The following is a 130,886-nucleotide window of genomic DNA, read 5'->3' on the forward strand; positions in this document are numbered from 1 at the left end:
AGAGGAAAAAATAGACTGGTGCTGTGTAATGCTCTGTCTTAAAAGGATCCAAAAAAAGAATCGCTGTTGTACCATCGCGGCTTTAACTGGTCCCTGCAGGTTTTCGGTTGTGACTGCAGACAGATGTTGAAAGCGTGGTTTGAGTTGTGGTGGGTTTTCTGGGGATGTGCTCAGCTTTAAATCGTGTTTACGACTTCGCTTTGCTTTTGAGAAAATCCATTCACCTCACGACGGTTCCAAGATTCCTCTAACCTTTTGAATTTCTCTGAGCCCTTGCAATGAGGTTTTGCAGGTTTTAAACCCTTTCAAATGTTAGACCCAGTGCATGGTGTCATTTCAACAGTAACACAATGCATTTCCATTTTAAGCCATTCATTATTCAGAAACCATTAGTTTGATAGGGTCAGAGTGAGTGGTAAATAGCCAAATAAATGTGAATTACTGAATCCACAGCATTTTATAGCCCATTTGGTGTTAGCTGAACTCTGTGTGCGCGCGCGTGTGTGTACACACATAGGAGGTATCAATAGATCGACATCTGGTGAAAAATCTAAGCAAAGGCCTGATCTCTATAACCAGCACAGAAAAAATGAGGTCTTCAAAATCACATATCCCGAGGCCAGCCAGCCCTTTTGAGATAAGGGATCAGTCAGGATTAACACTCCAAGACAAAGCATTCCAAGGGCGGGCTTGGCCCATACGTTAAGAAATGCCAAGACTTCAACAAAATGTTCATTTACGACCAAGGCATATCCCAAAACAGCATCATGTTTGTGTTTTTCAACCATAGAAGTCAAAGTCTGCACAGAGCTAAAGGAAACATAAGCCAGTGTTTGGTTTGAATTGCAGCCAAAGTCATAGTGAGCTGAAATGTGTATGCCTCACTGGGCTGCTTATTGCTGATCTACACACAGATACTATAAAAGAGGACTTTTGTTTAAAGTGGTGATCTTGAGAGCAGTCGGCATCATAAAGCATCCTAAATCCACCTCTTGCCGGCCAAAAACCAAACAAATGAACAAAGCACTGCAGCAGCTGGGTGCAGGCACATTGTCTCGCAAACCTACAGTGCAACGAGAAAGTATTCACCCCCTCTGTATTTTTAGGCTTTAACAAGTTAGTGTTAAGAAGACAAATACGTTTTTAAAACATTGTTGAAAACATTAGTCTAACATCCCATTTCATCTGTCGCCATCTTGTTTTTAAGGGTGAGCTGACTTAAATTAAAGCATCTCTCGCCAAAGCAACGTGTGAATCACAAGGAAGCTGCACCCCAGAGTATGCCCTTCTTTATCTTTTTTTTCACACTAAATGAGACCATAATTTACAAAATGAGTGTCGTGCTGTATTGAAGGAGAAGACTCGAAATGAACATTTGAGATCGTAAACTCGTGAAGAAAACATTTAAATCAAGAAGAGAAGTAGGATTCTTTTACCGCAGACTGTTATGCAACCAGATGACCTGCCTCCTACTGGATATTATGAAGAACGCATGTTTCAAGGTCTGCATTAACTAGCTTCACTTTTTATACCACGTCCACCTTGTGCTTACAGTCTCATAGCCATTTTCCACTAGTACCTACTCAGCTAGACATGATCAGTCTTGCTGGTTTTCCTTTACAGTCAAGAACCACCTGATGTGCACAGGGTCGTTATAACAATGCGGTCGAAAGTCCCATGACATCATTTTAAAAATGGCGGGTTTTGATTTTGGGAAGGAGTCTTTCTCATGACTCATTGAGTGACGCCACTGACTAGCCAATCAGTGGCATGCAGTCTACTGACATCATGTTTTCGGATCGCCTGGGATCACTTGGAACCCCAGCCGAGTAGGTACTAAAAAAATCTCCTTGAAAAGCATTCAGTTCATCCAAAATGCTACAGCAAGAGTAGTGACAGGGACTTGAAAGAGCGAGCATATTTCTCCTACATTGGCTTCCCTTGATTGGCCCCCTGTTAAATCCAGAATTGAATTCAAAATCCTCCTTCTCACATTGAAGATCTTGAATAATCAGTCCCCATCTTATCTTAATGACCTTGTAGTACCATATCACCCCATCAGAGCACTTCGCTCTCACACTGCAGGCTTACCTGTTGTTCCTAGAGTATTTAAAAGTAGAATGGGAGGGAGAGACTTCAGTTTTCAGGCCCCTCTTCTGTGGAACCAGCTTCCAGTTTGGATTCGGGAGACAGACACTATCTCTACTTTTAAGATTAGGCTTAAATTGTTCCTTTTTGCTTAAGCATATAGTTAAGGTTGGGTCAGGTGACCCTGAATCCTCCCTTAGTTATGCTGCAATAGATGAAGGCTGCTGGGGGATTTCCATGATGTCACCTTTTTCACTCACTATGTGTTCATAGACCTCTCTGCATTGTTATTAATCTCTGTCTCTCTTCCACAGCATGTCTTTTATCCTGTCTTCGTTCTCTCACCCCAGCTGGTCACATCAGACGGCCGCCCCTCCCTCAGCCTGGTTCTGCCGGAGGTTTCTTCCTGTTAAAAGGGAGTTTTTCCTTCCCACTGTCGCCAAAGTGCTTGCTCATATGGGGTCATATGATTGATGGTTTTTCTCTGTATGTATTATTGTAGGGTCTACCTTCTAATATAAAGCACCTTGAGGCGACTGTTGTTGTGATTTGGCGCTGTATAAATAAAACTGAATTGAATAAAAAAGTACCTGATGGTTCACCTAATGGAAAACCCTAAAAACAGAGGTGAGCCGTGCCGTGCTGAGACAACCCCAATGGAAAAGGGCTAAATGTGATGAACATATACTTAAGTGAGAAGAGAAAAAACAATCAACAATCAATAAAATAAAATCTTAAAATGGGTCTCAAACCTGAGAGCTACAATTTTTTTCTCTTTTTGTTTCCATGCAGCATGTCGATTATTATAATATGTTGAATAATCTGTTATAGTCTAACCGGGTAGTTACAACATTACGATTTTTGGGAATTTGTATAAAAGCTCAGTTACACGAGTGGAAATGCAGCGTGTGTTTGCACATACAGGCCAGCATTTCACTATTCATCTGAAGTCAATTATACGGAGTCAGCAGCACTGGATCGAAATCTAAAATCAAAGATGCTTTTGGCACAGCTGTGACTTAATAGCCTATCCACTTAACAACAAAAACAGGCATGAATGGAAAGTCAGCTTTCATATAAATGTCTGTATTCATCATTTTAATTCACTAAAGACAGTATCATTTATAAAGTTGTGCAATCTGACGAGAATAAGACCAGTGTGTGCAATTCACCCATTAAATTAAGAGTTAATTAGCTGAATTGGATGTGGAATAATTTGAGCTTAGTTTCGATTTGACCAGTACACATGTGCTGCTGGTTTTTCTTGGAAGGTCAACAGCCGTCAATTATCCCGCATTAGCCGGTAAACAGTGTTCACAAATGCCTCCATCGTGAGCAATCGTTGCCTATTAAACTGCCCCAACCTTATGTGAGACTCTTGGAGCTCAGCAGATGTTTTCCTCAGTCCAGCAGTCTCAGACCACAGCTATATAAAGACAGTATAATTACTGGACCAGTCTGAGCACGGCGTGCCATGCCCTTTTTCTGGCAAACACACACACATATACACAAATCCCCTGTACACTTTAAGCAAGACCTACATATGGTTCACAAAATTCAAGCTACGTGATATTGGCTTGCTGTAGGGATCAGTTTTAGGGCCTTGATAACAAATTGAAGTGACATCCACTGCTGCTAGCCGCTGCTGTTTCTGCTGGTTCTCTCGATTTTTGTAACCTGGCACCTTGTACGATCGTGTTGGTTTGCGATATATCGATGCAGAAGCTCAGAGACTCACACTTTACAGGGGAGATGTTGCAACAGTTTGAAAAGATGAGACTTTGTGGGAAATTCCTTCTGCTCATATACCAGCGCTGTGTCAGTGCTGCCTGATACCTGTCGCTCAGGAGAATACTGCAGCGAGTGTGTGCAGCGAGTGTGTGCAGCATGCAAAGCGACGATTGCGGTGGGTATGCTGGGGCCCTTATCGCTCACTGTTTCCCAGGGTAGGGGATGTTGAGAGCAACGAGAGAGGAAACATAAGTGCAGCAAGCGGTGCTATGGGCCAAAAACCAAACTGACTGGAAACTACGCTGATAAATTCAGTCGGGCTTTAGTCCAGGTGTTCTCATTTCAAAGCACCTTGTGACTGGTTCTTTTCTTTAAAAGCTTTATATAAATAACTTGTGCTTAGTTACTTTTACTTATAGTGCTAGGTGGTTATAGTGACAGCTTCAGGTGATAATCGTACATATTGCACCTTTGAAGTGCCAGCGGAAAGAAAAACAAAATCTCAGCCTGTTGTTTAAAAAGCACATTTGTTCAGAATGATCATCTCTTTATTCTTATTTGATTTTATTTATTGCTGCTAAAGTTACTCTAACTTTAATGACCTCTTAACCTTTTTTTTTGAAAGTGCAGTCTGTATGTCTTTGATTTTGAGGCCAGTAGCTACAAAGGAAAATGTTCCCACACATGTACTGTACCACGAAAGAACTTTTTTATGCATCACCTTAGCGGTGTCTGTTCGCCTCGAGGTGTTGTAAACTCATTCTCCCGTTCTAAGGAGGATTACCGACTCCACTTGACTTTGAAGCTGTAAGATTTCCAAAACATGGTTTGACTTCAAGGCTTCTCTGGGAGTTGAGGGGATTTTAATGAGGGGATTTTAATGAGGGGATTTTCGGTTTGACCAGCTATGCAGGACTTGAGTGGTAGATGGTCAGTTTCTATAATCAGGTCATCTGTCACACTTTTTTTTAACCTGAACTACCTCACCCACATGACACTTGGGGTAGTAATAGAGGGCATAATGTGGGTCAGCAATAGTTGTGTTCGGAGATGTTTCTGTCAAGGATTTCAATACACAATGACACAAACTGAGACTGAATTTGCATGAATGGGTGACAGAAATGTGTCTGTTTCCTGCTTAATGCATGTTGGGATTAAAGCAATAATGCCACATTTAGATTACATTAAAGACTTGAAACACTAGGAAACAGCTTGACTTGCTCTGAAGCCTTTAAGGCGGTGACGTCCACTTATAAAGCTTTTAAAGCAGCTCTTTCTTCAGTTGTTTATCCTTATTAAGGCAAAGCTCTTGGCAAAAATACACATATCACATTTTTAGAATTGTACAGTTTTATAAATGCAGGTTTGATCTGGGTGTGGCTCACAAATAAAGGCTGTTACTTGTAAAATGTTTGAGATCCCCCGCCTCTTAGCACCATCTGAGTCATTGAACACCCATAATTCAAGTGAGCCGAGAACACGGAGCTATATTGAAAACAGAGCAGCCGTCACCTCAGACCTGGTTTTCATTTTTAGCTATTTCTGTTCAATTGACCTCAACATGCAAAAATAAGTAGTACACTACTGAGCTCATACTACTCAAACATCTAATTATTCTTGCTGTTGGTCCGTTTATAGGTTAGTTACCATATCAGAACCGAAAATAGAAGACAAATGCAAACATGAAATATGAGAGCACGAACAAGCTACGGCTCGTTTTCTTTCTCTGAATTGTTTCAGAAGAGGTTTTGCATTGTTCAAAGAGGCAGCCTGTGTTAGTTTTAGAGAATTAAAGAGAGAAGCATCAGGAGCACTAATGAAGACAACGAGCAAACAGCATTTTTTGGGGTCTATAGTTTTGCTTTTGGCCTTATTAACTTGTGAAATTAAGACAACCATGTATAATGGATTTTGTAAGTTCTATGATTTCTACTACTTGTCTCTTATGCAACTGCATAAGTACACATCTAAGCCTGAGTCCTGATCTCGTCAGGGTAATGGTACAGTAGTTCCTTACAGATCACTGTTATACACAAGGAAGCCATGAAAGGGAAAAAAGGAATCATTGTCTAAATGATGCTAAACAAGTGGTTTTAGATTCCTGTGTTTCAGAGAAAGCTGGAACACTGAGTAAAATGGAAATATGAACAAATCGTTTAGACCCTGAAGGTGGCATTGTGGTTGTATCACAGCAAGAAGGTTCTTGGTTTGTAGGGAGGTTAGGTTAACTGGTAATTTTAAACTGGCTGTAGGTGTAGATGTGAGTGTGAATGGCTGTAAATGTCTTCCTGTGTTATCACTGCGTTAGTGATAGACTTCTAACCCTATCCAGGATACACTCTGCCACTAGCACAGCGTCTGTTGAGATAAAGTCATGTGAAAGTGAAAGACGCCTTTTCAGATCTAAGGTTTCCTTATTAGGACATTAAGAACGAATGTCCTAGAATAACACATGAAATTTTACACTGTCATTATACAGTGAGAAAGACTATTCATAACTAGAAAATACTGAAGACAGCTGTCAGTCGTCCCAGCAAATTCATCTCAAGGTCAGAGCGTGTCACGCTAAGAGAAGCTCCAACACACCTAAAATCTACATGTTTAATGTTAAACTTCATCACAATACGATTAGAAAACGCCTGAACAAGTTTTGCTTGCTTGCAAGTGTTTGCAGAGGAAAGCATCTTCTCTCTTAAAAGAACCTGGCAGCAGTGCTTACGTTTGCAAAACTACATCTGAGCAAACCACAACACTTCTGGAGCAACGTCCTTTGGACAGACCAGACCAAAGTGGAGACCAAGTGTTTGGTCATAATGCACAGTGCTGCATTAAGCAAAAGACAAACACAGAACATCAGTACAAAGATCAAGACATAAACGGTGAAGCACGGTGGTGGACGGGTGATAATTCGGGCACCTTGCTGTCACTGAATCAACCATGAACTGAAAAAGAAAAGAATCAAAGTGTTGCAATGACCCTGTCATAGTGCAGACCTCAACCCAATTGCTCAAACGCTGATGCGGGACCTTGACAGAGCTGCGCATAAACAAATGCCCACAAACCTCAAAAACTGAAGCAACGTTGTAAAGAACAACTGACCAAAATTATTTCTCAATGATGTGAGAGACTGTCGAAGTCACACTGGAAATGATTTCTTTAACTTATTGCTGAGAAAAGTGGTTCTACGAGGTCCTGAATCATGCCACATACTTTGTCACACACTGCTTCTTCATCGTCTTTTTTGTTCAATAAATAACATAATATATAATAAAGTTTGTATTTAAATAATTTCGAGAGGGACCAGAGGATTATTTTGTTTTATTAACCATGGAATTGAAAGAGGGTGCACGTTCTTTCCTCACATGACTGTAGCCTCAGTAGCTTTGCTATAGTTCACTGATAGAAATCACTGATAAAAGCCTGACTTTAAAATGCAGAATCTAAACCTAGTGGAAAACCTCAGCATGGCTCTGTCTGTGTTTTATATGCAGGTGTGGTTTATATATGTAATTTTCTTTCTTTTTCTGGTACATTTTTAGCTGACCTTTATGGATGGAGCAAAAGCTGCGTTCGCTGAAAATGGTTCCTAAAAGTGACCATGAACCCACACAGTGTCTACTTTAATTGACTGCCACCTAAAGGCAATAATTAATATCAGCACTAGTTTCTCACAGTGTTGAATTCCCCCATCATTACTCATGAATGATTTTACCTCACAGCTTTCAAAGAGGAAAAAAAGACAAAGGTAATGTCTTAGGAAACGAAAGAAATGAAAAGATACACAATCTTAGATGATGGGGAAAAAACCTTTGATAACAACTGAAATTGGAGGTTGGAGGTTAACGGGCTTCAGCCCTGCTTCAGCAGGAGTAAGGATGAGAAGGTGGGGAGACCAGCAGAGATGGAAAGTAAAGAGAAGCTGAGTTTTAGAGTAAGGAAAGAAGAGAGAGACAGAGTGCATTGTGCTGTGGATGGGGCGGGTCATCCTGGTCAGGGCAAAGAGGAAAGCCTGCTCAGATCAGTCCAGAAGCTGACAGCTCTCTGACAGGGATTAGACGACTGCCTGTAAATAATAGGGGTTCAGACCTGGGGCACTTTGCTCTTTGACAAAGTGTTCATTTCTCATCCATCACTCTTTCCTTCTCTCTGTTGCCTGTGGGGTCGAATTCTCACAGACGTTTGGTTATTCTGGGTGAGACTCAGCAGACTAAAAGCAAAAGGCGCTGTGGTAAAAGGTGCAGCATTACTCAAATACAAGAGAGTTTCCATATGGCGCATTTGGTGCTCACCTGCATCTCCTCAATGTGACACATTCAAATTTCCAGAAAAATGAAAGGAAAGCAAAGTAGCAGACTGTGAGATAGATGACATCATTTGATTTAAACTAAACATCTGGAGGCCAGGCACAGTCGGAGCCTTAAAATAGACACAATGGGCGAGAGGTAGGCGACCTGCTGTAGTTACAGTGGTGTTAAAAGAAAATGCTCTCATGCAATGACAGGCGCATGATAAATAATTCCAAATATGTTTGCTGAAGTAAATAAGTTCAGAGGAAGCCAAATCGGGAGCATTACACAAAGTCCAGGCCTCAGTGTAAACTACATGATTGTATTTGTAATGTCTGTGTATGTGAGGCCTATCTTAATAGGAGACTCACATGCAACAAAGACAGTAACTTGAATCTCTATTTTGCCTGTGCAGAATGACCCATTAACTACACTGAAATCCTCAAAGGAACTTATTATGACTTGTGGAGTAGAGGGCAATGATTCTGTAGCCTACGTAAGCATACGCGCACTGCTTTTCAGACTGACTTGGAAATATCTGGAGCCTTTAAATTAAGCAGCAGTAATAGGAGTGTCAGAGTCCTTCCAGAGACTATTCCAGACACGCCCTAACCACCACAGCTGCCAGCGCTCTGGAGAAGAGGAGGTTCGGGTGAAAGTGGAGCTGAGGGGAAGAGAGGAAACCTGAGGGCAGGCTATGCGGGTCCGGACTCTTATTAACAGGCTGTCAGCGCAAACCGAAGGGCGCCGAGATGTCAGCGAGGGGACGAGGATGTAGCACACCTGAGGAGAGCGGCGTGTGGCGCGTTTGAGAGACGGAACTAATTCTGGATTCAATGCGTGTGCAGTTCCTCACCAGTGATGAGTTGGCTCCTGTTGTGGATTGTAACAGCAGCCGGGATTCAAGAGGTGGGATGGAGGACAGATTTCCCAAAGTACCTTTTTGTCTTTTGTTTTTCTTTCTTTCTTTTAACGTCCAGGTTGCATGTAACTCAGACGTTTAATGCAAGTTGCAGAAGACATAGGGGGTTATTTTAAAGTTAGTAAGGTAGGCTGAGATACACTATACGACAAGCTCATTTAAACGTAATAAACGAAATCAGTGTTTCCTCCGTTTTAGCCCCCCCCCCCAATTTATTCGTCAGGTTATGGCAAAAAAAAAAAAAAAAGAAAAAAAAGAGAAAAAAATAGTTTTTTTAACCTTTGGCTGAATAAATATTTCCATTAAAATCTGCTTAAAAACTGATTGTTGTCCTTTATTATCCTATTATCCTTTATTTATTATTATCCGTTATCTGGCTTTAATTTTGCACTGTGGGATGCTCAAAGTTGTGTCTAGGCTCGTTCGGTTATATTTTAGTGCCACCTGGTGAATATTTGGGGGTACTCATGTGCTTTCTTGTATCCCACTGCCTCCTCAGAGCCTTTCTACTCATAAAGACATCAGTTTGTGGTCTAACCTCAGAAACTGAGTGTTTAAATTAATGATATTTTGTGTTAAACACGTTAAACACGGCGATATTCTTAGTTTTTGTAAGATTTGGGTTATTCAGCATCAATGTCAAATATACCCCTAAACAGTGTGGTTGTGAATAGTCAGTATTAAATATATTCTCATTATTGCATAATAAACTCATGTGGTTTGGAGGGAAATAACAACAACGCCTGAGTGACAGTTTCCCCTGGGAAAAGTCCTTTCTCCTCTGCTCTGAGGAAGGGTAAATCAAGCCAACACCTCCCCGCGGGTCATCTGACCTGACTGCAGGCTGACAGAAAGAAGAGATTAAACCAGGAGTGGAGCCAGGGTCATCAGCACTTGTAATCTCTTTGTAACCAGCTGCCACAAAAATATGACAAGTATTTGAGGTCACGTTAGAAAGCATTTAAAAAGGGGGGAAAAAGATGATGATGATAACCACAAATAGCTCACTAAATAATCTCTCTGTCTTGGTATTGTTAAATGTCCTACATGCAAAATGTGTTCATCAGAGATAAATGATTTCAATAAGATGTTTGTATCAATCCCAGCCCAGCTTTTATAATTAATTTATGAAGCACTCACATCTTGATTTCCATGATCTCCTTTTTCTGTGTCAGGGTGATGATTTCCTTAGCGGGAACAATATGTATGCCACTTTGCACATTAGCCTCATGGCTGCAGAATAAATTAAGTCTTTTGATAAAACAGCTTTGTGGCACGACTGTGACTAAAAGTCGTTCATCTGCATTATCTTTAATATGACCATAATTCTACTGAAGTGCTGAGAACAAGCCGAGGAAAACGGATCCACCGTGCTTAAGATGATTAAGCATCTTTTCGCACAGTTAACCGCGGACAGAGTGTGCACGCACGTGTATCTTTCAAGCTCCCCATTTAAGAGCTCTGCTATAAGTATTTATGGCTGTAGAGACAATACTGGAGCTAATTTTATATGTTTCACTTCTCGCCCAGCCCCGACCACATACTGTACTTTTAATTAGGATGGACACGGTATCTGCTTCAGCTGAAGTCTTATTCATAAAGAGCCTTTGTGGTTTATTATTGCTACAAAACTGACTCATCTGCGTTTGAAGTTTTGCTCGATTTGCATCATAAATGCAACATGACTTCACTTTCCCTGAGAGGGAAGTTTCGGTTTCTGTCACACGAAGTAACAACCTGGAGATCATTTCCTGCTCCTTTCTCAAGCACACCATGCTCTCAAAACAAAAAGAATTCAGTTCAGACTCAACCATTTATTATTTTTTACAAAAAACAATAACAAAAAACATTCACATTCCCAAACCTTCATCAGTTGAGGCTCATGCATTCTCTGTCCAAAGCTAACCTCTAAGCTCTGGGCTGTTAATGTGCCTTATGTGCAGCGTTGCTGTGAGAACATCTGCTTTTAAGAGCTGCAAAGCTCTTTACTGTGTGATCTTGGCTACACAGAGCAGATTGTAAGAGTCATAATGCCAAGGGAGATGAAATTCATTTCATTGGCAGGATTTTTATAACTGTAAGTAGCACAGTTCTTGTTTGAAATATGGCAACGGAAACCAGTGTTAATACATAAGACACCAGGGCGCGATGGTGATTTAATAAGATTATCTCCACTGGGTGTTTAATTCATTTATATAGTCTTATTTAATTTATTGCACAGCACGAACACATGTTAGCACTGAAGCAGAAGTGTACAAGTAAGGGATTTTAAACCTTTCAAGTCCATTACTTGCTGAGACATGGTTACCAAAGAGGGCTAGATGAAAAAAAAATCATGATTAAGGGCATTAAAAATATTGCCCCCACACAAGGGGTCAAATACCTTTTGTGCAATAAAAAAAAATTCCGGACAAACAGGTTGAAAGAGTAGTTGCAGATGACTTATTTTGTGCAGTCACTGTAACAAAGGCTCAGGCTTGATGATGTGACATAAGCTGTACGCATGATGTGAAAGCTATTGGACATATTAGATTAATAAAATATAGAGTATATGAACTGGGAATCTCATTTTCTTTCCCCTTTCCTCTCTGCAGGCCTACTCCCTGAATTCCACCACCATGCTGCCTGCCACAGCTGTCACATCCCCATTTGTAGACCTGTACAACCGCACGCAGTACTGCAAGTGGCCCTGCGAGTGTCCAGAGACCCCCCCTAAGTGCCCGCCAGGTGTAAGCCTCCTCATGGATGGCTGCGACTGCTGCAAGACCTGCGCCCGGCAGGTGGGCGAGGTGTGCAACGAGGCAGACATGTGTGACTACCACAAGGGACTGTACTGCGACTACAGCTCAGACAAGCCTAGGTACGAAAAAGGAGTGTGTGCATGTAAGTGTCACTCACCAAAACAAACTACCGCTGTACACCGCATCAAAAGTTCATTTTTGTAATGTTGCAAGTCACGTTCATTGTCCAAACTGCACACAAACTGCAGCACAGCACAGACTTGAGTAGAGAATATTAGAAAAAGCTATTTTTGGTTTGGTTTCATGGCACAGGCAGCATGTGCACATTATTCAACAAAGAGCACAGAGCACACATGGAAGAGAATTACTGACCTCAGTCTAGGGACATATCTGCAAGTTTTATATCCAAGTCTCCAACATGCAAATAACTTTTTGTGTTATTCATGTTTTCATGTTTTCATTTTATTATTTTGCCTTTGTTCTACATCCTTGCAGACTGTGCAGACTTAATCGTTGCCTGATGTCGAGATCAAATCTATCCCAGATATTGCACAGCACTAGCTTCTAATGTAATTATTGCATTACATGTTTTTTGTATTTTAATACGTCTATGTGTTGTTATTTTCATACCATTTATCATTTTAGTTTCACTCACACCATTTTTTCCCCTTTTTTAATTATTCTCTTTTGTTCATTCGCTGCTTGTTGTGCTCACTTTTAAGGACTTTATTTTTTGGAATAAGCTGTGGAGAAATGAAATACTTACCTCCCACTAAATGATGTCTGCTGCTAAAAAAATAGTAAAAACAGACCTATGGTGTCACAGATTTTCCATCTCTAATAGAAGGTTCATTTAAAACCTACCTACACATGATCTGATGACAGTTTGAAGATGGAATAAGAAAATAAAAAATGGAGACTAATATAACAGTTTTCAAACATTTCTGAAGTGCAAAATGTTTCATTTATCGATTGCTTTTATTTTCCAAGCTCTGCAAGACAAATGTCCTCCTAATAATGGCGGACGCAGTTCAGCAGCAACGCACAAGTCCAAGCTTTTGTGTGTTTGCCCTGCTTTTATAATATATTCCTGCTTGTCATCCCTCTCTGGCAGACATGGTGGGAATCGGCTGCGAGCACAATGGCGTGATCTACCGTAACGGGGAGAGTTTCCAGCCCAACTGTAAATACCAGTGCGTGTGTGTTAACGGTGCTATTGGCTGTGTGGGGCTGTGCACAGAGTCTCAGCCTCCCCGTGTTTGGTGCCAGACCCCACGACGAATCAAAGTCCGGGGACAGTGCTGCGAGCAGTGGATCTGTGACGAGCCCAGGAGAGGGCGCAAGACAGCGCTGCGACATGCAGTCGAGGGTAGGAAGCTTTGGATAAAAAATATTGTATGTTTTAACCCCTAAATCTAATGTTCAGAGTTGATGGCTGAGAGGTCATTTAAATGGAAGGGAATGCTTCAAGTACAAATATAGTGAACAAATTACTAGGAAGCCCTCAGTAATCTTAAAAATGTGAGGATTTTACATGACTAATTGGAGCTCTCTTGGGCAGTATTGTTTGCACAGAAATGTAGACATACATACAGTACACCGTGAATATTTCTGATATTGAGTGGTGTTATTTACACCAGTATAAATCTTTAGAAGTAACAGAATCTGCTCTGTTTGAAACTGCATCTCACAAAGTAGCTGTGCAAGTAAAGCTGGTAGTCCAGACGCATCGTGAAGTATGTGTTTGTCGTAAGCGTGTGAGTGACAAATCGATCCTTTCCTGTGGAAGCCAGTGGAGGCAAGAATGTGAATGAAGATCTCTTTGTGCTGCATAAGGAAACAAATTAGATCCAGACTTCTAGGCAGACACAATTTAACAGTTTGGATTCAAAACAGATGCGACACGAGGGGAGACAGTCATACTGTGCTTCTCGTGTTCTCTCCGACATTACATGTGCAGGATCTGAATGATCTGAATGTTAAACAAGTATGTTCATGTTGCTAAAAGACAACTTTAAAACAAGAGGATATGTGATTGGTTGATTGAGTGGAATTGTTCTCCTGAAATTCCTTAATTGATCCGTTTATTTATTGATCCAGTTATTATAAAGCTGACTCCTGTTACATCTTTTATCACTGCTCTGTATTATGCTGGGGTCTGCCGGGGAGCCATGCTGCTAAATTTAACTGCAGTTGGAAAAACAATCCTTGTTTTGACTTTTTTTTTGGTCTCTAATAACCAAACGATTGGTTGAAATATTGTGAATTTTTAATTTCATTAAAACTTTAATTAAAACTGTCTATATTTAACTCTTGGTTTGCCAAATGGAGTAGAGTTGTCGCGACCTGGAGCACTTTGACAATGAAATGGCGCTGAACGTAATTTAGTTGCACACCTCTCTGTCTATGCTGCTGTCTAGTTTTCCCAGCCGAGACCACGAGCTGGCACAAAAACTGCATTACCCAGACTACCTCATGGAGCCCGTGCTCAAAGACCTGCGGCCGCGGCCTGTCCATGAGGATCTCCAATGCCAATGAGCGATGCGAGCTGTTTAAAGAGTCTCGTCTCTGTAACCTGCGGCCGTGCGAGGTCGACATCACCAAACACATCAAGGTAGTAGTCTCACAAACACGTACAATAACTGATCAAACTGAAATGGTTTTTATATTTAAAATCTTCCTGTTTCTTTGCTCCCTCAGCCAGGGAAGAAATGTCTTAATATCTACAGGGAAGATCAGCCAACAAACCTCACCATCTCCGGCTGCACCAGCAAGAAAGCGTACCGGCCCAAATACTGCGGCGTCTGCACCGACGAACGCTGCTGCATCCCCTACAAATCCAAAACCATTGACGTGGAGTTTGAGTGTCCCAACGGGACGGGATTCACCTGGAAGATGTTGTGGGTTCAGGCCTGCTTCTGCAACCTCAGCTGCAGAAGCCCCAATGACATCTTTGCTGACCTGGAGAATTATTACGGTTATCCAGAGGTTATGAACTAAGAAGTGACCTGTCGGTTTGTCCCATCTGTAAAGAGCTTTAGAACTTTTTCCTGACTTTCATTTCCTATGCAGTTTTTTCCTTTCCTTTTTTAGTCCAATCATGTACAAGGGATTTTGTTCTGTTTTCTTTTTCCTATTGGAAAAATCTGTAAATATCACATATGTGTATTCATAAAGCATGGTGTGCTTTTGAAGACTATTTAAAGAAGTGTTTGCAAATGAAAATATTCAACAACGCATGTGAAATACTGAAGGTTTAATTTATTTATGAGGCTTTTGGCATATGTACTGGCATGCTATGTTTTTTGGACGACGTCTCACAAGGACATTGCTTGCCTGCCTTTAAACTCCCATATCAACGGAGGTTGTAGGTTTTTCTTCATCTATTTCATTAAATTCTCCCTATAAGTGTTAAGAGATGAACAAAGATCCCCAAGACTACATATTCATATGAAATAAGGATAATCAGGGAAGCTGTTACACATTTTTTTGTCATTTTTTAATAAATACAAACGGTTATGTCATTTTAATGCTTTTCTACAGCATTAGAAGGATGTGTATTTACAAAGCTGTATGTACGTGTTCTACAGAGCCAAATGTTTTTGTAGTGCAAGTAAAATACAGAAGAAAGAGTAGAAAGTATCAGGTAAGTTCTATGGCTATCCTCGTGTTTACATGTGGACCTCTCTTTTATCACTCACTCAAGAATCCACACACAGGAGCAGCACAATCTAACAAAGGTGAACAATTTCATGGCACATTGATTGCATAGAAATCATCATAAAAATCATTAAGAGAGAACCGTTTTTGATCCATTAATAAACCATGTGATCCTGAAGCTTTAGCATTGGTTTTTCAGTGTTTTGATTGACGACAAAGCATACAATTTAGATTAATTTTAAATTCACCTGCAAACTGCTATTTCAACAATCTTTTGGGGGAAAGAAAATTCACAGGGGGGGAAATAAATGACAATAACAATTTGCTGTGCATGATATACTTTAAGTCTGCCCTTTCAGTTTTCAAAGATATACGTGTAGTGCCTCCCCATTCACTCTCCACATCTACAAGTCTGCTCCTACATACGAACAATAACTCATACATGAAAAATAAACGGATAAATGATCGAACAATTACAGTGAGAACAGGAAACACATTTACAGTCGGGTAAATTTGAGAAAGCTGCGTCAGTAGGGTAAAAATGGACCAAAAAAAATGAGGTTGGAGGGAAAGATGAAGGGGAGGTTGTTTTTTTTTTGTATGCGAGATTATGAGGGATATATTACAAGCTGGTGTACTCTTAGCCACAGCTTTCTCCGACATTCTCTGCTTCGATGTCCCCAAATGCTGCGTTGCCTCCAATTACACTGTGGCCCCAAACATTTTCTGCTTGCAATCAATAAACACGACCTCAACTTCTTACTCAAACATATTTCCAAACTAGGGCAACTCATCTGCACTGAGAAATCTGCAGGTGAGTGTGTATTGTGCGTTTTTTTATTTCTTTTTTTCCCCTCTCTTTTAAACAATTCCAGGTTGATGGGCCAGGTGTGAATTAGAGGTAGCGCAGCAGAGACTGAAGGGGATCCTTGAGAGGTTTGGATGTCTGCTGAGTGGAGGGTTATTTAGCAGGACACTTCGGCGGACTTGCTCACGCCTTGGTCCACGTTGTTGTTGGCCGTGGTGTCCATGGAGCTGTCTGTGTGGGAGCGGCCGTGCGGATTCTCAGTCGTGTGGCTGCGGCTGCGGCTGCCCTCGTTGGTGTGGGAGCGGGAGCGGTTTCCCTCGCTGGTGTGGGAGCGGGAGCGGTTGCCGTCGAACGAGGTGACGCTAGAGCCAGAGGCAGTGCGGGAGCGAACAAGGCGGGTCATGCTGGCAGCAGGCACTGAGGGAAGAGGAAAAGAATTTACTGACGTCCACTTTCCCATTGCTCACTACCTTTCATCACAACCTTCAAGAAGATTTGCAGAATTTTGTAATAAATGTATGGCGAGCATATAAATTGCCACGTGTTGTTACAATGAAAGCAAGCCATCCAAACAGATGCAGACAATTAAAATTGGTTCTACTATCATCAGCAAATGCAAACGTGTCAGTCAAATGAAAGTTCACACGGACACCATTTAAACTAAACAGCGAATACTTTATGCTTGAGAGCAGTAGTGCAAAGTTGTCAAATTCAATTCGACCTTCAGCAGGCTGTCTTGACCATGTCTACATGCCCAAATTAACTGAACTGTTCCCGTGTGATTGGCTGATTAGTTATTAAATCAGCTGAATGGCTGTGTATAATAAAGTTGCCAGTGGGTGCACATATGGTCTGTCCTTTGAGCATTAGTTACATCATAGTGAGTACATGCCCTAATCAATCATAAAAACAAGGGGTGCGAAGGCTGTGTTGGGGCATTATTATAATCACCTTATATTTGTGTGTACATTGGTACAGTCAAGCATTCCTGTTCCCAAATTCATTAATCACATTACAGTCAGAAATCAAACAACTGAGTCACCTGCAAGAGTTACACAAGATCCTAAAGTATCTGAATAATCAAACATGCTTTGAACTCACTTTGTGGAGCGCATTTGACCAATTGCAAAAATTCTCAAAGGGGGCATTCTCAGTGCAGTTCATCATAAATAATAAATTTTGGCACGTAAAGAGACAAGAATGTGACACTCGAGTGCTCAGATCTTGTGCATGTCCTTCTTAGGGTAGCTGTTTGTGCTGATGTGTGGGAATACGTAAGGTTTAATGTGCTATTCTAAACTAGAAATTATATTACTGGTCTCAGCAACGTAATGAGGAGCCTAACAAAATTAATTAGTGCATTAATGTTTTCAGAGTGTTTGATTTTCAACACTGGATGAGGTGAACTCGAAGGCTAAGAGATCTTTCTCTCACCACAAGGTGGCAGAATATACATCTTTTACATCTGTAAGCACCGGTGATGGCAGGCATTTTTTTCTGTGTCGTTTTTATTTTCATGCACGTTGGAAGAAGAAACTTTAATCTGAACATATCTCAGTAAAACAAAGTGAAAGTATGTGATACTTACTGTATCCCATGCCCTGAATGAAGTACTTGAACGCCTCGGTCAGCTTGCCAGGCTGCAGAGAAGAACATAAAGATAATCAGTCCTCTTTTCAGTAATTATTATATTTGTTTGCATAACATTGACAGGTTCAAGCTCTCAGCCACCAGCTTACTTCCCAGGGTTTGTGATATGACAGCTGTTATGAACAGGTGCTGTGCAGTTTGGAGGATTACAACCTGACAACTGTGGTTCATGTCTGGTACTTGTTAATGCTCTTAAGTGCCACCCTCCTACGCCATCCACCCCTCCACCTGACCCCGTGTGCTGATTATCCAGCCCTGTCCAGCCTGTTCTACAGCATCAATGTCTCTCATGTTATTTCCCCCTCCCTATTTTCTTTCTCACACATACACACCTGGTCAACCTGGGGCATGCCACCGCAGTCGGCCATCTGGGGAGAAGAGTAAAAGAACACAAAATTAGAATTTTGCATGTTGTCACTTGTGTATTCGTGCAGCATCGTGCACACTCCATAACCCCCCACAGCGCTCATTAAGTCCAATTTGAACACGCAGAACCGTTAACCCCAGTAAAAGGCACCACTTTAAGTCAAACAGCCATTTGATTTGAGATGCGGTTCATAAAAAGCTCGCCACAGGCCAGCCGAAGTAGGTCAGTGAGCTCTGGGGAAACGCTCAGCTGTCATACCACTGGTTAATATATCACCAGGTAAATGCTGAGCCAGTGGAATCTTATCAGCAGATGAGTTGTCATCAAGGTGGTTATAATCTGGATGAGAATAGGAGACAGGAGGTGTGGGGTAAAGGCCACAACAGAGGGAATGAGTGGGGCCCTCACCTTAAGAAGGGTGGCCTTTGTGGGGTCCAGCTTAGTGTTGCACTCAACCTGCAGGAACAAACGCAAAACATTTATTAGGCAAATGATGTGTGATGACCAACAAGTTTTTAATGTTGTGTGCTTAATCCAGTTATTCCTATGGATAATATATACTAACAAATACGTTTTGGATTTGGGACCTGTTTGCAGCTGAAAGCAGCAGCAGTCACACAAATCTCTTAACTTTAACAGATTAAAGCTGATCTGCATCACTCCGTTTCTGTTTCCAATTCGGTTCTTGCCTAAGACATGCTAAACTGTTGTCCTTAAGCACTTATCCTTGCATATCTCTTGGGCTTAAGCAGACGACTGAAGCGAATGGAAAACACGTCCAGCACAAGTTGAACCGTGTTAACGGCAGTGGGAAGTCTAATCATTAGCACTTGAGCCATGTGAACTCACCACGGCCTCCACGGCAGGAGAGCTATCGCCAACCACCAGCAGAGAAGGGCACCTGGATAAAGGACACACAACCACACAGTGAATGTTTCCGTGTTAGAAATAACATTGTTTCATTTAAGCTGATGCCGTTTTTGAGAACAACTTACTTGAGGGTTCTGGCATGGCTTCCAGGGACTGGCCTCTCAATTTCCAGATCCCTTCGACTGTAGACAGACACATCTGTTAGTGCGCAGAACACGCTACTTTCGGCTGCTCCCTAATTTTTGCACCCGATGGCCTCCCTGACTCAACTCCACAGGGATCGGTATCTCAAATGTGTACAGCACTACACTAAGGAGCCACCACACTTTCCATTAGAGTGTATGAACTCAAACACCAAGATTATATCATGAAACATTTACATAAACTAGCTGTGCTTACCTTTCATAGGACTTGACAAAGAGATGCAGGTTAAACAGGTTCATGTCATTCATGATGTGGTGGCGGTATGTGGCAATTAGATCATGGTTGTGCTGAATTTCCTCCTGCGGTACCCAAAACAAAAGACGTGTTAAACCCACGACCTACAAATGAATCTAACTAAAATCCTAGTTTCAGTTTACAGAGGTACTTTAAGCGTAATGAAGATATTAATTAATTTAATAATGAGAATTTGAATCTTTACCTTTCCAAACAGGTGGGTGATGATCATGTCGGGCTCTGCGTGAGTCCAGCCACTGATCTAAAAAACAGAAAAAGCTATGTTTAGCTTTAATGGTTCTGCAAATCCAAAAGTCAAAGTTACCACAGTTTTTGGAAATGGTTTGAACAGTTGTAGGTGCTCATATGTGTGTTTATACGCGCATTACCTTGTGTGCAGCCCAGTCCATCCATCCCTCAGCACACGAGTTGATGTTGATGAGAACAAGGCCTTCTACCATATTTGGGTAGTCCAGCTAAAAGATACATAAATGAACTTTAGAAATAAACCACGACACATTTCGCTAAATATGTGCCCCACAACCGATTTAAAAAAATATTTTGTATAGCCCATCTATTTATTTATTGTTTCCCAATTTGGTGAGGGTTAGGTTTTAATCTAAAGCTCTTTAATGTTATATCGTGCCCTGTTGAACAATATAGAACTAGTTAAAGTAAAGGCTGCAAAGAGTTAAATGTTGCATCTTTGCCAGCTTTGTGTCAGCGGGGAGGGGGGCTTACTATTGAGCACAGTGTTAGTGGTGAGCTGATCTTGTACATTCCTGAGGCTTTCATGGCTCTGCAGGCTCAAGCAATAAGCGGCAGTGTGTTGCCAAAAATCAGCCAAGAGCAGAAACCCATTAGCCAGCTCTGCTAATCCAAGATTGATTAATACTGAAAATATTAAGTGTGACTGAGAGAGCGTGGGGTAAACTCACAGCAAATCTGGACAGAATGTAGGCCCCGGCTCCCATGCCCATGCCAATCACACTTTTCAGGCTAGAGTGCACAAAAGTAGAGGGGTACTGTTAGAACAACCGGTTAGAAAGTGTCTCAAATATAAAGGGTGAAGTGTCAGGCTGGGAACTGGAGCTCAATTTACCCAAAATGCTTTAAGACCAGTGGGAGAGACTCAGCGAGTTGGTCCATAGAAGGGTACTCATATCTGGGGAAACAAAAAGAGTATTGTTACAGACACTATCTAATCAGCAATGGTCTTATATTACCGTTATCAACTCCTGACAGCAGTTTGTGTTCAGCTAATCTTAACATAAGGCAAAGTCTCACCATTAAAGCAGAGATTAGGCTGAACAAGAGATAATACTTGTCAAATTCGGTCACCTTAAGCACATTCACAGTGATCTACCTGTTGATTCTGAGGTCACAGACTGCTTGACATACATTAAGTGTCTCTCTGTTTGTGACTGTGTGCGCACATGCATGTGTGCATCTGGCTCACCCAGTGGAAAAGGTGTTTGCTCCTTCGTGCTGCCCCGGGGCATCGACGTGACACACAGCAAAGTGCTGCATGATTTCCGCCATGTCCTCATGGTCGAAGAGCGTGTTCCAGCAGGTTTTGTCTGGAAAACAGTGAAAAGATGGTGGAGTTGGATGAGTGGTTCTTAATAGAGGGGGAAAGAAGAACTCAAACCGCCTGAATAGATGAGCAAATCTCAGGTTTGGAGGTGCCGTGAGCAATCATCTTACAAAATCTGACTTCATTACAAAAAAAAGAAAAAAGAAATCATGGAAGACTCCACGAGGAGTCTCCACACCTCCTCCTACAGATACACAAACATGACCGAGCGTAAAATGATAGCGTGGATACAAGGGTTATAAGTCCAGCTTAGATACTTAGATAGACTTAATATAAAGGTAGTTCAGAGAAACTAATTTCATTTTAATTGGTATGATCATTCAAAACACACAAGGCCTTCGGTACCACAGCACGTTTCACCAAGATAAAGGAAATAATGAGGTAGGCTTACAGTTCAGGCCGACGTCATGGAAGGTGAGAATGACTGGTCTGTCCCCCTTGGGAACCCCCTTCATTGTACAGTGAATTCTTCCATTAGGAGTCTCCACATCGTGCTCCTATAGATACACAGACATGACCATACTTTTATAGCTCCAGGTTACAAAAGATACATAAATATATTTATATATATTTCTTTAAAGTTACTCCTTGATGCTGGTGCAACAGGGCTGCATAGTCAATATGACAACGTAAAGCTGTTGCAGTAATATTTGAAATACTTTTGTTAAATACAACCTCCAATAATTAGCCTGTTTTTTTGATGGAAAATCTAAATGATAGGCTCTTCACCAGGAATAATTTACCCAACCATGCCGCATCTCGTTACAGAGGTTTATCATTCCATTAAATATATTAGTTTTCTATCTACTTTACCAACTGAAAAGTAAGCAAAGCCATTTCAAAAGGCTGGCCACTGTAAAACACAACACATTTTTTCCACATGAGCCACAAAAGAAGAATATTTTTTTTCCCCGTTTAGCACCTGTGCAACAACTCCAACTTTAGTATCGATTGTCCAGCAGGCAGCATAATCCCACAAATCCGCTGGAAACTACAGCAAACATTTTAATAAAGCTTTTAGTCTACTCACACTCACTTCAATCTCAGCGACAATCATTTCCACATCAGGATCCTCCAGAACCATGTTTGCAGGAATAGAGTTAAACACTGCTTGCTACTGAAAACTGTAGTTACAGTGGCTCTCTGAGCTATAGATCCAAGAGCTGGTAAGCCTCTGAAGTCGTTCAGCCCTTCAGTGAGAACTGCATTTTATACCCCTGCTGCTTACCAGTTGGCCTAAGCTCCTGGCCTCCCATGGTGCCTTGCAGGCTGGTCAAAACAAGCTAATTCTAGATGAAGATATCCTTAAATTGGATCAGCCAATGTCAGAGAGGGGCATCAGCTACTGCGCTGACATGATAAGTATGAGCATGCGATGAGTGGCAAAACATGATGAATAAATGAGGCAGCAGCTATTATTCAGTAATATTTAGGGGAGAAGATTTACAAAAACAAAGACTTAACTTAGTGTTGGTAATTAAATATAGATCCTGCACGATATACGGCAGCAAACAGTCTTTCGAGACTAGACTGAGCCCTTTTGATGAAAATCTTTGATTTGTTTCTAAATTACACATTCGGTATTTGGTTAAAACTCACCCATAATACATTAAAAATTTAGTTAAATAGTGAAACGAAGTTTTAAAAATTTCTCCAAATATAAATACTGCCATAATCCATGAATAAATCAGTTTTAAGAACTAGACTAAAAAAAACATTTAACTCCTTTAAAAAAAAGTTTTTTTCTATAAAATCTAAATATGTAGAGTGATTATTAGCTAAAAATTGCTTTTACATTAAAATTATTAGAAATAAAGAAATGAATGACAAACTTAAACTGTTTATATGAAGGTTTATTATTAACCAACAGCAGCTCTATGGTGATCCATCAGCAGGTCAAGGGTATGTCACGAGACAACCTATTAGGTAGTTTGTTTTTACCCCCAAACCAGTTCTAACTGCATGGGATCTACTTGTCAGGAACATCCAGCAAGGAGGTAAAACCTATTTACGAAATGTAATGTACAGGATTCACCACAGCTCGCTCCACCCACGCTTTGCAGGGCACACTCAAACATGGAGACTACGCAGTGGAGATAATCCTGCAAGGCAGCGAGCATGTGTCTGTGTGTACAGAGTGTTCATAAGCACACACGCACATCTGTGAAACTTACAGTGGAATTTCTTTTTTGTGTATGTGTGTGTGTGTCCAGGTGTCATGAATGCATTCGCTAATAAAAATCAGGGAATATCATCAGAGCCAACTAATCCTGCGCGACTGACTGTTGGAAGCTTAGTCCCCACAGAGACATCAAACACTTGCCCTGGATACTTTAGGTCAACCAATCTGTCAGTGTCACAGCAAAGAAAGTCAGAAGGACTCTGATGGAGCTCAGACTCTCAGTAAAAGAACCCCATCCACACACTGCCTGAGCACAAAACCCTTAAATTCGCATGAAGTTTGAAGAAAAGATTTTTTTAAGTTGAAACCAATGCACTTCTCACACCTACTGTTATTTAAAAACAACACAGATTCAAGAGGCAGCAAATGTTTTCTGACTATAAGGAGCTCTGTACAGGGTGTTAGGATCGCCCCCAGACTCAGCAGCACCAAAACACATGCAGTTTCTCCCGATAGGCTGCATCATCAAATCCAGTTCAACATGCATTTCATCACTTCCTGTAGCTGACTCAGTTAGTGGAACCCTAATTAGGTTTCTGTCCTAATAAAATCACAGCAGATAAAAGGTCAATGAGGTAGTGCCACAGCTATGTTAATAATTATCAAAGTATTTCATTTTATCAGCCACTAGATGGTACTATTCAAGGTAAAGTTATGAGATACCAAGCAGTGGATTTAACTGCTAAAACAAAATGTTGCAACTTGTCAGAATGATAAAGTGTTTAATGTGTGTTTATGCAAACATACCTTGGTTACAAGCTGCTGCACAGCCTCTCTCAAGCCCTGGAAAGAGAGAAAAGAGGAATGAAAACATAAAAGATAACATGATTACGGTGCAACAAGCTATAATCTAATATCCCAAAGTCGGTTCCCATCACTGAACCCAACCTGAATCAAGTATAATTTTGACTGCACAGTCAACATAATGCATCAAACATGAAGAACATTCTGTGAAATTATGTGAAAGCGAATCATACTGTGGTATTCTGGTGCATATGCATGATTTTCTTATTGCACTAGTTCCATTTTTCTAACACACAGCCGACCACAGACAGCTTAATTGTCTTTTACTGTGCATATTTTGGAAATCTGTGTATAGAAATTTATGAAGTGTTCAGTGATTACGTTCTCATATAAAAGCACCAATATCCCAAAAGTTATATCTAAAGAAAAGTCAAGCTAAGAGGCACAAATAAATCAGCAAAAAGCATACAAAGCTTGACAGCATAGAACTCCAACAGCTTAAGATTTATCTGAGAGTCACCGTTAAACAAAACTTTGCACAAAACATACCGGCAGCTCCCTGTCAACCAGCAGGGGTTTGGACTCAACAACCTGGATATCATCCATTTCAAAGAGCTGCAGAGCCTGGGAGAGATCGGAGCAATTAGTTAATGACTGGTTCAGCATATTTCTGTGTACGAGGATCAAGGTTTTTATATGCATTACTGTATTTTAAAATAAAAGAGTGATTAAAGGCCTGTTAAAGTACAGATTTGTCCCTTTCTTTTGCTCCTAAGCGTCTTTAAGGGGACTGCTGGGAGACTTTTGTCAGAATTGAGGAGTTGCAGACAATAGAATGAGGCCTGCTTGAACTTTGGCTGGGTGTGTTTCTCCACACGAAAGTAAAGAGGGCTTAAGTTTAATATAGTCCAAGACACACTCGCAACATGCAGAGGCTTGCAGCAGTTATCTGCAGTAACATGCGGCTCACATAACGGACCACACCTGCGAACCGCCTACATGAGAAACACGTGGCTGACAGGCACAAAGCAAGGTTTGGCTGTGAGGGGAAGAGGAAGTGTGATTTTTGGGTAATTCTCACCCTGCTGAAAGATTTAAAAGAAAAAAAAGATCTACTACACATGCACTTTGAAGATTGGACTCAAGTTAATTATCCACTGAACTTAGAGCTGAAAAAGACCCTCCCTAAATCCAGGTTTCGGGATTGGGAAGACATTTCATAAAATAACATCAAAGTGGGGCTTAATGACAACATTAAAAGGAAAAGAAAGATGAAGAGTTGTACAGAGGGGCAGAAAACTGGAAGAGAAGCCAGGCTGTGCAGATCATGATGCTGTGTTGGAATAGAGCATGTAGGCTGTGACTCTGCATGCAAATCAAATTAGCCAGTTAAGAGAGCCCTTTGTCCACTGGCCGCAGCAGGCCAGGGGCTTGCCCACTTCTCTCCCACAGCTGAAGCGGGGGGGCCATGATGACCAAGACACACATCCATATACAGGAAGCAACTGACACCCTGGTTCCCATCTAAACTTCCCAGCTTCTTTTCAGCGCCCTGCTTGCGCTTCCTGTCACTTTCTGTGTTTATCTTGGTTTCTGTTTGGGTGAAGTCTCTCCGTTTGCCATTTCCAGGCTTTGACAATGTCTTTTGTGCCAGCAAAAATAGAAAATAGAAAAAAAAAAACTTAATCAACCTTCAGAATTGCAGAGTGCTCATCAGAGCAAGTTTGCCATTTAGAGGAAGCAACTCATGTTTCAGATATGGGTGTCTGGCAGAATACGCCCTGGGTACACACAAACACCTGTATGCCTGTGTTTCTCTGATGAGGAGAACACACACCAGCGCCAGGCAGCTCTCACAGCGCCGCAGAGGAAGAGGAGTATCAAACAACAGGTTCGTTTGTTCACTGCGGCCCTTCCAAAAACATGGCTGCGGTTACACTGCAGGAGCTTTGTTGAAGAGGACAAGAGAGCAGCCCCCGCTGAGATTCCACAGCCATGTAACAGAAACCATGTTTATGATTTTCATAATATCGAAAGAAAAAGAAAATTTTGGTTATATAATTTGAAAAAAATGGAGGGGGGGGGGGGGATGTAATTTCCCATGTCAACATGAGCAAACCTCTCGGCCTGTTTTCTGTTTTTAAGCCTTTTTTTGCAAACAGCAAAAAATAAAACCAGACAAGTAAGTTCACCCATATGGAAAAGCAACATTTATCATATCTGGTGTCTCTTTTTCTTTTTGTAAATCTTATGGGACTTACAGGTGTGCTGTACTTTGATTTACTCACTTTGGTGAGTAAATGACAACGTGGGACCAAATGGAAAACAACAGAAACTAAATTAATGAAATAAAAGCACGCATCTCTTTTCAAGCTTGGCTACCAGTCACTACCTGCCAGCATGTCGACATCAGAGAGAAGCTCTGACAGAGCAGCAGGCTAAGACAACTAGGTCACCTGCTGTTTACACCTGTGGTGTTAGCCAAGCTGAGCTAATGTTTCACCTCTTTGAGAGGAGTGCAGAAAGGGGAAGTGTTAGTTTACCCACGCCAGAGTCTGAGCCTAAGCAACACGATAGGAGTGCTGCTGCTGTGACATGTTTTATGAAATGATTTCAAACGACTGTCATGGAAAGATATTCAACAGTGGCCCATTACACTTAAAATGTATTTATAATGTCGATGAATAACATGAGATGGAGTGAATAACACTGAACGCAAGGCTGCTCTGCTGCTCTTAATATTGTGGCACACCGAGCACAATCGCTTCCTCAAATTTGGCCACATTGGGTAAAAGACTATTCTCAGATTTTAAGATGAGCGTGTTCCCTCACAGGAATTTGCCTTCGGTGCCTTCTTTAAAACCGGCCTCAGCACAAAGAGGTGCCAGTGGCAGCAGTTGTCCCTGCATGCAAAGGCTCCTGTTAGAAAAATGTCATTGCAGAAGGAAAGAAACGAAACAAAAGCAGTAACTGAAACAGCTTTGGCTTGGCAGAAGTGAGACTGTTATGCAATCTTAAACAGGAAACAGTGGGAGGATATACGTTTCTAAGAGATGATCCTAAAAGTGTAGCTCAGAAAAAAAAAAAACCAAAAAAACCACAAACTCGAAATTATTTGAAGCATTTTTATTTGTTGACAGTTTGACTTCATGTCAAGGTTTTAGTTTTTCAAGCTTCGACACCGACTGGTTTCGATGACTGATTAGGGCAGTTGTTGGCTTTCTGAATATTAAAAAATATCACCTGACAATGAGATGCTGCGGTTTGAGCTTTAGAGGAAAACAACAACTCTGGCTCAGGTCTACGTAAAACATCAGCGCTTGTTTTCCACAGTAAATCCAGGAGATGGGGTGCGCTGCTTTAAGCCACAACATCCAAGTTACAAAACAAGCATGGGCTCAAACTCTCTTTGTTCACTGACAGAAAGAAGCATATGTAGTGATTAGATTTGGACAGAGTCTCAATTTCAGAGAGCCAGAATCAAGGGCAGGTCATCCCTTCACTCCTCTGCCTCCATATACTTTTAAATCCACGAGCCTGCTGCATCCATCTGCAGAAACAATGATTGCTTCCCTAATCTTTGGGAACTCGCTTAATCTGTCAAATCCCTGGTTCTGGAATATCAGCAGAGCAGCAGCAGGCCTGCTGGACTAAGCTCATACAGACCTACATTTTCACTGTAAGAGATAGCAAATTGTGGGCGTCTTCCTCTCTATAGTGAAGTTGGTGAGGAGGGGTCACGCAGATCTGATGGGGAGCAGTCTTGTTTTTCTAGCAAAGATTTATTTATTTATGCATTTTGGAACACTTGCTGTTAATACCTTAAGTCAATAAAGAAAATGTTTAATACTTCGATCAGCATCAGCCACAGCCCAGTCTCTCTCTCTCCTCCAGCCCCCACCCTCGTGCATGTTTGTTTGTTTGTTTGTTTGTTACATTAATACCAAGGCTAGAAAGCAAAGAGGATTTGTTATGCAACTATCTGGCCTCACGATGAGTGCAACATTTGACATAAAACTGCATGTTTCCCGTGTGCTCGCGTGCCACCAGTGTCACGTGTGACATGAACGTTGATCTGCGAAGATCTTTTACACTTTGCACACATGGCACCTTCCTTGCTATGAAACACATTCCACAGATTATTTGATCTTTTTTGAGAAACATGCCCAAAAGTGCGAGAAAGCTCTCTCGGAAAATGCACGTGGACATGTAATAGAAAGCATTTTTTAAATGTGCAAAAATAAAAATGTGGTTCCAGTTTCTATAAAGGGGTTAGAAAAAGGAAAGAAATAATGCAGCCTTAGTTTCTTATTTTAGTTGTGTTTCAGCGGTTGCGCACAGACAACGTCAATAACGGGGAAACTGAGTAGGAAGTGAGCGCACAATTCCTTGGAACCCATAAAAAAGGAGTTCATAGTAGAGTTCATAATTCCAAAAAGAAACCTACCTGTTGGTTTAGCAGATGATTGTCCTGAAATGAAAACTTCCTGAAGAGATGGAGAAAAAAAGTCCTCAAAACTTTTGCAATCTCTCTCTCTCTCTCCTTCTTTCTCTTTGAAACAGCAGCGTTGCTTTGTTTACGTGTTGCGCCAGGCGGATGTATGAGGGAATTTTATAAAGCTTGGGGGCGTGCAGCCCGGCCCACTTTCCCCACCGCCGCCTCTATTGGGCAACACCAGCTGTGGGATTTGAGAATGCAGCTTTCCAGCGGTTGCATGACCAGGAAGCTGTGACTCTCGGGTGAGATGCACGAAAAAAGAACGCCCACCCGATTTATCCCCGGTGACAGCCGACTTTATTTTAGGACTTTTGCCTTCCTATTTTTAGGAATTTGGGGGGCTACCCCGCAGCTCAAATGTTAAAGTGACTGTGTGATATTTTATCTCCCTCTGATCTGTCCTTTGTATACATTCTTACTACGTGCATTGCAACTTCTAAAGACCCACGTTGTCCTTTAATAGTTCTGTCAAGTGTGCCCCTTTTCTCCGCTGTGCAAAGACTCTAACATGCATGCTTATATTTTATTTTTTTATTTTTCTTAGACCAACCTACAAATTATCTCTGCTGTAACTAAGCGAGTGTTTCCACATTCTTGCAGTCGCAGCATGTGACCGTTTTTTAAGATGTGTCTGAGCCATTGTCTGCCGAGTTAGGAAGGCAGCCAGGCCTGCAACCTTGATTTGAGGCCAAGAGGAGATAAGTCTGTACAAAGGGAAGCCCTTCCCTCGCGTTAGATCATAACGCCTTTCCTTGATAACGCATGGATATTGACTAATCAAAGCTGGTCTGTCCTATATAATCAATAGCATGGTGGAGGATGTTTTTTTTTCTGTGTGAGTAGATGTGGAGATGTTACTTCAAGAAACTGCGTGAAACATCTTTTAAGCCCCCGATACAAATGATTTCAGACACATCTGGTGTGAAGTCTGTCTTTAAAGGTTTTTCATTCATGGAGCATAGTTAAACGTGGAGGGGTCTTTTTTCGTGTGTGGAAATTTCCACATCTGCAAAACTGTGACTGCTATACTGTGGATCTGCTAATAAGTGCTAGTATTGGCAATGACTGTGTGAAAGGTCCTTGTCAGGATACAATAGCACTACTGTGGACTTGTAATGTGAGGCCCTCAATAGGAACACATCGGATAATAGGCGCATTGGAGGGGGGAAAAATATGAGCACTATGCTAATTTCAGGTCAGTCACTTACACTGCAAGACACCACCAAAAGTGCTGATGGGCATAGTTCAAACAAGCAAAATATATACCCGACACCTTAATGTGTATAAACAGAATGCAGCATTTCCTGTATTTGTGGAGCATCTTCCTAGTTCTGTATCTTCATCCCACTTATTATTTTGAAGCACTGACAACCTTTGAAAGACTGCTGTGAGCGATTTAGTGCAGCATATGTAGGTCGTGGTGTCTCGGTACACGATAAAACCAGTGGACTTTCACCTGGCTGTGTTTGTGGGAGCAGCTGGTGACTTCTTTTGGCAATATAAATGAAATAAAACTCTTCCAGCACATCCTGCAACCATCCACGGGTTGTTTGGAAGAATTAAGGTAATTAAGATGAATGTTTTTTAAAAAAAAACAAAAAAAAACCCCACTTGTTTTAACAGTCAGGTTCACTCTCTTTCCATTTTGCTGTTTGTGTTGAGTGAGTTTGTGTTCGTTCATTCTTTTTACACAGTGTTGAGGAAAGAACAATAAAACTTGAGATAGTCTAAGGAGACAGAGTGTAAGGCCTGTCATAAAGCAAAAGACTGATATGGGAATAAATAACGTAAACAAAGGAGCACTCAAGGACGTTAGATCTTTCCATTCTTGTTTCTCTTTTACTTTTAGCTCTATTTCTAATACAGTAGGACTATACAGTGGTGTCATAGGGGAAATCTGTTTTGTGCCCTCTGTCTTTTTGCAAGGCTTTAATGGGTCAACGGGTTGAAGAGTACTTGATCTCTCAGTTCATGGCTGCTGTTCAGTGCAAACAGAGCAGAAAGTTAGCTTTCTGTACTGAAAGTCAAAGATCGCCCTGACAGCTGTTGGTCAGCAGAAGTGTATTTACACCATATACAGCATGACTGTAGGCTGTTTCCTCACATCTGTTTTTCCTCTGCTTTATTCATTTCGCACACCTAAACCAGGTTGTTTGCATGACTCTGAGCTAGATTCAACTGGTCATGAAAATTGAGATGATGCAACAAGCCTGGAAAAAAAAAAGGTGATTCAGACACACATGACATGTGTTTGTAGGTCACGTAGTAAGAGACTGTGAATGTGTGAGTAATGCATTATATTTTGGAGAATAATGGGTGTGGACTCGAGCGGTAAATGTTTATAAACTTTTTCGAAAATGATCAAAGTGGAAAAGTGACTTTTCAAAGTTACCAGTAGGGTGCAGATGAATCATTAAACGCAGTGTGCTGGCTACCTTTGCCTCTCGTGGGTCAAGGAGAGCTTCAAAAGAATAGTTCAATATTTGTGGAAAATACACCTGAAATAAAAAATGAAAAGATTCCACTTCAAATGTTCTGCATTTGAAGCTACGATCACTTTGGTAGCTTAGCATAAAGACTGAAGACACAGGGAAATGACTGACATACACTGCCATTAAAGTACGTATTTGCACATTTCAGTTCATATTTGGTCCACTTTTCTTTGCATAGTTGTTTTATTTTAGCCACACTTTAGGATTTCTGATCATAAACATCCTGTTAATGGTCATAGCAAAGCGTTTAAATTTGGTTTAAATCTAGACTTTGAATAGGCCACACTCACTGCTTTTGAGTGGACTTGAGGCTGAGTTTCAGATTACTGATCATCAGATCAAGTGCTTTTGAATTCAGGGCATGAACTAATAGCTGCATATACCACCACCATGTTTAGCTGTTATGATGTTCTTTTCATGAATTGCTGTGTTAGTTTTATGCCAGGTGTAAGAGGACTTGAATCTCACAAAAAGTTAAACTTTTGTCTCATCTGCACATCTGCACAGGCTTTTCCACTTTTTTGGGGAGAGATTTGAGACGAGCCTTTGTGTCCTTCTTGGTCACCTTGTTCTCTCTCGTGGATGCCACTTTTGCCCAGTATCTTTCTTATTGTTGAATCATGAACTCTGACCTTTACTGTTCTTTAGATGTTGTTCTTGGCTCTTTTGTGACCTTCTGGATGAGTCATCAATGCACTCTTAGAGTAACCGGTAGGCTGTCAACTCCCACAAGATTCACCACTGTTCCAACGTTTCGCCACTGGTGGATAATGGTTCTCACTGTGGTTCACTGGAGTCCCAGAAACTTGGAAATGGCTTTGTGTTGCTTTTTCAGATCTTACAGCGTACCTTACTTAGTCACACAGATGCTTTTCAAGTGATTTGTTGATTCAACAGGTATGACAGTAATCAAGTCTGGATGTGTTTAGTGAAACTGAACTCAGCTTCCATGATAATTGACACAATCGCTCCCTGTCTAATATTAACATTTGTTTAAAGATTTGAAGCATTTAAGTGTAAAAAATGAGCAGACTTGCTTTGTGTGGTTATCGTTTTAGTCCTTTAAAGAGAGCATCCACATGTTTAGTGAATTTGTGCAATTGCTATCACACATCACACGCCAACAAACAAAACAAACTGTTGCATTTTATTTGATTGTAAAGAGATGTTATCAGTAGTCATGTTCTCATCTCTTGAATCATAAATTTGAGCCTGACCTGTATTCAATATTGATTGTCTCAATAAGGTGCAGTAAGTGCTCTGATAAGACCGTCCTCTTGATGTTGATAAGGTTGTTACTGAGTGACTAACCAAGGCAAACGTTCCTGATATATAGAATCAGGGAACATTAACATCCTAATAGCACTGTTTGTCTCTGCCTGTGACCTCCTGGGGGCAAAAGTTAAACCTTGCCCACTGAAGTATGCCTTTGTCTTCAGGTATTTATAATTGTCAGCTAATTTTATTGCAGCTTAAGAGAGAGAAGGAGCAGTCTTCTTACACGAAAGCCGTTTGTCAGACATTGTTGAAAGTAGTTTAGTCACATAGAGAAAGTCACAACCAGACAGTCAGCTGACTCATTCTCAAAGGAGTGGGACAAACCACAATGTTTGTCCCACTCTTAAAAATGGAATCAGCAACCTTTGGCTTTTATCTACACAAGCCGAAAGCACAAGACTGGTAACATATCAAGTTTAACAAATAACCAGTTATGTGCACTGCCCTTTAAAGTCAACCATAATTTCATTAAATTATTAACAAAAGGCAAAACAGTGGCTACCCAACTATGCAGCTCGTTTAAAAATCGTTTATATGAAGCACAAGCACGTACCTGAGTACACTCGGTTCATACAGAACAAGATGCAAACAGTGAGCGTAATTGAGCTAACCCTAATCCCCTCAAAGCCACAGTCACTGTTCGTCAAGCTCTCCATCATAGGCCTAATATCTTTATCGCCAGCACCAAGTTTAGACACAGTAAACATGCCAGTACTGATGACACAGCTAAACAAAGCTGCAGTAACACTCTCAGTGGGTTTTCACACAGTGCCACACTTAAATCGCAGTTGTGTACAGGCTTAGGATTGGTGCAACCCCTTTAAAGCGTCTCTGTTGCCTCTTGCGCTCTATTACATGGCGTCTCTCCCACAAATGTAACTTTTTCAGGAATGTGGAAATCCCACCTAATTCTTCTTCTATTTTTTTTTTTTACAGTGAATCTTGGCAGCAGCATCACATTCCAGCAACAGCCACAGATCAGCCTCGACTGACAAAGTTGGACCGCTCGCTAAAGTGGAAACTGCACCTTAACCAGCCTGTGTTTTGGTTCCTGAGTAAAATATGTGAGGTCAGAATGCCAGGATATTAGCTGGCAGGCAAGACTGCACCCCACTAAAGGGATGCATGCGGACTGTTGGGCAGATATTCATTCCACTGCACAATTTAATTACTTAGTAAGTTTGCAAGTATTGTTGGAGGTAATGGCTGGAGTAATATCTTTTAATGGGAGGGTCTGTGGTCTGTGGCATACTGAGGGGAGACTGTGATAACAGCCCCTGCTGTGTTGCGGGTGGGTTTCAGCTCTAACTTGCCCTTCACACAGGAAAAGTTGATGCGCAACAGGAAAACTGTGTTTATATATAAACAGAGTGCACGGCTGCTTGGATAACTGGGTTGTGGTTAAGGTGGTGTCCAGCAATATAGATAAGGAAAGGATGGATGGGTGTAGCTGTTGATATAGGCATCAGTAGAATGGAAAGTAGGTGAGGGTCACTGGTGTGGGAATTAAAGAAATTATGGACTGCACTGACTCAAAATTGTGACTATTTAGAGAACGCACCTCATTCACCTCATGTCAAAAGTCAGAGCCGTGTTCACTATCTACCACCACTGGAAATAGTGGACATGGCTATATAGTTTCAAGGCTGTATAGGATGTAAAAGCTAAACCCAAAGTGGTCTTCCAACTCACACCTTTAAGACTAGTCTAGTCTTGTCAGGCAACCAGTGGCAATTGCAGGAAATTTCGACTCCTCTTTAAGAAACATGTGGGGATTTTGTTATCTTCTGACAAAGCCGGGCGAAATGTCTGGCTGCTTTGATATATATTTAAAAAAACATCTACAAGAGATGCAATGACACTCTCACCCATCTTGCGGCATGAAAACAAAGAATATATTTCCCAACTAGCCAAACAGCTTTACAGGGTACTTAAAAGTTGATGGCAAACCTTTAAAAGGAGACTCTTGCATGGCTCTGTGTCTGAAGGTTGTTTTGGTTAAGCACGTGCCCTCACGCGTAATGGAAAATTTACAATTGATTAACTCGGCGCTGGCTAAATTACACATGACTACTTGAAGGAGAAAATTGTCTGCCATGTTTTCAGATCAATGATTGTCAGTTCTGGAGTGGGTAAACCAAGGAGAATGAGGAGGTGACCCAAATAGCCCAGATGTTAATGATCCCTTGTTAGGCACACGGTGAGGATAAACAAACACCGCCCTTGAAAAAAGCAGGTCATGTATTGCCAAAATATGACCGCTGTAAATCAAAGGTCAGTGCTATGCTCAGTACTGTTGATAAAAGTTATTTTAAAAGTACTATGAGGTGCAAAGGACTTGAACGTGCAATTAGCACATGGAATGGGGACTTTGTCTGAAGGTTCTCGGTTATCCAGGTCACTGTAGTTTAAGGAGATTGGAAAGAAAAGCGTCTGGACTTCTTTAAGTTTCTTGAAGACATTTCACCTCTCATCCGAGAAGCTTCTTCAGTTCTAAGAGCAACTGGTGGAGAGCTCTCCACCAGCTGGCACCAGTTGGACTTTCTTTCCAAGCTCCTGAGACAATGGGGACATTGGTTTTTCTGCTAATATGCCCCTTGCAACAGGTGTCCTCCCCAGAGCCTTTTCTCTGATAAGTCAAATTTTTTTAAAAACAAAGACCCATGGAGTCATGCTTTACTTCTGCACTGGATCCACCAAACTGTAAAGTCAGGCCTCAACGACTAAACTGAAACTGAAAAAGTAAAGAGGAGAAAAGTCCTGAAAAGCAGTAACACTAACACAAACGTGTCCGTATAGCACGTCCCCCATGTGTTCATGAGAAAACTTTGAACTCACATAATATGTGACTTGACCCACTTGCCCACCCACCGTGGCACTCTCCACTGCTGCTGTGTGCAAGTCTGACTGAAGACATGAAAATCATTAACATGAATAAAAGGAACTTGTGTTTGAACAACATAATGCTGTAACTTTTTTTTTTTTACCACACTCATGAAGCCATGAAGTTATGCATGTAATGATTTCAAGGAAAAATGTCAAATTTGGATTCATCACCCAATCAGATCTGTTGCCACTGATTTTCAGTCCAGTTCTTGTATAATGTGGAATACCTCTGCCTTTATTCCCTGTTTCCCTTCCTCAAGAATGGCATCTTTACAGCCGTCCACTGAGACCATTTTATTTATGTAGCTCAAAATCACAACCACAGTGGGCACTTTTATTGTAGGTCAAAGACCCTAAGAAATGGGGCTTCAGTGAACAGCAGTTGGCTCATGTGAACGGCATTTCTTAGGTCCCATGTCAGATGTTTGTTGGATTTTTTTCCCACTTTCTTAAGGACATGACTTTCAGATACTGTTCATCTGTTGTAGGTAGTTTTTCAGGCCTAACAATTCTTCTTTTGTCCTCCACCTGTCTAGTTTCCTCATTATTTAAGCACAAACTCCACATCATGCCAAGTTTGGGTTTTTTTTTTATGTTGTTGTTGTTTTTGGCTAACAGCTCTTTAAGGATCATCTTGCTGGTTGCAAAAATACTATTTTATGCCTCTTAAACAATATATTTCTCATTTTTGTCAACAAAAAAACAGATTAGTAGAAAAACGTTTCTGAAAATACAGTTTAAAACTTGTCTTTTGCTTGTTATGTTGTCGTGTGTATCACAATGCTGGTTGGTTCCTTGAGTTGGGTGCCCTTTTCATGCTTGAATGGTTCAAAGGTCAGGGTCGATTGGCTTACCAAACAAAAACAACATACCTCTGAAATGGTCAGGTACAAGGACGGGACTGAAAAGCAGCCAATGTCGAAATAAAAAACTTTGAAAGACCTTCAGAAATCCTGAAGAACTATTGCTCAAGACAAGAAATAAAGCACTACTCAAGACTTTCACAACTTCCTGTAGTGCTAAACACTGCATTTGGTCACCGCTTTTCACACAATTCACACAGAAAAATGAAAGATTAGGAATATTTATTTTAATAAAATGTAGGTTAAGGCCTATTGTTTACATCTTTTTAAACGTCTGCGTAATTCTGTGTAGTCCATACAAACAAAGCTTGTGCTTGCTTCACTTTCACAAGAATCAGTGCACAACATAAACAAACAGTCACAGGTTAAACAGGGGCATGACCAAAATATCCGCATATGGGTGTTTTGTTTTGTTTTCTACCCTGTCTGCAGCGCATCTCCGCGGGCTGATCCGACAGGATGACAAAGTGCTTCGAGGGTGACGCCAGCTGCTGTGGGCGGGGCTAGGCGTGACCCCAGACGAGGAAGACGAGTGCGACGTGACTGCCCAGCGCTGTGAAAGGATGTCTACGTTGTGCATATTTATCCTCTTACGTCAGAGTGACACACCTTCAGGAAACCTCAGTAGCTGCTTAGTCGGGACGACGAGCAGGTTCAGAGGACTCATTAGCTGCTCTCTGCTAAACTTCAGAGAGGTTCGAAAAGGGGCGAAGCTCCAGGAAAAGGCGACGCAAACCTCGAGGATTTTTTAGTCCCACACGTGTGAAATCAGTGATAGTGACAGGGGTGTAATGTAGCCTCACCTAACCTCAACTTTGAAACAGCCTATCTCATGTAAAGATGCTATATGATTTATTATTATAAACCATGGGTGTCAAAAATAAGGCCCAGGGTCCAGAATCAACCCTGCAAAAACTCCAGTCTGGCCCCTTTGCATTGCACTGTATTTTCTTTTACAGCTTTTGCTACATTGATACTACACTGAAGTAATAAGTAACAGAAAACAATAACATTTCTGTATTTTTTTTAAAATTATTTCTCACAACACTATAGTGCTGGTACATGTCTTTCATTTACTAAAGAAGCATTTCTTTATTATCTAGAGAAACTAGTATTAACTAATAAAAAATAATATTAACTCAGCAATTAGTTAATGTCTTTAAACTTACAGAAAGGGGGGTTTTGCTGGCTTTGAGGTTACAGTTGTGATTTGTTGCTATATAAATGAAATAAAGTGAGCTGAAGTGAAATGAATTGGTCCGACCTGCTTGGGTTGTAGTTGGCCCACAGTGAAAAATTAGTTTGACACACTATTACAGACAAACCAGTGAAAAACCCCAAAATAAAAACAAACAGCTGACTATTACAGAGCCATTTGAATGGCGTGACTGATCTGCCCAGTTAAGTAGGTTTAGTAGTCTTTAATGGAAAAACTAAGGCATTAAGCAATAATGACAGTAAAATATTTGTGTAATACACTAGAGGCAGGCAGTCTTATGAGAGGATGTGGATGTATGAGGGCTAATATTAGCTCATTTTCCCCTAGTGGAGCGGCCATGTGTCCTGGCCTACTTGTAAACAAGCGGCAGAAAAACCGTGTGGAGATTAATCCGGTGCATCCTCACACACACAGACATGCAGTTTGGTTTTGTTAGTGAAACAAATCTTCACAGCTTGGTGGGATTGGTATGTGTGTGTGATCCGATATGTTACATTAGTGTAAAGTAAGGAAGTCCTCGACACCCAGAGATCAACGTATCAGTACTAGTTTAATATGCCGGTGAGGATTCTCTGCACGATATAGCGTTCAGGGGATTAAAGCTTGAACCAGTTTACTCAATCAGTAAACAGAAACCTGCAAGTTAATCTTTCACAGTCGACGAGCTGACGAGCTCCAGTTTCCTCTCACTGTGCACTTATAACAAATCTTGCCACTCCTTTTGTATTTTGTTTTGTTTTTTTTGTTTGATATTCATATGAAACTTTGTCTGTTGTTGTAAAATCCGGAGCTTAAAAACACAAAGTGCACAAAATGAAGCATAAGTTAGGGAAGAGATGTGAGGCAGTGAAGAAAGAGAAATGCTGTTTTGTCTCCCGTCCCTCTGTGTGTCACTCAGTCACATGCTTAGTGATTCTGTCTGACTGCCAGGCTCATTCTCTGAGTGTAATCTCTGTTGACCAGTCAGAGGAGGGAGCGAGGGCAAAAAAAAAAAGATGGAGGACTGTGTCGCAATCTAGGTCGTCCACTAGTAATCCCACAGGGTGGAGGTTCTGTTGTGGGCATTCACTGCCAAATGCTGAGCTCAGCCAACTCCTCTTCCTTGTGCCTCTGTTCGCTAAATTCTTGTCTCATGACAGACCTCCCTCAGTTTGCCCTCGACTCACATGCTCCAATGATATCTGCTAGAAATTCCCCAAGTAGGGGGTATTAGTTGATCATTCAGTCCATCTGATAAGTTTGTAATTCAAAAGCGCTGCGTAAGCCCTAAAACAGAGTTCTTGCCAAGCTGATGATTCAGGATGGAGATACAAAGGTGTGAAAAAGTACATAATGCCCTTCCTGATTAGTATTTTATTTAATATTTCTCAAGTTTCATATCAACATACCCATTTAAAAATTAGACAAAGGCAACCTTAGTAATAAAAAATGCAATTTTGAAATGATGCTTTCATTAACTTATTGAACCCGAAGAGTAATAACTGGTTGCGCCAGCCTTGGCAGCAAGAACTGCAATCCAACATCTGTGATGACTGACACCGATGTTTCACATCGCTGTGGAGGAATTCTGGTCCACTCTTCTTTGCAGCTACATTGCAGGGTTTGGTGCATGAACATCTGTTTAAGGTCATATTAAAGCATTTTGATTGCTTTTAAATCTGGCCTTTGACTAGGCCACTCCAAAACCTTTGTTTTGTTAGCGCTGAGCCCTTGAGAGGTGGACTTGCTGGTGCGTTTCAGATCACTTTCCTGCTGCATGACCAAGGTGCTATTGGCATTCAGGGTATGAATCCATAGCCAGATATTCATGGTACCATCAATTACTGCAAGTCATCCTGAAGCAGCAAAGCAGCTCCAGACCCTCACACGACCACCGTGATGTTCTTTTCATGAAATGCTGTGTTAGTTTTATTTCAGATGTAACGAGACTCAAACCTTCCAAAAGGTTCAGCTTTTGTCTCTCCACAAAGTAAAGAGTCTTGGTGCTCATCAAGATGTTTTTTGGCAAACAAATAATGGAATTCTCCCATTATTGTTATTTTTTGCCCAGTCTGTTTCTTATTGATGAATCATGAGCACTGACCTTAACTGAGGTGTTGTCCTGGCTTCTTTTGTGACCTCATGGATGAGTATTCAATGTGCTCTTGGAGTAATTTAGCAGGCCGGCTAATCCCAGGAAGATTCACCACCATTCCAAGTTTTTTCCATTGGTGAATAATGGCTCTCACTCTGGTTCACTGGAGTTCCAAAGGCTTTATAACCCTTTTCATAGATGTCAATGATTGAGTTTGTTTAGATCAAGTTTGATGTGTTGCTTTTTGAGATCTTTTGTCATGCTTTGTCAGACAGGTTCTATCAGATTTGGCAGTAATCAAGACTGCGTGTTTTCCAGTGAAATCGGTTTCTTGCATTCCAAGAAATGTGATTAATCATCATTTCATCATTCATCGTTTAACAGGGGGACAGTACTTTTTAACACAGGGCCAGTTAGGTTTGGATTGCTTTTTTCATTTTAAAATTGTGACAAATATGCAAAAAACTAAATCAAAATCAGGAAGAGGACAAATACTTGTTTACTGTTTTACTTTAAAGGCTATGTCGTAAATGTTCTTCATTTGAAGAGGATGCAGTTTTTTATTGTTGACCTGATATTAAATGTTTGCTGTGTCAGGAATCTGCACAATTCTTGTGTTCCGTCATAGTTTACAGCAAAAACCTAAATGTCGAAATAAAAACACCACCTTCACTACCTTCATGGTTCCATGTGGGCTTTCTTCAGTTAAAACTCAAAACATTTCTGGCAATCTCAACTGCTTGCACATCCTTTTACAGTCACGCTTCACCTGTTCCCAAAAAAAGCTGTTTGGAAGCATCGCGTTTGAGAGGGTCACGCAGCACCCGTCCTGCCTGGGCTCATGACTTGCATAATCTGCACGACTTGGTGTCCTTACAGTAGGACATGGTGGTGGAGACTGAAATACTGTCCTGCTTGACCTTCAGTTTCAATCACTAGTACAAGGATTGTGTACCCTTGAGCATTTGTACTGCACGGTTTGTGTCAAAACAATGTAGAGTAGGACACTCATAATCCCTGATTCTTTGCTTTTTATGTTCTATTGTACATGTCTGAACTAAAATCCACTCTGCAGCCCACAGCCTGTTTGAAGCTGCAGGGTCAGGGTGAATAATGGCAAAGGGTGGATCTCTTTCCTTACCGCACTGAAAAGTATGCAAGCTGCTTGCATCATGTTGTATGCATTAATTATGTTTCGGTGATTTGTGACCGAAACACTGTTTTTCTCAAGTTCCCTCCATTAAAAGGTCGAAAGCTTGACATCTGACACATGGACACCTGCTGCAATGTAATGCATTTTCAGAGTGCAGATGCAAGGGGCTGCACCTGCCCTTTTGGCCCATTCCAGAACTCTTGCCTGACGTGGACGCTAATTCACAAGTCCAAACTGACCTAAGCATGCGCTCGGCTAAAGGAGAGCTTCTCAGTCCCAGACCTCAGTGACCTGATTGCTGGCTACTGACATGACTGCACAGGGCACATGCTTTCACGTTATGGTCTTTTTCCCTCTCTTAAAAAAAAAAAACAAAAAAACAAAAACATTTCAAAGCATACTACTCTAGCAACCTCCAGTGTTAACCATGCTAATCACATTGCCAGCTAGGTTATGGTTCAGCAAGGTGCAGGTCATGTGTGCTGAAAATAGAAAAGCAAACAGATTTCATGCGCTGCATATTTGCCCAACTCAACCAACTCTGCAACCTCTGGGAACAAATGAAAGACCTGATATCTTGCATGATTAATTGTATCTAGATCTTTCCCCACTTACAGACATTAAATTTTTCACAACCTAACAAAGCATTGTCTATGCATTCTGTTAGAATATCTTCTGTAGTGTAATAAAGACTGTTGTAATGGTCAGCAAAACTGCATTAAACACCACAAAATGGACAAATATATAGGTATAAAAAAAAACCCCACTTAATTGTGTTGATTTTAATACAAGGTAGTGCGTTTGGGAGTTCAAAGTAAAACTCTACTGCCCCCTTGTGGTCAGTCTGTAGTGACTTCAGACATGTATAAAACGTAGTGGCCGCAATCACAAAAAACCGTGATAAGCCACAATATTTTTTTTTTTTAACTCCAGGAAACATCAGTATTTTCCCTAAACCATCAATTATCTACAACTAAAAAGTCTACAGCCAAAAATAAAGACATATTACAAACACTCGACATTAAACTACATGCCCACTTTGATATAAAGCCATATTTCTGTTTTTTCCAATAAAACTAGCATATCCCCTTCAAAACATGAAAGTGTATTTTAATAGGAAGATTTTTTTTAACTATCAAAAACGGGGAACACCGGGGGTAAGTGCTGGAAGGGCGTAAGTGAGGCCACTGCTCTGCGGGCTGGTAAACAAAGGGACAGCTCCCGGGTGAACCTGGAGCGAGGGAACAGAATACACAGGTATCCGTTTGACGGGTGTAGTAGTTCCATCAGCAGTGGCCCAGTGGTGTGTGCTGCCCCCTCCCGTGCAGACAGGAGAACATCCAGCTGAAGCTTGTAGGATGAGATGCTGATCTGTGTCCCAGCCGAAGCACCTTTTTGTCCCAGTTCGTCGCTGTGTAGGCTGAGTAAAGTGCTCCACCCGGACTGGCAGACTGAGTGTGGGAGTGTAGGCTTGAGCAGAGGTGAAGTCTCTCTTCAGGATTGAGTCAATAGAGAAAGGGCCATTAAACTTCACCTCAGGTTTGATCTGAGCAGTACTGCGTGGTGCGGGCTCTAGAGAGTGGAGAGGCCTAGGCGGACAGCTCAGGTTCTTGGTCTCCAGTCTGGAGACCAGAACAGGGAAGAGATGGAGAATTTCCAAGAAGTGTTCATGCACCATCTCTGTTGTTATCTCCCTGCAGTCCAGCATCCAGTACACAAGCTCACGATTCATTGTGCCCGGAACTAGAATCTGAAAAGCAAACAGTACACGAGTTATATTTACAGCCCTTTGTGTGTTTGATTTAAATAAATTTTGGAAAAGATGCTTACCTTGACGAAACATTTGTAACCTGTTAAATACCAACTGATGTTGTTGTAAGCATTCCTTTCATCCTTATCAATCACTGAAATCTTGTTTTTCATCTATAAGAACATCAAGTGGAAGGCTTTAAAATGGAAACTTGTGTTTCATATTGGGTGTTTGCATTTATCATAACAGCAGCAACAATAAACACCACACTTATTTCTTACCTGAGTAAAAGTCAGCATCTTATGTGGAGAATACTGGAGAAGGATGGCAAGCTTAGCCAGGTAAGTGGTATTTTTGCTACAGAACGCACTCAGAGGGTTAGATAGATCAGTCAGAGATTTGTCATCTCCAGACTTCTCATCTTTGTCCTGCATCTTCTTTGGAGAGTCAAGTCGAGTCCCTTTCAGTGTCGTCATAAACTTTACCAGTTTGCACCTGAAGCGGTCAGCTCTGGAACAAAAAGGGGATTTCAGGGTGGACAACTTCAGGCAAATGAGCATGTTTTTATAAGATGATAAACCAGGTCCACAAGTGCTGGAGTCTGGCTCCATGCTGAATGTTTCAATGAAGTTTATTAAACTTCATTGAAACATTCATAAACATTTAATATTAAACTTTTCATTTACAGAACTGTTAAAACTTCAGACCTCAACCAAATCAGCAAAATTAGACTAAAAGGAAAACACAATTTTTTGCCATTAGTGTAGCACTGAAATTGTGCAAATAACTCAAATTCTTCTTGATAAGAAAAAACTAACTTGAAGTAATTTGTCTTGTTTTGAGGAATGTTTAATTTTGCTATGACTTAAGTGTCCAGTAACATGAACTTAAAACCTGGCAAAAATGTGTTGAGTAAATTAAATTGTGAACAGAAACTGCATTGAAATGCTCTGGTTAGATTGTAACACTCTTTTTGTCTTCGCCACGTTGCGTCGCCTCAGAAGTAGCCAACCTTTTAATTAAATACAAACCTAGCAGCACAGAACTCACTTTGAAAGTTGTTTCAACGTAGAGGAACAGCCTTCCAGCAGCTGAAGGTTAATTTCAGAAAATCTTCCCCTCACCTATAGTCGTTTCCCCTTACACTTAGTTTAGTTTCTAAAGTTGATTTGAGACACACCACATGCACGCTGGTGGTTCAATTACACAGAATACATAATCGAGTAAAGTTGTCAAACCAATAAGCAATCTATTCACATGCTAACAGTACAATTTACTGCACCTCTCATTTAAAGTCAAACCAGCAGCCTTTTGCTCCACAGTCGTTATTTAAATCAACGACCCCTTTTCAGATTCCTCCACCCATAACCTGCACTGAAAGCAGGATTACAGCTTTACTCTGGTGGATGGTTGTAAGGCTGCAACCCTGACCCATGTGTTTTCACTTGTCTCTGATTAAAGGTGTGCTATTCAGCTGCTCTGGGGTCTGGTCCAAGGAACAGACTCACCAAGGGATCTGTAAAACCCTGCTGACCCTCAAGATTTCCACATGTATTTTAGAAAAGATAAAAAAGATAATTTGGAGAAAACAAGCTTACACATCATACAGCATCATACACAGACCAATTCTGATACAGTTATTCAGAGAGGGACTGAAGCATTGGGGGAAACAATAAGAGGCAATAAAATATGTCCTTCTGTTGTGAAAGAGCAATAAAAAAGGGTTTCTACTAATACAAAGTGCAAATTCTCAGCTGACTAATTCATGACATTTCTTAGAGTTATTCCTTTATTAATAACAAAGAAGGTTTTTAAGACAGACTCATCTTCACTGGTATAACCTGAGGTCATTGTTTCAGGTATTTCATAGTCATACATCCTTGTCCACACAACCCAGCCAAGGTGCTGATTGTGGTTAATTTGAATAAATATACACTGAATTTAGATCTGAATTTAGGTGAAAATGTTTATCCAGGAGCTACTTTTACCATATTCAATTAAATGTAGCTTTATTTATTATAGCAATAACAGAAAGAAGCTAAAAAGGACAAAACTCTGGGGAACTTTGTGACTACCACATTTCTTTTAACACCCACAGTGTGTCCTAATCGCTGCACCAAATCTTTGTGATTGGTGGAATCAAGTGCTGCACTGAGGTCTAACAGGACAAGCACAAAGTTGAGTCCACTGTTAAAGCCCATAGGAATATAACTTGTAACCTTTATTAGTGCTGTTTCTGGGGTGTTGATTAATTTCAACTAACATATATTCATCCAGCTATTACAAGGTCTCTGAAAGGCCAAGTAAATCACTGTGTTGATCAATTATTAAATCATATTAACACAAACTTAGACTGTGTCACGGTCCTGGGTCATTTGACCCAGTGTATTACGTTTTCTTATATTTTGATATTCATTGTTTATGTATAAGTCTCATTTAGTAATCTAAGCTCATTTCTATTTTGCCTTCCTTGCCCTGTTATACTTTATTATCTATTAGATTCTCCTTGTGTCTTCACCCCTTGTGTTTGTCTTCCGTGCCCTTCATGTGTTTCAGTAATGTCGTTGTCTCCCATCTTCTCCTCTTGTTTACATGTTTTCCCTCGTGCTCCTTTCCGCCCGTCATGTGTGTTTTTCCGCAGCTATGTTCTGTTTTGGTTACTGTATGTCTGTCTCATCTCCAGTACCGTTGTTTCCTCTGTGTGTTTATAGTGCATGTTTTAGTCTGCCATGTGTTTCATGTCTGCGTGTTCCATGTTGTCTGCCTCTCATTATGTTTCCTGTTTTATTGTGAAGAATCTGGTGTTTCCATGTTCAGTTTCTAGTTTCACTTCCACTGTGGCATCATTATGTTCAAGCTAATCAGCTTTTTCCACCGTGTCTTTCCACTTCCCCTGATCACCTAAATGTGTGTATTTAGTCCTTGTCTGTTTGTCCTGCTATTCTGCCATGCTCTCCAGGGTTTTCATGTATTCATGCTAAGTCGTCACATTTCAGGTTTTTCCTGTCAGGATTTCCATGTTCATGGTTTTTTATGTTTAGCCTTAACCTAAACTGGGTGAACTAAGTGTTTAGTTTTGCCTTTGCAACTTGTTTCATGCAGCTAAAACCAGCCTTTAATAAATGGCTTGCTTTCAGTTAATTTTAAGTTTGTTTCTACACTTTGTTTTGTCTGTATTTGCGTCCTCTATTCTCCACTCCACACAGTCTGCATCTACTGACTGTAACATAATTTTTAATACTCCACCTTTAATTTATTTAGGTGTAGTTCGGGGTATTATGAGTCTTTCTTTGTGAATTTTGAATGTTTAATTTGTTTTAACTTTTGTTTCTATGGTGTAGTCTCTATGGTGATGAGGTTTGGGGACAATGACAGGAGGAGAGAGAAATATTATATTAGATAATATTCTAAATGTCAAAGATAATAAATTGAATGGATTGCACAGCAGTGCACCATTTAGCACTGTTGCCACATGTTGGGAAGGTTCCAGGTTAAAACCTTAAGGCAGTCTGTGTTGTGTTGACATGTATAATAGGTTATTTGTTAATTCAAGATTTGTGAAAAATAGTGTGAAATGTTGTCTGTCTCCTTGTCTCGGCTCTGTAAAGGTATGGAAACTGCCCTGGAAGTAGCACCCCTCTCACACAGTGACAATAGGGATAAGCAGATGACTGTTATAATTATTAGTATTAAGAAAAGTTATTTAATAGCGTTAACATAATCTTTGTCATCTAACATGAATTCATGTAGAAATAAAAACTGTGTTAGTGCTGAAGAAATCTTTTGAGTGCACTGACCTAAATGTGTCAGAGGCCCAGACTTTCTTCCCACCCGAGTCGTAAACCGCTGGAATGTAACTTTATACTCTTTCTAGTCACATTCAAATTAGACACACTGTTTGTGATAGTGAGCCATTTTAACTAATGAATAGCAGTGACAGCGATATCACCTCACCCACACAGCCTCGGTCTTCCAGTGATTTTTATATTTGTTAACGAGGAGGGTTGTTTAAGCCTCTAAAGATGTAGCCTTCAGCAAACTTTGATTCAAACATCCATCATAGACGGTCTCTACTTGATGTCTTGAACAAGAAGGCCTCAAATCAGTAAGAAAATTAAGAAATCTCCTAAAGCATGAACATGGACAACCTGATGGCCTTATTCACATTTAGGATTACCGCAGTGGCTGCTCCTCCAACATTAACGACTCATCTTCACATGAAAAGGCGATCGTCAGGAACACCCTAATGAATTGTTCCAGCAAGACATATAGCCTGGGCTGACCACTTCAGGGACACATCATCACCAAGTCAGGACTGCGACAACACTCTCCTGTGCAGAGCTTTACTCTCCAGCAAACGAGATGGAGAACCAGACAGGGAACTTGGGCAGTCCGTTGTCTCTCTCGGATCCGGCCAGCAGTGCTCAGAAGGCTCTGCTCAGCAACACCACCACCTACCTGGCTAAGATTGCCATTGTTCTTCATGATGCTCCAGACAAGATGCTCACCTTTACTCAGGTAACAAAGATTCAGAATTACAAAGCTATTTGCACTCTGCACCCTTTTTTTCTTCGCTATCATGTTGATTGCTGCTGTACACGGCCTGTGTGTGCTGATGTAAGCAGGAAACAGAAGGGTGGTTGCTTGCAACCAGCAGTAGGAAATGCTATAAAAAAGAGAGTGCAATGGCAAGAAACTAGACCAGAAATTTGTTTGCTTCAAAATGAAAGTAGAACTGGAAATAGGCAAAGAGTAGCAATAAAGCTGCATGTAAATAAAACAGACGAGAGGTCGTGGATTGGCTTTTTTTCCCTCCCAATCAGTCAGACAGGAAAGGTCATTTTTTTTCTAAATACCTCATGAGGAGAATCTAAAAACATAAGATAGTGGGGATTTGAAATTGCTATGCTCAACAGTAATGTCTTTCACATGTCAAGCACTAACCTGCATTGTGATGTATGTGCAGCTGATGGACAAGCTGACCCTGTTCTTCTCTGAGGATCAAAAATCTATTGAGAACAACGTCAGAGTTTGTTTATCAACAAACAAATGTTTTGTCAAGGTAAGATTTTACATATTTAATAAATGATGTTGTAAGAACTACTTCGAGAAGCAAGTTTCTGTTCAGTTGACTGAGATATTTTTTTCAGGTTCCAATTGTGCCATATTCACTCAATAGTAAGAGAAACTACTGGAAGTTGGACTTGACTCAGATCACAGCGAAGATGATGCGCCGGCACTTTAGAGGCATCCTGCAGCTCTTCCCCGAACTGGCCTGCAAGATGCAAAAGGAGAACCTGAGCAAACAATCGCAGCATTGCGCAACTCCCAGCTCCCATGAACTTGAAGCTCGCAGATCTGTTCGTATCCAGCGTGAGGTGAAGTTCAGAGGTCCTTTCTCCATTGATTCCCTCCTAAAAACTGATGAACACTCTGCTCAGAACCCCGGAGCTTCTCCTCTCTCTGGTGTTCCTCTCAGAGTGGAACAGCCGCCTTATTATACACCGTCCAAACAAGCTGGAACAAATAGAAGCTTCAGCTGCGACTCTCGGGAGTCTCTCGCCCTAAAAACTGCAGCTGTAACTTCCCCCATCTACTTAGCTGATGGCAGAGGTTATTTTGGATGTGGAGCTGTTCACCCCATCAAGACGATGCCTACTTACCCTGAGCCCACAGCCTTCCCCAGACCCAGTGCCTCTTATTACGCCACCCCACATGGCAGTTATGCAACATCTGTACCAGCATTCATGCATGATGCTCGAGGTTTTTGGTTGTAATCCTTCTCCCCACCCTCTGTTTCTCCCTCCCTACATCTCTCCTCTTCTGTGCTCAGTCATTTGTAGATGCCTCTGGATTTGCGGTTACCAGCAAACCACTCACCTGGAATATTTAAGAAACAGTTTCTCCCCTTGATTTTCACTAGGTTGTTCTGCCCTCTCTAGCGGTCACGTTTGAAGCTAGGACAGGGACAGAAAACAGGCAACTTCTCGTCTCCAGGAAGCTCCTGGTGTGTTGTCTGCTCAGTAGGATTTACCCAGTACCCACTTTGACTTAATTCGACTTTGATTCAGAAACCTTGGATTTCTTCCCTGCCAGCCCCGTCATCCGTGAGCCTTGTAGCTCTGAAGGTAACCCCTTTGCCAAATTTCCATGTTGTAAAAAATCCTTTGAACTGCTCCAGTCTGTGTTTAGATCTTTCTGCCCTTATGAAATCATTACATTCTCAAGATTGTGCCCTGAACTCTGCCTCTCTTGATGTATGTGTACCTGATGCAGAGGATTGTGGGTACAATTCTCAGGAAAAGGCAGGATAAGCTAGCTGGACATTGTGGTAGCGGGCATATTTTACTGTATTGTAAATACTATGTTGTCTTACTATATTTTTTTGTTCTTCACTGTACAAGTTACAAAGTATAATTATTAGGGGAATTGTAAACCATTGTTTTGAACATGGCATGTGTAGTGTACGGGAATGCCCAGCTCCCTAGAATGTCCTATGGAGAATAGTGATTGAGAATAGTGGGCGTATTAAAGGGAAGGTGCTTGGGTAACAAAAGGCCATCCACCAGGTGTAGCAGGCTTTTGTCTTGCTCAGCGTACGGGTTGATTCAACACAGTCCTCTAAGCTATGTGCAGTAAATGTCTCTTCTAAGGCTACATGAGTCACTATAGGTGATTAACTGATAACTTGGGGGCTGTATGATTTTCTTGAAGGTATGTCATAAACTTTAAGGAAAAAAAACAAGACAAACTAGTGTCAGTAACGTACCATTGTGTTTGTATTTATACAGATCAATGTTAAAGCACTCGGGAGTCTTGACCTGTAGCTGCCTGAACTATGGGGAGTTTGTTAATTATTGAACATGTTTGATGCATTAATGCAATTCAAATTCAATTTTTTTTTTCATGTTTGTTGTGTTAATGCTGTGCATGATTCTAACTGTTGTTTCTTTTGAAATTCCAGTCAAGTGTCGAATATTTTCCACTGGAATTTTTTTTAACTGTTTCTTTTTCCTTTTTTTCTGTGTTATTTTAGTGATTGTGCCAGTGATATTTTAACCCTGGTCATGCTGTCCCTTGTAGGTTACCTGGGAGCTTCTCTGGGAGTAGTACTGAAGTAAATGAAGTAGCTGAATTGTGTGCAGTAGAGTGGGATCACAGAATTAGAGTGTAGTAACTGAATAGTGCTCCACACTGTGCTGCAACCTCTGTCTGTCTCCTTGTTTCTTAACTGAACTTTTTAGTCGAACCAACCTGTTTTTTTTTTGTTGGGGGTTTTTGTTTTTTGTTTTTTAAAAAAAAAAAATTCATTGATATTTTTTTGCATAGTTAATAAAGCTGCTTGTAACAGCAACTGTAGATTTCCAAATGCAGTGTTTGTCTTAATTTCAAAAAAGAAGTCACCTCTTGGCAGGGCCACACATGCATCATTCTTCTGCCAACCATTGCAGCACCACTAAGCTCTCTGGACTCCCAGAGCTATCTGTTCAGTTCAGTGGTCCTTTTCTCCAACGACTCTGCTCAGGACACCAGAGCTTGTCTTCGCTCCAGTGTTCCCCTCAGAGTGGAGCAGCAGCCTTATGCATCCTACACACAGGTCCCAACAAAGGGAAGTCTCCTGGCCCTTCCTCCTGCAGACTATAAGTGGAAAACCTTAGTCTACACAGCAGGGGTTCAGCTAATCCAGAGTCTCAAGAGGATACCTGTGTACCCTGAGCCCAGTGTCTTCCCCAGAGCCCGCGCCCCTTATTTCACCAATCCACACAGCAGCTATACAACTCTGTACTAACAATTACCCAGGATGCTTTAGTCTCTTTAGTGTTTATGTCTGCAATTCCCTCACTCTTTATCATTATTACATACTTCAGCTTCTCTATACAGCATGCACAATTCACATACTTCCTCCTAAAGTTATCCCTTTGACCTTGACTCTCTGCATCACGGATACCTGGAAGGTGTGCTTATGACTACACTTTAAAATGCAGGAAAAAAATACACAATATCTTAGGCTTCTCAGCATATAAATCCTTTTATTTTGCTGACAGAGTGACAACATGCACCCCACCCCCAAATTTTATTTTTTTGAAAACAGACATCACAAGGATTTAGACTGATTACAAGACTCAAGAGAAGAGACACAGCAGGTACCAGGCATTAGTCCAATGATGACAGACTGGCTGATTAGCGGCTCAGAGTTGGTCCATCAAAGTGGGCTGAGTGCAGGCGTGAACAGTATGGAGGGCCACAAGTGCCAAAAGAATATAAATAAATACATCATTAAATACTAAATGTGCCATTAATAAATTAAAATTGAAAATAACTAATTAAATATAGAAATGATTAAATATGAATTAATTTCATTTTTACAATATTTGAGAACTTATTTCCAATTCTATTCATCAATAACATATCTAAATATTTATTTAATTATTATTATTTTTTAATTCTTTTTGGTACTCAATAATTAAAAAAGGACCTTCTGTGTGTGTTTGAAGTTGGATAACGCTGGTAAACTCACACTTTTTAAGCCCAAAACTAACTAACAAAATGAAATAACCATACTATTTTTTAATAAAGAAGAAATATTTATTGATCCAAAGACAGGTTTTATCTATCTTGGTATCACCAGTACTGGTTTTATTTTGTTGTATTTATCCGCGACACCTTAAAGGCCGGTCCCTGAAAGTATTGTCGGACATAAACCGGTTTGTGGTGCAAAAACACTCTAGTCTGAATGACTGAATTGACTTTGGACTCCTGAAGGCCACAAGGATGATTGTCAAATTGTGGAGAAAAATTGAGGTATCTTTTAGGAATAGATGAAAGTGTTAACTTGTTGTATTACACTGGATGAAACTGACTTATATAATCAGAGAGCTACTTATTACTTTTAGCAAATTTTCAGAGGTAACTGCTGTGTGTGGGTTGGAGAAATGCAGAGGGCAATGGAGGGGGAAGGGTCCGGGCACAGGCGTCCCCTTGGTGGGCTCCACAGCTTCACAGCAATGGGTTCCTTGTTGTGTCCTTCCATCTGCTGAGGGAATAAGGTTCACTTATTCCCTCAGCAAACTTTCCCGGCTGAAGTTTGAAGGAGCAGAGGCTCCTCAGAGTCCCAGATGAAGCGCCACGCTGCCCCGACTTGTCTGTGTGTGGGCCTCGAACAGAGCTTGCTTTGAAGTAACAATGCTGTGATCTTTGCTGTGATCTGACTAGGAGTGACTGGAGTCAAGTTTCCCACAGCTCTCTCCAGTGATTTTTGGGAGCACTATACCTGGGGGGCGGGGGGGAGATCCAGTATACTTCAGCTAATACAACCAGGTCTTGGTTTTGTTGTTGTTTTTTAAGCAGTTTAAATAAGAGTTAATATAGTATAAAAAAATAAATAAACAGATAGAGACTCTAAGACGCATTATCAGAGATTAGCAGCTTCATCTTGTCTACTACAAAATACCAGACTGAAAATGAAAGCCTTGAAATAGTTCTTAAAGATAACTGAGATAATTAAAAGTTTCTTTTAACTCCCACCAGAGTTAAAGTTTGCATCGAGCCTGCAGCATTTTGGAAGGCTTCCAGGTGGGGGGGGGTGCTCTCTCTGAGCAGACTTAGCTGATACACCAGAGCTCCAAACTTCCTTATCTGCATCATGTTTCTTGAAGAGTGTAATTCCACAGAGTACTGCAATTACAACCTTGCTCAGTGTGCTGATGTGGACCTTACGCAGTAAACTGTGCGTATGTCCTTTGGAACAACAGGGGGATATTAAAGCTTGGAGACAGCTCAACATTCCCATGTTTTTTTTTTGTCAATTTAAGTTACTTGTAAATAGAAATGATGTGATTGGAGTTCCACCTCCATTAATTATAAAAGAACAAGTCTCTGTTCTGTTCATATTTTATATTTACTTAATATGCACGTTGGAAAAAGCCAGTGTGGTGGTTTAAAAAAATGCATCAACATTTAACATAAACAAAACAAGTGACAAAGCCATTATGAGCCACTTGACTAGATCTATTATTGTCACAGGGTTAACAACTCTGCAATAAACCCCATGGCTGATTTTTTGGGTTGTTACTGCCACATAGTACCTGAGCAAACACGCTATGTTACATTTTCTCTCTCCCTGTCACACAAACATGCAGACACACACAGTGTGTAAGTGCAAAAAATAACATTGTATAGGAATAATTAATATCAATATCATCACTCCAGCTTTCAAGCAGCACCATAGACAGCAGGGGTCGGTGAAATGGACAAAGTTGCTTAGGTAATGACCTCAAAACAAATTTAGCCTCTCAAAAGTAACAAAGACAAGTGTAATGTTTGTAACCATATAGGACAAAAGAAAGACGCCCATTAACAGGTCCTCACAGACTGCCTGGACGTGGTCGCCGTATAACAAGCTCACTCATCAATCGTTTTCAGTGGGCCAGGGTCTACATATATCACACGCATATTACAGTACGAGTGCGTATTTTCAACATATAAATTTAACGATGTTTCAATCCTTTAGAAAAGCAAAGACAAAAGCCGTCAGAGCTTCACATTTCTGGCCTTTGCTCTGCAAAGTCACTGGCAGCACTGCTTAGATCCACAGTCCAGGCAGTATACTCATCTTGCTGATAAAGTGTTTTGTAGTTGATGTCAACAGGTTCCCACAGTTTCCACAAATCACAGCAGGGTCAGGAAGTACAAGTGAGCTATCTTGGTGTTCATGATTTAAAAAGATGCCCACTGTCATTTTTTAATCAGTGGAATGTAACATAATAGAGAACATTTTTGCAGCTGAAATGTAATTCATAAGGAAAACATGCACTACATAAATAAAGTTAAGCTTTCACAAGAGAGAACTATGAATTAAACATATAGTGGAACTTTATAATCTGTCCAGTTTTAGGTGATGCAGTCAGTATATACATGCTTTGTCTAGGGGCACATTTGATATGTAGATTGGGTTCTTCCTGTTTTTGGGCGTTGGAGCTTTAGCACAGCTGCCACTTCAGAAGTTAAGCCTTTGATTATGTAGATGACCCCACCCAAGGATTCAGACGTTCTCACTATCAGTACATTTCCATTAACATGGAATACACATTACAATACAATTTCAATTCAACGTTTGGCTACTTCAGGGTTCGTAAAGACAGACTTAAAAAACACTGACTTTAGTCAGAGTATAAAAAGCACAGTGCATTATTCTTTAACAACTATGTTCAAACCACTAAAGCAGACCATTAAGTCGCTCCTTTGTTAGTTTTCTTCAGTGTCAAAAGCTCACAGAAAGCATCACCCTTCCTATTGAGAAGTGAACTTCAAACATCTTTCCTCCATAATCCACCTTAAACTGCTCACTGAGCAGGGCTTTGTCATGTCTTACTCTGTGACCAGTTTATATTGATACTTTGGTTTTCTTTGCTTTTCAACTCATCAGTGCTCTTACAAAATTGTTGGCTGCATGTGAAAAGATAGTTTCTATTGTGATAACTGTCCTACCTTTGCCGTTTAATATATGCGAGGGCTGCTTTTACAGGCTGACAACATGAGCTCATCAATTGTGTTATATACCAACTAACAAGCGAAACGCACAAGAGGGGGGAGAGAGAAAAAAAAAACAAAAAAAACCAAACAAACTTCATTTCAGCTCTTTTAATGAAAAAGGGACCATCTTTAACCAACAATATTAGCAACCGCTAATACTACAGTAGGGTAATAGCCTCAATTCTCATGAATGTGCATTCAAAAGGGATTTTTGATAATCTATAGTACTGCTTATAACATAGTGCACCTTTAAATTCAATGTGGGCCAGACGTTAGCACATCTGCATCTAAAAAAAAAATTTAAAAAAAAAACCACATTTGCAAATAAGTGCTGATTACTGTGATTATCCAACGGACATCATTTGACGATGGTAGTCTTAACAATTGACAAAAAACATGCTCTAAACTTTAAGTAAAGAAACTGAACAGACACCAGTTGAAATAAAATGTAATTTTATTGTTCAGCCGTGTCACAACCTCGTCTCCAAAATAAGCACAGCAGGACTACAACTGTTCATCAACCTAGCTACCTTTGATAGCACATAAAACCAGGTTTTATAAGACCACCAACGATAGCGTTAAACTTTTCTATCAGACAACCAATGATAGCATACAAAATAGTTGTTAACCTACCAGTGATACTGTATATAAAACACTTGTCTCTAAATTTATCCCCAACCCACCCTCAATTTCACCCGCATCCCTCTTTAGAACATTTGTGACACCGACATATTTTATGCTTAAACAAGCACATAAAGAATGCATAATTCTCCATTTTCGAGCTTATAAAAAAAACTACACAATGTTACACTTTAAGTCAGAGTACAATTCAACTGATTATTAGTGTTCTACACATTCGACCATAAACCAAAGGAACATTGTATAATATCACTATAACTTAACACTACATGTAATATACGTTTAAAAAAAAAAATAAAAAAAATTACAAATGATTAGCATTGAAAAGGAAATGAACATGGCTAGTGAAGGCAAGCTGGGTCAGTACCATAACAGAATGAGTAATACAAAAAAGAAATAAAAAATGTATAAGAAAAATAGAAACAAAATTAAAAAAAAAAAAAAAAAAAAAAACTGATAATACAGGCAAGGCTAAAACAATTGTGTTTCAAACTTTAAAATCCATCTCTGTTGCACTCATCCATAATGGTAACCTGCTCCAAGACCTCCAATGAGTGATTCCACATCTGATCCTTTAACCCTTCTCCACCCCCCCCACACACACACACACTTTCAACTTGCTTAAACATTCCTGTGGCAACCATCTTAGTTTTCTTGTGTCAGGCACTTTCTAATACCCCTTACTCCTCTCTTTACCTTTAACACACAGGCCAATCATAATGCTGCTTCAGAAAATACAGGCCAATCACAATGCAGGTTCTATCAGAATACAACTGCAAAAAAAAGAAGCATAGGACAAAGATGATATATTAATATCGTCCCGGTGATATAAGAAGAAGCTTTACTGCTAACTGATAATCAAGTCCAACTTACCAATTCTACAGGTCTGTGTCAAACCAGGCCAGCTGGTTGCTGTCCATTAGGTCCTGGGTGTGGCCGAGGTCTGGCAATGGATCAGTGTGGTGACCCAGGTCGGGCAGAGTGTCAGCATGGTAGTCAGCACCTTCCATCATAGGGTCTAACAGGGTATCCTGACCGTAAGCTGGTGGGTAGGCCCGGTAGGCTGCATCTGAAAAGCAAAAGAGAAAAGTACAGTAAGTGATAACGGGTCCAAAGTATAAACACACTTCAGTTTAGTCGTTTTACTCTTAAACAGCAAAATGAACAGCCAACAGTGGTAAATATCAGCATGTGATCTTGAACAAATGATGAAGTGATGCACAAATCATTTTGATCATTAAAAATAAATAAAAAAAAAAAATTGTGGGTTGTAGTGTATAGTCACACTTCAAATTAATAAAAGCCTTTATGCAGTGTCTGCAAACCAAAAATCTAAATATTAGTGCAGTAACAATTAAGTTCTTGATAGTGTCTTGTTTACTTTGAAGACTGATCAGTGCCAGGCACACTTACTAGTCACAGAGGGCTCAAATTAAAGGTAGCCCCTCGTTTCCCCACTCACGTCAAAGCAGATTTTAACGGCTAAAACGTGAAACACTAATTTAAGGTTTGTGTTACACTATTTAGCTATAAGGCGATTTAACCACAGATAGGTCCTATAATACTATGTTGCTCCCTGGTCTGGAATATGCAGACCGTGCAGCTTTAGTCAGATATAACCCTCAATTATCACCTGGCAATTGTATAAATACTCAGTTACTGCAGAGTGGGGCTTAACAAACCAGCGGCTGACATCACAGAGGTCACGTCCCTCTTTTATACAACTTATTTAACACGATTCGGTAGATGTGGTTAAATGGCACTGTGGGATATAAGCAAATCTTATAATACATTAAAAATGTATTTATTTCTTTGTCCACCAACTCTTGTTAGATCAGGAGCTGAGCAAACGCAAGTTATAACTATCAAATATTACAGCATCATGCTGCCCAGCAAGGACCCTGCAATGGGATAAAATGACCAATTTAAGCATTTATGCACCAGTAACACCTTATAAAAGCAATTTATTTTTATTTTGTAGATACAAAATAACATCTGATTTATTCCCCAGATGTGATGCCATCAACCTGCTGGGCAACCACCTATCAAGGGGATTATATACACACCTTTTTTTTTTTTTATTTAAAATTCTCAGTGAGATTAAGTATCATTTGCAAACAGCATGAGCAGTCCAAACAATACTCTAGCATGGGTATGTGTGATAAATCTCATGCTACTTTAAGGCCACCTTGTTTCTTATCAGCTTTTTTTGTCATGTGTCACTTGTTAAATTGTGCATTTAAATAATCTTGTTTTGAACTTCTGTCAAAGCACTTTATCTTTTCTGCCCTTCAAATTTTACTGACACACCTCAAGCATATATGCATTGCACAAAAGCAAAAAACAGAAACGGGGGGGGGGGGGGGTCAAATCATTTTTGATCGTTTACAAGAACAGTTATTATGCAATCTTATTGCTTTTGGTCCGTTTACAAAAAACAAACAGAACAAAAACTATTTTCTTAGTCCAGGTTTGAGTGCCACTAATACTGGGTAAGCATTTCTAGAAATAACCAATGGTTAGAAATAACAATTACATTTTTAGTTAAGCAAATAGTACAAGTAGAATTTCAATATGCACATGCATGCTGCAATTATAAGATTAAGTTTTGGAAGAAAAAAAAATTGCTATCACAGCAAGTTGTGCAATTAATTTTTTAAGTCAACTTACAGAGCTGCACATAAGAAATAAACACATAAATGAACAAAAATGAAGTACTCACCATCCTGCCTATAAGCAAGAGGGTCTCCCTGTGCACCTATATCCAATCCCAGGTCTCCGGTCTATAGAAAGATTAAGAATTGAGTGAGTTGTACAATTTGAGGTAAACCAGCAAAATAGATTAAGGCAAATTGATCATAAATTGCCTCATTTTCTTGTTTCAATGGGGAAAAATGCAAAAGTTAAAGATATTAATGTGCACGTACATCATTCCAGGCCATAGGCTCAGTTCTGAACAAAGAGCTGGTCAGCTCCACAGAAAGGCGTTTCTTGTAGTCCTGGGGCTTATCCTCAGACATGCGGAACAGGACAGCTGCAGCATAGGTTGCTACAAGAAGAATGCACAGCAACAGTCAGAGATTTCAAGCTACCACTAGCAAAAATGTGTACAGTTTGTATTTTGTTCCTTGCACACTCACCAACTCCCTCATTACGGGAGTGCAGCAGCTCAGTGAGAGGTGCAGTGGCTCCTTCAGCTTCGATTGCCTCAGCAGCTTCTTTATCCTGGGCCAGTTCACACAGCACACCTGCTGCCACACGCTGGATATTCTCCACTGGAGAATAAAGCAACTGAAAACAAAAGCAGACAATGAACAACATAGTTAATACAATTAGTGTAAGTAGTGGACAAATGGTGCAAAAAAAAAAAAAAAAAAACAAACAAACTAATGAGACTATAGGGACAGAAATAAGGGATTATAGCAATGATAAGTGTTAAAAAACAAACAACAAAAAAAAAAAAACAAACGACAAAAAAAAAAAAACCCTGTCCCAGCTTCTTTTTTTTTTCCCTCTTTTTTTTTTTTAAATTAAAAAAAATTAAATCTGGCATCAGGTTCAAAATAAGTATTTTGGAAATTTTTAAGTGTCACAAACAAACTTAAGATTGATTTTTAAAAACAAAACAAAACACTGGGCGTGGAACTGGAAGTTGGGGTTTTATCCTCACCTGGACAAAAAGTGGAATGGTGTTGAGCCCTCTGATGACGATTCTGTTGTGCACATCTCGGGCCAAGATGTGCAGAGCTCCTGTGCAACCTTCCACTATTTCCTCCATGCGCACACCCTCCTGTATGATTCAAGTTTTCATGAGATGAAAGGGAGAAAGGGAGAAAAAAACAACAAAACAACAAAACAAAAAAAAAAAAAAAAAAAAAAAAAAAAAACCACACCACATTCTTGATGTTCAGATAAAGAAAACATCTAGCTTGTTACACACCACAAACTGCTGCTGGTTGCCTCCCATGCTAGTGCGCCTCTGGGTGTCCTGATGAGCTCTGACAAGCAGCTGTACCAGTCGAGGGATAGCGCCTTGCTCCCGCAAAGCACTGTGGTTGGCTGGGCAGAGAGCCAGGTTGCGAATCAGACCAACTGTGGCCTATAAGGGAAGGAATATTTGGCATATTTAGAGTTGGAATATATCTTCATGAATTCTGAGAGTGATTTTACCAGTCATCTGGAAATATGTAAAAGTAAAGGAATAACGACCTTGATTAAAGGCCAGTGGGATGGAGGGTGCAGCAATTTGACCACCACAGGCAGGCCATAGTGAAGGCGAACAGCATTCTGGGCCATCTCAGCATCCTGATGGCGGGAAGTCAGGTGACGAAGTGCACAGACCGCAGGCTCTGTGATGTCCTCTCTGTCACCAGCTCGAAGTACTGTTCGCACTAAAGCCTCAATGCCACCAACCTAACAAAAGGGGGGGGGGGTTAGTGCCAGATAAAGATTTTTTCTTTTTTAAATTCATTTCCACACCACAGCATTTTTATATTTTCTAAGAAGCTGTGCGTTTACTTACCTGACAGACCATGAGTTTGTTACTATAATTGTTGCAGGTTAGGTTGGAGAGGATGCCTGCGGCACATGTTACGACATTGATGTCATCACTGCCCAGCAGCTGGACTAGAGTGCCCAAGAGACCTTCCATCCCCTCCTAGAGAGCAGAGGACAGGACAGAAAAGACATCTAAATAAAGTAGACTATCAGAATTTATGAGTTTTATTCAAGAAGTTACATTAAGTGGGATTCTTTTAAGGAGGCGACCCTTGTATGTTTACCTGTTTAGTGGCAGCATCTGAAAGATTCCTCAGAGTCCAGAGGCAGTTCTGGACCAGACGCTGGCTGGGGTCTGTCAGATGAAGTCCCAAAGCCTGCATGCCTCCTACAAACAAGGTCAGACAACATTTTACTATTAGAAGCCCTTCTGCACTGAAGAAAAGCATAACAGTAAACAAGCGAGACCTGTAATAATGCCCACAGTTGTACTGCAATGATTTAAATACAGCATACATTTTTAATTTGTATTTATTTTTTACATACCAGCCTCTACAATGGCAGGCTTGTTGCTTGAGCAGACTGAGAGAACCTTGAGCACCCTGCTTGTGGTCCACAGCAGTTTCTCATATGTGAAAGTCCTCATGATGTTGACCAGAGCCTGGGGTCCACCGCTGGCCAGAATGATCAGCTAAGAATAAAGACAAGTTTATGTTTATACTGGCATACAAACTGCTGGTTGTTTTAGCAGACAAGTACGAAGACAATGTACTCAAGTTGATAAATTAGTCAGAGCTCCAATACCTTGCTTTCCTGATTGCCATATGCCAAGATCTGCAGGCAGTCAGTAGTGATGGCCAGAAACTTGACATTAGTGTTGGACAACAGTGCCACCATCTTCTGCAATCCTCCAGCTAGGCGCACTGCCATTTTTGCCCCTTCCTGATGCAACAACAGGTTGTGGAGTGTGGTGATAGCATAGAACAAAACGCTGTCCACCGGTGAACTAAAGGGGAGGGGAAAATAAAGGAAAAGTAGTTATGGAAAAGTTGACTCATCTTTAAAGAATCTATGTAACAGTAAAATGCAAACAAGCATGCCACACATTCACACACCGAGTGCAAGTTTGTCATACACAGGGCATTATGACTCGGCTTAGATGCCAATAAAAACAAAAAAATTAAAAGAAAAAAATAAGATACACCAAGTGCCATTACACATTTTGAGTTGTTTGCATAAGCAACAGATGCAAGACCACATTTTATGAATAATCAAAATTGTTTTAACTATAACTTCCAAAGATTATACAACCATTAATAGTGCAATTCAACAGCAGTTTTATTAAGTCTCCAAAGCCTATTAATTGTCCAGTTAAGTTTAGCAATTGGAAATGACTCAGCACAAAAAAAAAAAAAAAAAAAAAAAAAAAACCAACAAAAAAAAACAACAACATTATTTTACCAGGACTCACATCTACTGTAAAGCCATTTGCAAATTAATGCTGATACTTAAGAGAACTGAACCAGTACATCACTTTTCCCTTTCTGTTCTCATCTCTCATCCAATCTCAAGGCAACATTTACATAATTTCAAGAGCAATAAAAGCAGTACAGAGAAATGCTCACTGCAAAATGGATAAAAACCTCACGGTCAAACCATTAAAGCCCTAAAAACTTTAAAATGGTACCTATATGCAAGTTTATTCAGCAGTTTTACAAAAAGGTGGCAGTTCCTTTCTTCTTGATGTACTGCTCCATCTTTCACTTAAACCATTAGTAATATGATTCCAGGAACAAATTCAAACACATGTGCGCCATCCAACAGGCTGTAACTTGCCAGAGATCCAACTGTTTTGGCTGTGTGTTTAGGCTTTTCATGAAGAAACGCAAACACTAAAAGAAAGGAAGGAGGGCAGACATTTCAACTGAGTTGCAGGACCTTTTCTTTTGAAATTTGTCTGGTTGTGAATGTCTGGATTGGCTATATTGTAACACAACCAACATTTGTCAATCTGTTTAGCCCACATCAAAGTATGCGTGCTAAACTGTACATAGTTATGGAAAATTATAATAGTGTCAACATTTTCAGTGTATTTGCTTGGTCATAATTGATAAGACTTACAGCAGAACACACTGTTGCATTGTACAGACTTGCACAGCAGACTGTGGAAAGCTCAAGCATCTGAGAACAGATGATCTTAAAATAAAGATATTCTGCAAATAACTTTAGTCATACAGGACTGAAGTAATCATCTAAAACTATACCAAGCAGACATTACAAGCTATAAAGCAGCACTACATAGCACATTGGGTAGCACTTTGTAATGTCTCACTACTAAGCATTAGTAAGGTATTAGGGATCACTAAATCCATCATTTATATATCACTACATCTCCTTAGAATGTAATTTATAAATACAGATGTAATTGTACTGATACATACAAGTACTACCCATCTGTTAATGTACACTATACAGCAATCGCTGCTATTAATCAGTCATAATATATGTATATTTATAAATGCCATGTTAAGTAGGAGTAATGTTATATAAATGATGAATTAAGCACTTGCCAATACCTTAATAGCAGGAAATTATAATAAAGGGCAACCAAAGATTTAAAGAAATGTTCTATACAATGCTGAACATCCTGGACTGGGCACTGGAACACCATCCTAGAGTGTCTTTTCTCACATATAGCAAACGCGACCAGAAACATCAAATTAGGCAAGTTGGACACATCAAGCAGAAAAGTAAGAAGTAAGAAAAGTATAAAGACAACCTACTAGCTGTGAATTGAACATTTACTCAATTTCAAGAGGAATAAAAGTACAGAAAAATGCTCTGTACTTAATTTGACAATTGGAAAACCTCATTGTTAAACTATTAGCTAGCCTCTACCAATCTCACATTTGCACAACTGGACATTGCACAGAATAAGTCCAAGGGAGATAGTAGATTAACGACCTAACATCTGATGCCACTACATTTGCATTCACACATGCACCTCAACCTGTAAATGTCTGTAAAGTTCAGGACTGCAGTGCCAAGTGTGGAAATTGCTTCAGTCAGGTGTTCTGTATTCTAGTCACCAAATGTCTCATTGACATTCTCCATTACATAATCTGTACTAAAGGTTGAAGGGGCTGGCTGCAGCACATATTACAATTTTGATTTTGTCACTAAAATCCCATTTCTTACCTCAGCATCTTGACCAGGGCAGGGATGCCTCCAGATTTGAAGATAGCAAGGAGACCCTCTCGATGGTGGGAAAGGTTGTGTAAGGTGCCAGCAGAACAACGAGCAGTCTCCACATCACCACTATTTTGCATGGCGCGAACAACTGCTGAAACCATTTGTGGTGAACGCATAAGGGCATGGCGAGATGCCTCTTTCTTTGACAACTGATGCACCATTACAGCTGCTTTATTCACAACAACCTAGGACAAAGAATATGTTTGTTAGTGATGCCAGCTGTATTGCTACCAACTACAACGATATCAGAAGTTACCTTGTCGGCATCTGATTTTATTAACATGTTAAGCATACCTGGTCCTCATCATTAAGCAGTTTAGTGAGCTCAGGGATCGCACGAGTGGCCAGCTCAGCATCATCTTGATAGTTAATGAGGTTAACTACAGCATGCTTTAGCATTTGCGATGGCTCTGCAAGACGCTGCACAGCAGTTGGATGGGCTGCATCCAGCTGAGTAGGTGGGATCTGGATGCCCTCCTCCAAAGTCTCAGGGAACATGGCAGCGCGTACACGCTGGGCCCGGGTCATGGCATAGCCCTCAATGTCTGACAGAAATGGAAAATTACAATACAATTACGCTACAGAAATATAAAGAACAGTTTCTTTTAGCATTTCAATCATGTACAATCAAGCCTGCCGTTTTTATTTTAAATGAATTTTTATTAAATTAATTTATTCCTGATCAATTTTTTAAAAGAGTAGTAATTTCACAATACACAAGAGTAAAAGCACCACGCGAAACCCAATCAGTGCCTAACAGTACATGCCACATAACCAAACCAGCTCAGAGCCTCAGGCATGGACACCAAAAGACCTCTGAAGGTGTCCTTTGATATCTGATACCAAGACAGTTCATAATCCTTTAAGTCCTGTAATTTCCAAGTTGTAGTTGGCATGAATCAGACTTGCCACAGCGTGAGCTTGTAGTTGGTCCTTCCTCGAATCATTGTCTGTTGGTACTCACTACAGGATAAGCCTTTATGACTCAGGATCACTACAGCCGTCTTAGCATCATTTGACTCTTCTCAAAATTGTTTGTCTTTATGTTTCCATTTTATCTTACATTCACCATATTGACTAACATATTTCCTGAGTACAAATGAGTGAATATTTGAGTGGATATAATATTTTGGCTCCTGTGCCTACATTAGTATCTCATACCTGTAGCCTCTGGAGTGAAAGGCTGGTTGAACTCCCAGTCATAAAGAGTTGGATCATCCTCTTCAGCATCTGGGTTCCCTTTACCGCTCAGGGATGGTGCTGTGGTTGTGACGCCAGACTGAATGCCTGAGTCCAGATAGGACTGCTGCTGCCACTGACTTACAACAACCTTGCTGTCACCTATTGCCATGTCCAACTCCATCAAATCAGCTGTGCAAAAAAAGGACAAAGTGAGACACAAGAAGGAATACATGAGAAAAAATATTTACTTCACCAACTTTAAGCATAGTTTTCAAATAAGATCTTTCACCAACCTTATTTATGGAAGTTTGTTGTAGGAAAATAAAGAGCGGGAAAATTAAATTGACAAGTATACATTTGTTTAACTGAAACCAAAAAGAAATATCTCTCTCTACATGTGATACTCTAGGGTACTTTGCTGGTAATTTTAACATTTCTCGTCATACCAACTTAAGATTCATTTAAATCAAATCAAATCACTTTTATTGTCACATCACATGTGCAGGTACATTGGTACAGCACATGTGAGTGAAATTCTTGTGTGCGAGCTTCACAAGCAACAGAGTTGTGCAAAATACAATAATGTAAACAAGCAAAATACAAAAATGGCTACATCTGAAACTAATAAATATATGTACAATATATAATAGTATATGCATTTCTGGATGTGTATACTAAATATTTTTCTACGTGTGTGTGTGTGTGTACACATATTTTACAAATTAAAATATGTGTACACACACACACACACACACACACACACACACACACACACTTAGTTAACTGAAAGACAAAACTAGATGAAAGAAAAACCTAAAAACAACTTATTTAAGATACCGTGAAATCTGGTCTCAAATGAGCTTTATACTGAGATCTTAAAACAAAAGTCTTGAAAATGATCAGTTCTCCATACTTACACTGGGTAGCCATTGTTCTTGCCTGCCCTCAGCCCGCACAGCAGATATACCTGTAAAAAAATGTTTCGCACACTCAGGAAAAACTACCAACTCAAACTCAACTTCATTTCTGGCAAAACCAAACCGTCAAGCTCTGGGTTTCTCCAGCGACCACTCAATATTAAAGTCACAGTCTACTGCTCTACCTGTATAAGTGATCGAGATGCTTGTTTGGTTTGCTATCTTAGCTTTGAGGGGAAATGCCGAGCCTCCACCTCCAAACGAGTGAGTAAAGCGGTGGGTATTTCCAGGCCAGCACGAACACAATTCACCATTCAGCGGCAAAGAACATCAAAGGCATATTTCTCCCCCTCCCCCTACCACGGCCAAGTTCCGACCTCGCAGCTTGGGTTTCCAATGAGAGAAACTACCCCCCCCTCCGCCCCGCAATCACTTCAATGACTCCTCCTCTCATGGTGGGTCCAACTACAAGCGTAACAAGCTGGCTAATCACAACTAATCGAGAAAAAAAAAAAACCCTAAATGGATGGTCTCACCAATCACCAAATATATTTTATTTGTACACAATTCAAGGACTAGCGTGTATTAGCCACCCCTATTAGCTAACAGGTTGGCTAGCTTACCTTGAAAGCTCGTTATGCTAGCCTAACGTGCGCAGCTAACCTATCCGCTAGTTAGCTAACATAAACAAACACTGTTTAGGAATTTGACCACTGTCTAAAAATGCGCATGAGCAGTCCTGAGAAGCAACCAATATTGATAGCCGTTATTTTTCACAAACATATCCATTAGTACAATCCCGACTTTCAAGCACGCTCCCATTTTTAAATTTCTGATTTGATAAGCACAGCTAGCCAGGACGTATGAAAAGTAGTTCCAAGCGCCACCGTACAAAACCTGCTGTGCTGCCAGCCAAATCAGAAAACCCCACCGGAGCCCCCTCCCTAGCCAAAGACGATTTTCTTTGCTAAACCATAACCTGACGCACTGTACGATATTGTATAAAAGTGGTAATAAGCGTAGCATATTTACCAGAATCGAGCGGCACCTCCGTGGTTCTTGTCAGGAGAAAAGAAATCCCCTTTCTCTTAGCTGAAAATAGGAGAAGGGCTGCTAGGTGAACCACCCGTAGAAGTCCGAACCACACCCGCTGCTGCGCCGCCGAAGATGTTGCTTCCGCCAGTGCAATCAAACATCAAGATGGCGAACGGAGAAATACAGTATTCTTCCGCACTTGGAAAACTAGGGCCTCGGATTTAAACAAAGTTGTAGCATCAAAAATCACAGTTTTACCGTAATAGCCAGGTAGTGGTGTCTTTTTGTTTTAAGAACAAGAGCTGTGTTGGCTCTTAGGTCTTATAGCAAGGTAATGAGAGTTTTTCATGTGGGAAGCGGCGGTGGGGTAGTGGAGGGGAAGGCGAGGTGCCTTCATTAGACAGGAATGAGATTCAGCGGGTGCTAATATGACAGAGCGCTTTGATTAACATGCAGCAAATGAAAAAGGCACAAACATTTCCGCTAATAGGACTCTACGTTCATTTACTTAATGAGTGAATTAAGTCGCAGTTTTGGCAAGCATGGTCCGAGCACTTTCTACACCTGTATACAGTTAAAGAGGGATTTTGCAAATGCTTGACTGCAGTAGTTAATGGAAGAAGAGGAGGGTGGATAGGAGAGGGGATGGAGGGACAGAGTCAGCTACACGCTATATAAAATTCCTATAATAATTACATAATTAAATCGACCACATTGTACTTTCCAGGAGGCATTAAGTGATCTTGAACTGATACATGAGGTTTACAAGTCTTAGGATCATTTAATATTTTGATTATTTTGAAATTATCGGAACATTGCTAATATGTGCATTTTATTCTGGGCAGCTGTATATGTATTTGGTATGCACAGGCAGTGTATCAGTCTAATAGTCAAACATTCACTTATGCTTTTAATACATTCCTGCCTGTGCTTAAGCTTCTTAGGATTGCATACACACAAGCATCAAAAGAATTAGTTAATCGACTGCAGAGCTCAATTTACCCCATTTAAGAGTCATAAAATGAGAGAGGCTGTTGATATGAAATGAACACATGCAAAGCACAGAGCAATGCGGACTATTTGTGCATGATCATGTGCGCCATGCATGCCTCAAGCCAGAAAAGGTCAAAGTCCAAAGTGCTATTGAGAAGCATATACCTACTGTTGTTACTACTGTTACTATAGTGACTGACAGGTACGATACTACAATGAAAAGTTTTATATTCCTGTAATTTATTTGATGATGAAAATGATGTTAGTTTGTAGTATGGCAATAAAAACATGAATTTGCATGTAGGTGTAATGATTCTCAGTGATGCAGCCAGACCAAATGAATACATGAGACTGCATTTCCATCATTTTGAGCTTTATTGTCTCAGCATGTGGAGCTAAAATCAAGAAACCAGCTCAGGCATGCATCAAAGTAACAATAATAATAATAATAATAATAATACACACTGCAAGTTATCATCTGCAGATTAGAATGTGAACCAGGCGTCTCCTGTAGCATTGTGTGTCAAACAGAAATCCACACCCTTTGCATGAATTTATCTGACATAATGTGATGTTCATATTCCTTCCAGTCTCTTATGTAAGCAGGTTTAAGAGTTTATTAAAGACATGAAACCTAGCATTTCATGTTAATCATGGGGGGAATGTAAGAATGGGAAGGACATGCAAGCTCTACAACAAGTCAGTGGATTTAAGCCCAAGACCCGGTTGCTATGTGGTAACAGTGCTGACCAATGCACCGATTCTAATAATGTGATGTGTTAAACCAACACTTTTGTGTAAGGGTTTATTCATTTGCTGTTCCTCAGAGTCTTTATAAATACTATATATTGTATAGTGTATATTCATGGTGGTCAAGGTAAAAAGTAAACCACTAGAAACACAATAAGAGCTTTTAATATGATTGTTGCTTCATGATCCCAATGGTATTTAATATTGTACTCTTTTGTTTGAGTCTTAGGACAAGCACTGCACTCAAAACAGTGTCTGAAAACACTTATGTTTCATCCACTTGCAAGTCATGTGCACCAAAGGCCACAACTGATATTTTTCATTCTTCAAAACAAAGGATAATCCAAGGTCACTTGCAGGTCACTGAAGCGGGTGGGCTCAACCTTCAGGTACCTAACTTAAGAGACTGCAGATTTTGTCTGTCAAAAAACAAAACGGAAGCCAGGTGGATGAATCCGAATAAATACAACTTTTATTTAACTGATTGACAGATCTGATTATACAAACGTCAACACAGAGATCTGAAATAACGGGACCGATCAGCGAGACAATGACTGTACATTCTTGTTGTGACCCCCCCCCCCCAAAAGCCATTCCCCTTGCCAGCAGTAACTATGGAACTTAATTGCTAGTGTTTCTGAACAACTAAAGCTCAGCTACACACCTACCCTCTGAAACCTTCCCTTTTTTCAGTGCACAGTCTGGTCTGTACCTCGAGGGGCAGTTTGGCCAATCGTCGGGTACCATGACAGAAGAGCTTGAGTGTCAGGTCTGTTGTTTGGTTTGTGTAGTAATGCAGGCTCTGTTGCTGCAATTAGAGTTTGCACTGTTTTAAGAGTTTCTAGTGTAAGAGCATAGTAATGTTTTTGTTTTGTTTTGTCATTTGGTTGAAATGCAAACAGCCAAAAAAATCTCTCGACGAAACATTTCTATTTGCCTCACTCTCATTCATACACACACACACACACACACACACACACACACACACACACACACACACACACACACACACACACACACACACACACACACACACACACACACACACACACACAAAACTAATATGTTTTTCCCCTTCATCATAAAAAACTTCTTGCAGTTTTTATGTCAGGCATTTTTCTTTTTCCTTCTTCTACACGTCTTCCTCTGGCCAAGTGTGACTTACCAGACATACATTAAACCCATGAACACACACACACACATTCATCCCTATGTTATTACCTAAGTGCAGTTTCATCATCATGCGCCCTCAGCGTTTCCTACAGTAAAAACACCACCTGTACCATCACAATCAGTGGATGGATAAAACACCATTGTTGTCGTTCTTGCAATCCAACCAACTCTCATCCCAGCCTTTACACCCCCATTGCCCCCCTCCCACTAACCATATACTTCTCATGTAACAGACCCTCTTGTATTTAAAAGAGACAAATACTTGTCCTTGGTGTAACAGCTGGGAAGAAAACAGGGAGTGAGCGGGAACAAAGTGTGGGTAAAGGGCGAGTTCGTCTCCTTTAGGAGAAAGTGAAGGAGAATGGGGAAGGGGGGGGACTGGTATGTCCACCCGTTCCCTTTTCCCTGCATCTTTATGACGAGGTGGAGAGTGAGAGTGGAGGGAAGAAGGGAGGCGGGCGGTGAGTGAAGTGCAGGGGATGGAGGGAAGGAGAGCAGGGTGCTGGTCTTCATGTGTCCTGCCCATCGGTGGCAGGGGTGTCGTTGGCATTGGACAAGTCAGAGTCAGTCTCTCGGCTGGCTATGCGGTCCAGCTCTGCCTGGACGTCGCTGAGGCCCAGCTTTGAACCTACAAATGTTAGCAGGGACGTACAAATCGGTGCTATGTCACAGAGTACACGATCAAATAAACAAGCCGCTTAGCCAATGCAGCAAATAGCAGTGCGTTTTCACAGCACTGAGTGGTTAACAATGCACAATGCAATAGAGAGAGAAAGAGGGAGAGAGAGAGAGTAAAAAAAAAAAGCTAAGTGCACATGGTTAAAATAAGAGCTGGGTAAGAAGCTGATCATTCATCATGGACAGTTATGAAAAGTAACATGATTTTAGTACTGTTAATGGATACTTTTCATCTATAATACAAGCAGACGACTGCACTGGTTTCAGTGGTCTCATTCTGTCTCAACTCATTTGCATGAGGAACCGCAGCGCTTCTGCTGCTCCTCAGGATAATGACAATAGGCTTATAAATTCAACAGAGGGAGCCAAGCCAACGATGCAAAGTGGTAAAATATGTTTTTCAAAGTCTTTATTAGTGCCATTCCTATCTACATATAGAAAGAGATCATTTACTTCTGTCCAGGTTTACACATTTGTGCAATAACTGTGTGATCATATCAATCCTATTTTAAAAGGCATCAAAGTACTGTATTCAACTGCCGTTGGCTCTTCTTGCACTTGTTATCTAAATTACACAGCAAAAGGCAATATATTAGAATATAAAGATTTTTATATAAATATACAATTTTTATATTAATATAAAGCTTTCATTTGAATATGAAAGTTTCCACAGTGTGTGCATGACGGCTGAAAACACCTGCATGTATGCTGGCTATACAAAGTAAGCTGTTTACAGCTATCGTGTTTTTAAGCGTATTTCCTTACTCAGCCTTACTCAGAATCATGTGCACTGACTTTGGCAGATGTTAGTGAAATGCAATGCAACATGCAAACAAATCATTCAAATTATTTAAAGTGAGAGAGTAACAAGAAGACAGGGGTATTAGGGAAAAGGGAAAATAAATGGGATGCGACTGTCATTAAAATCCATTCATCCTTGTCTTCCTGGTTTACTGCTGGTAATCTTCACATTTTGTAGATGTGCTCCTAGCCACAAAAATCAGCACATTTATTCTATTACATATTCGATCATTGAGACTAATCTCTGAAGGCAAAATTTAGGCATATGGCGGAGAAGTAATTAAATAGCCATGGGATCATCTCCTGGACCCCTACTTTAGTTCTCAGCTTGGGGAAACTTATATATAGACATAACCTCCCTATTGAAAGGATAGATCATGAGTAAATAAATTAACATAAACAGAAAGCCCGCAGCCCAGTCTCTGTCTTTATACGAGAAGTAAATAGTGATACAGGAGGACTGATCCCAGCAATACTCCTGCTTTGGATGCTGGAAAAGGCGTGTCAAAAGAATAAATGGGTGCTCTCGGTGTCATACACAAGCAATAATGATGAGAAATATCTTGCTCACACACACCTTAACGTGGCCAGCATCCTCTGCCTAGTGCATACACACACAAACACACACACACACACATTATGAATGGCGTTAACAGTGAGACTGCACACAAGATGGTGAGGGTTAGTTAAGAAGGACAAGACGTTCACACGGAGCTACAAACAGACAGAGACGACGGTGATGGGTGTAGGTTTGTGCAACTTGTAGATGCACACAGGCCCTTTAATGACTGTCTTTATTAAGGGTTGTGTTTACGTCTGGAGTGTGAGGATGAGAGTCAAGAGGAAGGATGGCAAACAGGTGACAAAAACAAACAGAAGCTCAGGTGATGAGTACTGAATAAATATGCGATGTCTTCAAAGACAGCTGAATAACAGGTCACTTCTATTCAGGGGTACAAAAGCAGAGCGCTTCCAACACCTCAGCGCGTTCTCACCTGACTTCCGTACAGTTCCCGGTGTATTGTTGCCACCACCTGGTGTGCCGGGCCCTGCCGTCCCCGCTTTCTTTGTCAGTAGACTGTTGAAGAAATTGGCTAGCACACCCTCACTAGTCTGACCTGCAGCATAATGAGACTCGAGTTAAAAAACACGCGCACAGACGTACAAACAGAAGCGCACTTAGAGAGAAACCGACACGCGCGTCTGTGCGCAAGGACGAAATGCCTGGCATACCGGACTGTGGCATAGCATTTGCTACGTTGGCCGCTGCAGAGCGATTACTCGTCCTCGGAGAGCCCGTGGGTGCCCTGCTTGTGGTGTCCTATATTAGGGAGAAAAGAAAAAAAAAAAACAAGTTTCATACATAAGGACACTGGAGGGAGCTTTCTGTTATCATGTGAGCCAAAACTTGGGAGGAAAAAATAAATAAATAAAATGGACCGCTCACCACTGGTCGTCCTGCTGTCACAGCGGGCTGTTTGGCGAGCAGCGACTGTAAATTAGAGCACAACATGCACACGCACTCGAATTAGCCCTTCATTAACATATTAAAACCCTCAAGTGTGAGTTAATTTGAGCACCTGCAAGCAGTAAAACCCAAATAGCATCGACACCGGTGAAATGTTTTCTGACCTGCAGCTTTACCAGAAACACTTGGTCGTCTTCTGCCTGAATCTCCTTTTCGTGTACAATCTAATGAAAGTAAAGAGAAAAAAAAACAAAACACAACATATAAATGTATCAATGTTTTTTTGCTTCTTTGTAGCTCAAAAGCAACTGGATTTGACCAAAAATGATTGTGACCCTCTGCAGGGACATTAAAGGTTAGTGCAACCGCTATGAACTGTAAAAATGATGGCTTGTGGTAGCATATGATATTATAATAGTAATCTAAGTGTGACTTGGTGGGATTAACTGGCATAAGAGGATGTTTCAGCATGTACCTTTCTGACTGGTGGCTTAACTATTACATCCTCGAAGCTGTCCTCTGCTTTTATTGTCTGGAAGTTCTCATGAAGTATGGCGATCTTTTTCTCGTTGTCCCAACCTGATGGACTGGTGGAGGGGGGAGACTTGGTTACAAACCAGATACAGGTGGTGCCCACAGCACTTTAAATATGCACATGTGCGCAAAACCCTGCTTACATAAAGACTGCATCTCTTTCCACCACTTGCGCAGGGCAGTGGAATGGAAAGCCATAGAGTCTGTGGACCAGGTATTTATACAGGATGTCCAGGTTCTTCATTTCCTTCACTGATGTGTAAAGCAGAGAGGCGCCGTCTGACACAGCTGTCAAGGATGTTTTCAACACTCCAATATCTAGAGCCAGAAACAATGATAAACACTAACAAAAACAAAATTCTTTTAATAACAGTGACACAACTGAAAAACCCAATTCTGGCTTATAATTGCTACAGGGGCACAAAAGAACTGAGGCAGCGTGCAATTATTTTAGTCTTTGTGCTCGTTTTTAAACACAATAAACATGAAAAATGAAATCCTGCTTTCACTCACTATTGACTGAGTGAAATTATGCAGAGAAACAAACAACTTGAAGCAATACTGGGTGAACTCTGACAATGACTGAACTCGGTCTGCAAAAATAAATGAAAACACCGTCAACAGTTCAACTTTTAACAGCTTACACTGCCAGGGAAATCCTATGGACAAAACACCTCATAGAAGGCAACAGACAAAATGTAAAGCTCCACAGCCATGTAAAGACACTGCATATGCACCACATTTTTATTATGTTCTCTACAACAGTACGACTTTTGCGTTACAGGTTGCGCTAGCCATCAGTTTGTTAAGGAAGGATACACTGCAGACAGAAACGTCTGATGTGGAACTGGATGAAATCCAGGTGTTCGTCTCTGTAGTCGTGCTCTTTTTCCAGTGTGCTGATAGCATCGCACTGAGGAACGGATAAACAGACGCCAGAGTTGAATGCTTGTACAGAGATGCAAAAAATAAGCACTGTGTTGCTATGACATGAAACCTTTCCTGCTAAAAAAAACCAAAACAAACAATAGACCCAAAACTCCATCTTAAAATTACACATGCTACAAGTTTTGCAGCGTGTGGAGGAAAAACAGTGTTATGTGTACCTTTGTGCAGACCACCACTACTGGTATTCCCAGGTTGTGTGTAAGTGTGTTGTCTCCTAAGGGCAGCAGCACGCTCTCTTCTTCTTCACTCCTCCTCTGCGGTGCTCCATCCTCCCCGGTACCCGGCTCTGTGTACTCCTGGAACTGCTTTACCACTGCGTGCAAATGCAAGCAAACACCGTTATGGTGCACAGACAGATAAGCAATTATTGGGACCTTGAAGAGGTCAGTTTTTAAAAACCTCCTGTTAGAATTCTTCTAATGAACCTCTTTAGACAAACCCATTTAAGTCTTTTACAAAGATGCCACTTCTCTGAGTAACATTTAATATTTCTAAGATCAATTTTTGTGAAGAAATTATGATTTATCTACTTCTAAGTCTGACTGCTGTCAGTATGACTCACGTCTGTGCTCCAGCTCCCGCAGCTTTTCTGGGGGGACTCGGAGTTTGTCAATGTGTTCCCTAGCAACGGCGGCCCACTTCTGGAGAGAGTCCAGGGCGTTCCAAGGCCGCGACATGTCAACCGTTATCAGGAGCAACGTGTTGTCGATAGAGTCCACCGGTACAGCTACTCCCTGTAGACCCTTATGGTAAAGGTCTCCGTCTAACACCCAAGCATTACATCTAGTGTGGTCTAAATACACAAACACACACAAAGCAGGTTCAAGTAAACATTCCGATACAGCCTCCTGATATATTCAGCGCTCGAGTTTACTCTGCAGTCACAAAAACAGAAGCACAGTAAGACTCTGTAATTTGTTTTGTGAACAGCAGGCGTTTGCAGGTTACCATCAATGTCATCGTCGTGAACACTGAAGTAGAGATATTCCAGGCCACGGCCTTTCATGTACTCTTCAACCCCTTGTAGCTTTGCAACCAAAGTGGTCTTTCCCGAGCCCACCTCACCTAAACACACATAAAGTCAGTACATAACATACAGTAAATATAACCAGTCAAACACAATATGCACCCCCCCAATCAGATACAACAACACAAGAACAGAAAATAAATAAATAAATTTGGAAAAAGCATTTTAAGTGGCATGAAAACTGAGGTCTACCAATACACTACAGGCCTGTTTCAGGTATACAATTTGATAATTAACCTCCATCTGGTGTTATGAGCTGCACATAATTCAAAGGTAATACCTATAATATTAATATATAGGAAGCATTTTCCTATAGGGAAGGTGTGCCACAAAAATTGCTTTCTTTGCCTAACCAGCAAACTTCAAATGTATTATTAATAAGACAGGCGACAGGGTGGTTAGCACAGTCTCCTCACAGCAAGAAGCTCCTGGATTCTAGGGCCTTTCTGTGTGGAGTTTAGACTCACCGGTGTGTCTGTGTCTATGTTAGCCCTGTGACAGACTGGCAGGCTGCCCAGGGCATACCTTGCCTCTCGCCCTATGACAGCTGGGATAGGCTCCAGCCCCCCTGCAACCCTGACTCTAATAGGTGGAAGAAAATGAATGGATAGATGTTACAGAAAAGACAAAACGCATCAGCCTGATTAGAACACATTATATAGATTATGTGTTTTATGGTTCTTTTCTGCATGTTTACTACTAGTTTTAGTTTATTCCTCGAATGTGCCCCTCACTTTTGACTATGATCCCAACGATGTCTTATTGAAAGGATCACTGCATATAAACAGGTATGAATGATATATGATTAAATTTGTGTCCTTTATATCACGATATATACACTTATATTTAATGTGTGTTTTATGCAAATTGTGAAGAACTATGAAACTGTGTTTTAAAAAAAATATACTGTAAAAAATTAAATCCTTTTTTTAGCGTTTAAAATGTAATTTAACAATAACAGACATGAAATGGCATTAGCTATTACCTTCATCAAATTAGTCTTTTTTTGTCATACATTTTCACTACGTTTTGTCTGGTAAATAAATAAATGCATAAAAACTCAATGGCACAAATAAGATTCCATTGAAACTACATTTAGAAAACTCTGAACTGAAACAAAAAAAAAAACTGTCTATGGTTAATATATATGTATTTTTTGCTTATGTCACAGAGGTTATTGTTTTAAAGAGCGATCTAAGGACGATACAATATGCTGTGCATATGTGGAGACATTTAAGCAGTTCCTGCTATCCTCTTAGCTGACACAAAAGCATTGTTATTGTATGTGATTAGGTCAGAGCTGCATCCATTCCTGCTCGCTGCCATATTAACTTACACCGACAGGGGGACTCAACGCATCATAAAGCAGTGCTGATGATGTTGTCACAGGTAGCATTATAGTCAAATGGCCTCTCGCCGTCATTGTACACGGGTATAGCTGTCTGATTAGCTGGAATGGGTGTGCGGGCTGCGGATTATCCCGGACGGATGTGCCGACAGTGTGTTTTGTGTCGTGGCACGAGAACGGAGCGAGACAGGGAGGCACCCTGTCCGCTTCACCCACGCGGAGCTCTGTGGTCCTGCACAATAAAACAACAACAACACAGTCCGCTGGTCTGTCCCGTCCACTCACAATCATCTCTGCCTAGCTGCTGCTAGCATCGCTGACTGCTAGAATGACTTGCAGGCTTTCAAAGCGGCTGTATTAGCTTACATATCATTGTGTGTGTGTGTGTGTGTGTGTGTGTGTGTGTGTGTGTGTGTGTGTGTGCGCGCGCGCGCGCGCGTACATGACCGCGCGCCAGTGCAGGCGCTCACAAAATACACCTGTCTCCATCTCTCCTCAGCTAGCCCACGCATCAACAACAAAGCCTCATCAGTCCAAAGAGATGCTAGCTTAGCAGGAAAATTAAGTCTAACTGCTCGGATGAGGTGATCACCAGCTCCTTGGCTGTTGGAGCTAACGGTGCCTACTGGTTAGCCAGGAGAGTGCAGACAAACACAGATACCCACCCATGACCAGGACATTTTTCCCAGACGGTAGCTTTGATCTTGAATGGGTTGACACTTCGCTCAGGATTGTGGACCTGCACACAGAGCATCCCCGTTACAACACGCCCAAACATGCTTGTTCATTCATTCACAAACAAACGACTGACAGCGAGAAGCTAAAACAAGCTAGTAGTAATGCTGCTGCTGCTGTGTCACCAGTGCCCAGTCTGGTGCTGATGCTAGCTAGCCTCGTTAGCAGGCTAGCTGTCAAACCATCCTTATTCCAGCACAGTGGACTCTCCGCGCCCCCAAATTCTGCTCCCAATAAACCAGCTCTAATCAGCCATCGCCCACCATAAGTTCTGCCCATCATCCTCTTCTGGATTGGAGTTCTCCAGTGTGCTCCTAGGTCCAGTTGAATTGGAGGATAATAGTGCACTCCTCCCTGAAGTCGCCATCTTCGCAGGGCTTGGAAACCGAACGGAGCGCCCGGATGTAGCAGCAGAGCGCTAACCTAGCCCGGCCCGGGGCGTGGTCCGCCCGCACAAAGCTGCTGTCCCTGCTCCAGACATGAAATGATCTCAGCCACAGGGCAGTGTGACACAACCCCAGGCAAAGTCCACATGCAGTGTTTCTGCATTATTCAAAATAAATCTGTGTAAAACCAACAACACACATAATAATAATAATAATAATAATAATAATAATAATAATAATAATAATAATACAAGTATGGGCTGTACGGAAATAACTGGGTTTCTTTTTCTCGTCATTTTGTTCCAAATAAATAATCGTGTTTCCAAAAGAAGCTAAAAAAAACCCCGTCTTTTAGACAAAATATCCTCTTAAATGTGCTGCATCCAGAATCAGTGCCTTGATTTGTGAATATTGGGGCATCAGGCCTAAGTCTATAAGGAGATAAAGCGATAATTCCGTGTAGGAATTGGATGGACTTCAAATCGACAGTTCAGGCCTTTAAAAGCTGTACAGCACAAAAATGAGCTAAACTAAACTAAACTAAGTTAAAACGACTTAGAGCTTATTATTTAAAATTTTCTTTTTAAATTAAATTTCAAAGAAATTTAGGTGTGTTATACCACATTATATAAGTGAACTTCCACCTGAAAACGCTGCAAGGAGTTAAATCTTTATGCATTTGTAATTTCGTAAATAAAATAACATTTAAAAGCTAAAGTAATCGTGAGGATTTCTGCGTGCAATTCCCAGCAGGGAGAAGCAATAGTGGCCTGAATATAAAATGTGATTATTAGCAGCCAAATAGGGCTCACGCAGATTGAACGTCTCTCTGCTGGGCTCAGAGTGAATCTTCGACTGCCAAGCTGTATCAGGTGTGTGGTCACCGCCACAACAAAACCAGCGAGGCGCATCAGAGCTGAGAACAGCGCATGCAGTTCACGAGTGCTGCAGTTCATCACAGCCACCGCAAGATGGCGCTGACACACTGCGGTGGAAAGCCGCAGATCCCCGGGCACGGCGCTCTCTCAGTGGCCCCCGATGGAGCCAACGGATTACAAACTCCTGTTAAGTGGCGCACCGTCCTCCTCCTCCCCATCTTTCACCTAGAGTAAAGCCAGGCGGACGGAGCGCCTCCTTACCGAGCTCGAACTGTGGGAACTGGGAATCAGCGTTGACTGTCAGCGAGCTCGAGCTCTGCAGTGTAGGGGGATAGAGAAGGAGGTGGTGTGAGGAGGAGAACATTATAGACAAAGACAGTGAGATGGGTCCGGAGGCTGTGAGGTATTCGTGATTGTCAAGTAAACGGCGGTGAAGTTGTCCTGCTCCGCACGGATCTTTCCTTCAGGTGAGGTGAGTTTTCTCTCTCTGCCGGAGCACCCGGGTGGTTAATGTCTCACTCACGGGTGGTTACAAATATCCGCCCCCGAATAATTTTCTGTATTGTCCTGCAAGTGACATATACGATGCATGTGTTGGTGTTATAGAAAGAGGAGAAAATGAACAGCTTGCGGGACTTTGTGGGTGCATGAATTTGTTCTGAAGAATGAAACAACCAGGGAGAAACTAATAAACCTACAAATCCTATTAATTTTTTAACAAAATTGTTATTCTGAAAAAGGGAGTTGGGGTATTCTCTCTTTGAAATAGTGGAAACCACGGTGCAGGCTTCACTTATAAGCCTCTGCTTTAATTGTATTCTCCTGGTGTGCTATATGAGAAGATAACCTCTGTGAGAGGAAAAGATCCATCTCATTCCCCGGTCCCTCTTAATTTTCCTCTCTCCCCTCTGCTTCATTCTTCCTCACTTGCCTGCCTCACCATAGTTATTTCCCTATAATCCTCCCCCCTTCTCACAACCTCCGTCTCCCTCACTCTCCCTAGTCCTCCTTCTCTGCCGGCTCTAATAACACTGCAAGTTTGCAGCACCAGAAATCTTCACTAGACTATAGCTTTTCCCAGTCCCAGCGAGCTTTTAGTTGAAAATGTCCCCTTCACCTCCAATGGCCGATGGTCTTTAATTGGTTGCATAACATGCCACATGCCTCTTTAGGTTGTGTTGCTTGTGCAGTGGCTGTTACTCCCTTTGCTTGATAATCGATACGTAACGGAGCAATTACAGCACTTGAGTGTCAGGGACCTTTATGTGACTGAATCATTGATGCCACATCAGTCACAGTCACTGTACACATGTGCATTTGTGGTGAGCAGCTACATGCACAGAGTCAAGAGTCATCAAGGCGCAAGCTCTAACGATGTTACTGTACATGCAGAAAAAGAGCTCGGAGTTCAAGGCTGCTATAAGTTAGGTCATTTTTGCTCATGTGCTTTCTGTTAAATATTTGAAACAAGTTTCAAATTCTTTATTTGAACAAACATGAAAAAATATTACTGTATTCAAAGTGGGCTCCGTAACACATAAACCTTGACAAAAACATTTGTATCACTCTGTGTTACCTTAATATCGCTGTAAAAAAAAAAAGATGGCAAATCATCCAAGCCATACTGAAAAATCTTTTTTTTTTTAATTTTTTTTTTAATAAATTTTATTTTCAGTCACAGCAGCATGTTAACAACAAAACATTGAACATACAGTAGTTTGCTGTTCAGTATTTACAATACCCCAAAAGATAACAGAAATAGAGAAGGAAAAAACAAACAAACAAACCAAAGAAACCCCTACAAAACAACAAAAAACAAACAAACAACAACAAACAAATAGAAAAATAAAATGTATAAGGGACATTCAGCGTACAGTTAGCTATGATAGCGATATAGAGATATGGTATCTGGTCATGATAAGGTGGTCATTTTAAATGTTTCCATGTACATCAAGAATGGCTGCCATGCCCTAAGAAATTTGGTGGTTGAACCTGCCAGTGTATATCTCATCTTTTCTAAATGTAAAAACCTCATGAGCTCCTCAAGCCACTGTTCATGTGTGGGAGGAGCTTCCTGCTTCCATCTTAAAAGTATAAGGCGCCTTGCGATAAGTGAAGCAAAGGCAATAGAATTCGAATAGCATTTTGGCAAAGTGATGTCTTGAGGTATCACCCCAAAGATAGCCGTTAGAGCAGAAGGATCATATTTAACGTTATACATCTCTGACAGAGTGTTAAATATAGACACCCAATAGATATGAAGATTGGGGCATGTCCAAAAGGTATGAAGGAGCGAACCTGTTTCTGCTTTACATCTGTTACACAGAGGGTCAGCTCCTGGATAGAACTTGGCTAACTTTTCCTTGGAGATATGTAATCGGTGTAGGACCTTAAATTGAAGGAGCCCATGCCTGGCACATATCGAAGAAGAGTGTACCCTCTGGAGAAAAGATTGCCAGAGCTCATCTGTTATAGTCATCCCAAGGTCTTTCTCCCACTGTGCTTTAAGGATGAAGAGAGAAGGAGATTGAAGATCTAATAGTATAGCATAGATTTCTTTAATCGCCCCTCTCTTATGAACGTTTATATTAATAATTTTATCCAAAGAAGTTTCCTCAGGTAGTTCCGGAAATGAAGGAAATCGACTCTTTACAAAGTGACGAATTTGTAAATAGCGGAAAAAATGTTGCCGAGGAACATTAAACTGCTTCAGGAGCTGCGTGAATGAGGCAAAAATCCCATCTACAAAAAGGTCTTTGATATTTCTAAGGCCATTACTTTCCCATATTTTAAAGGCAGAGTCCATCATGGAGGGTGGGAACATATGGTTTGAGCAGATAGGTGCTTTAATTGACATTAAGTGTAACCCCAACCTTTTCCTACATTGCACCCAGATTCTGAGCGAGTCATACAACAAAGGGTTACGTTTATAGGTGTATAGTTCTAATGGGAGAGCTGAACTCAACAAAGCTGATAGGCAAATTTTGCCACAATTGGATGACTCAATTTGGAGCCAAGCTGGAGAGCAAGTGTTTTTGACAGTATTTTTAAATCTACATTTAAGAGTGATATAGGACGATATGATGAACACTCTAATGGATCCTTATTTGGCTTCAATAGGAGTGAGATGGTCATACTGAAAAATCTTGAGGTGTGATATGAGAATTTGCTGTCACCTCTGGATATGTGCAACGCATGTGACAAGTGAGGCAGATTCTGCACGCCGCCCTCATACAGTGGATCTTGCTGAAGAAGTCTTCCACATCCACACTTCACTATCAGTGTCATCTGCTGTCAACTGGAACAGAGAGACATCTGCTCTTTCCCCCTCCCCCACACACACACACACACACACACACACACACACACACACACACACACACACACACACACACACACACACACACACTATCAGCCGGTTATACATACACAAATGTATGCCAGTGCACGCGGGCACGTACAGCTGACTACATGCCACTCACTCACGGGTCTGTTGTAAGTCACACACCTGCCCTTTGGCTCCCTCCTCCGTCCATTTGTCTGTGTACAGCCCATTCGCTGCACTCAGCTAAAAATAATCAGCATCACACACATGGAACATGAATTATGGAAGAAACGAAGGAAAGAGAGAGAGACATTCAGGTCAGAGTCAGACCCAATTCCAACAGCTTCACTCCCCAAGGACGACACTAGACCACTCCATTAATATGCCGTTTGTATCATCTACCGTATCAGACCTGTGGTTATCCTTTAGTTTGGACTAAGTGGACCGAGGCTGCCCAACGGTTCGCCCTAAAGCTTTATGCACATTACAAGCTGCGAAGCTGGATCCATACAGTTTCATGAGATTAATTATGCATGTGATGCAGTGTTTCCAATATAGCAGTCATAAATCTAAAGCTTATTATAAATAAGTGTTAGCTTTACAACCAACATCAGCTGCTGTAACCTTTGAATAAAGAGCTTATATTGCTGCTTTGTATTTTCAATATGCTTGCTATTCTGTATATATATGTATATATGTATATATGTATATCAAGAATGATTGAAGATTTTCAGAAACACTTTTCTTAAAAAAGTTGCCCTCCTACTGTATATCCCTATATATTGCGTGGGCTTATTAAAGATGATATAATGGGAGCTTCATTGCTTCATTGCTAAGCTAAGATTGACCTGCCCTGGTTGTAGCTTAAAAGAGTGGTATTGATCCTCTCATCAGACTATTGATAGGAAGGCAATTAGTTCCCAATATGTTGAAGTACTCCTTTAAAGACTCGGAAATGGTGAAAATGGGTGAAGAAATGCAGGGGAGTAAAGCCCACCATATCCCAGTATGCATACAGTACTGCAGGTTAGGTGTATTTGAAAGATGAGAGGGTTGTCATTTATTTAGTTATTTATTTACTAAACTACTGAGTACAGCTGTTTATTCTGCTTCTTGTGCCAGAGACAGTGTTGGCATTTCAACCAGTATAGTCAAAGCACTTATCCCGATCATCTTTTTCCACATTATCTTATGTAGAAAGTAAGAAAGTGCATATCAAACAGCACACATAAATGCTAGTGTGGATATATGTGACATGCCAAATCAAGCCTCACTGATTTTGACTTTACAAGCTTTTACTTTAAGAACTTTAAAGGTGTAATTCCTCAAACAGGTTCAACACACTAATTAGGAGTGGCAAATTGAGTCTGCAGAACCCACACAGTCCTGAGAGTAACTTTAAACAAAACACTTATGTGGGTGGTTGATTGATGCGTAGAGTTATCCCTTTGAACATGTTAAATTTTATTCAGATCATTGCTGGTGTTGGAATAGAATAACTCACCTTGACTAAATGGAAGGTGGCAGATATATTTGGGCATTTTTTATTTATTTCTTTTTTTGGTGTAATGATGTGTCACTTTCTTGCAGAGTGTAACTATAAGACGTGATTCATTATGAATGGTTCGTTTCACATGACTATGGCAAAAAAAGTTTAAAAAAATCTCTGTGTCACAGTAATTAGATACTTGACAATATTCTATTTAGGGATGTGAACATTATACACGCGGCGGAAACCTGAGGAGAAACCCGGCAATATATTCTGGTTACTCAGCATAGCTCACTGTATTCCTGTGAGCGTGCACACCGGTTTGTTTGCATGCATGTGCTTCCTTGTGTTCCTCAACATTATGCATACATACATACATACATAACGTTTGCATTAACATTTGTAAATGGACTTCCGTGCAAATGTGTGTTAATGCTACACAATATATGTGCATTTGTGTACATTTGTGGACCTTGCCTGTAATTCAGAGGTTTAGAGTCCCTGACCTTGAACAGTTTGAGAGCTGTTTGCTTAGTCAGGGCCACTGCATCTGCTCATGTCAAGGCAAAACAACAGGGATAATGCTCTGCAGTGCACGTGATTTTTTCCCCATCTATCTATCTATCTATCTATCTATCTATCTATCTATCTATCTATCTATCTATCTATCTATCTATCTATCTATCTATCTATCTATCTATCTATCTATCTATCTATCTATCTATCTATCTATCTATCTATCTATCTATCTATCTATCTATCTATCTATCTATCTATCTATCTATCTATCTATCTCTTGTACAAATCTACAAAGTACAAATCAACCCCATCTTTTCTTCTCTTTCATTTCAGTGTGTGATTGCGCGTTCAGCATGAGTAACATCTATGAGTCTGCAGAGGCCACGCTGGGCTTCATCAGCTCTCCGTGCCTGACCAAAGTGGAGCTGAGAGTGGCCTGCCGGGGCATCTCGGATCGTGACGCCCTTTCCAAACCCGACCCGTGTGTGGTGTTGAAGATGCAGTCACACGGCCAGTGGTTTGAGGTACAGTAATTGGATGGGAGGAGGGGTGAGAGGTACGGCGTGTAAATGTTTGATAGCCAGAAAATAGAGGTTTAATGGTCGGGCGGAGCCATCTGTGGAGTGTTTATTATTCTGAAGTGTCCTCTCTCGTGATGCTGATTCTACCCAGGGTAAGACACTCTGGTAAGAGCTGCAGGTGTCCGAGAGTCTGTACGAGTCTGTACGTGGGCGCAGTTTCATATCTCATTGTTGTTCTGTTATAAATTAGATCGCTATTTCAACTATTGCTTTGGTGGATTATTTTCCTTTTACTCTTGTTGTGGGGGTCCACAGAGATGATTGAACAGCCCAATGTTATTCACCTAGTAATATAACATTGTGACCTCTATATTTGGGCTTTGAACACTTTCACAAATACTTTAACTTTGGTCTCTGTATAATTTTCTTTTGCTTCTAATATACACTTGACACATTTTTCATTTTCAGTAAAAGCCATGGCACACTCTACGCAATTTGCCCATAACCTGATGTGTGTGACTGTGGGGCTCAAGTGCATTCATCATCTCTTCAGGTTCTATGGCAAACAATTCCTTGTGAATTTCTCCGCAGACAGCACTTGAAATTACTCAAGCACGTAATTGAATTCATGTTTGACTAAATGATTGCGTGTAATCAAGAACCCGAGCTATCGTGCAGAGCTGTGATTGTGTCGCTAACCTTCCTCCTACTAAACTGAGAGTTATGTTTGGTTCTTATAAATTATGGATGTTAATCGTCAAAGAGGTCACCAGAAAGCATGACTATTGTCGGCTGGGCTAAAGAGTTTATTTATCTATCCAAATATTTCTGTCATCTAGGAATTGAAAGCACGATCTTAAAGCATACTTTTTGCAGCATTTCCCAAAACAGCTCATACATGGAGCAACGTAATTAACCTTTAAAAGGCCGTATGTCATGGTTTGTCTGGCCGGCCTCAAACGTAGGACTCAGGAATGAAAGTTCATTGAGTTTATTTCCAGTTTTGGTGCATCTAATGTTACATACAAAGTCTGTTTGAAGTGCTCAGTTCAAAAGTCCAATACGTAAAAAATCAAATGGAAGAAGGTTTCCGTGAATCCAAGGCCATCCTAAGAAGAGACACATTAGAAAGCTTTGGCAAGTAAAGTGAAACAGAGACTTACAGCAAGGCCACATGGAAGCTACTGCCTTTATAACGCTCAGGCGAAGACTGATTGTCAGGTCACAGCTTAAATAGCAAACAGCTGATTGCTAGATGATCCAGGAGGATCCTGTAAGGCAGGTAAACACACTCACACACAGAGGAGCAAGAGAGACAGAGAGAGAGAACAAAGGGGAGAAACAGTGGAGACGCAGAGGAGGACTGGAGGACCATGACACCGTAACTCACCCACAGCCTTTAATACATGTGTCAAAATGAGGCTTTTGTGTCAGTGAATGAGTCATCGCTACCAAAATAAAAAAGTTCTTTTGATAATGTGGACAGCAAGGCGGTGAGAAGTTTAGATATTTTGTCAGGATGACAGTGGCCTTAAGAGGTGTCTTTTTCTCACCTTCACATTTCCTAACTGCCTGACTTTTTAAAAATATTTTCACATATCTTGACGTTGAAGGGCCACTGATAGAAACTTTTATTTTTCTGAGAATAACTGATTTCTTGTTGACAAAATGAATGCAGATGACAAGAGCACAGGTTTTACGTTCATTGTAAAATACATGTAATGTGAGAGGAAACATATGTTGTATTAATGTAGGGTCTTTATCTTACAATATAAAAGCACCTTGAGGCAACTGCTGTTGTGATTTGGCCCTATACACATATGATTGGAGTGAAGTGTACAAAAATGAGACAAACTATGATGACAGTAACGGAAAAAATGAACATTTACACAAAGCTGCACAGATTAAAACATGTAAACTGTCTTTAAGTCTCAGCAAGTCTTGCCAATTAAATAAACAATTCTGCATGTAATGACTTTTACAATCATACAATTTGATCAAACTGTAGAACAAATAGTGTACTATTTGTGTACTGCTAAAAAAAAATTAATGCAACTCTCTATTATTGAAGTACAAGACAATTCTGGGAAGCATAAACCATTAAAACATTAAAACCATTTAACATGCTTCAGTGCAAATGAAAGTGACAACAGGTTTGCACCTGTTGGAGACACAACAAGAAGACCATTAAATGTAGCAGGAGGTAGCCACAGACTATTGCTCCCTTTTTATTCTTCCTGACTGATTTTTAGCTAGTTTTAAGTCTAGTTTTTTTTTCTTTGCAAGCTCCTTTGACTAGTTTTAAGTCCATCTCCTCTAGGATGGCACATTTAAGTTCATCCCTCAGCACAGTCTCAAGAGTGAGGAGGCGATGGCGGGAGACAGGCTGTTACATGTGGAGAGCTGGCCAGGGCTGTACAAGGGCATAAATCTAACCTTTGTGCACGGAGGACCATGAGGAGCACTGCCAGAGCCCTACAAAATGACCTCCAGTCAGGTACTCATGGATGTTTCTGACCAAACTGTCAGAAACAGACTACTTTTTTGTGGGAACTGTGCTCTCAGCCCAGCACTGTGCTGCTGGACAGCCCTTTTCAGCACTCCTCTTGCAATGGTCTGTCTCCTGTTATCGCTTCCACTCTCTTGAGATTGTGCCGGGAAATGCAGGAAACCTGGCATACATGTATGTGCCATCCCGAAGGACTACCCGTTCCTGAAGTTATGGGCAGTTTTGCTTGTCTCTTTTACAATAAGAAAAAAAAAGGATTGTTTAACTTTATGCTTTAAAGTGTTTTTTCTTTTCCCCCCTCACGACTCAGATGCTTTTCAAGCCTTTCAAATGCCATGTCATACTCGCACACAAAGCACTTCTACTGAAGCCAAAGACATGCTGAAGACTCGCAAGCGGCGGCATCAGCGTTGAGAATGAGGAATCAGGGCGATGTTGCAAAAAAGAGGATCTTTGGTTATTTTTAGTTTTCTTTCCTCTGCCTTTGGGATGGACAGACATACAGTATATGGAGTGAACAGTGTTCCTTTTAAAAATGTAGCTACGCACACCCACACATCCGTGCAGATCCTTCCACATTTAGTGCTACACTGTCCCACTCAGCAGATGTACGTTTACGTATGTAAATCCACACGTGTAACTCGTTTGCACAAACTGTCAGCGACACGGAAGCTGCACTCCCACACACACACATATACACCACTTTCCATTTCCACAGGGGCTCAAGATCGAGCGCTCTGAAAGTAGTGCAGCATTATTCCTCCTTTGGAGACGCCACAAAAAGCTTTTGTACGACACAGTGCTGCGTTTTTTGTGTCATGTCTGCGTGTCTGTGTCTTCATGAGTGAGTGTATGCGTTACAGTAAGCCCCTTTTGCAGAAGTGTGGGAATGGGCCGGGGGTATCATTGCCCATCAGATCCAGAGTGTCTTAATTGGATAATTGTTGCGAGAGAGCGTGTTTAGGCCGCTTGGCTAGTGTGTGTTTATGTATTCATGTCTCTCGATGCTTTAATGAGTTGCCAGCCTATTGAGAAAAGCATCAGGATAAGGCCAGCATTTGTGTGTCTGTCGAGCCTGCTGGTGCGCTCTTCACTTTTGTCTGTGTTTGCGTGCGTTCGTGTGCCAGAGGGTTATCAGCCATAAAAGGGAGCCAGTCATTGCTGCTAGTGTTAGATAGGTTTTGTTGACAACGTCGCAACATACTTTTCTTTTTGCTTCCTAATCCTTTGAGCAGTCAGAGGGCTTAAAATGTGAGATCAATGTTACAGCTGCAGTCAGATCTCTGTGCAATCAAACAGCTCGGGTGATTTTTAGTCATCACGAAAAATCAATAGCCGCAGTTCTCAAGTTGATAAGTGTAAACAATGTGGTAATGGCTATTTGTGGTTATTGCCGCAATTCTGAAAAGTCTGTTGAGGTTCGCAATCAATGCTCAGCGGCAGTGTTTCTGATGTACAATTTTCATACTTTAGTTCACTTTGGAAAGAGCATAAAAAATCCATTTAAAGTCAGACTGCCTGTAGTAAAAAGCACAGTGTTATGAAACTGCTTTTTCAGAAGAACCATAAATGATGTTCTTTAATGAAATTTCGTGAAAACTTGAATCCAGTGTCCACGTGAAGAAGAATAATCAGGTTTTGCCATATTGGATTTCTTTTTTCACCAACGCACATAAAAGATCTCAGTGATATTGCTAAAGGTTACGAAGAGTTCATCAATTCAGATTCTGCGGTTTGAATAGATAAGTACTTATATAACTGAATCTGTAAAAAGGGGTACAACAAATATAAAAATCAGTAAATAGTGGTTACAGAGTTGCTATTTATTGTTTATCGTGATAAAAATACTTGTACAGATAATGATAACCTAATAAAATGATCATTAATAAAAAAAAATTTTAAACAGGGGAAGTATTTTTCTATTTTGTCTTACCTTTTCTCTTTATCAGCTCTTTTTTTAATTTATGCAGCCCTCTGGGTTCTTGCTGTGGCAAACATTTGCCAAGCATCTGTGTGGTTTTACAATAATCACTCTGGTGGGCTGCAGTGATTTTTACAGGAATCATTGCAGTCCATGATGATGTTTCTGAAACCAACTGAATTACCAAGTTTTCTGTTTTAAAGAAATTTGGAACCACCAGAAGTAGAAGTCAGTGTTTCTTTCTCTACCTTAAGCTTTGTTCTTTTAGGTGCCACAGATACTTTAAACGTAGCGTTGTGAAGCTGTTTGTGTCTGTTTGCAGGTGGACCGCACAGAGGTCATCCGCAGCAGCAGCAGCCCGGTTTTCTCCAAGATTTTCTTGGTGGATTATTACTTTGAGGAGGTCCAGAGGCTCCGCTTTGAACTTCACGATATCAGCTCCGGCAACAATGGCCTCCGTGATGCTGACTTCTTGGGAGCCATGGAGTGTACCCTAGGACAGGTCAGTGAGTCTCTTGATTGGATTGTGCACTCTAAAGGAAGAGCATGCACGAAGCAAGCAGGTCGATTGGGAAATCGGTGTGACTGATGAGTGCAAACATAAGTGAAACAGTCACAATACTTTACAAACTGTTATTCCTACTCTCACCCCCACGGAAGTTAAAAAAATAACACATAGCTCCTATAAGTCAAGCTTAAATTAACTGAAAATTAAAGAGTGTGAGGTAGGTCAGTGAATGTGAGAGGAGTTCAGAAACAATCAGAAATGTGTGTGATGTGAGTGTTTCTGGAGGCGAAAGCATGACAGAAATGCACTTGTAACCTCCGAACTGGATTCACCTTGTGCATTGCAAACAGTAGGTACAGTAAAAAAGCATACAAATCTTCCTCAGAGCAGCATGCTGTTGGGATAAGAATCGTCTACTTCAGTATGCTCAGTCAGCTACTTCGTTAAAACCACGGCAGGTGAAGTAAATAATACTGATGATATCGTAATAAGGCTATTTTTTCTCAGGAAACCTCAGGCCTTGGCATTTGATATGTGAGTGTAACTAAATAAGATTATTATTTTAGACCAAGGACGCCCACAGTGTCGGCAGCACTTCTTCCCCCCAGAGGATAATTGCCCCAAACGCACCACAAAACCTGCTTAGAAACGGTTAAAGGAACAAAACAAAGAGCCTTAGACATTGACCTGGCATCCAAAACTCCCCAGATCCCAATCCAATTGGGCAACCATGCCATACATATGGAGGTCAAACTCAGCACACAACCTGCATGACGCTACACTTTGGCACCAGATGCCGCAGGCCATCCTCACAGGTCCTGTATGCATGCCACAAAGAGTGGCAGCTGTTTTGGAGGCATGAGGGAGACCTACACAGTATTAGGTTTCAATGACTAAAAAACAACTTCAGTTGTGGAAGGATGTCAGCTTTCAGCCTGAGTTCAGTTGATGCACTGTCTGCATTAACATGCTTTCTCCGTCCATGAGTGCTTCTGATAAAAAGCCCTGAGGGTGCCTGAACTGTTTTCAAAGCCTTTATATGTGCTTGTGCTAAACTGTATACCCTTGTTATTCACTTAATGGATTTGTGCCTCTTTAATGAAGAAGTTTTAATCAATATTTAAAGATTTGGTTTATTTGCATTTTTCACTCAATATCCAAGAGCATTTAAAAGAAAATTGTTATTGCACTACTACTCATTAACAATTTGAATAAGTGCATTTGAGGGAATTGCTATCTAATGTAATATTGAATGAAAGGAAATAGGACGCGCAGCCCAGTGTTTCCCTTATCTTTAATGTCAGGTCTGCAGTTAAAGGAAGTGTTTACTTTTTACTACTCATCAGAGACAGCACAGAGCTGGTGGATGTATAACACTGACTTAAGGGTGTGAAAGCTTCTTGGAGAGGTTGTTTGGAAGCTATTGTTTATATAATCATATTATAACTCTGTTAATAACTGTATTTGAAAAAATAGAGGTTATGTTTATCTTCCATCATATCATTTGAAGCAATAGTGTGATCATTTTCCTTTTTCTGTGTACGATAGAAGCCCTGAATAGTTGCTAGAGGAAACGCTTGTTGCAGACGCATTGCATCAGTGATATTGTAACAGATATTGACATGTTGCATGTAAGCATTTATACCTGCTGTAAGACTTAATTCTGTTATAATCAATGTTGTTGTTTTTTCCTGCTTTATTGGCAGAACAAAAAAACAAAACCCAAAAAAAGAAACCGTGACAGCACATTGTAGGGAAACGGAAACAATGAATAAATAAGGACAATGAATGAGATTCTAATTACTAAATGCCTCAGTAGTGCCAGTTAATGGTGTCTAAGGATCAGACCAAACGTCCGAGTGCATGCCAATAATTTTCAGTAGACTCACAATGGACACACCGGCATTGCACATAAATGCCGTGTAGGTGTCACACAGGCGTGGATGGTTTCTTTAGTTGTGGCATTAGCATGCAGTGACAGTGTGATTGCAGTAGGTTGTCCACCTGATTTAATGCATTATATTTCATACCAGTCTATATGTCTATACGTCTGTACACGCTGCACCTCCATTAATATCTACAACAGTGCCTGTGTGTATCCGTGCATCGGGGTATTTGATGTAAGTGCAGCGCCTAGTATATTAGGTGCAGTAATCACCTGCGTGCCTAAAATATAATTTACTTTTTATCAACAATTCAGAGGAAGTCTGGGGTTTGACAAAAACACGAGCTGAAGTTTTGTTTGTTGTTTCCAGCTGCGAAGCAGTCTTTCCTCTGAGTTTATTAACAGCTTCATCCCGGCACCAGATCGGTCACGTCAGTGATTACTTATAATCATCTGTTACCCCTGACATGGAGATAGGATCTGCCAGGATCTATGTGAACCTTCTTTGTCAGCAACACAGACAGACTACATGGTCTACTTGCATTGGGAACACACAATAAGCTTTCTTGATACAAAGGAAATTCTAAGTTGGGGATGTAGATGTTTTTAATGTGCTTGTATGTACGTGTACAAATGCCTTAGCTGTAGCAGGAAGAGGCTGTGTGTTAGTCAGTTGGTGTGTTTGACACATCATCGTGAGTGTGCATGCACTTGTCTGCCTGTGTAGCACGTTGTCAGGCTATGAAAGAGACTATGAAGTGCAGCTGAAGTAGAAAAAGGGAGAAATTGTGGTACCTTTGAAAGTCCTTGACAAAATAACACTACTATAAGATTTTCTGCTGGTATTACGACCACCATCATCGCCATCTTCACCACAGCAAATAACAATAAGGATAAATTGGTCTGGGAGAGTGCAAGCAGCAATCACTGCCACTTGCAGTGAAGCGGCGACAGAGCACCACCCAGGAGGCTCCAGAACTGGCTGGCAAAGTCAGTCACCCCAGGTCGACAGTATGTCTTTTGCCACCTTGTAATATTTTAATCATGAATACTATTCATATTACCATAGTTTAATCCTTTCATCTTGTTACTTCGTTTAATTTTTTAAACATTTTCATTTATTGCACCAGATGTTGGTCCTGTTGTGAATCATCCCCACACCCTGGAGGTTTGCTCGATGTCACTTTGCTCCTGTTCTTAAATGCTCTGAGATCCTGAGCAGTGAAGTTATTTTTTAGGGCTAAATTTATATGAAATAGCCAGATTAAGTTGATAACTATGGTTTAAGGGGAGCAACATGGTGGCACAACCTTGTGAAGCCTATGAACAAAAAAAAATAGTTAATGTACAATACATCGACAGTTTAATAATATTAGTGCCAAATGGGGCAGCTGTGGTTCAGGCGGTAGAGAAAGTCATCCAATAATCAGAAGCTTGCTGGCTTAATCCCCAGCTCCTCTAGTCTCCATGTGGATGCGTCCCAAATTGCCCCTGGTACATTCACTGGCGTCTGAGTGCGTATGTGTAATAAATCAAACTGTATGGGTGTGTGTGAAAACTGGAACATGTGGGTTATAGTGTAAAGCGAGTGGAAAGGCAGAATATAAATGCCAGCCAGATAAAAAGTCAGATGTTTCAGTTTTTAGAGACTAAAGTCAGTGTAGAGTAGAGTGAATATTTGACTTGCGTTCTCCAGACAGATGCAAACTCTAAGTGGAGGCTGGAACATCTGAGGTGATTTTTTCTTTCTTTTTGTTTCAGATTGTTTCACAGAGGAAACTGACTAAAGCTCTTCTCAAACAGGGAAACACTGCTGGAAAGTCTTCTATCACGGTACGGTATGGCACGGGTTCCAAAGTCAACCGAACCACGTTAAACACTCCTACACATGCAAAAATCACACACACACTTAGACACGCACACACACACACACACACCACCTCTGTGCACTCAGACACCCTGAAGATAATTAATTTGATGATGTTGCCTGTTCAATCTGTGCTGTAGCTCATTTCCATCTCATTTTCTCTCACCTCCTTCTTACATCTCCGTGTCGATCTCTCTCGCTCTCTCTGTCTGTCTCCTTTCGCCTCCCAACCTTCCCTCTCCACCTTCACTCTCTGCCCCGCTGTATAGGTGACAGCTGAGGAATTGTCTGGAAATGACGATTACGTTGAACTCTCATTCAGTGCACGTAAGCTGGACGATAAGGTTTGTGCACTTTCAAAAATACTCAGAAATGTTGAAGTTTTCCTTAAGATATGAGGGTAATTAATACTGAAGATGTGGGTCTGTGTGTGCATGCTGCCTGGTTGGTGTGTTTGTGTGTGCGTGTGCTTGGAGAAGTATGTGGGCAGAGCTGTGGGATTTGATTATGAAGAAACACGCACAATACACACTAGTACAAGCTGGTATTAAAGGAGGCCTGCTGAGATAGGTGGGCACCCCCTTTCCCAATAACCCTCTTTTATCTCACCACCCCAACCACACACACCGATAACTGTATTAATTTTCCAGCCGGCACATGTGCGCGCGCACACACACACACACACACACACACACACACACACACACACACACACACACACACACACACACACACAGACATGGATGACTAATCCAAACAAGTAGTGCCCTGGGGAAAAGATGGAAGAAAGCATGGGAGTGGTGGATAAATTGGAGAGGACAGGAAAGGGATAGGTGGAAGAAACAAAGAAGAAAAGGAGTTTAAAGGGGCGAAATAATGATTCTGTTAGTGTTCGAATGATTTATGGTGATCAAAGGGAGTTCTGAGGGAATGCCTCACATGCGTGTTTTCTCTCTGAAGGATTTCTTCAGCAAGTCAGACCCTTTCCTGGAGATTTTTAGAATAAATGATGACGGCACTGAGTCGCTTGTGCACAGAACCGAGGTAACTGCGCTCGCACATCCGTGGAGATGTAGGCAGCTGTTTTAGTTTGGAAATAAACAACAAGCGTGAACTGTCTTTGTATTTATTGTGCACAGACGGTCATGAACAACCTGAGCCCAGTTTGGAAATCCTTCAAAGTTTCCTTAAACACACTCTGCAGTGGAGACCACGACAGGGAGCTTAAGGTGAGTCTGGGAATATTTTTTCTGCAACAATCATAGTGGCAATGCAACTATTTAAGTTCCTCCAGTAAAATGCAAGACTCATTAAGAGGGCCGAAGTCAAGCAGCACCCGAGTGCTTGCACAGCATCATCACCAGCCTGCATTTTATTTATTTAAAACATAAAAAAAGAAATGCCATTCATTCAATAAATGCGGACAAAAACTTAAAATGACAATAAATAAAGTCGTTTTACCCTTTTTCACCTACATACAAAACATGACATTAATGCAAAGGACAGCGGCACGTACAAAAAGCCTTTGTCCCTTTCTCTTTTCAGTTCCAGGAGTTAAGTTCAGGTCAGGCGTTTTTATGATATCATTGTGCTATTTAAAAAGTCAGATGGGCGTTAAGGAGCTCAGTGGTTATCTTAAACTCTCGCCTTTACTTGTCAGAGGAGATCTCTTCGCCTTTTTGGAAGCAGTGGCCGCCACGTTCGCAGAGAACAGTTATTCTTTGGCATGAATAAACATGAGATTGTTCATTAAATATTCAGAGGTATCTTAACTCTGCGCGGCTCCTGACAGCGGGAGAAAGGGCTCGCGCACGCACGCACGCCGTCGGCTATGGTTTCCAGGGCTACCTGTTTCGAACAGTCAGAGCTTTAGTGAGAAATGGCAGGGCAGAGATTTCTATTCAGACAAGTGCTTTCTTTTCACCAGACTCTTAACTGACCAATGCATAAATGCATAACCCTCCTCTGCAGTGTCTCGCCGTCTCTTCCTTTGTACTTGCAATCGGCAAGGAGCCCATTTCTCCACCTCTTTACTTTTCTTTCTGTCCTTTCGCTGGTCTCTCTCTCTCTCTCTTTGTCAAACAGTTAGTATTCAGGGAATGGAACAGAGCTTCTTCATTTTTTCATTACTCTCTAGCACAGCTCTCAGCAGTTTGAAGTGGAAGCAAGGCTGCAAAAGCGAGCGCTCGCTACCTCGCGCGCGCACAAATTACTTTCACAAACACAAACATGCATGCGGCCCGCAAACGATCACACACAAACATGCACGCACGCTTTAGGTGCGGACTGTGAACAGCTTAAGTGGGAGACAGGAAATTAGGGGATTACAGTGAGTCATTGTTTTTAATCAAGCATTGCTGGATTGCTTCTGATCGCTAGTTGCTGGGGTGACCTCATGCAAGGAGGTTATAATGCAAAACTGCACCGCTGAAGGACTCGTTCACAGGCATTAGAGCTTCACAAAAGACCCGAGTTTTTTCAGTCCGTGTTAACATGTGTCTCTATTGACAAACCTTTTTGAATATCATTGATTGCAGTGACTTTGCAGGACAGCCTACACATGAGAGCCTTGTGCCATCCTTTGAAATGAAAGGACTGAGTCTTTATGATGTGCTTAGCTTTGCCCCACTGACCCTCACTTGATTGAGGCAATTTGTCTTGCTTACTAGCTCCCAAGAGCGAGTCAAACTATTATGTCGAAAAACACACACACAAGCGTAAAGCTGTCGCTTAAGCCGCGTACCTCTCAGCATCCTCAGATTAATATTTCACCGCTCCGTTGCCCCCCCCCCACCAACACCGCCTTATCAATCATTCAGCATGGCATTTCCCTGCATGCCTGCGAGTGCCTGTGTGTGTTCGTTTAGGTAACGGTGTTGCAGCTGTGCTCTAAATGAGTGAACGTGTGTGTGTCTCTTCCAGTGCACAGTTTGGGACTGGGACTCCAATGGAAAACATGACTTCATCGGGGAGTTTCATACCACGTTTAAGGAGATGAGGGTAGAGCAGGAGGGCAAACAGGTGAGAAAATGCGCGCTCGAGCTCCTGCACATGCTCACACGAGAGGAATAAAACAAGTAATGTTTACTCACTGACTCAGGGCCATAAATTCATTTATGCACTGTGAGCCCATTTGCATCTCTGTCAGTGCTTTTATTCACATATCCAAAATAATCCTCATTTAAATAAAAGCAGAGCTCCTTTTTAATAGCTTCGCATCATTATGTAGCAAATACATAACGAGTCAAGCAAATTCCTTCTGTGCTCCCTTGATACCATCTGCATTAATTGTGTGTATCTGTGCGCCTAGATCCAATGGGAATGCATCAACCCTAAATATCAGATGAAGAAGAAGAATTACAGAAACTCTGGTGTTGTCATTCTCAACCACTGTAAGGTAAGGTAAAGCTTTTTCTGTCTGCGTTCCTTCTTTTTTGTGCAACAAATGGTTATTTTCATTGTTAATTTAAATCTCAACTGACTGTTTGGGGGATTAATTGTTTGACTTTTAAAGCATGAGATAACAGTGGAAAAAAAGACGTGCCTTCTAATTGCTACTTTTGTCCCATTAATATTCATAGACCTAAATACACTATTTTTTATAATTATATTAAACAGAGAAAAGAACGATAAATGCACAAACCTTATTATCATTGTGTTTCTGACTATAAATACATTTTATTTTGCTAGGAAAACGGGAAAAGTGAGGAGCAATTTATTGAAATTTGCAAATTTACGTGGAAATGCACATATAAAGCAAAAGCAGAGTTTGTGCTATTCAATATTTGACCATCTTTTTTTCCTTTAACACAGCCTGAACTCTCTTAGACAAGCTTTCTTGTAATTTCTTTAAGTAGTCTTCAGGAATAGCTCTTCTTCTTCTTCTTGAAGGGCATTTCAAAGCTCTTCTTTGGATGTTGACTGCCTTTTATTCCGTTCTCTGTCAAGATGATCCCACACTGCTTCAGTAATGTTGAGGTCTGGGCACTGGAGGCCAGTTCATAACTGATGGTGCTTTGTTGTGTGTTTCTACCCTTGTATCCTTTACTGCATTAGCAGTGTGTTTTGGATCATTGTCATGCTGAAAAATAAAACTGTTACCAATCAAATGTTTTGATGGCACTCTTCTGTGTTCATAATTCCTTGGATTTTGAGCCATGAAAGAGCCTCCTCCATGTTTTACAGAGGGTTGTAAACACTCACTGTTGTACCTCTCACCTGGCCTGATTACTTGAACTAAAACCTTCCAATCTGAATTCATCACTTGAACCTGTTGCCACTGATTTTCAATCTACTTCTTTTGTAATTTGGCATAACTCAGCCTTTTCACCCTATTTCGCTTCCTTAAGTTTGGCTTCTTGGCAGTGATCCTTCCACTTAGACCATTTCTGATGAGGTCTAAGTGAACATTAGATGGATCAACCACAGGGCCAGATGCATTTCTTGGGTCCTGGGTCAGGTCTTTGCTGGATTTTTTTCATACTTTTTAAAGACAAAAATTTTAGCTACTGTTCATATGCAGATTTTAATGCCTCTTTGAAAAGCCTGGAGAAGTGTGAGAGAAACACATAAGAAAATCTGGCTACTTGTAACAAAATATATAGACATGACAGGTTTTGACTTTTGCACAGTACTGTAACTATACAGACAAATGTCATCGAAATTGCTATATTTGTATATAAAATGTATTTGTTTATTTTTTTAAATTATTTTCCCATTTAACAGCACTGACTGCATTATGTCCAATAATTTCTGTAGTGATCACCTGACTGTAGGTAGCACTTTCTGTCATAATCGGGCTGTCAGTTCATTAATATAGGGAAAGGGCCCATTACATATTTTTAATAAGAAGCTTCTAGTTCAATATAAATAAAAACAAACAAACAAACAAAAGAAATAACTGGAAAATGGGTGGGAAAAATGGAAAATAAATAAATGAATAAATAAAAATGGGTAAATCCGATGGAGAAATTACTAGAAAAGTAAATAAATAGTATTAGTAAACTAGTAATCAATAATATTATGGGTTCTTTTTTTCCTGACAGATTATTAAAATGTATTCCTTCCTGGATTACATCATGGGAGGCTGCCAGATTCAGTTCACAGTAAGTTCCCTCAAATGTAATCTCTTTAATGTTTACATCAATGTGCCTGTTTGTGTCCGTCCATGCTGTGTGAGCGTACATGTTTCCATCTCAGGTGGCGATAGATTTTACAGCATCCAATGGAGATCCTAGAAACAGCTGCTCCCTCCACTACATCCACCCCTACCAGCCCAATGAGTACCTCAAAGCACTGGTGGCTGTAGGAGAGATATGCCAAGACTATGACAGGTAGAATCCACTCCATCAATCATCGTTCCACCTAATGCTGACACAAGGGCACACATCCAAACACAGACACACTCTGGATTTTCCCTCTGAGAATCAAATCCTTCCACAAAAGTCAGCATGAAAAAAACCTCTTCCTTTGCTTTATGAGCCTTACAAAGCTTTTGTCCATTATTTTTACCCTTCTCTTTTTTCCTTATATTTATTTCTTTTTCCCAATGAAATATGTCTGTCTCTTTTTCTCCAGTGATAAGATGTTCCCTGCATTTGGATTTGGAGCTCTGATACCCCCTGACTTCAAGGTAGGACATTTGGGAGCATGCACATGTGTGCAAAAGCAAAGGGCAGAGTGGGTGGGGTGGGTCTGGAGAATTTATATTTAGATTTGAGATCTTTTTGGAGGCTCAGCTTGCTTTTGATCAACATGAAAGGGGAATACATCTGTCAACCTGTAAATTGGACTGAATGCATCGTGCTGAGTGTGAGTGGTGTGTTGTGGCAGTAAAAAGGCCTTGTCTTTTCTGCCCTGCCTGAAGGTTTCACACGATTTTGCTGTGAACTTTGATGAGGACAATCCTGAATGTGCAGGTGAGCTACCCACACCCTTCCCCTCCCCCAAACACGGACACAGAGGCATACACACACTACTTCGCTTACTCAGGCTCGCGCAAACATTCGCATGCACAACCAAAGCAGTCCCCTGCATGCCTCTCATATCTCCCTTGCTGTCGGTCCCATATTCCACCCTTTATATTTTTCCCTGATTTTTTTTTTACCCTGTTTTTGCTCCTCACAAATATGCACAGACATACGCACGCGTTCGAACACGCACGGACGCACACGCAGCTGGGAGGTTTGTCACTATGCTGCTGGAAGTATTTCAGGCTCGTGTACACAGAGAAAAACAACACTAATCTGTATGTGTGAAATGGGCTTCTGTGCTCCTCTCTTCACATAGCTGACGTTCCCGCCGTGACGGCGTGTGTGTGTGAGGATAATACGGGAATATTTTGCACAAAATGCTCGGTCACCTCACAGTGCGGTCACATACACAGACTCTGATTCATCTTAGCAGATGCTTTTACAAGTATGAGAACTTTTGGCTCTCCAGGGTCAGGCAATAAACAGAAAAATGGCAGCAAAAACAACCCACGTGTGTGTGTGTGTTGCAGGGATCCAAGGTGTGGTGGAGGCCTATCAAAATTGCCTCCCTAAGATCCAGCTGTACGGGCCCACCAACATCGCTCCAATCATTCAGAAAGTGGCCTCCTCTGCCTCAGAGGAAATGCACACCAAAGAAGCCATGGTGAGCGAGAGAAAGAGAAAGATGGAGAAAAAAACCAAACTCATTTGGTCTTGTTATTGTGTCTGTTGATGTTTGCACTGGCACACATGGAGAGAAGCAAAAGACAAATAGTAATAAAAAGACAAAAAGAAATTAAAGGATGAATCAAAAAAGAAAAAAAAGATGAATTGAAAAGAACTTGGAGCGATTGATATTAATTTAATTCTGGTCATAAATTTTAGAGCAGAAATTCGTCTCTGACTTAATGCCTACTGCTTCTCTCTGGTGGATTAAAATGAGTTTTATTCAAATTAGCCCCTGACAAGAAGCCATTTTTAAAACACAAATTTAATTGAACATGTATTCTTCATTTCTCCCCCTTCCACCCACAAATACCCCTCCTTCCCCTCACCCCCTTTACCTATGTCTCACCAGGAATACTTCATCCTGCTGATCCTGACGGACGGCGTCATCACTGACATGGCCGACACGCGAGAGGCCATCGTGCACGCCTCTCACCTGCCCATGTCTGTCATCATTGTTGGTGTGGGCAACGCAGACTTCACAGACATGCAGATCCTGGACGGCGACGACGGGATTCTGCGTTCGCCCAAGGGCGAGCCTGTCCTCCGCGACATCGTCCAGTTTGTCCCTTTCAAGGACTTTAAGCATGTAGGTGGTGGTTGAGAGGGTTTTGGTCAAAAAGCTCTGACTGGTTAATTTAGTACACAGGTGTCAAACTCCAGTCCTCGAGGACCGGTGTCCTCAAACCTTTACATGTGTCCCTGCTGCAGCACTCCTGAATAAAATTAGTAGGTCATTGGCAACTTGACTCCATGCTGAGGTGGCATGCAGTCAACCCTAGTCAAGTAAATTCAAATACATGTATAAATGTAAGTGTTTGGAAAATTGTACTGCTAAAAGGATTTTTATTGCACCATGTTCATTCACTCATGAGCTGATGTAACATGAATGAAATTGCTGAATTGCCACCTCAGCATGCAGTCAAGTTCTACAGTCTTGCTAATGAACTGCTAATTTTATTCAGGTGTGTTGCAGCAGGGACACGTGTAAAAGTTTGAGGACAACGAACCTCGAGGACTGGAGTTTGACGCCCCTGATTTAGCACATTAAAGCTTTCTCAGCAACATTAAAGCACTGGAAATTTAAGGAGGTTACTGACATGGAGGGAAGATGTTTTGATCACTACTAAAAAGGCTATAACTATCACTCAGCTCATCCAGCTGTACTACTCCAACATTCAGTTATCCACAAGTCCCATTCAATTTCATGCCTCGTGTCTAAAAGATCTTAATTATGATAGGGCTGTTTTACAGCAGACATTTAGAAAAAGAAACAGCAGGGAAGCACTAATGAGATTAATGGTAGTTTTGTTGTATTTGGGCACAGAGCCTTAATGTGATTAGTAACACCTGTGTATCCCGACTATTTCAAGTCAAAACGGTTGCTTTGACGAGAGCCTATTTAAAGCACTGATGTTTTTTTTAATTTGTTTTTGTTTTTGTTTTGTACATTGCGAGGTATACGGGTCAGTCAAGTCACATGCAGTATTAAATTAATGACTTGTAACAGTTTATTCTATAAAAGCTTTTAAGTTTAAACACATTTCAGTGGTGGCACGTCGATGTTTAGCGGTTTACCGCTCACCTCACAGCAAGAAGGTCCTGGCCTGGAATCCTGGGGCCTTTGTGTGGATTGTAGACATGTTCTCCTCACATCAGCATGGGTTTCCTCCCACAGTTCAAAGACATGCTTGGGGTTAGGCTAATTGGTGATTCTAAACTGGCTGTAGGTTGTTTGTCTCTGACTGTGCTGCAACAGACTGTGCTACCTGTCCAGGAAGTACACCCCTCTCACCCGATGACAGACTACAGCCCCTAGATTCCATCCAGGGAGTCTAGGGTTCAATACATTTCCAGTGCATTTAAATAATATATAATATAATATATATAATATGCTATCTAAAACTCAAAATTAAGTCTTTTAAGAAGATTTAAAAAATGTTGTTTAAACTCTGGCAGAATTTTCTTTTTAGCTGTTGAAATAATCAAATACATAAATATCTTCTACTGAATATGCGCATATTTGATGTGGCACATTTTTACACTGGATGCCCTTCCTCTCTTCCTAACCCTCCAAGGGATGTGTACCTCCTCTGGGTGTTAGATAAATGTGTTAACCTCTGCACTACAGTGCCACTCAGCATACGTAATTCCCAAAGGTTTGCTGATGAGACAAGTAAAACTGTTTTGACCATCCAGTTTTATTGTTCTCAAATCCCAGGGTTCGCACAGTCTGGCATATTTCATCGAACACAGGATCGAACAGAAAGAAATGTCACTTATTTTTATTTTATTAGTTAATACATTTAATTAATTTATTGTTATAAATTCTATAAATTTTATTTAAACATATTAAGAGTGTGTATATATATGTGTATATATATATATATACATATATATACTGAAATATGCATGTCACGTCACTGACCTACATATGCATGTTTTTAAAGTAGATATAAGTACTGAATTGGTCTCAAGACACATTAATACTAAAAGATTTGGATCATGGCAATAAAAAAAAACTGTTTGGGATATCACTAATTATCCCCACATGAAGACAAGCTTCAGAACCTCAGCAGCTGTGCCTCCTTCTGAATAAATTATAGTTAATAAACATTTCCACTTCATTCCAATGAAAATGAATTCAATTCATAGTTCTGTTATATTGCTGTATTCGATCTGACCAAAACAGACTTGAGACTCAAAAACAAATATACGGTAAATGGCAATTAATCTCAAATAGCATGCAGATTGCAACAGTAACTTTCAAATAAAATCAGACGTCTCTCCCACTTTATGTGGTTTAAAAAAGCGAGGGGATATAAAATTCTCATATTAAATTATATTTTATGTAGTATAATATGCAAAGGCAAGTGCAAACTGAGAAAGTACGACAAGTAACAAAATCGCACAATAATAAAATGTAATTTAAGACTAAACAAAACAAAAACACAATCAGAAGAACACAAATGTTGTGTATATATTTGTGAACACCAATTTCAGTGTTAGGTGTTGGGATTTTATTTGTACTCTGAATTTCTGTCTTGTGTGTGGGGGATATGATTACAGTATTCAGGGGATTGAAAGTGTGACTGTGTGGGCGTAACGTGCTCGGTTTGCTCGTCAGAATTCATCAACTATTGGCTATCGGCCCTCTCTGTGTGTTTTTATGTGCGTGTTTGTGTGTGTCTCTGTCTTGGCATTAATTTTGCCTGCCTTTGACCAGATGTGTTTGGCTGGGTTCGTTATGGTGAGCTTGATCTATGACAAGTCAGGAAATTAAACAATTACGCAGTAATAGAAAGGGAGGAAGGAGTAGGAACATGCCGCATGGACGCGTATGAAGACAGACAGAGACATACTGAGAGGAGAAGGAAGGGTGATGATGGGTGGAGGATGTGAGACAGCCCATGGGTGGTGGTGCTGGTGTTGGAAGGAGGTCAGCAGGAGACCGGAGCTAAAGACAAAAGGGAGCGAGGGAGTGTGTGACAGAGGTGGAGAGGTGATTTTCTGCTCTGTCGTTTCTTTTCAGAGGGGATTAGCAGGACGGAGCTGCTGGGTGACAGGCAGAGTGGGGGATAACAGGTAGATAGGAGCAGAGAGGAGAAAGCATGAGGCAGGGTGGAAATGAGAGGAGGAGGAGGAGGAAGGGTGAGGAGGTTGGGGTGGGAGCACTTTGATGATGCATTGTCTCGGGGAATTATGTGAGACGGAGTACGACAGACTCTCTGACTTTGAGGATTCTGAAGTGTGAGTGCTGTGGCAGTATGTGTGTGTGCCCGTGTGTAACAATGTGTGTTAATACATGTGCTGGAGGAAAGGATAAGGATTTCTTTTCATTCTTTCTTCAGTAATATACACGACTATTGTATATTTTACACATTTTTAAAAGACTTAGTCAACTATCTATTCTTGTCATTCTTTATTAAGCATCTTCTTAATCTTTTTAATTTAGGGATTCACTTAATTAGACACAACCATGTAACTGTTGGTTAACACGAATATCTAATCGGCCAATCACATAGCAGCAACCCAATGCATTTACGCATGTAAACATGGTCAAGACAGCTTGCTGAAGTTCAAACTGAGCATCAGAATGTGGGGAAAAAAGGTGACTTTGAACCTGGCAAGGTTGTTGGTGCCAGACAGGCTGGTCTGAGTATTTTGGAAACTGCTCATCTTCTGGGGTTTACTTGCACAGCGATCTCTAGGGTTTACAGAGAATAGTCTGAAAAAGAGAAAATATTCAGAACGGCCACAATGCTTCGAGCCGAGATGAACGTAACTTAAATAAGCACTTGTTACAGAACAGATCTGCAGAAGAACGGTGTTCATTTTGATTTAGTTTTATTCATATTCTTTTGAGTATTAAGCTATTTAGTTTGAGTCATAATTTAGTCTATTTTTCTTATAGTCTTAGTCTAGTTTTAGTCAACTAAATATCATATGGTTATTGTAGACTAACTCTAAAGTGGATTCAGTTGACTAAAATATAAAGTGTAAAAGTTTGTCATGCTGTTGCTGTGAAAGTTGCTCCACACGGTTTACAAAGCGTCTTATTTTCCTTGACATTAAATGCATAATACCGACTGTGCACCATTTAAATACCGAAGCCTGCCTGGTCTCCAGTAGAGCACCTTTGGGATGTGGTGCAACAGGATATTTGTATCATGGATGTATAACCCACAAATCTGCAGTAACTGTTTCATGTCAATACAGACCAAAATGTCTGAAGAATGTTTTCAGCACCTTGTTGAGGCCACGCCATTGAGAATTAAGACAATTCTGAAGGAAAAATGGGGTTTCAACTAGAGATGGCACGATACCACTTTTTTATGTCCAATACCGATACCGATATCATAAATTTGGATATCTGCTGATACCGATATGAATCCGATATAGTGTTTTTTAATCAACAAAACTGTTTTTTAAAATATCTTGCTGCATTTTGCAAGTCTGCAAGTTCATACTCAAGTTTAAAACAACAACTACACTAAAGCTATTCTGTTATACCTGTATACAAAAAAAATATTTCATAGTTCAGCAATACTGATCAATCTAATAAACTTAAACCTACACCATCCTCCCTATTCTGGTATTTTAAAGAGTACTTAGCAACCTAACTAATAGGGTTCCAACTCCCAGCAACAACAAAATTAAATAAATAAAAAATAGGGAACCACCCCTCACGCGCCACCTCATGATGCTTAATCGACGTAATCAACCTTAATTTGATGCAGTGTGAAAAAAAATGCACAGAAATCAATTATTTTTCAAGAAATATTAAATAGATTCAACATCTTTCTTCAACAAAATTGCAGACTGCACAGATGGTACCTTCCCAAAGTAAAAAGTACTATAGCTTACTAGGGTATATATATTAGACTTAATAGTCACTATGTACAGTAATTGACTTCTATTCATTTTACATCAAATTAAAACTTTGGGTGTCAGATAATTATTTATTAAAAGCTAGACATTTTAAATGAGAATAAGAAAGAAAAGTATGTCTTTGTGCCCCCTTTTCCCAGTTAATGCCCTATCGGCCCCCCTGGCTAAACTTTGCTAGATCCGCCCCTGCACAGTTACCAGCGTCAGCTACATAGAAAAAGATCCTCGAGTAGAAAGTAATATTAAATAAATTCTAACAACAGCTTATCAAGCTTAAACGTGCTGCTGTTGTTCAGCCGCTGGTTTGCTCTTTCTGGCGCAAAGTGGACCAAAAACAAACGAGAGACAGACTCGCGACAGAAAAGCCGATCAGCTGATCATTAAGCAGTTTCACGATTGAAGTAGCAGCCGGAGAGCGAGAGGCAGTCGCTTGTTAAGCTTAACGTGGGAATGCTTTACAAACATTCAGAGATGGACTTACACACTTGCTTTACTTCTCTCGGGGATAACTTTGTCGGAGATGAAATGCCAGGTTGCTAGCGAAGCTCCACATGCTATCCAGACCACAGGTCCCACATGCCACAGCTGCTCTATCACGTGATGCATAGGTTCTGAGGTGAGTTACGGCGTGTTGCAAGTTTTGTGAGGTGCTTTCCTGATATTTAATGGATCGGATTACATTTTTTATTTTTCTCCGATATCCGATCCAGCAATTTAGGTCAGTATCGGACCGATACCGATACGTAATATCGGATCGGTCCATCTCTAGTTTCAACCCAGTACTAGCACAATGTACCTAATGAAGTGGAATTAAGAGTGTATATGTTGAGCAGTAAGTAAAAAGGTCAAATAGAGATTTAAAAGCGCTGTCAGTAGCTGACATGTCATGAACTACTCACCAAATCCCTTCGTATAACCATCTAATCCCCACTTTGAATTTGGAGAAAATAAGATGATGACAGTCACGGTTTGACTTTTATGACTTTTACAGCAGGCATCTTCACAGCTCACATTAATTTAATAATGTCAAGTAAGTGAATTTGGCTTTGTTTGAAAATGTATTTCCACTCATATTTTTAAAGTGCTTCTCAGGAAGTTGCCACAGACTTTTGTCAGCCGACCCAAATTTTTAAAAGAAGTAATTAAATCACAACATTGGAACAACTGGACTGTTTTCCACTGGTGTACTTAGCAAGGTCTAATGCAAATAGTTGCTTATTGTTGCAGCCTACTGAGTGCTTTTGTACAGGATGTGATGTACTTGCCTCTTAGGCGTTTTACAGCATGGATGCAGAAAATATAAACCAGGCCAGGGTGTAACGGAACATAAAGGTGAGAAGGGATGTTTTGAGGTTTTCAGATGAGCTCGTCTGGTCACATCAGTCTCACTGGTCTAAACCTTTGTCAGCATCAAACTCAGCAGCATCCTCGACTCAGGCATGCGTGGTGTTACTGGTGTATTAGTGACCTGTCTCCTCTTGTGTCTCTGTTTGTTTTTCCAGGCCTCCCCTGCTGCCCTCGCTAAGAGTGTTTTGGCAGAAGTCCCTAACCAGGTGGTAGATTACTACAACGCGAAAGGAATTAAACCCAAGTGCATGTCAGATTATGAGTCCACAAGAACCTTCAGCCCCTGACAATGGACTGAGTGCACACATACATACAATTACATATACATGTATGAATCCTATATCTACATTTAAGTACTGTATAAAACGTATACATGTCCAAAAGCACAAGCACACACATACGCAAACAAACATGTACACAAAACAATACTACATACAGTAGACTAGCTCAGAGAATTAGCTCGTTCTGGTGATACAAATTGAACTACTCTATTGGTGACTATTGCATGTTTGGCCACAGTGGCATCACCTGGGAAATTAACTGCTGTATTATCTACTGTACATTAAAAAAGGTATTTATAGAAATAAGAACAGTCTTCTGAAACAGCATGCATATGCAGACCTTAGCTCACTGGGGGAAAGAATGACACTCTTACCTTATTTAGATAACTAGCAAGTGCATAGACCAAACTATCTGTCAGCATAGAACCTAATATGTGAGATGCATAACCCGAAATGCTTAGAATTAGCATTGCAAATGTTATTTATAGGATTAATAGCATTTCTGTTTGTGTACTGCATAAATGCATGCATTATTCAGCTCCTGTTAATTCCCCTTTTCTAGTAGTTGCTTGCTAGTTATGAAATAAAGTATCTTGTCATTTGTGTGAGATTTGGGGTTGTCTTTGGTGTTTGGGGTTCTTTTCTACAGATTTGTTTGACATTTTGCTAAATGGAATGAACAACTGAATAATTGTAATAATTTCTTAATAACCTTCTTACATTGTAAAGAGTTTTGGGAGGATAGAAACGCTTGTGTGGTAGATACTCATCTGTGAGCTGAAAATGTTTTTTTCTTCTGTATTCTGCATGTTGATTATAATAAAGACCCTTTGGTTTTCTCATTTTAGTGTGATCTTTTATGACGGGATGTCTTCCTTATAGTGACAAAAAACAAGAACATATTGTGTAAATGTCAAATACTATGTAACAGTTCTGATAACCCCTGCCAAAGATCTGGATTTATAATAAAATCCACATGGCCAGCCGTGTTATTAAATTAGCTCGTACTCCACAACAGCTCCAAATGCCACACACTTTTCACACACTGCTAAAAACCATCAGCCCACAGACACCTACACTGACATGCCTGCCTTTCCTTCACTCGTTCCTAGACAGACATTAAAATGCTAGAATAAATTATTTCACTAATCTCCATACAGTTTAATTAATGCGAGCCAAAGTTGGGCTGTCCTAAGAGGACACTCCAAGCGTGCCTCGGGCTCTGGTAGTCAGATCTGTATTCAGCTCATGAACCTTTAATATCTCTTTCCCTATCATAGATAAGCCCCATCAGAAGAGACCAGAAATATCAGCTTCACAGCATAGGAGTCACATAAAAACTTCTTTTTTCCTTGGCATTTTGCCTGTCTGTTAGACTTCCAGTGAAGTAAGACAGGAAATCTGGAAAAGACAGCACGGGAATGACAAACAGCAGCGGTTCAGCTCCGCTCTTAACCAGGGAGTCTGCAGCCATGGACAATCAACAACAACTGTGGTATTGGCTTCTGAAAGTAACCACTTAAAAATGTCTAGTCTAGTACTTTAGCTGACCTGAATTATAACAAGTAGCAATACTGCTACTACTACTACTAATAATAATAATAATTATAATAATAATAATAATAATTATTATTATTATTATTATTATTATTATTATTTGATATTTTTGCACTTCACTGAACATCAACATTTAAATGAAAACTAGACAAAACCTGCTAGCATAACTGAACAACTATGTAAGGTGAAAGTGAAATTTAGCATTTAAAAAAAAATTATCTTTATTATTATTATTTTGTCCTGTGTTCATGTTCATTCTTCAACAGGTGGGATATTAAAGAGATATCCACATATCAGTGAATCAGTAATTATCCATCCATTCATTTCCTTCATAGTCCTCATCTATATCACACATTGGTTTGGTTTTGGTTTCATGACTATCAACTTCAAGCCTATCTCAGCTGTCAGACTGCGAGAGGCGGGCTACACTCTGGACAGTTAGTCAAGGATAAATAATTATGATCCAATAATAAATACAGTATATAAATGGCACTGTATGGTTACTTTAGCTACTTTAACATAACTTTTAATTTTACTTGAAGCCTGAATACTTGTTTTTTCCACTTGCCACCCAAATAAAATAAATAAATAACAATTAATCTGGATACGCCCCTGTTTATTGTGTTATCCCGTTAGGATGGCTGCCATGAGCGGAACCTTTGCCCTGAGCACCGGTTCTACGGAGCTGTTATGATTGAGCACCGGAAGTATGCAGGGTGACATTTACACAGAAAACTAAGGCGTGTATGAGAGTCCTCAGTGAAGGCTTGTCATCCTTCTGTAGGTTTAATTTTATATGTATAAGTGTGTAGTTTAGAGAGCGCAATGGCCGCGTCGACCTGCCGGTTTCTTTTTCTTCTGCGGGGTACTCGTGTCATCCCTCCTCGTGCAACAGCAGAACGGTAAGGATGCTAACGGGCTAGCCATGCTAACATAAGCTGCAGTTTGAAGCTTGGACACCACAGGGTGACATTGCTGTTTAATTTTGCAATTTCATAAGCTTTAAGCTTAATATCTCGAGTTTGTCTCTTTAAAATAGTAACGTAATAAACCGCCTCTGTTCCTAGTAGAGGAATGAGATTTATCATCTCCTGTCGTTTCTGAGATTCCCCCGTTTGATCTAACATACTGTTTGACTTTCACTTAATGGTTTATAAAGTAGTCTTTTCCCATCTTTAATGCTCTACATGACATGCTTGATAATGAGCGGTTGTTATAGAGAGCATAAAATTACTCCACAGTCCCAGCCAGTACAGTAACATATTCATCAACATTGTAAGGCAAGGCAAGTTTATTTGTATAGCACAATTCAGCAACAAGGTGATTCAAAGTGTTTTACGGAGACATTAGAAACAAAAACAAATAAAAAGCATGATTTAAAATTGATTAAAACAAGCTAACTAACTAACTAATTAACAAACAAACAAACAAACAAACAAAACAGTATATAAAATCAAAACAGATAAAATCAGAACAATAGATAAAATCAGTAGTTAAAATGTTAGTTTTGTAGTTGTAAAAACACTAAATTCACTCTCTGTATGAAGTTAAAGTATTAATATCCTCAGTATTTTACTTTTGTGATGCTCCTGTAGCGCCTTTTTGCTCATGTTGAGCACTCAATGCGTTTCATATTACAAATAATATTCACCCAGTCACACAAGCATTCAGACAGCGATTTTTTCTAACACACACACACACACACACACACACACACACACACACACACACACACACACACACACAACGTAGAATATGTATGACATCCATACTTAAGGACCTCCTCACCACCTCTGCCACAACTGCCATAACTGCCATCACCTGAAATTAAACCCCAATAAACAGAAACATGTCAATAGAGACACCTGCCTACTTTACAGAGCAGGGAATTTCTAGGTAATACAGCTATTGTACTGTTTGTTTGTTTGTTTTTGTTTTTTTGTGATATCTTGGTATTCGTTCCTCCTTATGTGCCAGAGGAATAAAGTAATCTTATTTATAGATAAATATCAACAGTCTGGTTATTTAGCAGTGGTTAACAAAGATGTCTGATACCAACCTTTGTTTGAAATATTATATTTAATACCAAAAAGCAAAGTTTAAGGAAATATCAACATTTCCTTTATTCTGTATGATGCTATAAGCCTCTTCATTTTGCTTTTGTCCTTTTTTCCTATGAAAGTGCAGGTTTCAAGAAGACCTTCTGTAAAAATATACCTTTTTTGATTAATAGCTATGTTATGTGATTGCTGAATTTGGGAACAAAAGTCTTTTATGACTGTTAGAGACAGATTTCATCATTACAGTTGCACATTAACCTGTAACACTGCAGATCAGGAATATTGATGTCCCTCTGCAGGCAGGCAAGAATACTTTGAACTAACAACGAGCCACCAGGCTTCACTCTGTCCCATGTGACACTTGATATTCTCAAACTGTCTATGTAAATGTCCGGACCTGTTTGTTAATGCATCAGCAAGGACACTGCAATGACCCGACTCACTGCAGCAGCAGACTGATGAGTGTTTTTTGTTGTGTTTTTTTAGCTAAGTAAACTAAAATTGATGAGTAGTTTGAGATCTGAAGCAGTGAGGCAAATTTCAGTGTAGATTATCCAGTGGTGCTTTAAGGATTTTCAGTGCATTAATGTGGATCTATTGTGGACCTATTTCTATCAGAGAAGCTTTGAATGAATCATTGTTTTGTATGTACTGGGCTTTGGTGCTGTCCCAGTTCATCCATTGTCAGAAGCAAGTCATTTAGTTCTTTTTTCCTTAAACCAGCTTTCTTCTTGTTGGCTGCAGCTCATAAACAGAAAGTCTGAGCAGAAGACAGGTGGACATTTTTTTTCTGCCACTAAAAGTTTTTTATTTTTTTTTAGCATTCATAAGTCAGAGTTTGGGGTTTTCCAAAAATTTCAGCTTATTAATGCAAACCTCTGAGGAAATAACTTGAAATCTTGAGTTATCAAGTTGAAATTTTGAGATAGTGATTCAGAAATTAAACTGAAACTTAAAATGATTTTTCAGTGGCATAGGGTGGGACGTTTATGCTCAGAGTTAGTGCTGATTGCCTGAGATGACTTTATTAGGGATATGTGCTATTGCTGAAATCGTACAGGGCCAAGTGTGGGGAAAATTGAGTGTTTAGGGCAATCTGAAGCCTGAGGGTCTTTTTTCCTTACAGGGATTACTTGTATATCTTGTCGCGTCTCATGGTTTGAGACTCATGGATGTTGAGTCTCAAACCATGAGATGCACCTGGCCGATCATGGTTTGAGACTCAACGTCAAGAAGATCAAGTACATGGAAGCTTGTCCCCAAACTGATGGCACCATTAACATCGACGGGGAAGACCTGAAGAAGGCCGACCGATTCAAGTACTTGGGATCGATGATCAGTGGCGACGGGGATATTCTTCCAGACGTGCAAGCTGGGGTCAATGCCGCATGGATGAAGTGGCGTCAAGTGACGGATGTGCTATGCAACCGTCGAATGCCAGACCATCTCAAGGTGAAGATTTACAAGACTGTAGTCTGCCCAGTTGCCCTGTATGGATGGTGTCAAGGCCTCGCGCATTGGGACCAAGTCATGAATGAAGACGTCAGAAAGCGGCTCGGCATCGCACCAATCACGGAGAAAATGCACAAGGCACAGCTACGGTGGTACGGACACGTATTACGCTCAGGCGACAGCTCAGTGGCAAAAACTGCAATGAGGCTTGAGCCCGGTGGCCAGCGACCCCGTGGCAGGCCGAAGAACTGGTGGATGGATAGAATAAAGGAAGACGCCCTCGGTCGTGCCAAATGGAGACGGATTTGCCGCAAAGCGGACCCTGCCATGCGGGACAAACGCTAGAAGGAAGAGGATTACTTGTAGATCTTGTCATTTAAAGCTTAATACAGTTACTGCTTAATATGAGCATACACCAACATAACAGTATTAAAATGATTATTTTCTTGCTATTTTAAAATATTTGGCTGTGGTAATGTTGTTAGGAAGCAAGTGTGTCTGACCATTGTTGTTCTAACTGTGGGCGTTACATGGCTTGTTTTCTCTTTCAGTCCTGCCCTGCTGGTTGGTTGTATCAGGACAGTGAAAACCACAACATGGTTTGAGGAAAACCTAACAGAGGACAACCAGGAGTACATGAGGAAGAGCATGGCAGAGGAATACAGACGGCAAACGGCTGAAAAGCTCAACCCACTCAAAGACGAGCCGTGGCCTCGAGATGAGTGGACAGAAGGTGGGTGCAACCATTAGTTAGAGCCGTGTTTGTTATGGTTCTCGTTTCCATCCACTTGGCAACTTCAGCACGTTTTCCTCTGTTCTCTCACCAGGGAGCCGAAGAGTCGGGTTAGTTGCTGTGAAGTTGGGGATGGTGCCTGTCTGGACGAAAACAGGCGAAAGACATGTAGTCACCATGTTACAGGTATCACACTTCCGCTGTGGCTTAGCTTTGATCCATAATAGCTGCAGATAGTCTTCAGGTGTTCAGGAGTGATAACGGGCATTTATGTTTATTATGTATGTGTGAACTTAATGAATTGGATTATTCAATATAGTGGAGAGAAAGAATAGCAAAGTTAGGACATTTAAGCTCGTCCTCTTTTACAGCAAGGTGTGAGGAGCAGATACTAAATGTTTGCTTTATTCAGACCACGTTTTATTCCCATCGATTTATCTGTCATTAAAGTAAACTGAAGCGACCACTGGCTGCTTGTGCTCATTTTGCTCTTTATTGATCACGACTTGCATTTTACTTTCAGTGAAATGTCAGTGGTAACAGTTGGACAGATATTTGAATTTTGTCATCGCCTCTCTTTAATATGAGATTCAAGGCAATCAAGAAACTCATATCCCCATCTGCTGACTCACTTCAGTCACAGTTAGTCATTTTCTCTTCAGCTGAAATGTTAATGGTCTACACAAAAAAAGAGAAGATGACAAGTTGAATATTGAAATTACTCCCACCACTTTAGCTTTTGGGTTCATGTTTTTATCTGAACTGAAGCTGAAGGCTCGTCATAACAAATGGAACGAGAGCAGGAGGGCAGGTTAAAATGGTGGGTTTTAAAAGAAGTTATGAAACTTTAACGTGGTGTATGTCCTTCATCAGTTGTGCAGATATCGCACACACTGTACAATGTGCATAATGATGCAAAGTTGTTGTTACAGTAATGTATCTTGATGAATTTATCTCTTTGCTGATTGTTATTATTATATTGCACCAGACTCTTCCACCATCTATTTCTATCATCGTTCATCACGACTGTGGCCCTGGCTCTTATTAGATTAAGTACAGCGGCAGCGCTGTCTACCTGATTGATAATGCAGCATCTGTTTTCTCCAGGTGCAGGATTGTCACATAATAAAGTACCTGTCCAAAGAAGAATACGATGGACACTCTGCTGCTCTCATTGTAGGAGGAAAAAATGTGTCCCCATTCCACGTAAGTAGAAGAAGTGTGGTTGAATTTGTGCATTTGACAGCGCTTCACGCTGGTTATGCTTTCGGAGAACAATCCTGCAAAGGTGGCCACTGGCCTTTAAAAACGGCAATTCATGTTAAGTGTTTCGTACTTTTCACAAAGCATATTTTTTTCATTCTGTCAAGCTGTGGTGAGTGTTCACACGAGGCCTGAGCTGGTGATAAAGTGTTGAGTTTGTACTGAATTGCAACACCAGCCTCTGCTGCCAAACACTTTATCCTGTCAAAGTGTTGAGTGTCCACGACTGAACGATGTGTGCCACATGCAGCTGACTCACGAGTTGAAAACATCGCTCAGCCATACTGTACAGACCTAACGTGTATTTGTTAGTTCTCGCTATATTTTATCAGTGCGACAGCTTTATGGATGCATAACTTTGTCATCTCCTTCCCCCCCAAATGGAAATGAATTGGTAATTTCATGTGGAAATTCCAGTTAACAATCAATGATTGTATTTTGCACCCATCAAACACATTATTAATAAACAAGATGGGTGTAAATGAGTGACATCACTCACCTCATTACTATGCAGTGTTCTGCTGGGGAGAGAACGCTAAACTTTGCTTTAGACTGTGTGTTGACACTTCCGGATGTGTTGCCATCATGGCATAAAGAGGACACACAGCAGGGATTTTCATGGTGATTCATTTCTTAGTCGACTAAACAAGGAAACATGTAGACTAACAGACTAGTTTAAAGGTAAGAAACGCTGAAAAGTATGACGCATTACAAATGACGCATTGTTTTACGATTCATGACAGCCATCTCAATCGAAGTTAAAATCTTCCATCCATAATTTCTTCCGCTTATCCCGTGGCAGCAACCTAAACAGAGAGCCCAGACCTCCATCTCCCCAGCCACATCTTCCAGCTTATCCGGGGTAACACCAATGCCCCCTAGTTACTCCAGTGTGTCCTGGGTCTACCGTGTGGCCTTCTCCCCATAGGACCTGCCTCCTTTCGATGTGGAGGAGCAGCTATACTTGAGTTCCTCCTAAATAACTGCACTCTTCACTCTATATCAGACAGTTTTCAACAATGATGTCGGGGCTGCAGCTACATGTGGTTGAAGATGGCTGCATAACATCAATTAAACTGTTAACAATTAAATTAAATGACAATTATGTCTGGTAACAACTAGTGTAATAAACTTTAAGGCCCCATGACTGCTCTCAGAAGTCAATAATACGATTAATTGAAAAGCAAGACAGCATCACTGGCTGATAAACATATACTGCCTCCTACAAAACAGGTTTAAAAAGAATCTCCTCTTAAGGAGGATTTTGGCTTTAAAATGCTCGAAATGTTCCTTCTTTTAAATGAAAAACAAAGGAACAAGTGCGAATACATTAGGGTGTCATTTATTTTTCTGGGCCTCAGTACATGCTCAATGGGCCGGTGTCAGGATTTCACTTGTCCAGCGTGAAGTTGTTTTTGAATCCTTTTCACACAGCCACATCACTCTTTATTCAGAAGCAGAGTTTGTTGGAGTGAGAGGCTTTGGCAGACGGATTTTCAGTCAACAGAAGGGGGGAGAGAGAGAGTTTAGAGTGACTGGAGGCGCTAAGATGAGAGCGAGCCGAGTGAAAGCAAATGTCAAAGACTCTCAGTGCCAAGTGTGTGTGCGTACGCTTGTTAGAGTGCGTTTTGTGTGCGAGTGTGTTTGGCTCCCATACAGTCATAACAGGCCCGTGGTTAATTTGAAAACGCTAAAGTCCAGCTGCTTCTTACTGCATTTACTTCTTTTAACACCTTATTTCCTTGCTTCTTATTTTTCTCTTGCACTCCGTCACTATGCCTGACAGAGGTCTGAAAAACAAATGGAGGTATTCAGGAACGCAGGAGTGCCTCCAAAGCAGAAAGTCACTGCCTTTAAAGTCTCCGACAGTGCCATCATCAAGCCAGGTATGAAATGACATTGAATTTTGCAAAGAAAGATCACTTATTAGGTTTTTGTGCGTGATTGGTAATGCAGGCTTGTTTGTTGCATGTTCAGGCACTCCTCTGTATGCAGCACATTTCCGTCCTGGCCAGTATGTGGACGTCACGGGCAAATCGTAAGTTATGTTCTGCCAGCTCCTCATTGGCGCTCCTCTGCTTGGCTCCTGTTCCTGCTTCTTACCCTTTCCCAGCGTCACGTTTTGAAGAGAGTTCAGTTTTTGACTTTACAAGAAATTCCATGTCTGTCCTTTTTTCTTTCCTTTTTTAAATATTGTTACCTTCTGGAGAAACATGTCAACATAAAAGTAATCTGGAAATCTGAGCGTGTGTAAATAAACTTTGTGGTGCGTGTTTGTTTGTAGAATCGGTAAGGGTTTTCAAGGTGTAATGAAGAGATGGGGATTTAAAGGTCAACCAGCCACCCACGGCCAAACCAAAACTCATCGCAGACCGGGAGCTTCTGGACCAGGAGGGGTTAGACAAACACACACACACACGCTTGTTACGATGTTCATCCATGCCAAACGTGAACATTTGGTTCCCCAAAATCCATTAATATGAACATGTGTGATATTCATCGTCTGCTTCCAGGATCCAGCTAAAGTTTTCAAAGGGAAGAAGATGCCCGGCCAAATGGGCAACAGCTACATCACTGCTTATGGACTGAAGGTACACACACACACACACACACGCGCACACATAAACTTAAAGAGCCTTAGTTTTAAACTTGGTTGTCCTTGCCTGCAATTTCAGCTCAATATTCTTTCATCTGCCTCTTCTCTATCCCGCTTCCAGATATGGAGGGTCAATACCAAGTACAATGTGCTGTACGTTAACGGCTCTGTCCCCGGGCACAAGAACTGCTTACTGAAGGTAAATATAATCATACACAGTCAAAGTGGAGTGTGAAGTCGAAGGTCAACCCCAGCATGCTTAGTGTTCATACAGAGACAAGTGACCTTGCACCTGTAAAACACCGTCACACCTGCAAGACGGTGTGATCAGTCTTCATCGACGCAGTGCTGGATCAGCTGTCTGTGTGTGTGTGTGTGTGTGTGTGTGTGTGTGTGTGTGTGTGTGTGTGTGTGTGTGTGTGTGTGTGTGTTTGTTGTGGGGGAATGGGAGCATGCTCCTTAACGATGTTAGGATTACCCAAAGCATCCATCTCCATACTCAGCATGTTGTGCTTTCTGTGTGTGTGTGTATTGCTGAAACATAGATGCAGGCTATTATTTGTTTTGCAGACAAGCGATAATGAATACAAATGCGTGTTGCATTTCACCCAGCTCAGCTGTGTGCAACACAAACACACGCCTGGATTCATTATAGATTATACAGCCCCAAAGGACACACATGCAGGTTATTAATGCTTGTTCATTGTTTTTTTTTTAATCATTCAGAGGGGCCCTAATGTCCCTTTGTACATGAGGACCAGTCATGGTTTATTAATTTAAATTAAATCTGGCTGCAATTAATGATAATTTTTATTATTGGTTTCAGTGCTGACTGTTTGATTAATCACTTAGGACACTGGTTTCTATGTTGGGGTCAGGAGAGTAGGGGGTGGAGGGATGGAAAGGTGCTGTCAAAAGGTTTTGTGGCTGCAGGAAATTTTAAATTTTGGCAACTGCAAAGTGCTGTGAGCATTTCAGCATTCCTGTTCACTCCGAGGAAATCCCGTTCTGACCACCTGCATGAGTTCATCTGCGGCCAGACTATCAATGCAGACTTCCAAGCTGGGGTGTGTGAGGACAACATCTGCCCATTCACATTGCATTGAAAAGTTTTTGTCCACATCTGCACAATCAGTGCTCACCACCTACTGTACTTTGTAGATCTGGATCCCCATGATTGTCCTTTTTACCAAAACAGTTTTAAAGTGAAACTTTTATGTAACACACTTAAGGGAGATCCAGTGTGTAAAAACCATGCACAGGTGAATGTGGAGTAGGAGACTGACAAATGTTTTGGTGCATCGCCAGCTGTGATGCAAATGTCTGCTGGTCTGTGGTGGTGAAGACAGCTGAGCTTAAAAGTGAAGCTGTGATTTACCGGTCAGTCTGTGTTTCCACTCTCACCAAACGCCGTGACCTCTAGTTAGTGACAGAAAGAATGAGATCACGAATACAAGCGATAAAAACAAGTTTCCTTCAAAGGGTTGCTTTGAAGAGCCGATATTGAGCCAGTGGAGGTGATTCAGGGATCTTACTAGAATACTTCCTGAATGCCTCCTAAACGAGGTATTTCGGGCTTGTACTACAGGGAGGGAGTTTTGTGGCAAACGCAGGACACACTGGAGAGATTTTATTTCTCAGCTGGCTTGGAAATCACTCACTGTACCACCAGATGAGATGGAAGAGGTGACGGAGGAAGAGTGGGTTTCTTGATGGATGGATGCAGTTGGAATGCGACTAGAAGTGATGTGAAGGTGCACAATGACGTGATCTTAAAGGGGAGATCAAGGCATAGTTTTTGATTTTTATGGGCACAGGTGCCGAAGTCTGTGATTGCAATTCGTACATCTGTATACACACTGTGTTTCAGGGTTCAGTGAGACTGATGGTAAACACTAAATAGTACAACTAGTCAGTCAGAAATAATTCCAAGCGTGATTTATTTAATGCTCCTCGTGGAGCAAATTGTTTTCAAGCAGAGTACACGACCGACCGCCAATTATAAATGACTAAAGGAGGTAATTTGTACGGCGGTGTATTAGCTCCAGTCTAGGTGAAATTTAAAAAAAAAAAGGTTGAAGAGCCAGGGGAGAAAAGTTATGTTCTGAGGAACAACAATGAATTTAAAGCTAGTAATACATTCGCCCCGATATTTTCAGAGTAAAAAAGCATGGAAGGACACTGCCATGAGCTGAGATGATGGCGTTTGTGTATGAGTTACTGATGTTTCGATGATCATCTGTGAAAGCTCGTGCATTCTGGTAGCGTGGTGTTTACTTGCATAAAGTAAAAAAAACCAGGAGGATACAAAATAACTGGCCATCTTTAAAAACGAGGAAGAGACTTTGAAACTAGCGATTATTGATCTAGAATGGAGACCCATTCGATAACTACATGGCTTATTACTCTCCTCAAATGCTTTCATTTTACGGGACTAGTTTTGAAAGTTTCGGGAGAAGCTGCCATGTTGGTTTCAGTTAAAGATCAAGGAGCAGACAGCCCACGCGAGGCATTTGTCCAGTCTGTCTTTGCACGGTTTCAGGAGGCTGGAGGAGAAGATAAGAGACTCTAAATCACGTATCAGATACCGTCGTGCAGCTCGTCCATCACACTAAAAAGCTGCTCGATCGCTCACAAAACAAAACACCTCACTGCACGTGTAACGTTATCTTCAGTAGCCTGACTTTTGCTTTTTTATATATATTTATATTTTTGCTTCATAAATAAGTTTTTAGTCACTAAGAAAATTAAGTAGCGGTGTTTCTATGTGTTCCAGGTAAGAGACACCGTGCTACCGAGCAGAAGGTCCACCCTGCTCAACCCTCCTTTTCCGACCTACTTCACAGAAGAGGACGGTGACCTGGACGAAGACCTGTACGACGAAGACTTGTTCGTTCACACAGAGCCATCGTTAACACTGACCTGACCTCTCACACACACAACTGTTTCACACAAACCTGCTAACTGTACCTTGATCCTGTAATAAAAGAGTGTTTCCTTGTATTCTCTCCAGCCTTGTCTTTGTGTGTGTGTGTGTGTGTGTGTGTGTGTGTGTGTGTGTGTGTGTGTGTGTGTGTGTGTGAGTGTGTGAGTGAGTGAGAGAGATGCGCTGGCACAAAGAATGTCTGTCTGATCCAAACAGTTATTACATCTCTCTTGGTTTTTTTCTCCTCTCAGAAACCATGGTAACTGTAGGAGTGATGATGTCACTAGAGGATCCCCAAGTAGAGAGAGGGAGAGAAATGGGGAGGAAAAAAAGACAATGAAACAAACAAGGGAGAAGTGAGGCAGGCCTGCTGGAGAACTATGCAATATCTATGCAGAGGAGGAGGGAGGGATGGAAATGAGTGTGTGAAACAGTGAGGGGAATACAGACGGGAGGCAAGGAATAGGCTGGTATGGGAGAAGTAATGAATTGGGTATAAAGCAGGGAAGCAAATACAAAGGAGTTTTATTTTTGTTTTGTTTTTTTTAGGTGGGGATGAGCCAGTGAAGGAGTGGAGGGCAGCTAAAGGTGGCAGAGAGGGAGAGGCAGGGATGAAGGCTAACAAAGGTTGACATTTGTGCATAAGAGGATAAATGAGGACATTAATGTTGCAGGAGGAACTGCTGGGTGCTTAAGCCTGTGCTTGTGTGTTTGTGTTCAGCAGTATTTAAATGAGGCAGACTGTTTGTGGGTTAACGGAGCTCCTTAGGCACAGTGTGGACGCCTCTTTTTGTGGGTAGCAAGTTATCAGATGAAAATCATGTCCTCCTAACTGTTTGACTGTTGTTTAGTGTGTATCTTCAGAGGCCTGTAGTCCTTCTCTGCTCCATATCTGCCATGTAATTGACAACAGCAGAAAAAAACCAAAACAGGCTTTTGTTTGAAACACTGACAAGAAGCAGCGATGCTTCACAGGATCCGCTGCAACAATTGCGGATGCGCACAGCATCGATTTCTTTTCCCTAATTGCAACGCTGCACTGCCCTCCCACTGTCTGACATGTGCAACATGCAGGAGCTGGCCATCATTTAGCTATAAAACAGTACAAAGTGATGACGCAGTTTGTGGCAATAGCTATAGCATACCACGGCTTGTAGGTCTGTAAGACAGCGGCAGGTTCTTTGAAATGGTAATGATATCGTTTGAAAGTCCTGCTCTGTGGAGCCTGCACATCATCTGGCTTTTGTGGGGGTGGACAAGAGGAGAGCAGAGCGGGGAGGGAAAGAAAAAGGGTGGGGTGGTCTTTGCCTGTCAAAGCAGCAGAGCAGAAAGAGAAGACGATGAAGTCCGGCCAGGATTGGGAAGCCGCGGTCTCCCCTGACTTTCACAAGACTCTTCCTTCACCTGAGGAGGTGTGCTGGACTGTAAACTGCTTGTTTATGCAGAGCTTTGCCTGTGAAACAAGACCAGGCTGTTTTTCACATGGTAAGCAGTCCAATAAGTCAGCAACCCTATTAAAACTATATTAGAATTTATGTATTAAAAAAGACCTCCAGTATATGATTATGTATTTTGAATAGTCAATAAATATGCCCGGACTGTGTTGCAAAAAAAAATAACATCCACACTATTACACCAACTCCAGCCTGAACCAGTCGTACGAGGCGGGATGGATCCATGCTTTCATCCATGCTCTGACCCTAACATCTGAACATTTCAGCAGAAATCGAGACTCATCAGACCAAACAATGGTTTTCCAGTCTCCTGTTAAGTTCTGGTGAGCCCGTGTGTATTGTAGGTTCAGTTTCTTGTTCTAAGGTGACAGGAGTGACACCCAGTGTGATCTTCTGCTGCCGTAACCTGTCATCTTCAAGTCGATGTGTTGTGCATCCAGAGACGTACTTTGGCTGTAACAAGTGGTTATTTTAGTTCCAATCTGCTTGAGGTAATCTGGCCATTCTCCTCTGACTCCTGATATTAAGAGGGCATAGAACTGCCACTCGATGGGTATTTTCTCTTTCATAGATCATTCTCAAGAATTCTCACTCACAAGAAAGCACTTTAAAAATGACTTGGACCTGAATTTATTGAGATTTACTGCTAAACTACGACTTAGCTTATGAGTAGAAAATGTGACCTTAAAAAAAGACAGAAAAAAAGACAGCCAAGCCCTGAAAACTTGTCAGTAAATAATGCGATTGGCCTCGGGCTGCAGCGAAATAATTCCACGAGTGATATTTCTACAAGTTTGTTTGATTCATCCCAGAAAACTGTGGGAAAGTTGCACTGTTAGGTTTTGAGAGGGCATGCATAACCAAAAATCACTTGGGACCAAAAATAGTAATTCATTCAAATCAGAATAGTTTCTATAATTGACTAGCGCTGAAAGAGTCGTTGACCGTGCATGTAACTTTGACTAATGAAGAAATAGTGCTCAATTCCACTTTGCTAATCAGGACTTTTGTCTTTATTTGGACTCGATTCAAGACTTATTATTCAACGACTCTCTTAAAACAGCGTACAGGAGTGTAGCTATCACTGGGGAGAAAAGCGCAAGTTTGCAAATGTAGATATTTAAGTGCTCTGACCAGCCACGCTCACCAGTTTTCTTGCCTGTGTAACAATCCTGAATCTGATCTCAAAATGCAAATCTATTAGTTAATTAAAGAGCTGAGTTTTGGCTGAATCTAAACATTTCGGGGAAATTACTTGGAGAGTGTGTGAGAGGTTTGGCCTGCTACTTTGACCCGGGTCTGACATGATGGATCTCCTGCTCTACTTCTGCTGGCTCAACACATGAGAGATCTGATTTCCATTAGTAAAGAGGGCACACGCACATACACACACAGCCTCTCCTTGTATACACACCTAAAGTGACCATCACTATCTCTTTTGCACAAACACACACACAAACACACACTTTTAATGCCTCCTTAGCGAGCAAAGATTCCCTCTCCTAGACTGGTCAGCACTTATGTTGTTGCCTCCTTGCCGAGTTTACACACAAACTCCGGGTCTGACCTGCATCTTAACAACACGCACGCACAAAGGCGCATGTGTGTGGTGGCGTGCGCCGCGCAATATGAATTATTGAGTGTGTTATTTGAGGGACAGCTGGCTCTTGAGCACATTAAGTGCCTCAGTTAGACAGCCAGTTACAGCAGTCTACAGTGACAGCAGTGAAGAGTCACTAAACAGAAGTGAAGAGGGGAAAGAAAGAATGCTAATGCAATTTCACACCGGCTTGTATCAGCAGGCAATTATAAAAGTGTTTATATAAGCTCTCGCGTCAGGGATAAAACAAATGAATCTTTTAAACAGAAACGGAGCAGTAAAATCATTTTCTAATAGTCTAGCTACCATCCTAGTCTGCAAATACATGCATCTAAATGACATTTGAACTTTACAGAGGAAATCATCTGAGCAATGTATCATGGACGCCTTGGCACATTTACTGAGAGAAAACTGCACCAGTTGCTCAGCCTACATTTGGCAGCGTCGTGCAGAACTTCTAAATATAAATATTTGTATATGTGTTGTTAATTATAATTTGATCCAATAAGAATTGATGGCTAAATGTGGAAAGAGAGACGCACCCTGCTAGTAATTTCACATGCACAATTATCGCCGCACATCCCTTTAAGCCGCTCTGCTGGTGGTCCTGCTGGTGCGGGCCCCTCCCAGTTGTGCACACCTGGGTCTCAGGGGTGTGTGTGTGTGATGATTCCCACCCGTGTAGGTAAATTTGGGTTCCTTCCTTCCAGCACCACTGGGTGAGAGCAGGGTGCATCCTTTGTATCCCCGCCTTCCCTCTTCACAGGTGTTCCTATCCTGCTTTTAGATGTGATCGTGTGTGTGTGTGTGTGTGTGTGTGTGTTGCAGTTATGATCCCACAAAGCAGTGTTTATAACTGCCTTTCACCATTCCTTGCTTAGTTTCCCTCAATTCTTTTTAAGGATTCATGGAGGAATGATGGAGACAGAAGGGAAGAGTGGAGAGAGATTTTGGTACTCTGTGTCAACATGTAGCAAAGGGAATACGCCGACAGCCTCAGCATTTTGTGGGCCATCGGTTAAAACCTTAGCAGTGTGCTCGACCACTCAAAATGCAGTATCCTAAGAAAGTTTAAGTTGAGAAACCAGTTACATAAAAGTAAAACTTTGAATTTAATTATTAATTAGATTCTCCTTTATGCTGATTTTGTTAGTGTTCATTAAATAAATATTTACATTTACAGCTCGTCTACAGTTCTGAAACGGCAAAATGTCTTGCTGCGTCTCAAGGACTGAGATAAACGCAGAACAAGAAGATGCAGTAGTTTTAACTTAAGTGGAAACTTTTGATGAAACATCAATATCCACAGATCACAGGAAAGAGATTTACAGAGGAATTAAAACCAAAGGTTCAACACAACTGCTGGAAATTATATTTGGCAAAAGATTATCTGACTATACTGCTTAAAAGCCACAAATTAAAACAATTAAATAATTATAATTCATCATTGGGTTACAATATATTCTTAGATGAACATCTTTTTTACCCCCAAGGTTCTAGCTAATTTTGCCCAAAAACTGTAAATAAAAGATGAACACAGCCACCATGCTATCATCTGGTGACCTCTGAACTATTGCCACGCTGTTTTGTTGGGGTTTTCCCTCCCTCTTGCTCTCTCTCAGAGACACAGACTATCAACTATCAGCTAACAAAACCAGGCTGAATACTGAATTCTGTTGCACAGTTCTGCAGTACTATATATATATTACTACTATATACTATATTATACTATACTATACTATACTATATACATGGTATTCAAAAAATATAAGCTGCATTCAAAAAACATCAAATGTCCAAATATACAATTGGGGGAAAAAAATTATGCTTCACCCATCCGGTTCTTCCTTTTACAGCAAAGTGAAAATCTAAACTCCAACATTAGGGTCACAAACTGTGAGTGGTTGCCCGGATACAGGAGATGACTTATCGTCAAAGCATTCAGCCTTTTGCCTCGCTTTTCACATATAGGTAAGTGGTTCGTTAGCCCATTCCCTGTTAAAATGTCTGACATCATCCTGTACATTTCACAGCCACTGCAGGTACCCTAAATGTGTGCACTTCTGTGGGGCTTAAATGAGCCATGTTGAGACTGGGAGGTAAATGTCAGCGGTTTTCAGCCGGAAACCTTCGCCACAAGAATGTGACCACGGGATGTCGAGTAAATCAATATGAAAGCCGAGGGAGAGGGCTGAGAGCGGGGGGAGGGACGTTACTGCAAAATTATCACTGCAAAACCAAAGAAAATGAGAAGGGGAAGCGGAGACTGATGAAGGAAGTGAAAGTTGATTTTCAGAGGTTAATTTAACTTCTTTCCTGACTTTGAGGTTAATCTGTGACATTATACTGTGCGTGTAGGTGTGTAGATGTGTAAGTGCCCTAAAGGACAAGGCTGCTGATAACTCACGACTTTGTTATCCCATGAAAAGCAAACAAACCCAGCAATATGTCAGACTATTTTCTCTGGGGACTATTTTCTGGGAACATTTTGTACATTGTGAGTATAATAGACTGTATATAAAAGGTGGATGTAGCTACTGTGATGTCACGCATTAGTCGGTCTGTGGATGCACACTTTCAATCCTTCACTTTAGCTTCATGGCCTTTGGCATCTTGTTTTTTTTCTGAAAACAAAAGTAAGCATATTCACAGAGAGAGGGTTGAGCGTTAAGTTAACAGCTAACTATAGCCTGTATATAAAAGATGGATGTAGCTTCGGGGTCTGAAAAGCCTTTTAAGCTATGGTGGAAGTGCCTTAAACAGCCATTCTTCCCAACAGCTGGCAGGGATATTTTCTCTGGTTCCAAGTCCTATGATTTATGACTTAAGTTACCAATTTACTGATATGGTGGTGCGGTGGTTAGCACAGCAGGAAAGTCCTGGTTTTATACACATTTTTGTCCAAAGACATGCATATAGGTTAACTAGTGATTCTAAATGAATGGATGATGTGTGTGTTAATTTCAAACAAGGTGATGTCATTAGAGTGAAAACAGATGACATAACAGGGTATGCATTAGTGCGGGTCTGACTTGCAAAGTCACCACCACACGGTCTGCTCTCAGTTCATCAGTCAGATCCACTCCACTGCTTGTGAAGAGCGGTTTCAAAACATCAAGATGCCGATGGCCAACCCGCTCAGCTAGAGCTTTAAAAACAGACAAATGAGGGATGCTGTGTTGGCTATGTGCATTTTTTTTTAAATATACAGTCCATGCAGCATTACCTGTGTGCATCCATAGACTGCAGTGGTGCATGTACAGATACACAGACTAGCGAGTCACTGCCAACATAAAGTAATGAAAACAAAAACAAAACAAAACTGAGCACTGACTTCTTGGAGGGTTTGTTACAGTTCACCACACAAAAAATCCTGTTATCTGTTGTATAAATTGCATTAAAACTGCCCCCCCAGAAAAGCACCACCATATTTTAATAGTCACTTGCATCCATTTGATGATACTTCATGCCGTCAGGATTTAACTGTAATGAACGACTGTCACCCAGCGTAACAATGAAACTCATCAGCTGTGTGCGCGTGTTTGGCTTGTCCTCACGCAAAGAACACGAAAACATAATTTTATTGGCAGTTTGTGCCAATAAAAATAATTTGGCAGTTTGTGCTGCTCAGATTTCTGTCATCACCCCCTAACAGTGTGGAGATGAAGAGGATTTCATGTGTGTGTGTGTGTGTGTGTGTGTGTGTGTGTGTGTGTGTGTGTGTGTGTGTGTGTGTGTGTGTGTGTGTGTGTGTGTTGCTCAGAGCATCAAATGAACTGCATGGCTGGACACCACATGGATAGTTTAAATGGGAACTTTTTTATTTTTTTACAATTTGGATGCAATTACCCTTTATGTGGTCGTTTCTCGGAGAGTACGCACTTCTTCTCTCGCGCACACCCACGAGTGCACACAAAGTGATGACATTTCTTACTCCTGAATAGAAAGCCATTTAACCTGACTCACAAGAAGCCGAAGGACACAAAAGCAATGGCACAAAGCGAGCGGGAGAAAGACTGCGAGTAGGGGGTCTCATAATACAGTGGAAGCTTAACACATTAGAAGGCATCATTTTAGAAACTTTAAAAACAGACGTGCGCCACTTCTGTTGTGGACGGACAACACATGCAATAACTCTGTGTCTTTGTCCAGATTTATGATTATTAATGTGCGTCAGTTTTCTGTGAAAATACAGTCACTGCATTGTACTCCTCTAATTATAAAAACCTTCATCTGCAGTGGAGGCATCTCAGGAGACCTGTGTGTGTGTGATAATTCCCACCCGTGTAGGTAAATTTGGGTTCCTTCCTTCCAGCACCACTGGGTGAGAGCAGGGTGCATCCTTTGTATCCCCGCCTTCCCTCTTCACAGGTGTTCCTATCCTGCTTTTAGATGTGATCGTGTGTGTGTGTGTGTGTTGCAGTTATGATCCCACAAAGCAGTGTTTATAACTGCCTTTCACCATTCCTTGCTTAGTTTCCCTCAATTCTTTTTAAGGATTCATGGAGGAATGATGGAGACAGAAGGGAAGAGTGGAGAGAGATTTTGGTACTCTGTGTCAACATGTAGCAAAGGGAATACGCCGACAGCCTCAGCATTTTGTGGGCCATCGGTTAAAACCTTAGCAGTGTGCTCGACCACTCAAAATGCAGTATCCTAAGAAAGTTTAAGTTGAGAAACCAGTTACATAAAAGTAAAACTTTGAATTTAATTATTAATTAGATTCTCCTTTATGCTGATTTTGTTAGTGTTCATTAAATAAATATTTACATTTACAGCTCGTCTACAGTTCTGAAACGGCAAAATGTCTTGCTGCGTCTCAAGGACTGAGATAAACGCAGAACAAGAAGATGTGTTAGTGAGTGTGTACATTACATGCAGAGGGATGAGCAGAGTGGGAGTAAGACAGAGGGACTTACATCTGTTTTGGGTCAGCAAAAATACTTTATAGCCCTACTTAAAGAGGCAGTGATGATGCTGCCAAAAAGCAATACATCCAAGTGGTTCACCCACACACACCCCCGCACACAAAAACACACAATCCACCCTCCCAGTGTGCTGACATATCAACTGATCGGCCCCGCACAGCATTAACTGCAAAGTATCCTATCCTGCACACACCCGGACACACACACACCTGTGCACTATCCTGGCCCTCATCTCCTCTCTTTGCAAAGCCGGAGATCATCAGATATCGCCCCAAAATCTACACGATAACAAGAATCAATTATCACAGCATCGTGTTGAATCAGCACACATTCCTTCGCTCGACACAGAGTGAATGCAAATGGAGATGCAGATCAGCGGTTTCAAAGTGCCAGCGGGTCTTCGGTGGCGGCGGAGCGCGTCGGATTGCGGGGCAAGGCTGCCGCTCGGTGGATCGAGCAGGAGCTGCGTGCACGCAGAGAAGTGGGGCGTGCTGGTTGAGGAGGTTGTGCAAGGTAAAATCTCAGAGGAGTTAACTGTACAGAGATGAGATGAGATGGGTCCCTCAAGTACAACCCCAGTGCTATTTTTCTAAACACGAAATGCTGACGTTTCTTTTGTGTGTGTGTGTGTAGTCGTAGGTTGTGGACGGAAAACATGAAATCAAACTCTCAGCTCAGCTTGTTACAAAAGAAAAACTGGGGAGCGCTCATGAAGGGCCTGTTGTAAATATTTTATGGACCCTCTCTGTAAGACACAGAGCAAGCTTGAGAGGTTATTTTAAAGGAGTCTTTTCAGTCTGTTCAAGCAGATTGTAATGCTCCCACATCTGGCTTTGACAGCTGACCTTTTAATAGGACAAAAACTGTATAGTGGAAAAAGGTCTCTGATCACTCTTTTGACCTGCACTCTAATCAAGTCATGCAGAGAAATCATTACCAGGCTGACCTTCAACTGTACACCCTGCTAAGATAATAGAATAAGTGTTTGCAGCCAGCCAGATACTTAAGTGTATTGCTGGATTAGAAATGAACCCAGGATTCTCCTCTGAGGTGGGAGATTTGAGGTGTGAATAACTCACACAGTGGCAGGAGGACTGTCTCCTGCACTTGTACCTTTAATAGCTTCACTTTATTATCCTGTAGTGTCTGATTCTGGGGTCATTACTTCCCTAACTCTCATTTCTTAATAAATCATCTTATAGAAGCAATGCAGCTTAAATTAAACATTAAGGAAAATAACAGTAAAATAAGAAAGTTAACTTGACCTGAAACGCAGCGCTATCTGACCTCATATGTTTAAGCCTGTTAGTGCTTGGGTGGGTTCTACCACAACTGTGACCATGCCCGGTACAGACCATACAGTGAGGCCTGGTGTCTCCACTAGAGGTCAGCAAAAACTTGTGAGCTTGTGCTAGGTTCAAAGGTACAGACGTTTTTTGAAGTCATTAAATAGAAAAAAATAGTATTGTACTCATAATCACACATTGATTAATGTGTAAATACGTCTTCCAATAAATTAATGCATTCTCATAAACTTAGAATTACAAACATAATACGCCAAAGGCGATGGAGAAGAGAACTCCCTGCATCTTCAGACTCAAGATATGAAGGATCATACATGTTTTATCAGCAGAGATGGGGTCCTCTTCACCAAGGGAGCAAAAACGTCAAAACAAAAGCGAGCGCGACTGGCATCTGGATGAAATTGAATCTTCTTCCTCCTCATTGCGACCCCTTATTTCCTGAACTTAAGTCAGGGGTCTAACATACAGAAACGTGCATAAACATGTTTATTTCTTCCTGATATTGTCAGAATGACTTATTGTCAGGACATTAGACGTGACCATCTCATTTTTGGACAGCTGACAGTGAACTGGCTAAACAAAAGTTTCTAAGCTAACATTATGCTAATGTAACTAATGTTAAGCATGAATGTCTTAAAAAATATCACACTTTCTCTCCGTTAAACAGTTTGAATTCATTCATCACATCAAACATCACAATATATGAGAGTTTATTCACTAAGTTCAGCAATTTCAGTTCCACTTCAAAGTAAATTTCACTAACGCTAGCAAACAGCAGCTAACAGCACCTAACGGGGCTAACAGCAGTGCTTAGCCACAGAAAAGTTTAGGATATCCTCAACAACTCAGTATTGGTGTCACCGATCAGAAGTGAGCTTCAGTGACTCATCGACTCATATCAGACTGTTTTCAGTCTTTTACAGCCTCCTTCAAAGTAAATAAAGGTGGATGCTTCTCACCTGGCATATTGACAGCTAAGATAAACAGTGGACTGACAGTCTGTACAGATAGCAAAACTCTCCAGGGCCACTTCCGTCACTTTGCTATCTGAGTACTTTTCAGACCCGTGACCGGCGTTTTTAAGGCGACTCTGGGGTAAACACATAAAATGCGCCGAAATATTTAATTGATATAGATCTGTGTTTTATTCCTGATTGATTGCTAAGTGTGGATAGACTTATGTGTTAAAATATAACGTGTGTGTGTGGCGGGGTGCTGGGTTGTTTTTCTTAACACAAACAGCAGTAGAAATATCCTATCTAAATTTAATGTTTTGATATCTCCTGGCTGACTAAAATATGTTTTTCCTACAGCCACTGTAGCTAGGATTATGCACTAGAATTGAAAGGGGTAAGGAAAAAGACCTCAGTTGTCTGCAAAACTTACTGACATCTAGATATTTAACACACTGTAACTTTAAAGTTCTATCAACTCCAAATAAAACCATAATATCAGTTTTTTAATTCTTTCACTCATTCTGTGTTTAAATGACCCATGTTCTGAAATATGGTCCAGATCAATGTATCTGACTGTATTCACTTTTAAGGATGAAGAATTAGCCACTCGGTGTTTTATGTGGCGCTAACTTTGAACCTTCAGCATTAACATTTTGGCCCAGTTTGTTCACTTTTGGAGCCTTAAGTAAGCATATTTGGGCAAGTGGTTGCTAGTTTTCAACTAATGCTGGCAAGCTTGACGAGCAAGTCCATCTATGTGGCTGCATGTGGAGTGTATGGATACATTGCACAGATGCAGACGCCTGCTAATTAGAGCTGCTATGTGAAAAAGTAGAATTTTACTCACCATCACTGCAGCACAGACCTCTTGGACCATCTGTACCTCACAGCAATGCAAATTATTTGTCAAATTATTCAGTTAAAAATGTTCCAAACACCACAAATGAGCAGAGGTGAAACCTAGCTGACAGTTCGAGCCTTGTTTGGAACTACTTTGAAGTTCCACTTTCACATCCTTTAGCTTTAATTTATTCCTGGAGTTCAGCTGCATTTAGGCACAACAGAAAGCTATTCAGCAAGGGTTCATTTGAATTTTTCTGTAGAGTTTTCATCATATCTAAATGTAAGGGCAGCTGCTGATATTCTTAAAAGCACATGTGGATGGTTAAGGTCACTCTACTTTAAAGCTGAAATGCAGCTTGTAATAACAGCTGTCTGGCGGTTTGTGGAGGTCAGACTCTTTGGAGTAAAAGACTGCATTAAAGACAGGGAGGAACATGTGAATATGACCATGTAGTCAGTTACTTTCAACCATCCACCTGAGGTATTTCACCATAGCAAAATGCTTTTCTGTCCATGGTTTATGTGATTTTTTTTGTATTAGTGTAGAAAAACATTGAAGGTTTCCTTGGTAAGAGAAATTCTTCTTATTGTATTTTCACACTCTCACCTTTTAAGTGTCCTTGTAGGAAAAACTCTCAGAAAATCCTAAATACTTCAAGAGCAAATTAAAAAGTGGAAACCGAGGACGTACAAAGGACACACTGTGGGCACCTTGGAGGCTTCTGAAAATTATTCATTCTGTGCCCATTTCTGACAAATAGAAAAAGAAGGAAGAATAACTTCTCTTTCACCTTCTCCATCTGGAACCAGAAGGTGGTCTTCATCCTTGAGAAACATCAGAGTAGAGTAAAGCTGAGTCGCTGCAGCCTGCAGCTGTTAACTGCTGCTGCAGAAGAGGTCACATTGTGGGAAATTGTAATCTGAATCACCCGAAGAAACAAAAGTACTGCTACTGGAGATGATTGGGCTTGCATCCTGAACATTACAGGGTTGTTCACTTAAACAGCTGAAGCCTGTCCCAGCCGGAAAAAGTGCAATACTAAATAAATTTCTAAATTTTAAGGGGAACATCACACTCTCTCGTTCTGTGTTTGTTTTGAAAATGATATAGACAGAATAAAAGTCTTTAAACTGCTATTTAAGTGCTTTTTTTCACTATATACATAACTGTAGTCTAAATCACAAATATGAGCTGGTTTTAATGCATATTTAGATGCATTTTAATACTCTGGTTAAACACATCTTTTTTCTTTTGTCTTTTTTTGTTGTCATTTAAACAAACTGTTCATTTATGTTTTTCTCCTAATCCTGACATAAGCTGTTCTTAATGCATAAAAAAGGCGGTGTCATTACCCTTTATATCTGCCATATGTATTGACTTTAGTTTGTATTATTTTTATTAAAAAACAACAAAAACAACCACAACTTTATTCACAGCACGAGTCTCCTTATGTAAATGTATAATATCAAGAGTGATAACAGTAACCATCCAGTGGTACAAATGCTACTAAGGCTATGTACTGGTTTGCAAACTATCTACTAACTTTCTACTCATGCAGCACCTTAAATATCAGGAAGCTTAACTGGTGTCATATAAATTTCCAGTTATATGCTCTCTTTATGAGCATGGACACCAACACACCACTTCAGAGAACTATATATCCTCTCTCACCCCGGTTTCATTTAAAATAATGTTTAAAAAGTAATATTTTGAATATTTCAAACAATTTCAAATAATTTGAAATATTTTTATACATCAAAGAAATTGTAATTTTTCTGGGGTTCATTCAAAAACATGAGATTTCCCTGACAGGATCATTTTAATTCTCAAACAAATATTTCTGTATTATACCTTCTTAGAGCTTTTTCTCACATTTATAATG

The 130,886-nt window shown here is 40.8% G+C and overlaps 8 protein-coding genes across 16 annotated transcripts; 4 read left to right on the forward strand and 4 right to left on the reverse strand.

Moving 5' to 3' along the window:
• Positions 1 to 8,713: 8,713 nt before the first annotated feature.
• ccn4a (cellular communication network factor 4a) lies at positions 8,714 to 16,543 on the forward strand. Its single transcript, XM_086281235.1, has 5 exons — positions 8,714 to 9,014; positions 11,622 to 11,910; positions 12,883 to 13,137; positions 14,189 to 14,382; positions 14,469 to 16,543. Exons 1-5 carry the CDS (start codon positions 8,967 to 8,969, stop codon positions 14,766 to 14,768), a joined length of 1,086 nt encoding a protein of 361 aa, XP_086137361.1. The 5' UTR covers positions 8,714 to 8,966; the 3' UTR covers positions 14,769 to 16,543.
• Positions 15,010 to 28,685, reverse strand: ndrg1a (N-myc downstream regulated 1a). Of its 3 annotated transcripts, XM_086281232.1 has the most exons (16): positions 28,532 to 28,685; positions 24,634 to 24,708; positions 24,088 to 24,123; positions 21,550 to 21,655; positions 21,021 to 21,141; positions 20,664 to 20,726; positions 20,500 to 20,560; positions 19,951 to 20,037; positions 19,767 to 19,823; positions 19,523 to 19,626; positions 19,249 to 19,305; positions 19,103 to 19,154; positions 18,662 to 18,709; positions 18,219 to 18,254; positions 17,825 to 17,876; positions 15,010 to 16,653 (listed from the first exon to the last, which is right to left on the reverse strand). In XM_086281232.1, the coding sequence occupies exons 2-16, from the start codon at positions 24,688 to 24,690 to the stop codon at positions 16,394 to 16,396; spliced, it is 1,197 nt and encodes a 398-aa protein (XP_086137358.1). In that variant the 5' UTR covers positions 24,691 to 24,708; positions 28,532 to 28,685; the 3' UTR covers positions 15,010 to 16,393. The 3 variants fall into 3 exon arrangements, with proteins under 3 accessions (XP_086137358.1, XP_086137360.1, XP_086137359.1); XM_086281234.1 differs by lacking the exons at positions 24,088 to 24,123; positions 24,634 to 24,708; positions 28,532 to 28,685 and adding an exon at positions 22,195 to 22,352; XM_086281233.1 differs by lacking the exons at positions 24,088 to 24,123; positions 24,634 to 24,708; positions 28,532 to 28,685 and adding an exon at positions 22,189 to 22,345.
• A 12,481-nt stretch (positions 28,686 to 41,166) lies between these two features.
• LOC147304125 (uncharacterized) lies at positions 41,167 to 43,716 on the reverse strand. Its single transcript, XM_086281039.1, has 4 exons — positions 43,348 to 43,716; positions 42,579 to 42,807; positions 42,378 to 42,470; positions 41,167 to 42,297 (listed from the first exon to the last, which is right to left on the reverse strand). The coding sequence occupies exons 2-4, from the start codon at positions 42,771 to 42,773 to the stop codon at positions 41,683 to 41,685; spliced, it is 903 nt and encodes a 300-aa protein (XP_086137165.1). The 5' UTR covers positions 42,774 to 42,807; positions 43,348 to 43,716; the 3' UTR covers positions 41,167 to 41,682.
• Positions 43,717 to 46,659: 2,943 nt separating this feature from the next.
• On the forward strand, positions 46,660 to 48,074 carry LOC147304126 (uncharacterized). The gene is made up of 3 exons (XM_086279119.1): positions 46,660 to 46,815; positions 47,264 to 47,359; positions 47,448 to 48,074. The coding sequence occupies exons 1-3, from the start codon at positions 46,660 to 46,662 to the stop codon at positions 48,072 to 48,074; spliced, it is 879 nt and encodes a 292-aa protein (XP_086135245.1).
• A 6,191-nt stretch (positions 48,075 to 54,265) lies between these two features.
• Positions 54,266 to 65,631, reverse strand: LOC147304127 (catenin beta-1-like). 3 transcript variants are annotated; one of them, XM_086279364.1, is made up of 17 exons: positions 65,349 to 65,631; positions 64,317 to 64,366; positions 63,379 to 63,588; positions 62,512 to 62,762; positions 62,164 to 62,402; positions 59,770 to 59,971; positions 59,512 to 59,656; positions 59,250 to 59,353; positions 58,991 to 59,125; positions 58,678 to 58,881; positions 58,409 to 58,567; positions 58,139 to 58,258; positions 57,609 to 57,759; positions 57,396 to 57,517; positions 57,191 to 57,251; positions 55,342 to 55,537; positions 54,266 to 55,241 (listed from the first exon to the last, which is right to left on the reverse strand). In XM_086279364.1, the coding sequence occupies exons 2-16, from the start codon at positions 64,327 to 64,329 to the stop codon at positions 55,347 to 55,349; spliced, it is 2,307 nt and encodes a 768-aa protein (XP_086135490.1). In that variant the 5' UTR covers positions 64,330 to 64,366; positions 65,349 to 65,631; the 3' UTR covers positions 54,266 to 55,241; positions 55,342 to 55,346. The 3 variants fall into 3 exon arrangements, with proteins under 3 accessions (XP_086135490.1, XP_086135491.1, XP_086135489.1); XM_086279365.1 differs by lacking the exons at positions 64,317 to 64,366; positions 65,349 to 65,631 and adding an exon at positions 63,693 to 64,254; XM_086279363.1 differs by lacking the exons at positions 64,317 to 64,366; positions 65,349 to 65,631 and having other exon boundaries at positions 63,379 to 64,254.
• A 1,913-nt stretch (positions 65,632 to 67,544) lies between these two features.
• On the reverse strand, positions 67,545 to 76,245 carry dync1li1 (dynein, cytoplasmic 1, light intermediate chain 1). 3 transcript variants are annotated; one of them, XM_086280278.1, is made up of 14 exons: positions 76,070 to 76,123; positions 75,737 to 75,810; positions 74,191 to 74,305; positions 73,645 to 73,761; positions 73,259 to 73,489; positions 72,855 to 73,009; positions 72,568 to 72,661; positions 71,892 to 72,027; positions 71,690 to 71,801; positions 71,379 to 71,438; positions 71,194 to 71,238; positions 70,980 to 71,067; positions 70,742 to 70,864; positions 67,545 to 68,895 (listed from the first exon to the last, which is right to left on the reverse strand). In XM_086280278.1, the coding sequence occupies exons 4-14, from the start codon at positions 73,700 to 73,702 to the stop codon at positions 68,777 to 68,779; spliced, it is 1,221 nt and encodes a 406-aa protein (XP_086136404.1). In that variant the 5' UTR covers positions 73,703 to 73,761; positions 74,191 to 74,305; positions 75,737 to 75,810; positions 76,070 to 76,123; the 3' UTR covers positions 67,545 to 68,776. The 3 variants fall into 3 exon arrangements, with proteins under 3 accessions (XP_086136404.1, XP_086136402.1, XP_086136403.1); XM_086280276.1 differs by lacking the exon at positions 74,191 to 74,305 and having other exon boundaries at positions 76,070 to 76,245; XM_086280277.1 differs by having other exon boundaries at positions 74,191 to 75,810; positions 76,070 to 76,144.
• Positions 76,246 to 77,205: 960 nt separating this feature from the next.
• On the forward strand, positions 77,206 to 106,173 carry cpne4b (copine IVb). Of its 3 annotated transcripts, none has more exons than XM_086279762.1 (16): positions 77,206 to 77,537; positions 82,737 to 82,927; positions 87,677 to 87,856; positions 91,509 to 91,580; positions 91,884 to 91,958; positions 92,575 to 92,658; positions 92,754 to 92,843; positions 94,537 to 94,635; positions 94,925 to 95,011; positions 96,660 to 96,719; positions 96,814 to 96,947; positions 97,192 to 97,246; positions 97,481 to 97,532; positions 98,117 to 98,250; positions 98,665 to 98,901; positions 105,206 to 106,173. In XM_086279762.1, the coding sequence occupies exons 2-16, from the start codon at positions 82,757 to 82,759 to the stop codon at positions 105,335 to 105,337; spliced, it is 1,662 nt and encodes a 553-aa protein (XP_086135888.1). In that variant the 5' UTR covers positions 77,206 to 77,537; positions 82,737 to 82,756; the 3' UTR covers positions 105,338 to 106,173. The 3 variants fall into 3 exon arrangements, with proteins under 3 accessions (XP_086135888.1, XP_086135887.1, XP_086135889.1); XM_086279761.1 differs by having other exon boundaries at positions 77,207 to 77,542; XM_086279763.1 differs by lacking the exon at positions 82,737 to 82,927 and having other exon boundaries at positions 77,208 to 77,537.
• A 1,392-nt stretch (positions 106,174 to 107,565) lies between these two features.
• mrpl3 (mitochondrial ribosomal protein L3) lies at positions 107,566 to 117,993 on the forward strand. Its single transcript, XM_086280672.1, has 10 exons — positions 107,566 to 107,790; positions 110,952 to 111,133; positions 111,228 to 111,319; positions 112,241 to 112,339; positions 114,183 to 114,282; positions 114,374 to 114,434; positions 114,681 to 114,792; positions 114,910 to 114,987; positions 115,114 to 115,191; positions 117,769 to 117,993. The coding sequence occupies exons 1-10, from the start codon at positions 107,714 to 107,716 to the stop codon at positions 117,916 to 117,918; spliced, it is 1,029 nt and encodes a 342-aa protein (XP_086136798.1). The 5' UTR covers positions 107,566 to 107,713; the 3' UTR covers positions 117,919 to 117,993.
• The last annotated feature ends 12,893 nt before the right edge of the window (positions 117,994 to 130,886 follow it).

Source organism: Aulonocara sp. 'chitande type north' Nkhata Bay, linkage group LG22 (genome assembly GCF_057382095.1).
Source record: "Aulonocara sp. 'chitande type north' Nkhata Bay isolate Kocher_YH1m ecotype deep benthic linkage group LG22, A_spYH_male_GT1.1, whole genome shotgun sequence".
NCBI lineage: Eukaryota > Metazoa > Chordata > Actinopteri > Cichliformes > Cichlidae > Aulonocara > Aulonocara sp. 'chitande type north' Nkhata Bay.

Coding starts and splice junctions, on each gene's coding strand:
- LOC147304125 (XM_086281039.1), bottom strand. CDS start 42,773: ATGACGACACTGAAAGGGACTCGACTTGACTCTCCAAAGAAGATGCAG. Junction 42,471..42,578: donor AGATGCTGACTTTTACTCAG/GTAAGAAATAAG, acceptor ATGTTCTTATAG/ATGAAAAACAAGATTTCAGT. Junction 42,298..42,377: donor GTTACAAATGTTTCGTCAAG/GTAAGCATCTTT, acceptor TTTGCTTTTCAG/ATTCTAGTTCCGGGCACAAT.
- LOC147304126 (XM_086279119.1), top strand. CDS start 46,660: ATGGAGAACCAGACAGGGAACTTGGGCAGTCCGTTGTCTCTCTCGGAT. Junction 46,816..47,263: donor AGATGCTCACCTTTACTCAG/GTAACAAAGATT, acceptor ATGTATGTGCAG/CTGATGGACAAGCTGACCCT. Junction 47,360..47,447: donor CAAACAAATGTTTTGTCAAG/GTAAGATTTTAC, acceptor TATTTTTTTCAG/GTTCCAATTGTGCCATATTC.
- mrpl3 (XM_086280672.1), top strand. CDS start 107,714: ATGGCCGCGTCGACCTGCCGGTTTCTTTTTCTTCTGCGGGGTACTCGT. Junction 114,435..114,680: donor GTGGACGTCACGGGCAAATC/GTAAGTTATGTT, acceptor GTTTGTTTGTAG/AATCGGTAAGGGTTTTCAAG. Junction 115,192..117,768: donor ACAAGAACTGCTTACTGAAG/GTAAATATAATC, acceptor TATGTGTTCCAG/GTAAGAGACACCGTGCTACC.
- dync1li1 (XM_086280276.1), bottom strand. CDS start 76,173: ATGGCGACTTCAGGGAGGAGTGCACTATTATCCTCCAATTCAACTGGA. Junction 73,762..75,736: donor GAAAAATGTCCTGGTCATGG/GTGGGTATCTGT, acceptor ATGTGTGTTTAG/GTGAGGTGGGCTCGGGAAAG. Junction 73,010..73,258: donor GCGGGAGCTGGAGCACAGAC/GTGAGTCATACT, acceptor ATTTGCACGCAG/TGGTAAAGCAGTTCCAGGAG.
- LOC147304127 (XM_086279363.1), bottom strand. CDS start 63,631: ATGTATTCCTTCTTGTGTCTCACTTTGTCCTTTTTTTGCACAGCTGAT. Junction 62,763..63,378: donor TTTCACTCCAGAGGCTACAG/GTATGAGATACT, acceptor CATTTCTGTCAG/ACATTGAGGGCTATGCCATG. Junction 59,354..59,511: donor GCCTGCCATTGTAGAGGCTG/GTATGTAAAAAA, acceptor CCTTGTTTGTAG/GAGGCATGCAGGCTTTGGGA.
- ndrg1a (XM_086281232.1), bottom strand. CDS start 24,690: ATGGATGATATCCAGGTTGTTGAGTCCAAACCCCTGCTGGTTGACAGG. Junction 19,824..19,950: donor TGGACTGGGCTGCACACAAG/GTAATGCGCGTA, acceptor TCTGTTTTTTAG/ATCAGTGGCTGGACTCACGC. Junction 16,654..17,824: donor CATTCAGGGCATGGGATACA/GTAAGTATCACA, acceptor CTCTTCCCTCAG/TGCCTGCTGCCAGCATGACC.
- cpne4b (XM_086279762.1), top strand. CDS start 82,757: ATGAGTAACATCTATGAGTCTGCAGAGGCCACGCTGGGCTTCATCAGC. Junction 87,857..91,508: donor TGGAGTGTACCCTAGGACAG/GTCAGTGAGTCT, acceptor TTTTTGTTTCAG/ATTGTTTCACAGAGGAAACT. Junction 91,959..92,574: donor CACGTAAGCTGGACGATAAG/GTTTGTGCACTT, acceptor TTCTCTCTGAAG/GATTTCTTCAGCAAGTCAGA.
- ccn4a (XM_086281235.1), top strand. CDS start 8,967: ATGAGTTGGCTCCTGTTGTGGATTGTAACAGCAGCCGGGATTCAAGAG. Junction 13,138..14,188: donor GCTGCGACATGCAGTCGAGG/GTAGGAAGCTTT, acceptor GCTGCTGTCTAG/TTTTCCCAGCCGAGACCACG. Junction 14,383..14,468: donor ACATCACCAAACACATCAAG/GTAGTAGTCTCA, acceptor TTGCTCCCTCAG/CCAGGGAAGAAATGTCTTAA.